Consider the following 111595-nt stretch of genomic DNA (forward strand, 5'->3'; position numbering starts at 1 on the left):
TTTAATCTATTCTGAGAAATACGTCATATAGCAGTTTCTGACACAAATGATAATATGACGCAAACTTTCCACACAAAGGGGGTTGGAGGAGTTATGGCTGGGTGTTTATTGTAGAACTATTATCTAAAAGGGGCTGCATTGTTTTTATTCACATTTGTTCATTTGCTTGTATCCAATACAGCAAAACCCCTGAGCCATTTCAGAGAACACTGGACAGGTTTCTAAAAAAAATTATTTAACAACAACAAAAAAAGAATGACATGGAAAAGGTTATTGAAGAGGATCAGGACCAACTGGAAAGACAGGATTTATATTTTTGATCTCGGTCAGTAAATTCTATATCTGGTGTGAGCTTAACATATGGTGGCAGTACACCCAATGTAAATATTTCTTGGCAAGAGTGTTTTATAGCTAACCAAATATTTCATCAAACACTCCTTTGGATTATGATATTGGCTACATTGATATTGCAGAAGGTTGTGATTTGATACATAGTTTTGCTTTACTTTAAAGCTACTTTTCTTTAAATTTTATACAAATGTTTCAAATATATTTCTTAAAGCTATCACTGTGTCGTGGCAGGACAACATAAAACAGATAATCTGTGAAAAACACTGAGCTCATCTGCCTCTTGCCTGTGGTCCTACTGCCATCTACAGAAATACATCGATCAGTCAGAAACAGCCACTGAGTAACATCACTGTCAATCAGACCCCCATAAAGAAGCTGCAGCTGTGCTAATGTCAGAGAAATAACTTGTGCTGGCCATGCTAAGCAGCCTGTGCATTCACAGCAGGCTCTGTTGTGAGGACGGAGCTGTGGCAAAGTATAGAGCACTGGCGAGGGTGTGAGCAGTGCATACATGAGCATATGTGACAGCTGTAAAACCCTCCTCCTGACTCTGATTGGTAGTTTCTGACCAGGTAGTGAATTTCTGCAGATAGCAGTAGGACTACAGGACGGAGACAAAATGGAGCTAATTTTTATTTATTTTTATTTTTATCACAGATTATCTGTCTCATACTATACTGTCATGACATGGTGACAATTTTAATAAATATGTAAGAAAGACGTTAGTAAAAGTTATGATATATGATCTGTAGCTTAGCTAGTAAGATACAGTCTACCTAAAAAGAGAGTTGTTAAAATTGCTTGATGAAATATAGTGCATTATTGGTGCTCAGAACTACAACTATATAAACAACTGGAATAGCTAGAGTACATTCACTACAAGACAAAACAGAAGGTAAATATTTCTTCATAGTGTTTTGTTTCCATGCATTGTACACACCAAAGCACATAAGCATCCTACACATTTGTTAAACAGGTTTAGTCATTTGCTCAGTGTGTTCTAGAGATGAAGTCAACGAGTGCATTGCCTCAGGCTTCAGCACACGAGTGAGGTCATCCCCAACCCCTTTACTCTGGCATTTGGCCTGTACTTAACATGTTTATACTGCACGATGGGGCCTCCTGCGGGGCATTGATCTCTCAATGGATCTCAACCCGAGGGTTACTCTGAAAACATTCAGCAGCTTGTCAATCAATCCTTTTTACATTGTCGTTCTATTAGATTTCTACCGGGATGTATGAGCAAAGAGGGGGGGGGGGTGAAACAAAAACAAAAACATGTGACCTTAGTGAAGGGCATTTCATTTTAAGATGTTTACAGCATGCATCTGCATCAGTTGTCTTAAATTATGACAGCTGGATGATGCCAGATGTGAGTCTGTGCTTTTTTCTAGTTGTCCACCTTATTGTGTTGCAGCAGGATTCATTAGGGCATTAAAGTCGCTGCATAGAGGCTATCCTTAGGGAATGCATGCGAGTATTCAGAGCAGACTAGGCTCAGGTTGTCTCAGAGGACAGTTCTGCATTTCCAGCCTGGCAGCCCCCGGGGCGTCAACACAACCCAAATCACCCAAAAACAACTCCCTGTCTTTTCCCAAAGTAGGTAGATCTATTTTAAACATATTTTCCCTGTGCTTTCTTTTTCATGTTGAAGCCATAAAGGGTCCAATTGTCTGGTAAGACGTAATTTTTTCAACAGATATTAATTCTATTCCTGCCTTTGTGTTTTTTTTATTTTTTGTTGTTGTTGTTGTTGTTTGTTTTGCTTTTTTAAGCAAATTTTAAAATACCTTAATTACTGAATGACACATTTCTGATGGCTGGATGCTGATGTAATTGCAGCAAGCTTAATTTTAAAGTGGTCCGACTGGTTTGGTTGTTAGAACTGTCTGAGATGAGCCAGACTTGCATTCATGTGTCTGAAGCAATGTCTTTGTATTCAGGTACACTTCAGATTTCTCATTCATAAGATCATTTCTGATACGTCTGAAAAGTGTTATTTTGCTCTTTGACCAACTTTGTTTTTTTAGCGGTTCACATAAAAATATCCTCTTTCACAAAATAAGCCACCTTTTTCCTTTCTCTGTGTGTTTTGGGGAAGGGCCAATGTGGCGACCGAGATAGAAGTCAGCCTGACCTGCCAAGTAAGGAAGTCACACCGCCATCTTGACTGACTAGAGGAGCAAGCAGGCTTTGTAGATTAACAGAGAATTGTACTGATGATGTGCAGTCTTCACAAACAGCCACAAGTTTTAACTGGATAAAAAAGACTGGTGTTAATAGCTTTGAGACAATTTCAGAAGGTGAAATATATAATATAAATTTGATGTATTGCCCAGTCACCAACTGCATCGCTACATTGAGTTTGCCCACCCTTATTGTTCTAGAAATAATATTGCGTGGGGGGATTGCGGTATGACATTTATGATGGAAATGTTTTGTGAAAGAGCCTATTGTTTATGCAGTTCCAAAGGTCTTGCCATATAGCCTATTTTTTTCCAAAAAGGTGGCATCCAGATTCACAAATTTATTTTTGTCAGCCAATTAATTTGAATATCAACAAGTCCATTTGATACATTATTATTATTGTTTTTCACAGAGGATAATGAGTTAGGGGAGACAATTATGTGAAAAAAGTCCTAGTCATGGGACATCATAACATCTGAAGTCATTGCCAACACTGTATTTTACCTTTTATGACCCTAAAAAACTGTTTTTTTAGAAAATGAGCAGAATCCATTTCTTTGACATTGACTGTATGATGTGGAATAGCTCTCACAACACCCCAATTCCACTTCTGCATTTAATTTTTTTGTTTATCAGATTTGACATAAACAGTTTAGAAATTACATTTTGCTGTAAAAAAAAAAAAAGAAAAAAGAAAAAAAAGAAAATTAATAATTACAAAAATCATAACTTTTTACTTCCTGTCTGTCTCCTACATTGTATACTGGAGTTATCACAGTCATTTGAGGACATGCACTTTTATGCTTTACTTCTTTCAATTATATGTCATGGAAAGAGCTAAATTGTCCTTTTGAACTGCTAAGCTATAAAACGTTAAAATATTGTGTCACTCTAAAGCAGAGTTGTAATAACATCAAATAATGCTTGATGTTATTCTGGGGTGTGCTGTTCTCTTGAAATGCACAGGTCGCTTTCATCATCAGTTTTATTGTTTACTATTATAGAGGTCATTGTTCTTTCTGCAAAGCAGCACATTGTTAAGTCTATATAGTGCTACTATTTATGTCACACAAATTTATCTAGCACATTTGGGCTGAGTAAAAAGATGCAGCTGGAATTAGATTTATTTACATGTCTGCAATGGTTTCATTTTCTGTGAATATACAAATGCCTTTCAACATCAGTTGAGTCTTCAGGGGAAACAATCTGGATTTGCCCTTGCATGTTAGACAAAGCTTCCCTCAAATCAATGAACAGACCAAGCAAAACATAAATTATTCTCACATTAGTCAGATTAATGAGCTGTCCAAGAAATAAGGGCTTAAAAATCTGCTGGAGATGAATTGCGAAATTTCACTGACTGCCATTGGTCACACATATCAAAGGCCCAATTACTTTTGGCTGATTGTCTCACCGGCCTCTGTGAAAATTAGCCGACTAATTAAAGCACTCATGGTGCTTAACTTTAAAGTTCTGTAGCCTGGAGATCAGCAGCCATTAAAATGGGTAGCTGTGTTATTATTGATTCCTAATAGCGCCAAAGCCCAGCACACTTAAAAAAAAACAAAAAAAAAAAACATTAAGCTGAGTTCTTGGCTGGCCCAGTGCCACTGATCAATGCCATGTTACATCCAAAAAGGGAGAGATTCAAAATCAAAGCTGTCGCTATAGCAACGCCCCTGCCTGATTCCACCAATCAATGGAGTCCGCGGGGTTGTGAGAGATGCGCCAGGGGAAAGGCCAGCGTCCTACATAAAGAGTGCAGGACAGGGAGCTGGGCAACACACCAGGCAGCACACCTTTTTGCGCAGATTCAGCCGGTAGGAGAGTGGCGCCGAGAAAGAGAGGAGAGGGGAAAGGACAAAGAAGCAGAGGCAGTGAATAACTAGAAAGAGATGGAGCGCTCACATGAACACAAGACTCCTTGCTGGGTTTATGTAGGCACTCTGCTCTTCTTCTTCCACTTCCACTCAGTCACTGTCAGCGGAGGTAAGATCACAAATGGTTTTAGTGGTTTGCTGTCACTTGAACAAAAATATAATAGCAATATCTTGCATTGTTAAGGACGGTGAATTGTTCTATTTCAGTCCCGCTTCCCCCATGCTGTTACTGGGTAGGGGGGCACAGCATGAGTGTGCGGCTTGATGGATAATTATTTATGCAGCTCATTCTGTTCTCATCTGTGTGCCTGTAAAGAAAATCCAAGTTCATTTGTCACCTGGCATTAAAACAATAAAAGACACTTTGCAGGCTGTACTTGCTTGTCTGGGGAAATCATTTTTGACAGAGACTGCTGCAGGTCATACTACACGGCTTTCAGATTAGTTTTAATGAGTAATTTATGGATGAGCATGAATCAAATTACATCGGCTCTTTCCTGCCTAAGTGAAAGAAGCAGAGCAATATTCATCAATAAGTTTGCATGTGTGGGTGTGCCTACTGTGAAGATTTCACGTTTTTCTCAGAGAAAGTGAAAATAGTTTATTACATAACAGATGAAATGTGCTGTGTGCGCCTAATACAATGCCTTCAGTTAGTTTTCAGAGGGCCAGACTGTCACAAACATTTGACGGCAAACATCCTCACAGCATGTCTTGCTCATTTTGCGTAAAGGAGAGAGGAGACTTTGAAGTTGGGGTTCTTGATTGTAGTGGGACATCGGGAACTCTAAAGGGAGTCAAATGTGCCACCCCTATGTCTCGTTAAACGTCCAGCAGGAGACAAACAAGGCTGCTCAAATGGAAACTTCACTGACTCTTTCATGTGGGATTCTCCACAGCTTTTTCTTGTGATCCAAGGCAGGCTATAGAACCAGCCATCTGCAAAGGGGCTGCAAACTCGGCGTTCTTCTTGACTGTGCACCTGGCATCTGAGGTTTTCTGAGTCAGCCACCTGGCTTCTTGTTCCGTTTTTCAATTAACTAGGAGCGTGTGAAGAAAAGCATGTGTAAGCCCGATCTTTCCTTGGCAGATACCATCAGCTGTGGCTCAGCTGAGGAATTAGGATGTGCTTTTCCAATTGTTGCTGTGCCAGTTATGAAGGTTAAACAGAAAGATGTGCATAATCCACTAAAGCAGTACTGTTAAGTGCAAAATGTACATCCAAATTTAGAATGGAATGAGCCTGGATGTGAACTAAACACCCTACCAATATCCCCCTTTTCTTGCACAGCTCCCCTGAAGCAAGAGGCAGCACTGGACAACGGTGCCACAGTGCTGAATCACTCCATGCATTTGGTGCATCGCATGGAGAACTTGCTGACCTTGGGAAACAGTAGTGATGTTAGCCTGCGGGTGCAAACCATGAACACTGATGAGGTGAAGGTGATCCAAGCCCATAGTCTGGTCCTTACCCTGCAGAGCGACGTGTTTGAGGAGCTGTTGCTCAGCCGGAACAACAGTGCGCTGGTGTTAATTGAAACACCAGAGTGTGCAGCTGTCTTTGACAAGTTTGTCAGGTAAGGATCGACTTAGTACCTGGGCCTCTGAAGAGCAGAGGCCCAGGTACTAGGCCTCTGCTAACAGTCAGGTTAGACTTTGTGGATCATTTTTATTTTAGCAGTAAAATGTGTAGTTGTGGTATAGTAACCTTTTGAATTATGGGACAGATAAATCTATTAATAAAATCAAACTAGAAAGAATTACTCATATGTAATTTACTCCTTTGCAAGATGGGTTATAATACAGTACCTATGTATTAGTAGTTTTATGGTACTGTGCGTTTTACTTTTACTAGCATAATATTATTATTATCACTACTCTTACTTGAGTAAACTTTCTGGATACTTTACTAACTGCAAGCAACTTCACTAATTTAAGAATACATAGGTTAATCTAATGTTATTTTCCATCTGCTGAGGCTGTTGAGTGATCTAGTAATTAAACAAATACAAAGCATGATGACAAAGCACTATATATTGCCATTGGAAGCACTTTATCGTCTTAACATAAATATACACACATTAGTTACTGTACAATACCTACCGTGTAAAATGTGTTTTATACGCTTAAAATGTATTTTTTAGTGATATTATGTATTGTCTGTAGTTATAAATTTCAGAAACTGTTTAGTTGTGTGCTTACAAAAACTTTTTCAGTTAAATTCTCCACAATTATTGGAGAGGAAGAATGTTTTATCTTAATGAGAATCCTAAAATTAACATTTTGGGTTGGGTTTCATTCAGTGACACAGATGTCAGAAAGAAAAGTTTCCTATAATACAGTGTGCTTTACAGAAACAGTTTCTGTCTAACAGTACTTTCAAAAATATGTCTTTTTTCAGATATTTGTACTGCGGTGACATCTCACTCCGGCTCGATCAAGCCATATCCCTGCACAAGTTGGCAAGCAAGTACCGTGTGTGGGGCTTGCAGCAAGGCCTGACCCAATATATGACTCAACATCTTTCCAGTGATTCGCCCACAGGCCACGTGGTTAGCTGGTACAACTATGCGCTACAAATTGGGGACGCAACCCTGCGGGACAGCTGTCTGCAGTACCTGTCCTGGAATCTGTCCTCTGTGCTGCAGAGTGGAGAATGGGGCTCCATCAGTGAAGACCTGCTCCTGTCCTTGCTCCAGCGCTCCGACCTCATTCTGCAGAGTGAGCTGGAGCTCTATGAGGCGCTGGAGTCCTGGATCAACCAGAACCAGCCAGTCAGCTCAACAATAGAGACTGCCCTGAGAGCTGTTCGGTACGGCATGATCCCTCCTCAACATCTCTTCCGTCTTCAGAGGCATTCACCCCTCATGGTGAAGTATTATGAGGCCATCCGTGATCTCCTCTATCTAGCTTTCCAGTTCCACTCTGCATCACCGATTCAACTAGCCAAGTACTTTGACGTCAACTGCAGTATCTTCACTCCCCGTAACTACTTGTCCTCATCTTGGGGTTCTCCTTGGATCATCAACAATCCCACCCGTGACGACCGTAGTTTCAGCTTCCAGACCCAACTTGGGCCCAGCGGCCATGACTCCAGCAAGAGAGTAACGTGGAATGCCCTGTTCTCCCCTCGCTGGCTCCCACTCAGTGCCAGGTCTACCTACACTGAGCTGGGCGCCATGCAGCCCACTCGCACAGAGGGAGGTCGACCTCGCATCATCGTAACGCCGGCCACCTCCAGCCCCGACTTTGCTGGAGTGAGTTTCCAGAAAACGGTCATTGTGATGGCCAAGCAACAAGGAAAAGTGATTGTCCGCCATGTGTACAACTTTCACCAAAGTACAGAGGAGGCTGGGGATTTCTTAGTGGATGCTGACCTGCAACGCCGTGCATCAGAGTACCTAATTGACAGCTCCCTCTATCTGCACGTTGTGATCAAACCTCTCTACCATAGCTTGCTTGTTGCCAGGAAATAAAAACAGGAAATTTTTTTGTGCTCTCACCCAACCCTGATCTGCCCACACAATCACATGCACATGTTCCAAAGCACACTCATATCACAGTATGTGTATGTGTCAGCTCCATAAATTCACACTGTAACATTGTTTCATTCTTTTGTCTTCCAGTTGAATAGCAAAAAGTTAAAAGTTAAGCTGCAATACAAACTGTCATTATCACCGTTATTATTAAGAGCAACATGGAACATAGGTTGTTGTATTTCTTGAGGTATTTCAGTAAGTAAGAGTTTTTCCTTGAATTAATGAATCTGTGTCGCTGCCGATGTTTGAATAGGCCGTATACAGTATGTATTTTGCTTTGAAAAAACAAAATAACATTCACTGTTACATTTATGGATTTTTATTTTCTTTGCTGTCAAATATAGATTTGTAGTTCATGGCAGATATATTGTACATTAATTTATGCTCCACTTTGAATTTTAGATATCAAAATGTTTTCTAGGGTTTTAATGTGATCTAGTTTGTCTTAAAATACTGAAAATGTATGATTGCTGAACAGACTTTTTTTTCCCTTTCACATTGCTTGTTGACTTAGTTACTTTGCATTTTTAACATGTGTTTTCTTTAGTTTTTTGAAAACCCAAGCAGTATGTGATAATGAAAGAAAAATAAAAAAGGTATATAGCCTCATAAAGGACAATAAAATGTTAAATTCTAGATGTTGATCTGTCTTTTAAAGTAAGACTTAGTAAGGGCAAAAATATTTGACTTATTTTAAATGCCATTATTTTGTTTTTCTCTTTTATAAATCAAAAAATAAATAAAAGTTTTGTTTGTTGATAGAAATTGTTTCTAGATAACTCTTTTTGTCATGATTTTTTTTCTGCTTCTTAAACTCTATGGGTTGGTTGAACAGTTAACAAGTGTATTACCACATTCATATTTACCAATTACATCTTTCCGTATTACTGCTACAAAATATGTTTTAAGAGTAAGCCTTTATTCATTTGTTTATGTATATTTAAAAATGTTCCAAAGTAAAACGTAAAGTTAAAAAAAAGAGACAAAACAATTGTCATAGAGGTTCAGTTTTGTTTTTCAGCAAACCACCTGTAAGTACAGCTGATATACTAAAGTAATAATTTGTGAGACAAACCAGTTCATCTTTAAAAATACTAATTTAAAAATGTTATTATTTGTGGGGTAAAGTATGTTGTAGCTGAATAGATTAATGACCCTATACAGGGTCTGTTAAAAGTTTTATATTCACCCTCCAGTTTCAAAACTCGAGGTTGGTTATTTTACAGCACGGAAACTTCACCTCCCATGAGGCGTAGCACCTGACAGGAAAGACGTCATCACGTCGTTGGAACCCTCAGCTGTCAGACTTTGGCCACCCCGGCGAAGGTTTTGTTAGCAAACTAAGTCGAACTGCTCAGCTTTTTCAAAGTTTAAAGTTGTGCACCTTGCTGCTAGTCGTTCTTTGAGCAAGTCATTGGCGCACTAGACTTGCACTAAGGCAAATTGCCTACTTTCTTTTTTTTTTTTTAATCGCTGCTAGATCTTTGCACCCTCGAAGCAGCGTTCCTGAGCGGGTACAAGAGTAGATGCAGGGAGGGAGGGAGTAGAGAAAAAGGCAAAAGTCTTTGTGCTTCCCTTCCCCCTCATCAAAGCAAAGGGGAAATGTCTCTATCTAAAGCAGGTAAGGCTCTTTTTTGTATTGTTTTGCAAGCAGCTGCGCGTATTTTTGTCCTCCGCCTTGCTGGAAGAGGAGGAAGAACTTTAGCTAGCTTTGTGTAATGTAACCTTGCCAGGTGGAAGGCTAGCTAGCCAACATGTCTTTCCTGCTTTCTTTTTTTAATCAGTACACAAAGTCTTCAGATATCCTGCTGCTAAATGTTACCAATGTTTGCTATCCCTGACTTGTTAATGGATAGTTTTATTATTTGTCTGGCTAAAGTTGCTCTGTTGAAGTTAGCTAAATATCATAGAGTGTTTTGTTCAACTTGAAATGTGAAGCAAATTTAGCTGGAAATCTCTACGCTCTCTCTTTGATGCTTAGTAGGACCACAGGTGTTTTTGTGCTTTTTTTGCACATTTTGTTCGGCGTACATATATTTTAGCCTCGTGTTTATGAAGGAGCAACTTTTATTTTTATTTTTTCTTCATTCACGGTAATCTGGAATCAATGAGAAAAATAAGCAAACAAACAAACAAGCAAAAAAGAAAGAAACCACTCCTTGGAAAAAGAATCAAGGCTCTTCCTCTGCGTCACACATAGCGTGATTGTAATGATGTCAATTTACATTTCAAGTTCAGCGCTCGTGCTGTTACACAATCATAGCAGCGTTACCATGGTGGGCTGCACGCGCTGGGCGCCGCTCAAGCAGTCAAAGCGGCCTGCCGTGGCAGGTTTAGGCTTGCAGCACCAATACCAAACGTTGTTTCCCTACTTGTTGATAGTTGACTGGCTGTAAGCACTCTGATCGTCACACGGGTTCTGCTGCTGTCTTTACTGTGCATTTTCTGCGTGTTTAAGAGTGTTTAGTTTCATTCAGACTTTTTTTTTTTTCCTTTTGAGAGCCTTGAGATCTGTTAGTGCTGAGGCATGCTTAGAGATTGGGTTCTCCCGAACTGTCCTGATAGGGTGGTGTGGAAGATTATCTGCGCATGAGTCATCACTGTCTGTATATGGACCTGCTCTAAGGCTGGTGCTTCCTGATGGTGACTCGCCTCACAGCTATTGACACTTTGATCCCATGTACAATCCAGAAATTCTTGCTCACATTACGTATGTATTTTGGGTATTTTCCACTGAGCATTTAGTAAACTCAGAAGAATGCACACTCTTGTCCATACAACTCCCTATGTTTACTGAGAATTTCAAAAAATTATAAGTCAGCTGTTTTTTTTTGTTTTTTTTTTTTAAACACATCCCCACCCTACATCCTGCAAGGAACTACTGTTACTCAGATCCCTTTTTTTGGAAAATGATTATTTGCTGTCATGTGTTGAGTTGGTTGATCAACTTACCACAGCTGTTGCTGATGTCATGCGACCATTGTATCTGGTGAGTAGAGACGAGCCTGTTCCTATTCAGTATTAGCATGAGATCAGATGGGAATAGTATTTAGGCTCAGGTTACGGTGGACAATATAGCAAATATATATCACTTTAAGAAAAAAACAAACTTAAAGCACATCAGTAGTTGTAGTCATTCATGTGTCACTCTTTACCAGTCAGTATACTCAATGTCTTTTGCATTACCTACCTGTCAGGTATAAATTACAGTCTGCAGCCTGAACACACAATGCACCCAGCATTCATTCTTTTTTTTTTATGAGCAGATCAGATACTGCTCATAAGTGTGCCATGAGTATCTCAATGACTTTTTAATTTGATTAATTAAATGAAAAGGTGATTTCACAACTTTGACGAAACATTCAAAAGCAAACCTCTTAAGAATTGAACAAGTATTAGAAAAAACTAATAAATTACATCACTGACACAGTAACTATAGTAAGATAATTCTGAAACCTCCAGGAGAGTAGGAAATGGACAAGTGGCTGTAGTTGTTGCATTTACATATGAAATTCCATATGAAGTTCAGAGAGCTTCTTAGTGTTTTCTGGGCCAGTGCCTGAAAAAAATGAGATAAACTACTTTTGTTTTTCTGGGGTTTTTTTTTGTTTTTTTTGTTGCCCTGCCAAAAATAGATTGTTGCCATGCCTGCTGTCCAATACTTGTGATAAACTAGTGACAAGTCAAGCAGACAAAACAGAACAATTCAGCAACATCTAGCTAATTGTTTACTTCCTTTCCATTAGCTGCTGGGTGAGAGGACTTGTAGTGAAGACAAAAAAGATCTTGAAAAGCAAAGCCTTCCTTGTGTTGGTTTTAATACCAAAAGTAGAGCTGCACAAGGAACTTTCAGTGCCATATGGTGGTTAAAATTTCATGCTGTACTTTTAGTGCCATCTACTTGCATCTGCATCTATACAATCACTGAACAACCGTATCCTACTTCAGAGCTCCATTTACATGAATTAATTACTGCATCAGTGCAGCGTGGCATGGACATAATCAGTGGACCAACACCAGCAGATGTCATGGCACTCTAAAAATTGTGGAATACTGTTTAAACTTTACACTGGACTTTAAGCAATGTGAATTCTGTGCCTTTCCACAATTCTTCCATATTTCCAAATGAAGAAAAGATGGCTTTAGCCAACTGAACAACAGTCCAGTTGTTTGTCTCTTTAGCCCAGATTAGAGGCTTCTGACATCTGTGGTTCAGGACTAGCTTGACACAACTGATGCTACATTTGTAGCCATGTGAAGGATTTGTCTATTTATAGCATCTCTTAAAGCACTGGCTCTGGTCTCAGTCCTCTCCTCCCTCAAATTTCTGAATAAATTTTACTAAATGATTATGTGAAGTCTGTTTTCATCCCTGTTGGTGGTGCACCTTTTGTGTCACACATTTTCTTGCACAGTGAATGTGTTTTTTATATGAATATATTTTCACACATAAGTCTATTAAAATAAAACAGCTTCTTTATCAGTGACTATTTGTGGCTTATCCTCCTGGAGGAGGGTGTCGATGACTGTCTTCTGTCAATGATTGTGAAACCTGCTGTACTTGTGAGTTTTTACACATGCAAGCCATAATCATGAGACTTACAAGAAATAAAATCTTGGAATTTTCAGTGAATAATAAATCTATATTTCATACTTTGCATATTTTTAATTTGACTAGCTGGATGGACTAACTGACATAAATGTCTGCATCAGTGCTGAAAAGCTGAAGCGCTAGGACTGTAGAGGGGATAACTTGTAATGGCGAGGAAAGAAAAGTGTCAAAAGTATTAATATTCATTTGGGCTGCATGATGAATTTGTCTGCATCGCTGTCTTGCATACAGAAGATCTTGGGTTTAAATCTAGCAGGGCCTTTTTGCATGGAGTTTGCATGCTCTCTTACATGCATGGGTTGTTCTGGGTCTTAGGCTTCCTCCCACAGTCCAAGGACATCCATATGGGATTGTGTGGTCCCATCAAATTGCCTTTAGGTTCGAGTTGGTGTGTGATTGGTTGTTTGTTGTGTGTATGAGCGTTGCCATGTCCTGTGACTGGTGACCACTGGAAATTCACCCTTCTCTGCAAACCCTAGAATGAGTTCAGACCCTGAAACTGTCTCTTGTCGTTCCCTCTAACATTACGTATTAACTATGAGTACAATAAATTATTAGGTTAATTAACTTTAAATTATATTTTTTATAATCCTTGTCTGTCTTAAATTTAGATGTTGATGATCATACAATCTTAACAAAGTCTTAATTTAACTGACTGAAACTTGCAGAAATCCTTTAGGTAGCATTGCTCTGTACTTCTGAAGGTTTTTTTTTTTTTGATAAATTTTTTGCTGTTTTAATTTTTGGCCTTCATCCAAAAAAGTGTTGCAAAATCTCTGTGATACAACTAACATCAGGGAAGAACAATGTGGTCTGCAGATTTATCCAAAGCATTCTTTGTATTTGTGATTATGATTAAACTGACCATTTCCAAATGATTAAAAAACATTGCTGCATTTTAGCTATAAATTTGCAACTGCATCCATCTAAAACCCTCATAGTAACAAATTCTACTCTAAAAATAAAACATTTCCATTACCAGCAAAGGCATCTTACTGCGACCGTTACACTCAGTACTGCAACTGTGCTGCTGAAAAGGATCCAATAATTGCATTCGATCAAATTTCAAATTGTAAATGCATCATTGATGAGTAACAGACTAATTGTGGAAAAATATTTTGGACATCCAAGGTAACAATTCTATAAATTCTCATGTCGGTATCTCACCCCTCCCACCACAATAACAATAAACAATACAGCTATAGCCAATTTCTTTTGTCAGCTGACTTGCAATTCAAGCATACACTTGGAGCTTGTTGCAGAAAAGCTGCTGTCTTTGGATCGTCTACAAGCTGCTGATACTCACTGCAAGAACACCAATACTAAAAGCATTTGTCAGATTTTTAAATCAAGAGATTTGAGTCGGATCTGAACTCAAAAATGCTTGATTGGAGCATCTCTAACTGTGTGGCTCGGGTTTATAGAGCTGAGTTCTTCCAGCAGAAAACTGCAGTGAGCTTGGCCTCAGTTTGCCCCTATAGGACTGCATGCAAGCCAAGTGAAGTGACATAATTTTTCCCAAAGGGTCCTGACAGTTGTTTTGAGCGGATGTCCATTTGAATCGGCTGTTAGTCATATCCCTATCCACAGCTTCGGCTGACTGTTTCCTCGACACGCCTGGTGCTGAGGTTGCTGCCTTAGAAGAGATACTGTTTCTAGGCCATTAATATTTTACAGTAGGCAAGTAGGTATTTAGAGTTTATAGTAAATGCATTGAAACATTTAGTAGTCTTGTGGAAAAAAGTTATCAAAATCCTCGCCATATCTTCATAGTATTTTAATTTTGAATTGCATGTGCAAAAATCCGTTTGTTGTTCAGGTCTTCTGGAGCCTTTGACTGCTCTTGCTTTAATCCCACACAGAGGAAATGTAAAATCTATTTTTGCCTAAGCATGTGTGAGTAAATAACACTCTCTCTCTCTCTTTCTCTCTTCCAAATGAAACTTACCGTAGTCTGTCCGGACACTGTGTACTTATTTTAGGCTTCCAACACAAAACGGATGTGTCTAGGTTTCATTGGTGGTTTGAGATATCTAGAATTTGTGAAAAGAAAAAAAATCACTTCCCTTCCAGCTTATTGTAGTAAGCAGGGGTTTACCCACACATACTTCCTCCAAAGCAATGTGCTGTCACTTAGTCAATGGGAAATGCAGTTCTACAATAATCACAATTACAGTTGTGCATTAGTTTGACTTTAGACGGCAGGTCCTAAATGTAAAGCTTCATGCTTTTCTGAGAAGAAATGCACACTCTTATCAAGCGTGTGTGTGTGTGTGTGTGTGTGTGTGTGTGTGTAGCAATGAGCCTGGTTTAATTTTATTTTTTTTTTTAAATGAGCCGTTTGTGTTAAAATGATGCAATCTGTTCAGATTTCCCCATTGGGGAGAAGCACACTAAACAGATAATTAGTGTCAAGGAAACTTGTGGCTTTCTTCCTGACGGGCTGCCTGCAGGCTGAGTAGCTGTGTCATCCTGGCGGAGACTCGCGTTCACTTTTGGGAAGTCCCACAGGCTTCTGGTAAACGGTGTTTATGAATGGATTGCTATCACTCATTTAGCACAGGAAAGTCTCAAAGCCGCTCACATTAACTTACAGTGCTTAACAAACATTAAAAAGGGTGTATTGTTGTGAAACGTGTGAAAAGAGAACGATAAAATGAAGGATGATGAAGGAAAAAAACAAAGCAGAATTACTTTTTTTACTTGAATAAAAAAAAAGCTTGTAAGAGAGGAAGGCATGGTTCCCTTTCGCCTACCTGCCTTTTACTTCACAAAAGCTGACAGTGACTTTCCTTTTAGATAGGAGAGCACATCAATTCCAATGAACATTTTATGTAACTGTGACTTCAGAAGAACTCCAAAAGAATATAGTGACATTGTTTCTGGTTACATTAGTGTGGATAAGTGATCAAGGCATTGCCTGGTTCTAAGCTCTACATTTGCAGTTTGATGTAAAACAGTAATTGTTTTTATAAAGTGAAAAGCATGCAACGCTGCTAGACAATGTAATAATATTATTATTCATTGTTTCATATTTTGGCACATGGTAAAAAAAAAAAGCAAACACCTGTTTTTGATTCTTTTCTTGTGCAACATTTAATATCTTTTTCCTGTTCTGCTTTTTGGAGAGTAACATGAATATAACTGACTGGTATTAGCCAGTTAATTTGTTGGGCTATCAGCTCAGATAGGCTTTCGGTAGTCTGCTTCTTAACGGATAATGCATGTTGCTTATAGCAGTAACTGTTATAATAAAATGGCTTCACTTAATAGTATTTTTCACCTCTGGAAATATTTCCAGTTGATTTGAGAGAGAAGTGTAGTAGCTCTCTCTAACTGGAACAATGCCACATTTCAATTTGCTCCAGGTTTTCTCCAACAACTCCTCTTAATGGCTTTAATTTGCACAATGGTATGATGGCAAATGTTTATATTTTTTAACCTAATGTTGTAAAAGTCAATATCCCTTGATACCTGTAACTGTACCCTTTTGAGACAAATACCAAGACTCATTCTGTTGAGGAAAAAAAATCAGTTTGGAGTGACGTGGGTTTTAAGGCTTTGTAAATAAAAGGTTTGAGAAGCTTTTTTATTAGTTAGCCAGGGTTTGTAAATAGCCAGCTTATGGGAGACTTTTGCTACTTTTGGCTTGGTTAATTATTAAACATTTATGTTAGTGCTGAGATTATAATGTTTCCTTTACCTTTTGTGTCTTTTTAAGGTAGGAAGAAGAATCCGGGGCCGAAGCTGCCCATAGGAGCATTTTCACCACTGCCCCCTCAAGCTACAGCGTAAGGCCCTTTTCTTTACACCAGCAACACCAGAACTGTGGAAAAGCTCAACAGTTCTGTTTGACCCATTCTCTGAAAATGGAGAGATTATGGCAGAACTGCAGAGTTACCAAGACACTTCCAATAAAAGTGAAATTTTATTGGATGTCCTTGCAAGTCCAGCACTCTGACTGTGCAGTCAGTCACATTTTAGTGATTTGAATCAAAATCTGTGTTTGTGGACACACTTTAGGGTATTTATCAAAGAACAGAGGGATAAGAAAAAGGTGTTGAACTGTAAATATTTCTTATTTTGTGCAAGTGGGGGCTAATACTTTTGAAAAACACCGTATAGTTCTCAAATTTAATATGGTCGGAGGCAGCAGATAGTCGGTAATTTATTTCATATTTTGCCGTTTTCTGTCTGCAGGCCCCCTCGAGACCTTGACTCTAGAGCTTGTGTCACAATTGGAGATCAGGTAAAGTTGCATTTTCCAACATCCTTCTCTTTTGTTTGCTTTCTGTGTTGAACATGTGGCGTTGTAACATTGTGCTGACTCCTCCATATAGAACTTTGTGGTGGAAGCAGATGACTTGGAGCCAATTGAAGAGCTGGGAAGGGGTGCCTACGGAGTGGTGGACAAGATGAAACACGTCCCCAGTGGTGTGATCATGGCGGTCAAGGTAGACAAGGAAACTGCTCGATTTATTTTCCTTTTATTTACTTGCTTTTGAAACACCGTAAATCATCAGATTTCAGACTTGTATGGGCTAATGTAGAGCTATAAATGCAGGTTTTGAAATCTTGTAGTAAAGTTTGTGCTGCTTGTGTCCTCAGAGGATTCGCGCCACAGTTAATAGTCTGGAGCAGAAGAGGCTTCTGATGGACCTGGATATTTCCATGAGAACAGTGGACTGCTTCTATACTGTGACTTTCTACGGTGCCCTTTTTAGAGAGGTAACACCTATTACCAGATATTAAGTAAATATTCCAAGGATATTTGGTAATGGAAGTTTATTAACTCGAATATTTTTCAGGGAGATGTTTGGATCTGCATGGAATTGATGGACACGTCTTTGGATAAGTTCTATAAAAAGGTTTTTCAAAAAGGCCAAACAATTCCCGAAGACATCTTGGGCAAGATCACAGTAGCAGTATGTTTGTCCTTTCAAAACCCCATTCCACCTGAATAAATATGCTTCACAAAATTAGCAGAAATCTCAGCATTTCCTTTTATAAAATTACTCCACAGATTGTCAAGGCATTAGAGCATCTGCACCATAACCTCTCAGTGATTCACAGAGGTAAGCAAAATGAAGATCTGACTATCAACAATAACAGTTTGCAGCCCCAAGGTGCTCCATCATTTGTCAACTTTCTTATGTTCTCAACATCTACTTCCAGATGTGAAGCCCTCCAATGTCCTGATCAACGCTCAGGGCCAAGTGAAAATGTGCGACTTTGGCATCAGTGGCCACCTGGTGGATTCTGTGGCCAAAACGATGGACGCAGGCTGCAAGCCCTACATGGCGGTAAGAGATGGAGAGGCTTGAGGAGTAGGAATGAATTGGACATCACCTATTGGTCTAGTGTCGCAATACTTCCTAAATGCTAAATTGTTAAAATGTATAACTCGTATCAAAATACAAAGGTAGCTTCAATATGAGAAAAAAAAACAAAAAACATTTTTGCTATATTTTCAGCCTGAGAGGATCAACCCTGACCTCAACCAGCAGGGCTACAGTGTCAAATCAGACATCTGGAGTCTGGGCATCACCATGGTGAGTTTTCAAGCTTTGAAAAGCCTCATCTAATTACATCCAGTACAATGTGATACGATATTAACCAAATGTTGTTTATATATATATATATATATATATATATATATATATATATATATACACCCTGTATATTCTTGCTCTCAAAATATATTGCTTAGTATGTCATAATAAATCGTGCCTTGAAAAAGTGCCCATACCATTTGAATTTTTTTTTTTTTATTTGTTATATTGCAACCACAAACTTTTTTTGTAACATACCACTATAGAGCATCACATATCTGAAAAGTAGAAGGAAAAAATCCCATTAAAATACTTAAAAAAATTTTAAGAGTATGAATACTTTAGCTAGACGCTGTACTGCACAAAGCTCTCCATACTTGAAGGTTTGTTGACAATTCAGTAATGGTGAATCATTACTGAAAATAAATGACTTTTTTGTGTTGCTGTCCTTAATACATGGCTTACAGTTCGATAGGACTCCTGCTTTGTCATTTTTTTGATGACTTCTACCCCATTTGCTATATAAAGCTTTTGCTTTAAAACATGCATTAATATATTTCATATTCTCTGTAAATAATCCCCAAAAAATCTTGCTGAACCAGTTCAAAACGCATAAAACATATTTACTTAATATGCAAAAACACCATTGAAGTGACATTGACCAGAAACATTTAGTCTCAAGTCACCTGAAATAGTTTTGGTCTCGGATTACAATAAACATTATTGACTCATTCACAAAAAACTTGGCTTTACAGCATGTCATACAGCCCTGAAATTCATCAGAAACTTGAAGCAGATTTCTTCTTGCCTCCATTTCCCAGATCGAGCTGGCCATTTTAAAATTCCCCTACGACTCATGGGGCACCCCGTTCCAGCAGCTCAAGCAGGTGGTGGACGAGCCGTCTCCACAGCTGCCTGCAGACCGCTTCTCCCCTGAGTTTGTAGACTTCATCTCGCAGTGGTGAGCTTCACGCCGCCAGTCGTGACCGCACTCATTTCTCTTTTGTAGTTTAATAGAGAACGTAAAGACTGAGAGGCCCAGCAGGGGTCAGTGTTTGCTCTGTGATAAATTGAAGAAATTCAGGTTTCAACGCTTATTTTTGTTTGTATCTGCGTTTTTAAGATGTTTCTCATTTAAAACGTAATGTACAAATAAATTGTTACATTTTATAGTTTGAAAATAATTTTCCTGTCTTACAGCTTAAGCAAGAAGCCAGATGAAAGGCCAGCCTACACAGAATTGATGGTTGGTATATTTTTATTTTGCTTGTTATAAATACAGCACAGTCACTATCTGGTCTTCGGTGTCTTCCTTGTTTTTGCCCACAAGAGGTCAGACTTTTCCCATTAACCCACCAAGAAAACATTTTGTATTTCACAGTGTCTGTTAGCAAAATAAAACATTAAGTCCTGCCTCATTTCCTAACCCTTTATTCTTCTGCAGAAGCACCTGTTTTTCACCCTCCATGACGCTAAAGAGACAGATGTGGCCAGCTTCGTCAAGGTCATCCTGGATGATTGATGGGCTCACTCCAGGCTCCACCTCGTCAACCTGGGCGGGACCTGTCATCAGAAGAACCAATGGCCCCACCTGCTCCTTTTTTTTTTTTTTAAATAAGTAAAGAAGAAAAAAAAACCTCACTGGAATGATGGACTCTCGTTCACCCACAGGATGGGAGGGTAACTCAAAGACTGACAGCAGCTCTGGACAGGGAGAGCGGTGGTAACGTGAACTTTTATGGTCAACTGGAGAGGTTCCATTCACTCCTCTAGGCTTCCTGTGTGAGCAGCTCTCCCACCTGACAAAATATGAACTTAATCAAATTAGCTGTTTTAATCCTATTTTTTTATTTGCCCCCACCCTCCATCTCTCTTTTCAGAATGACAGAGCCAGCCCATTATATGTTTGTGAAATGTTGTTGATGAATTTCATATGCAAAACCAACAGTTAACCTGTATGTTGCTGTGTGCTGAAAGCTGTATTTGCGTATTTGTTATTCTTCCTCATAATACAGATTTTCTTTTCCTTTTTTTTCCATTTTTTTGTTTTTGATACTCTTTGTGATTGATAAGTGTGAATACTACGGGACTCGACCCTACCTTGTGTGATCCACTTCTGCCATGATGTGATTGGTCAGAGCAAGGGCTGCAGCCTGTGGGAGGCTCTGGGGCCAAGTTAAAAACTGAATAAAAATGTCAGAGGGTCACCTTCTGGGCAGGCCGAGTCATTCCTGGAGCACCCGATGGTGTGAATGTAAAGCATCCCATATCAACTTCTATCAGAGGCTGTGACCACTCTGTATTCTTCGTCTTTCTCGAGTATCAAAGAGTCAGCTCCAGTGTTGTGATTGTTACTACCTGGAAGTATTCAGGGTTTGCATAATCAAGCTTAAAGCTTTATCTCCTTCTACGTGCCATTTCGCAAGTTGTTCTAATGAAAAAAAAAACAAAAAACTGCATTATTAGTTTTTATTTTGTTTCTACTTGTTCTGGTTTGGATTTTATTTAATCAATATTTCAACGTTTTCTCTGCCTGTGCCCATGTTTCTGTAGTCTTTTTGGAAGAGGCACTTGTGTGTTTTTTGTGTTTTTGATTGTTTCAAAGAGCTTATTATGCCTTACAGAGACGGTGTGTTAGGGAAGTAATTTATATGCTGAAGATGTAAATATTATTTCCTTTTTTTTAATGTAACATGACACTGTCCAAAACTGTCACAGTGTAGCTGAATGGTAATCGTTGGTATTAGTTTGAATGCAGTGTGATGGATACACACAGACCGTACTCATAAGGCCAGCTAAATATACATATTTTAGGACTGATGTGCTGTCGAACTCCACTGCTCAGGTTTTCTGTGTTTTCTTCTACAGTATGCAGAGATTGCCTTGTTTGGAAGGTGTTAGTTATTTCTGTCAGATCATACATACTATGCAAAGGCAGTTTTGCTTCTCAGAATCTGCAGAAACCAGTGAAAGGACAACAGCGGTCTGTGCTTCGTCTCTCTGTTTTAAGCATAAGGGAAAGCTAGCAACACTTTGGAAGCTGCTGTTCTTTAACTCCCCCTCCAATTCCTTTCCAGTTGGCCTCCTTTAAATGGCCAATCCCTTATATATAAAAATCTTTTTTTTTTTCTTTTTTTTTTTACACTGATCACAGTAAGAATGGAACACTTGCTCTACCTCTTACTCCTTCACTCTGTTTGCCACCTTTTCACTGGGTGGCGCTGACAAACTTGAACTATGGAAAGACAAAAAAATAAAGGCTTTATTGTTCAGTAAAGCTGACAGTAGCCGTCATCATTTCTGCTTTTCTTGCAGGGAATTCAGGTATACCCTTGGTTTTTCTTTTGCAAAAATTATGTTTTTGCAAAAGAGTAAGGTGACATTTAAAATAAAAGTGTCTTGTTTGCCAATACAAATATGCAGATTACAACCTAAAACTTGCCTTCTGTAGTACTCATTCATTTTATAATCCCACTTTTCCCCCCAAAATACTGAAATATAATTACAATTGTGAGCTTGGAACTTTCAAACCACTACATATTTGAGATCAGATGTTTGATGACCAAATTGATCAAATAAAGTTTAAAGGGTTTCTATCAGATCAAAGAAAAAAAAAAGGTTCATCGGTAAGAATGAACTTATTCATCACACCTGATACTATAAAAAACATTAATAGTTGCAAGATATTATACCTAGTAAAAGTTATCCTTGTATAACTGAAACTCTACTTCTTCAGTAGATATGAAGCCTTTATTTGATCATTCATTCAACACCCCACAGCTGATTACTAGTTAAAATTTTTAGAAATTTAAAAACATTGTATTTCTATTTAAATTAAGGGTGCAAATTATTTCTTAATAGGGTATTTCCCCCCACCCCCTCCTCAATTTAAATTTAAAATTTTTTGTACTTTAACATACATGTATTTCAAGGTTTAGGTCTTTACAAACAGTGTAGATCATTTTAGTGGGAACTGTGAATGTCTTGTCACTGAAGTTTTTTTGTATTTCAGTTATGAAGTGTTTTACAGTTTCACAACTAAATTTTAGATATGAATTTTAGACATTCCTCTCTTTTCTACTTTGTAATAAAGTCAGATCTACATAAAATACTGACTTAGGCATTGCTTAGACACATAACGGCATCTAGTAGTTCAGTGTGTTATTTGAGAATCTGTTTTAATTTACATGTATGGTTGATATTGACTTATAACAGAAATCATGTCTTTTCCACACAAATAACCTTCAGTTCACTATAGCGAATTACCGATTTAGGCCGTGTAAACCCTAAAAACGACACGTGATTGTATTAGGTTAGCATACAAGAAGGGTTGTGGAAACCCGGAGACCTCCAACGTGGAGTCAAGTTATAGGTGAAAGTTTTAAATTGTCAAGTTATATTTTTCTTACTGCAAAAACTACATATGTTGCATGATTTCAAGTGTTTGTTGAAGCTGAGTGGTAGTAGCAGTCTAAAAGCTGTCAATCCACACCAGTTATTGTTGCCGTTTACATAAAGCGTGCTTATGTAAGTCCACAGAAGTCAATGCACACTTCTTGGTGGCTTGTTGCTGCTCTTCAGGGCGTACAATGAATGAACTCACTTAGATGGCTATTTCAGTCTTGCTATTATTTCTTCTTTTTTGAAGTGAAAGTTGACGGCGCAGGCTAACAAAAGCTCAGCTGCAACAAGCGATGTGCCGCGTGTTTGTCAAAGTCCGATGACTTTATTCATGAATGAGAAAACTCAATGGCAGGAGAATGCATTTAGTGGCTCGGTGTTGTGCAGTCGAGCAGATTCTCACCCAAGCCAAATGCAGTACTTTTAATAAAGAAGGCCTTTTCTGACTGAGGGCTTACATAATGTTTCATCAAAAGATTGTCGTGTGAAGGGAAAAGCACCACAAGTTGTAGATTAGCAACCCAGCTGAATGTGGGCTCTGATACAGAAGTAATTTGCAGTTTTCGGCTGTTAAGTGGCATTTAAGAAAATAAGGATGCGAGTCAGAGTTGATTAAATATATATATATTTTTTTTAATTAACTGGATTCGCAAACAAACAAGCACAGAAGATTGGCCTTGAGCATAGTTTCTGCCCAAAGTGAAGTTTGGGAACTTTTGCTGTTGGCCCAGGGGACCAAGAGTTTGACAGAAGTGCGAGCAAAATCTAGTATGTATGTGTACTCCACTTAAGAAATGCTTCCTCACTCTCTTGCCAGATCTCACGACCTTCTGACTTGTATCAGGCATGGAAATGCAGTTTACGCATTTTGCCCACCACCCTTAAGCCCAATAAAACGAGTAAAATTGGTGATGAGAGGGAAAATGAGGACAAAGTTTCCTGAAACTATAACCACCTGTCTTCCTATTCCTTGTCAAGAATGTATCCATCCTTTTGCCTCAGGTCCCAGACAGACAAGAGACGGAAAAACTTGCATATTTTTGTTTCCCACATGCATGACGCAGGGCTAGCCTGGGGCGAAGACTTAGCAAGGCTCCGTTTAACTGAGCAGAGTGAAATAACTCTTTATGGACAGAATATGCTGTAGCTCCAGGGTAACATGACCTTATGCAACATGCTGTACTGTGTGAGCTTCTATTGCATCATGAGTCTCGGTCTGAAAGGGACGGCATGATGAGGGATAATATGACGCGACATTAGAAAGACAAAACAGGGTGACTATCTCCAACTAGCTTCATTATGGATGAAACACTTCAAATCATTTCGCAAAATACAAGACAGGAACAAGACATTATGTCAGAAGCACCTCATAGGGTCGTTATGACAAAAAGGAATCGTTAAATTTGCTGCTCAAGTAACTTAGAAATATTTCATGCAAGTTGTTCTTCTGAACGTAGTGTCAAGCAAACCACTATTTAATAAATAAGCAGTAGATTTCAGAATAATCTACTGATTCCCCTTAGGCGGTGGGGAGTAAAGAGTATGAGAACATATGTTTTTGTGCACTTATATAATGTGTAATGTAAAAAGTCTTCCCTTCTGTTAAAAGCCCTAAGGAGTTGTCTGTGCTCCATGAATTCAAAGGTTTGGGTTACAATGCTGGCCTATAAATACATCCTTGACAAAAATGAAGGCGTTTTAGAGGAAATTGTGCAGGATGTGGAAATGATATAAAACATGTTGGTTAAGTCTATGGGACTAAAAATACGTATACTGCTCAAAAAATAAAGGGAACATTTCACTTTAATTTTGTGTGTGGCTCCAAATCCAGGCCTCCATTGGTTAATAAATTTGATTTCCATTGATGATTTTTGTGTGATTTTGTTGTCAGCACATTCAACTTTGTACAGAACAAAGTATTCAATGAGAATATTTCATTCATTCAGATCTAGGATGTGTTATTTGAGTGTTCCCTTTATTTTTTTGAGCAGTGTAGATAGACACTTTAGAATGCAAGGCAGGTTTTAGTTTTAGCTTCTCAAACTCATTGGCGGGAAGGATTAGATGTATAATTTGGCAGTGCAAGGATTAACATTTGAACCGGGTATGCTTATACACAGGATATATATAAAAAAATAAAATAAAAAAAACATGTATTGTGTTACTCACATGCACATTTAATCTTTCTACCAATATGTTTCCATGTGTTTAGAGAAGCAGTAATGGAGCATTGAACTCTATAAGGTTTTGTAAACATGTGCAGATGGTATATGATTCCACGACGCGCTGTGGACAAAGTCAAAAACGGTACAACGGGGACAATTATAAGCTTTGAATAAATAGCTTACAGTCATATAAAACCTCTGCCTTTCTACATTCCTGTGGCAGTGAGCTGTGCTGCAATGCTAACGCTAGTTTGAGCATTAACAGACACAGTAAGTGAGCATTTGGTTTCATCTCTTTTCCTTTTACCTCTGGCCTTTATAACAAAGCTACGCAATGTGAAAGAATTTATTTTGTATCAGATTTACTTATTATAAACAAGTAAGTAGATATTCAGTTAAAACTATAGAGAAATAATGCATTCAGTTTGTTTTTGTCTAGTGTCAGATCAATTTTGTGAATTTGTTCACCCAATAGATCACTTAACAAGTAATATAGTGATGTGAAATCAAGAAGGCAGAGCACTTGTTCTGTTTATATAAGTGATGATTCCTCATGAGAAATGCAGACATTTGAGCCGCCATATTCGGTATGAAGCACTAATAGAGAGCATGACTAAACAAATCCTACCTGAAGGATCACACAGCACAGCATACAAGGAGAGCCTGTGTTGTTTACTGCATGATTCGGATCATTTGCACTATTTTAAAACGCAGGGACAGCCAAAGAAGGTGAAAGTTAATATCTTCACATTCTAGAGCAGAAGTGCTGCAAGCTGATGTCGACAAGTGGAACAGCTGCAGCGAGCCTAGCTGCTGTCTACTGTTAACTCCTCTCGCCGCAGGCTGTCCACTCGCCATCCAAATCAGGCCACCGTATCACTGATTATTTATTCAGTGCAGTTCATTTCAGTTGTTCATCTAACACAGGAAATGTTTCAACCGGTTATAAAAAAAAAAAAAACAGGAAAGTTTTTCTTTTTTTTTTTCTTTTACCCTGACCTCTCAACTTCTGTGTGGCTGATTACATAAATGTGTTTCCATGTTTCAATTGATGACCTCCAGCATGACAAGCAGCTATTGATTCACCAGTTGTGATGTAGTCGCCAGCCATGCAAGTGTAAGCGTGCTCACACCACCTAAGCAACAAGAATATTCCTGAACTGCACAGGGGAATGTGCTAGAGGTTCTCAGCCTGCTGCAGCACAGGCCTACAAACATACAAACCCACACAAACAAGGATAATTGAAAAAAAAATTTTAAAAAATTGACCGTTCCCATTTAGATTATAAATTCTAATTCCATTTTTTTATTTTTTATTTTAAGATTGAGACACACATCTCACATTAGAACCAATGTCGTAAATTAAAAAGTATCCAGCTGTTGGACAGCCAGCCATGAAGAAAAGCCGGTATAACTATTTGACTCAACAAATCACTGCATTAACCAACTTTCAGCTTCGCCCATAAAAAGGACATAGTTTTAGGAAGAAGAAAAAAAAAAAAAGAGAAGACAAACATGGTGTCTGTTGAATCCAAGAGGAAAGGCACAGTGTTCAGATCCCAGCTGATCTCATGGAAACCTGGGTGTCCCCAGTGACAGTGACTGCACCAACGAGGCTTTTCTGCAAGCCTCTGCCTGTTAATCCAAAGCAACTAGGGTGTACATAAAAGGAACCAAACTGCCGAGATGCCATTTTATTTTTAAACCTCCTCCTGTCTTTTGAAAATGATGAGGTCTTGTAATCATTTATACCTCTGTCAACTTTTTATTGTAGCTACCGCAGCACCGCCCATGGATTATTGTGATAATGAGAGAACGTAAACCAAACTTGTTTACGTTCAAATTACTGATGAAATTGAAGTTTACGTTGTAAGGATATTATGCAAAAAAATAAAAAATAACAGAAAAGTAAAACGAAGACAGGCAAACATGTCTAAAATGGACTTTCAAATTTATTAAAAACAATGTTAATAAACATCTGAGGATTAAAATTCAAGATGGAGAAGCTGAAGGACTTTCCTTGCTCTCATGTGACTTACCAATAAACTCAAAGTCAGCTTGCTGGTCTTGTTGTATAGGCTTTTCCGGATACCCCAGGGTGTGATTGTGATCATGCCGAACTTCCTTGTCATTTTTCTTTTAAACTGGAATAGCAAAAATAATCGTCTCATGAATGGGATGAGGTTTTGTGCCTCAAATTGACCTGGCTCAGTGTTTGACTTTTGCCCAGATTACTTCCAAGTCTGCCAATGTTTAAATGACACGAAATAATCCGGGCTTCTGGGAAAATGACAATGTCATATGAGCTGCGTCTCCGTTTCAAAGTAATCTCTCAAGCTGGCAGGATCGTGGATCACATGCGCATTCATGGTGAGCTGCTCCACTTGAATACCGAAAGCCTTCCGAAAGCGGTTGTACCTCTTGAGTGGTTGTTGCATTACAACTACAAACGTCTATCTGTGTATTCCGTTGGAATTTGGAGTGAAGACACATCACGCAGTAGTGCATGATCGTGTCAAAGTGTGTACATGTTTTAACCTTTTTTTTTTTTTGCACAAATAAAAATATGAAAAGTGCGTTATGCGTTTGCAATCAAACCGACAAAGTCAACATTCACAGAGTACGTCTTTCCCATGCATTTGTTTTCCATCCACGTCACAGTTATATGACTTTGTGTTCTACCACCTCATATCCCAATAAATCACACCTAGGAGTAAGATAACAGAATATAAATAGTTCAAAGGCTTTTAATAGTTTTGCAAGTCATTTCACTGCAAGTCTAGAGATCTACTTTCTCTGTATGCTTGCTCCTTGTTTAATTATCTTTTATCTTTATCTTTATATGACCAGGTTGGTTTTTGCTGACCAGGTCACTTTGCGTCCTTCCAAAGTGTTGGTGACTTGCCTGGTGACAAGGCAAGTCACCAGATAAGAGTACAATTGTGACTACCCGAGCCTTCAGGTGTAACACCAAACCCTCTTCTTACTGTAAGGATGTCCTTAAGAGGCACAATGCTGTTCTCCTGTTACCCCTTTACTCCTTACAAAGATTGAAAACATGCCCTATTTTCAACGCTCCACTGGAGCAGAAACGGCTTCCATTACACAAACGGTTCCTAAATATTGTGCCCATAAGAAAGTAAAACCCCTCTGGTTCTTATTTTATTCCTTTTCCAATTTGGAAACATACTTTTGTTGCAAATGTCCAATTCCCCATTTTGCAGATATATGTAATAACTGTTTTTAATATGTTTTTTTTTTTTTTTTTTTTTTTTTCCGGCTGTGACTGAATGATTATGACCCAATAATACCCTAATGGACAAAATAACAGTATAAGGGAAATCTTTTCCTTATTTGTTTTATTTATTTATTTTTTCCCAGCTAAATTTCTAATCATAAGTCACATGTTAAAGCTTCTGTGGCTTTGTTGTTCCCTTATGGCAGACCTGCTTAAAACAAGACATGCTTAAACCAAGCATAAGCCACCTCTGTAATCTCAGGACAAGCGGGACAGGGGGAGAAAATTGTGTTGTGACGCGAAGAATAATCTCCTTGTGGGGAGAAATTATTCTGAGCAGAATAAAGACTAATAGAGACTCTTTTTTTTCTCATTAGAAATAATAATAATAATAATAATAACAATAATAATAATAATAATAATAATAATAATAATAATAATAATTACATTACTAAAGTTAGAACATAGAATTTGATGTACGTTTTAATAAATTAGACCAGTGGAGTGAAACTCCTTCTTTCGCCTTCCCATGAGGTTTGACCCTTTGCGGGAGGATGTGATATTTACTTGATGTCAATTAACACAGACCAGTCCTGTTCCTGTCTGGTCTCTGAAGAGTCTCAACATCAGTGTCCCACATCTGCGTGGCAGGAGGGCCATCCGGATGTAAATAGTCACTTGTGCGCTTTGAAGCCCGGCAGATAATCTCACCTGGAAAAGAAAGAAGATGATATCAACCATCTGCTTCGTCTAGAGGGGATTTGGTAGACTCACTGTGGCGGAGCAGAATGATTAGGCCTTTCTGGTGTCCCATTCCACGGGGGTGCCTGGCTCAATGTCACTGCTGATTGGATCCTTTAATCTTGTTCTGATTGAATTAAAGCTAAAGTAAGGAGGGAATGATTGCATTCACTTTGCCCCATGCCCTGCTTCTGTCCACCGTTGCATGCGTGTGCATATGTATTGAATTGCTTGTTTCCGAGGGTTAGCAGTCACTGTACGATCATCTTTGGCACAGTTCCTACCTGACATTTCACTGACCTTTATTTTGATGCGAGTAAGGTTCGCTGAAATGAAAGTGATTAGTATCGTCTTGTAACAATATGTAAACTGCGAATACTCACAAGAAATTATAGTCTGCTACAGGTGTGAGTAAACAAATAATTTCAACCAACAGCAGGTCACTCACAGTTAGTTCAGGGGTCAAAATCTCTCATATTTCATTACAGTTTCTGACCCAAACATGCATCATAACCATAACTGATAGAGAATGTTTAGTAGAACTTTTTGTGATGTTTTATTGCCACAAATCATCAAAGATACACAAAATAAAGCATACAAAATCCATCTGCTTAGTTATAAAGGGAAGTTTTGAGTCTTAAATTCATCTGAAGGTGTGCTTTAATGGTTGTAATTTAAAGATATTTTTGTTTAATTCATTTATGTGGACACCCAACCTCATCTGGTGGAATAAGAATGAGTTAAATCTTCAACAAAGACAACAAAATAGAAAAATACGTATCTAAAATAATCTTGCACAGGGATAAGAAATCCAGAAATAATTAAGAATTACATCAGAAATTATTGTGGAGCAGAGGTTTATCATAAAAGCTATGCATTTTTCAATTGAGTGTTTCCTATTAAAGCTCTTGTTGCTGATTGCTTCTGTGTGGTTACAGTAACCATGGCTATGGGCCCTTTTCGGCTCTGGAAACCACTTTGCCCTGAGGGTGCTGGAGAGCGGCGTGTTCAGTGGAAACTTGTGCCCAATCCATACGCAAAACATGAGCTCCATTCACAAATACAGATTTGCTGCATCCAATTTGAGGCTTGTCTCGTGGAGGAGATGCACGGTGAGTTAGAAAAACAGACCGAACCCCTTAAAAGCTGGAAGTCTGTTGGTGGAAAAGTGAACGAATGTGCGTTCAGTGTGAATAAAATCTAAGGGTGGTGATTGTCAGCTTTCTGATTCAGGGGACACAGCTTGGTATGCCGCGTGACATCAGCACACATAAATACAGTGAGCACTGTCTGGCATTGCAGCAGCTGTTGCAAAGTGTTTCAACATAGTAGCTGGCTGGATTTTGGTAACCTTTATCACTGAAGGTCTGGACCGAGTTCAGAGGTATCCATCGCTCCTGAGCTGTCTTCCTGGGTGATGCTCAAGCATCCTGTGTTCTATAAATTCTCAATTTTGTATTTGTTGTACAGTGCAAAGACTAGATATGTTGTTTGACTCAGTGCTAACACAATGACAGAGACCTGACACAGATGCATCCAGACCATCCTAACCCTTTCACCTCACCAAGTATAATTACTTATATCTGCTCTGAGGGTGAACCTTTGTGGATGCAGGCTGCACAACATTGGTGCCTTTGAAAGCTCTTCCTAATCTATTGTGGCTAATTTGCAGATAGGCGACAAAGGATGGCACCACACAAAGATAAGTTCTGTCAGTGCAAGGAGGTCAAGGCTCTACAGTGATCACCAAGTAGTCTAGGTATCACTTCCTGGCTCTGGCTGTGTTTGTCCATATGCGAGGAGCCGGAGCCAAAAGCATAAAGGTCAGCGGCATGAATAGACGTGCAGTTACTAGCATAGAAATAGCAGTGTGATTACGGGTTTGTAAGTGTACTATGCCCGAATGACAATGTGTGCAAACAGTCTCGGGTTAATGGAGATGTATTTGTATGTAAAAGAGAAAGCAAACTGTGAACCGTAAAGTAAATCAATACACTAACAGCAAGCAAACACATAGGGCTGCGAGTCAGCTGATACGATGAGGGCCGTTTGTGACGCTGCCGCTGCGGCACCTCACACACACATACACACACACATGCACGCGTGCACGCACACACGGAGCAAATAAATACGCATATTGTCTTTCAGCAGGACAGCCGAATGGAAAAACTCTGATTCTCGTCCAACATATTGTACCTGTTGGACTTTTCTCCATCTCCCGCCGAGGGTCATGAGACACCCAGCTGTCAGTAACGTGGCTAAAAAAGAGTGGCAGCTGGTGCGCTTGTGAACGCACAAGGTTATCGTGATTTGAATTTTTAATCTAATAAAAATAACATCGTGGGAGGGGTGTGGGGGTTCTCTGTCAACAGCAAGGAAACCCCTCCGCACATCCGTCAACAAAATATCCCCACTTATGATTCAGCCATTTGCTCTTGAGGGAAAATGTTTGCCAGCAGTTTGAGACTGTTTTAAAGGTGTGCGTGGATGTGTGCTTGACCTAAATCATAGGGATATTTGAAGACATCCCAGGCTACAAATCAAGCGGCTCTATCCACAAGGCTCCAGTTGTGGTTTGAAGTACACCAGGATGTAAGATAGCAAGAAACTCAGAATTCGGCCTGCATTTGATTCATTTGTGGGGCGATAATAAACTTATTTGCTAAGTATCACCAAAGAACTTATGCAATAGTCATGTCATCGTGATAATTTTCTGTGCCAAGAAGAAAGCAACTGTTGAAAAGAAATCTATGTAAAGTGGATATGCTTCTTAAAACTCATACTATATTTTATTCAGTGTACCGAAGTGCACCCATGCATGCACACAGAGGACATGCAAACTCCATGCAGAAAGACCCCAGTGGGGATATTTGAATCTGTATGACCTTTCTTGCTGCAAGGCAACAGTAATACCCACTACAGCCATTCAAATGTTGATTCCAATCATACCGTAGTTGTAGGATCTCAAAATCTTTCTCACCAAGTGCCTGCTGGAGAACAGAGCTAAACATATTAAAAAACATTGCAATAAAACTGCATCCTGACAATTCATGGGCCTGCTGGTCACCTGAACAAGATGAGACAAATCTCTGTATGCCATTATTTCACAGCTTTACATTTTCCTTTTGCCCTCACAGTAACACAAAAACAGATTATTTTTAATCAGTCTATGAAAATGTGAAGGACAGCACTCACGTCAACGATGCTGTGTGGTCATCTCACCAGTTCATTGAAGAGCCTTAATTCTGGCACACAGAGAGCAGCTATTTATAGGGTGACAAGCTGCAGATGCTCTGCATGTGGGGCTGGGATAACAATTGTGATATATCTTTTTTACATATCTAGAGCAGAAATGCTTCCTCCTGTGAAATAAATATGCCAACAATTTTAACACTCTTTAAAATTATGAGCATAAAACAATTTCTGAGTGACACTCATTGAGACAAACCAGTGCTCTGTCTGCTGTAACAGGCAGGGGCAGAAAGTGTACACTTCCACAGGTTATAATTTATATCCTACAAGTCTACGCTGTGGCCGGTAATACAAAGTGTGACTTTTTTTTCTTCTTCTTTTTCATCATTCATTTGAACATTCAGTTATGCCGCGTGTCACTTTTCAGAGCCTGCGACTTGTTCGTGTTTATGTTTGCCTCATTAATCTGAAGGTCAAGCGGATCAGTCTGTAGTTAATGAGCCAGTTCAGGGGAAGACGTCATCAGCCTCATCGACATGAGCTCGCCGGCCAACACATGGCAGTCGATTCTTTCAGAGCTCCCCGAACAGACTGGCAAGCCGCAGCGCCATTTGTTTAAATTCTATACCTTAAATTTCAAGGAGATATTGCTTAAAACAAAAAACAAAACAAAAAAAGAACTTCTGGAAAAAAAGTTTTACATTAATGCCTTAATTGTCAGAAAATTAAGAACTATACAACTTTTTTTTTTTTAAATATTTTTCTTTTCTGTATGTTTTCCTTTCCCATCTAAGCCTAAAAAGTCTCAAATGGGGGAAAGAAAAAAAACAGGAAACTCCTGCTTTTTTTTAATTTTTTTTTTTTAAAAAAAACCAAACTCCTGGTTTCTGGCGTTTTCATTGGCTAATGTGGAAAAAACCCACAGGCGTCGAGCACTTCCTGTGTAGAAACAAATCCAATAGGCATGCTGCCTCACTGCGGATGAGTCTGATCAATCAGTTGCTGCATTATTGTGTCCGTCTGTGAAGGCAGAGTGCAGCACTGAATGGAAAGTGAGTAAATTCTCAGACAGTTGTGTCATTTTTCAAACACGGCTTCGGCTCTAACTCAACCATATTGACCGAATGCATGGATTAACACATTTTTATGCGTAGTAATGCTTATTTAGGAGAGCTGGAGGTTGACTGTGTCTCCCCACCGGAACGTTGGCTTGTTATGCAACATGATCCTCTTCTAGTGTAGACACGTCACTATCTAAAATCTATAATTTCTGGTAACCTCTGGAAATATTTGAAATTTGGTACCAAATAAATTAGGTTGAATTTCAACAACTGACCCTACAAACCTTTCTTCAGGACACTTGCAGAATAAATAGATTTTCCACAGTTTAATGCAAGAGGCTAAGATGAGTGAATGAGGAGAGTTTTTTTTTCCATTGCTGTCACTGAAAATGACTTCCAGTAGAGTAAGCTGATGTAGCACAGCAGGCTTTCGCAGAACCGGACCGAGTCAGTTTTGCTGAGTTATAGAAAATGATGGTTTTGAGCTCTAAAGGAGAGAGTGGAATTTGGACCACAGCACCACATTCGAAAAACAGCCGTCCCTTACGCAGCCACCGGCGTCGACATTTTCAGTCAAAGAGAGAGAAAAAAAAATAAAAAAAAATCTGGAAAACAAAACAGAAAACCTGGAGAAACATCAAAGCTTCACGCACAGTACCACCATTCAGCCAAGTTTTATTAATGCATCAACGTCATAATGAATTTGTTTTAGTGTTTTATTGAAAAAAACAAGGACATAAATAGTTTTATCTGCATTATCACTATACAGTGCAATATAATTTACAATAGATTGTTTTTTTATTTAAAAAAAAAAAGCTGTACAGTCTGGGTTCTGCAGGAAAGTGGGAAGACAGTAGAAAAATAAAAACCTAAAACAGAAACACTACAGTGTTCTGGCATCCACAAGGTTAATTCTTACAATGACGACTAAAACTAAACCTTCTGTAAGACTAAAATGAGTATATTTGATCCCTGCAGGATGTTCTTTTTTTTTCTTCTTTTTTTTTAAAATCGTGACTGCAATATCAGTTAACATTGATGACCATCGTTAACCACCCAAAGCAAGCATCTTTTCAGCCATGACCTCACCAGGACTGAGATGACTTACACTGCATTGCAAAAGCATTGATACCGCTTAAACGTTTCCACATTTTGTCAGCTTGAAACCACAGAATTGAGTGTGTTTCATCTGGACGTTATATTGCAAACCAACACAAAGACGTTCATAACTGTGAAATAGGAGGAAATCAGCTTTCACAGCTCAAATGAGTACCTGCAGCTCTTTTTGGTGGGTTTGGTGAGTCGTTCATATAAGCGACAGATGTGGATGAAGGTGCTGTAGGCAGACAACACTAAAATGTAGCTTTTCGGCTACATTTTTGTCTTTTGAATCAAGGCATAGTCATCTGCTAAAACAAAAGTTTCATTTTAATTCACGTTTATCCACCATTTGCGTTGGTCTTTAAATTACAAGTCTGGTTAATACTTTGAATTTTGGGACAAAACAGTAACAGGACAAAATATGAAAAAGGTATTCATAAGGTATGAATACATTTGGAAAGCAGTGTAACTAGAATCTATCTGGATTCTGCATATCTCACGTCAAAAATGATGTACATATAGAGTAAACTGCGGTAATAATCTGTTCGACCAATCTTTCATCAATCAACCATTGCTAGTTGAGGAAAGACATTAGGTTTTATATTTAACGTATAGCGTATACGTACATACCTAACTTTGAGTAGTAAAGCCATTTCTGCTTTTCTTTGGAGGAAGAAGTTTCTGTTGCGGAAAAAAGAAGTGCATTGAAGCTTTAGAGAACACACTCCACATAATCATGCTTGTCTACAGCTAGATAAAACACTAATGTGCAATCTGCAATCTGAAAACAATAACACTAATACAGTTTGGCTCTGAGATTTCTGTCTATACAATATGTAACTTAGCAGCACTTAGCTTTAACATTCATCGTCTTGGCTCGTGATCGGGCCTCATGCCTCTTCCTGACACCTGCCAGTATTGCACATTAAAACACAAAAACCTGCAAGAAGTGGCAGTAATCTGCAACGGAAAAAAAAAAATCACATCTTCATGTGTCTGTGCTCTGTGTGATCTAATGCAGTGTGTGCTCAATCAGAGTGAAACCAGCTGAGTTCCTGTAGACCAGAACTGTTGTTAAGGCACACGTTGCAAAAGATTCTCCACATGGACAAGATGATAGGTTGAGGAGAGTAGTGTACTCAGAATTTGTGCAAATCATACTTTTTTTTTCTTCTATTTGACCATTAAACCAGCACATTTAAGAAAACGGAAAGTTTTTTGCTAAGAGACCAGCTCATTAACAATCATAGACCCATTTTTTGTGTTGGTAATTTTAACCGTTAAAACAAGTTTGAGTACTATTTTCAAAACTTTTATTTTAATCCTGTGTGACACATAGAAAACAACAAAAAAATATATATTAAGTTCAGGATGTTTCTTTGCACATGTGCAAACAAGGAATATGTAATTAAACAAATGGAAAATAGCTTTTTAATATTCTAATTTATATCCTGTTAAGAGAACATACTGCACTGTGTGTGTGAGATACATGTAACCCATTTTATAACACAATCCATGCAAACAGTGTCTCCATAAATTATATAAGAAGTTTATATTTGGTTTTAAGTGCACACTCTGCTTCTGCACAGAGATTTTTAAACCCTGGTTGCAAACAAACTGCCATGCAATTATTAAAAACACCAACCAGGATAAATTTAAAGCCCATTTAAAATGCCTTGCAGTTATATCTCTGATTCTGCTGTGAAAGGTCTTGCTTCTAAAGGCAAAGAGTCCAGGTTGCATTCCGAGCTTGAAACCAAATCTGTGCTTGTATCCTCAAGACCACTAACCTCAGTGTCCCTCATCAACCTGCTGTTGTCCTCCTCAAACTCCTCCTCCATCTCAACTTTCTCCAGAGCCACTTCGTTCTCGTAGCAAAACGAGTTCCTCAGGCTGGAAGAATTCGATTTCTTCTCAGCCAGCTCCCTAGCACTGCAGGTGGGAGTGCTGGGCACCTCGTAGGTGTTGTCAAATCTTGAGTAGTCTACTTTGTAGTAGTTCTTTTCTTCAAAGAGCACCGGCTCAAAGCGGTGGCCCCAGAGGATCTCGCTGGCCACGTAGGAGCTCCGACACTGAGTTGTCATGGCAGTGGCCTCCACCATACCCTCGAGAATCACAACAATCTCAAACTCGGAGGTCTCCAGCTCCTGCTTGTTCATCTCGTAGAATGGGCTGTCCTCGTCGATCTCGTGCACGATGGTGATCGGAGATACAAGGAAGATTCTGTCGATCCCGCTGTCAAAGCCGACGTCAATGTCTACCTGATCCAGAGGAATGAACTCTCCCTCCACTGTGGTGCGGGACTTCAGGAGCTGCGCCCTGACGTGAGCCTCTACCAAGTGACTCTTCCTCAGGTTTCCGACCCTCCACATCAGGCATAGCTTACCGTCCCTCATTGCTACCGCAGCGTAGTGGCTGAACACAAGAGTCTCATTCCTCTTCTTGGGCTTTGCCATCTTGGCCATGACGGCGCCAATGATAAAAGCATCAATAATGCAGCCCACAATGCTTTGAAACACCACCATGAAAACAGCAATGGGACATTCCTCCGTCACGTAGCGGTAACCGTAGCCAATTGTGGTTTGGGTCTCGACTGAAAACAAAAAGGCAGCAGTGAAGCTGTCCACATTGGAAACACATAATTGAGTCTCGCTCTCCAAGTCCCCATAAACCAGTGCCACAACCCAGAAGACAAGTCCAAAAAACAGCCATGACAAGAGGAAAGACAGACAGAATATGATAAACATCCAGCGCCAGCGGATGTCCACGCAGGTGGTGAAGATATCTGCCAGGTAGCGCTGGCCTTTTTCGCTCATATTGATAAACTGCACATTGCAGTGGCCATCCTTGCTTACAAAGCGGCTCTGACGCTGCTGCTCCATGTGTCCTTTGTTTACGTTGCCATTCCCGTAGCCATTTGGAACGGCGATGGATGCTAACTTCATGCCATCTTCCTCTGAGGACACGATGCTGTAACGGTGGCTACGCAGGCTCCCCATCACTTCCAAATGTGGGGGCTGGGCCGGTTCTGCTTTGGAAAACAGTCTCAGTTTTTGGTAGAAGCGTTGGAGAAACAGTTTTGAGTTCTCTGGGGGTCAATCTATGGCAGGAAATGTGGCCAACAGGACTTGGGCCTGTGGAAAGGATGTTCCTCTCTGGCAGTGCTGTGCACCGTCGGTGAGGGTAGTTCAGTCCTCTCTGACACTTGCTTTGAGTCTCATCAGTGACAGGGGCTATGACATATGAAGACAAAAACAAAATCATATTATAACCTGCTGTCTGAATACTGGATTGCATGCTTTAAGTTAACAGTATTGCTACAGCAGACGCAAAGAAGTTAAAAAGTATAAACGATGCACGTGGACTTAAATTTATCCTTATCGTGCAGCTTTTTGCAAAAATGTTGGTTCAGTGTACTTAAATGCTATAAAGAAGTTACAGATTATACGCTGCCATGTATACCACAGTGAAATTAAATGCTAAAATATCAATTTTATTGTATTAGCTATTTTAATTGCACTTTTTAAAAAAAGCACTATTGCTTAACCAGTAACCTTGCACTTTGTGAAACAGAACACCAAGGACAGAAAAAAACAGAAAAGGTATTGACACAGTGGATGAGAGACCCATTAAAATACAACACCACAGGCTACAAATTGCAATGAACATGCAACCTGCTCTGCTAGTTCCAAAGCTAGTCCAGCTCCACTTTTTTTTACTTTTGGCCGTTTATTTGCTGTTTTTTTTTACTCAAAATTAGGCAGATGCAGGTCTCTCTCTCTTTTCTTTTTTTTTTTTTTTTGCTTTCAATGTTCTGTGCATACATTACAAAGTATCAGTTTTCCTACTACCAGCATATATTGTTCTCAGTTAATGGCTTCACGTCAGGATTGACTGGAAATACGTGGAAATATAGGACTTAGTTGTTGTTGTTTTTTTTTTGTTGTTGTTGTTGTTGTTGTTGTTGTTGTTTTTTTAACCCAGCTATGTTTCCTATAAACATTAAATGAAAATAAAACTCAGAAGCCATTATTGTGTCAACCTACATACAGTAACAAGTTGATATGGGAATGCACACCATATTCTACAAATGTTTACAAGCATAACATTTCCGGTTTATCTTTGCGAAAAACACATCTCTGACTTTAAAGGCTTAGTCCCCTCAGTCACCAGCTCTTTGCCAGAAGAACTGTTTGCTTCTTGCCCGCTCTACATCATGTCACTTAATGCTGTCATTTGTTACATGGTGACAAATGAAGACCCGCGGAGTCATCACAGTCTGTGATTGTTTGTTTTGCATTTGCTATCGGATGGAGCTAACTACCGAGGCAGATGGAAAGTGGTTACATAAAAGCTGCTCTGTTTTGTTTCGTAGATCAATAACTATGTCAATTATTTAACTAAAGATATCGTTAAATTAAAGATTTTCAGCTGTTTTTTTTCCCTAGGTGAAATGATACAATTTCCGATTTAAAAAAATATATATGACATTATTGTTTCAAATTTTGCCATTTTTAATAACCATGGTCATAAAAGTAAACCAATTTCAAGAGATTTCACAGTGCACTCAGCCCATTAATCTTTGAAAAGTACAGAAATAAATTATTTTCACAATAATAAAATTATGTATGTTTACAGTCATTGCTGTCATTCAAACGGAACTTTTCTATTGGTGAAATAAGTCACCAAATCTCTTTAATATGTGCAATTAATAAATGAAATAGAATATTTCCAAAATCAGACATATCACCTACCTGTTGGATCTTGGAGCGCAAACTGGTTCTTCTCTCGCTGTTATAACGCCGAGCTGCGACAGATTTGCTCTCCTCCGCCTTCTTAATATTTTGTCCGGTTTGTTATCGTCTCCTGGTTTCCCGTGAGCAGCTTTGAACCCAGCCATAACCCTCTCCAGCGACACTAAAGCAGATAGTTGAGGTTCCGAAGACAAGACTTTGTAAAACACGTGTCTCCAAAAAAACCCGCCCCCTGAGCAGAAACAGCCAATGGGAAGCAAGAGCGCCTTTTCCAGGGGGTAACAGTTTCATTTAGTTTTGTTTGATATTTATGGGAAAGTGGTTTATTCAAATATCCTCCTGACTACCAGTAGTTCATTTTTGTCCTCTGTAGAGGACATTTCTAAACTTGAATATCTCCCACCCCCTGCATTCTACTGAATTAATTCCTTTTGGTATCTGGAGAGGACATTTAGGGCCTTTCAATGATACCACTTATGAAGGGGTGGGACTTTTGTTTGTATCTTTTTCTAATACATAAAAATTGCGTTCATCAGTAATAACACATTTTGTGGGACGAGACAAAGTAAGTGCATAAAACCTTTTATTACCTTACAAAGAATGTGGGATTTAAAAAAAATGGTGATCGGACAATTTTTTTTTTCCTGGTAGTCAGGAGGATATACCAAGAAAAAAGTTTTAAATCGGTGTTTTACATCTGTCCTCTAAAACACACCAACATAAACAGAGTGAAAAAATAGTAATTTACTAGCCAAAGTCATCATATACAATACATGAACACACGGAGGCGCTGTTCAGCCGTAAAACAAAGTTGCTCTGTCAAGTGCCCAATAAAGAGCCGCCTGTCAGCAATTTACCCTGAATGGGAGGGCAGACAAATAAGAAATCTAATACGAATACACATGAAAACTGAGCCTTTGTGCTCTTATTTTCATCATTACATGGTCCCTGGGCAAGAGCAGGTTTCATATGTATATAAAGATTTACATAATTATTTTTTATTTCATTCTTATTAATATTATTAAAAATTTTGGATTTATTTATGTTTGTTGGTTAGGGGTATTTAACTGCATTAAATACACCACATAGTTAACTACTATATCCTAAAATAAGAATATGTTATAATACAGTGTAATTTTGTTGTGTCAAAAATGTTTATTTTATTTTTATTGATTGATTTTTCTAATGAAATCATAGAAACAAATTCACTGGAAATGTATGTCACAATATTTACACTCACTAATATCTTATGACCCTATTTATTTCAGTGTTTCTTTGAAGTTTAAAAAAACGATTACAGTGGAATGGTTTATATCTGAACATATGCATGTGACAGAAGTCACTGTAAATTATGACAGAATAAAATTATATATTTTTACTTCCCCACTCACAATGGGACAATTCTATTTCTGCTTTCTTGGGACTTTCACATAGAAAGCATAATTATTTTATGTTGTGTAATGTAAAGAAATGCAATTTTAAGTGACAAATAGAAGCTTTATTAAATTTCCATTTGTTAGCTAAACACACAACTTACTGCCTACAAAGCATAAACCAATATATTATAAGCTTTCGACGTAAATGTATATACAAAGACATTCAAATGGTTTCACATTTCATATTTAGTACCCAACAGTAAAATAGTTCATCATTTGTATATGCACTTGTTTGATTACAAAGATGTTTGCACCACTACCTCCTCTGGGCTGTTAGTGATGGCCCAGTAGATGCGGCCGTTCCCTGTGGCTGATGGTAAGAGTGAATTGCGCTCATTAGGGTGTCCACTCCCTCTTTCATAAGCCTCTGCACAGACCATGGGGACTGGCACCCAGGTGGTTTCATTGAACAAAGCATAGTCCACGTGGTAGTGTTTCTTCCCCACTTTCAGTATATCGTGGAAACGCTGACCCCAGCAGATGTCTGCAGGAGTGTAGGACGTGCGTGTCTGATGGAGCATCCCTGTGGAGTCCGCGGTGTAGGTGAAGGAGACTAGCAGCTCAAATTTCTTCCTCTTCAAGTCATCTGGACCTATTCTGTAAAGGGGACTTCCTGGTTTTAGTTTGTGAACAATTGTTGTGGGGGTGACGAGAACAACATGTGGGTTCTCGAGGTCTAAATCCTGGTACAGCATCACAACAGAACCTCGCTTCTTCACATGCCGGACAAGATGGGCCTTGACGACTCCCTCCAGGATGTGGTTACCCCTGAAGTCTCCGAGACGCCATGACAGACACAGCACCCTATTCCGCAGGTTGACCACTGCGGAGCTGCTGAAACGCACCGCCTGAGACCTCCTTCGGGCAGATGCCATTTTAGCCACGATGATGCCGATGATAATGGTGTCCAAAAGGCAGCTAAACAGATTATGGACGGTGACCACAATAATAGCCCCAATGCAATTCTCAGTCATTCCCCGGTTGCCATAACCAATAGTTGCCTGGGTCTCCATTGAGAACAGGAATGCTCCAGTAAAGCCGCGCACGTTTTCCACGCAAGGATCGTTATCTGAACTCTCAGTGTCGCCATGTATGTGGGCAATGAGCCAATAGCAGAGACCGAAGAAGATCCAGGAGAGAATATAAGAAAGGGTAAAGAGAAGGAACATCATCCTCCAGCGAATCTCTATGAGGGTGGTGAAGATGTCCAGTATATATGGGCTCCAGTCTCCAGGCGGCTTCTGGAATGCCACCAGGAACCGGCCATCTTTCTGCATGTAGCGGAGCCGCCTTCTTTCCTTTTCATTTTTCTTGCTCAGCGTATGAACTGAGGTGTGATTGGTGTCAATGATATTCTCTTCGCTTTCAGTGCTCATGTTGGTAGCGAGTGCCTTTCAGTCTCCTATGGAAATAAAAAGATGAGATGGAAATAAAGGTTGGGGTTGTATTATTTTAGATTGTGGCGTTATTACAACGTCCTCATATAATTTCCCTCTGTAAAGCATGGCTGTTTTTTCTACTATTATTTGTATAATCAAAGAGAATGTTATAAAACTTTGTTTTAAAACATCCTACACTATAAAAAGTTTTGCTTCATTTGCAGTTTTACATAAAATATGTCGTTATACACTCGTCTTCTACTACTACATTAGAGCCACAGGCTGTTATCTTTATGCCCTTTAAACTTAACAGATCAAAGATAACTTTATGCTGCAATATCCAGAGGTGTTTTATGGGTAGTTTTTCCATGTCAGTCATTAGCTTCTTCTCTTTGTTTTGTCCTCGATAAGATATCGGAAAATTTCCTTTCCTTTTCACTGCGTTCCACATAGAAGCATGTTTTACTCCTTAACCTTTCCTTTAACAGTTTCAGATTGTGGATTTCTGTGATGGCACTTGAATGCACCTTGATGACGAAAACAAATTATTAAGCACACTAGAACACACTTTAGTGATCATTGTCAAGTGTGAACACTTCTAAAAGTGGTGAAACAACACAGTGCTAAAGACAGAAACAGCAATCCTAAATGATATGTAATTTAGGATTGCTATTTCTGTCTTTGTCTGTCTCTGTCTTTGTCTTGGGTAAATCTACCCAATCCCTGGCCCAACAGAAGTGTGCAAAATGTAGACTTCCGGTAAATTTCTGACCCAACTCATGAGTTATGAATTTTGACCCAATATTTGGTCAAACTAACCCAACATATGACCCAACAGCTTCAACCCAGAAATTGGGTTATGAAAATAACCCAGCATTTTTTACTGTGTAATGACAGCTGTCAAGCATGTCACTGTCATGCTTAGGTTTAGTAATTTAGGTTTTCGGGCATCTTGCAAACATTGAGTTGGCTCTAAACTAATCTGTACATCAAAGCTTTTAATAGTCAGACTAAATCTGCTAAAAAGCTTAACTTGGACAAAAAGGCCTACAAACAGTTTTGAACTTAAAAGCCCCCTCATTTGTAATCTGTGGACCTTACCTCTTTTATATTTTATTTCAGTCTGCAGTCTTCCAAATGTAACCAGAAGCAAACAAGGGGGACATTTCCTTAAAAGTGTAAGAAAAAGCTCAAAGAAAGTATTTATTTATTTATTTAGCTTATTTTTAGTACAGGCTTAGGCAATTACATGGAATTGACCTCAGTTTGGTATACTTATTAATCGGTTTGTGTTCCTGTAAAGGTAAATTATTGACCAGTCATCACTTCTAATAGCTTTCACCTCCAAATGTTACCTGAAATGTCCCCCTTTTGCAGAAACACACAGAACAAAAGCCGGCACATTTCTATCATTTTATTTTATTGACAGCTCACTGATAACATGTCCGCTATCTGGTTTATCTCAAAGCTTCTCACTGATGAAAAATAAAGAATGTTTTTCCTGTCAGTCAACCTGAGATTTTATTGCCTTGCTCAGTCTGATGACATGTGGCTAATGTTTATCGCAGTTTATGATGACTGTTCTATCATACATTCTATTTTAACACTTCATACGGTTTAATTGTCCCACCAAAGGAATAAGGATTGCAGATTTTGTTGATTATATTGTGCACAGTAGTGCTATGTGTTGTAAAAACAGTGTTCTTGTTAGTCAAACATTATCATAAGCCAAAAAAGGCTGCCTACTGTTGGTGAGTAGCCAAAGTATGTACTTAAGGTTAAAACAAAAAACAAAACAAAAAAAAACATAAAAACATAAGAATGTCTATGAAACATATCGAAATTCCTGCTGCAAAACTGTTGAAATATTAAACCAAGCATAAAAATCCAGCAAAGTTTATATCAAATTTTCATTTGATCAATTAGAAATATTGTAAAATATCATAAAATACACAGTCAATAGATTTTCTCTTCATTAGAGTGGGTAAAGACATTCAGGTCAAAAAAAAAAAAAAAAAACAAGGACATATTGACCATGGAGGAATTAAATCTTCTGAGTTTCTGCTTAATCTTGTGATTATTTTCAAGTACAGATTTAATTTGTGTTATTTGACACTTATTGTGTATTGTCTGAGTTACCATTTTTGGCAGGGGTTGAGAGTAAGATCACAACACCAAGTGACACTGAAACACACTAAGCTTAGGTTTTAATCATGACCCCACAAAAAAAAACACTATTATTCTAAATAATGCATTTAATATACCCAAAACATCATTTCATTAATGACTTCAATTCTGTTTTCTGCTTTAAACACTAAAACATATCTAACCAAAGCTGGATAATACATATTTGTTATAATTGTTGACTTAAAACGCATTTATGTAGTTATTTTTCAATAAATCGGTCTGACCAGACAAATAAGAAAGACTTGAATAATCAACCTACCTGCCTTGTAGAAATCAGACTGGCTCTGGTGTCACGAAGGCCATAAGCTCCTCTGAGCATTAAAGAATGTGTGCTTCATGCGGACATAACCTTCAAATGGTAGAAAAGCTTGACTGACTTGGTCCTGAGGCAAAGTCCCATTTTGTTATTCTGATATTACTGCAATCATTTCCGCCTCAAAGCTCATTGGACACTCTGAGGATTTATGACCTATGGAATATTTTAGAGGTTCCTCAAGATTAAAAAAAAAAAAAAGTCCTTGTCCCCACATGGTAAAGAAGGACTACTTTTTTACAATCTGTCTAGTTTTTCAAAAGACAACAAAAACAAGCAATTGCATTGATATTTTCAGCATGATATTTAAGCTATTTCCTTAAAACTTCCACAATTCATTACTCAGGAGGTTAATCTTTCTTCAGTCTGGTAGAAATTCCTTCATGGGAACAAGGATTTTCTTTGTCCCAATGGTGTACAATGCAGTTCTGATAAGACAAGATCACACCAAAACCAACGTGAAGAGAGTCAACTTTGAACGCCTCTTTATAGCAGCAATAGAGGGTATCTAAGGTTGCTGTAAAAATAGGCCGGCGACACCAAAACAACCTGGTTGTGTGCTTAAGAATAGAGTATGACACAGTTATCCATATTTGGAAGTTGAGCTATCTGATTAACTACTAGTTTTGCAAGATGATGAGTGAAAACAGATAAGAGACAATCCATTCAGAGATAACTGAGAGGAATACCTTATCTATTCTGTGTCCTTTAGAGACAATGGTTTTATTATGGTTTTATTTATTATGAATGGATGAAAATAGACACATAGAAAAAAATAAAACATGGTTTTATTTAGGAAGAAAAAAATAAAGTCACTGAAAAAGAAAGAAAATCAACATAAAACAATTACAAAGTTCTATTTTGTGTATGTGGATGGATGTATGAGACTACATAGAAAAAAATAAAATAAATAAATAAATAAATAAATAAATAAATACATACATACATACATACATACATACATACATACATAAAAATAAAAAATGTCCAATCTGATCACAGAGTAGTCAAAAAATTTCCCATGAAAGTCTCGTAACATTGTTCATGGAAATATTTTGTGAATTTCTAAGGACTCTGGCGTTTGAGAGAATCACGATCATACAGAGCATTGACAGAGTACTGCATTTATGAGCTCATTTTTTTTAAATATAAGCCAAAACAGTGTCAGAAGTTACTACATTGGAAAAAAGGTGCAAATACTGCATTTGGTTTTTGTGTGTGCCATGTCAAACCAAGTCAGGCAGGAGTCCTGTGTACACTAAAGAACAATGAAATTAAGAAATTAAACCATTAAACATTTTCCAAAATAATCAATTAGCTTTCATAAGGCGTGCTATCAGAGCATGTATCCAATTTGAAATGAACTTCAAAGGCTTTCCACTTTTAATAACAAAACTGATTTCAGATTACTGTAAGGTGTGCTTGAAATCTCAGAGCAGCTTTGCTTTACAAAATACAGAGAATGGAATATTAGTCCCTGTTTCCTAATTAACTTTATTGAACTGAACAGACAATAAACTGCACGCATACAAACAACAAAATGGACGGTACTTGGCAATTACACAGAGACAACTGTGGCTCAATGGGAAAAGTGGTTGTTTTGCAATCTAAAATTGTGGATTTGATTCTAACTTCCCCTTGCCACATGTTGATGTGTCCCCCAAGGCAAGGCACTAGAAAATCACTATGCATATTAAATCATTATATACAAAGAAACAACGAGGAAGGCAAAGGTGTAGAGATGAAAATACTTACAAAAAATGATATTATTAAACCTATAGGTGTCTACTGTTCCCATAACCTGGTAAAAAACAGCCACTTGTACTACACTTTGCTTTGTACAGAGGGGTCGGGGCTCCCTGCTGCTGAGAAAAAATGCTTCCTGGCGGCTGTTGAGGTTGCAAATGTTACCCAGTTGCTAACGTTTGCCTTTGACTTATGTAATGCTCCAGTTCGACGCCAAGAAGCTTACCAGAAACTGCGTGCGCTGTAAACCGTCTTGCACTGTAAAGTGCTGATCCAAACGAGGCGGTTGTTAATATATAATCAGTATCTGAAAGCCTGACCAACACGTACTAAACTTCCTCCATTGCTCCATTGCTACATCGCAATGCAGGATGGACACAGGCCAAAAAACTCAATAGACCACAGACCAGTGGGAACTGATTCTTGGCCAACCAGTAAACTGCAACATCCATTCGCCAGCTGTGCAGCGATGAAAAAAGACAGTTCAGGTGCAAATGTTGGCCGACAGAAGCCCAAAAGCTCCCCACATGCCTCCTCACAACACCAGACAATCCCCTTCCTGGGATTTCATCCTTCCCTTTTACTGTCATATCATTTGTGCATCACAAACCACATCTTTTCACATCAGTAGAATAAATGTTAGGCAGCTTAATTTAAAATCAACATTACGTAACAAAAATTGCATGTTGTTAAAGTTAATGAGCTCAAATAGCCTAGACAGTTCTTGGTAAAACTACAATTCATCAGCCAGCTGTCAAAGCAGTGTATTTAAAAAGCCACTCTTTAGCTTAATCATTGCAGTCTTAAATATTTGTTCTGTTTTTTATAATCACTTTTTGTGCAAGCTTGCCTCTCAATTACAGACTCATTGAGCTTGCTCCCCTCTTTTGCAGACACGTTCTTGTTGTAATAAGTAAGGAGCACAGCCTATGACAATGTCAAACACGACCTGTATGGGCTCTCCTGAAGCTACGGACAATGGGCAATACCACACCTGCGTTTTCACTGTTTGCACAGTCTTACTGAATAACACGAAAGAGATTAGCTGACAATGATTTAATGAAAGGCTTTTGTGGGCCAGTTATGTCGTCTGCACCAGTAGTGTTCTGCCCACTGTTTAAGAGATCTACTTAAAGAGTCACATCAAGCTGAAAATTGAAAGGATGAAAGGTGCAGTTATTAATTTATATCTAATCTAACTATTAAGATAAAAAAAATAAATAAATTTAGATTAAAAACTAAAAGAATGGAGAGTGCAATCGTTCTGCTGAGTTTGCTGATTTTTGGTAAGTAAATTTTAGAGACTTTTAAAAGATTTAAGGAAGTCTTTCTAAAATTACTGGAACACACGTCTTATTTTAGGATGTTCCCAAGCTGAAACCGAGTGCACGACTCGCAGATGTCTGGCCCAAATGTTAATTAGTAAAGAATATTTATCTTCACCTCAGTCTGAGAACTGCACCTTACTTGTTGACGTTCCATTAATTGAGTACGAAACGCTATCAGTCGTAAGTATTTTTTTCCCACACACTCCACAGAGGCAAGAACAAACTGTTCTCTACTTTGTTTAAAGATTCTTCCAAAGCTAATGTAAAGCAAAAATGTATAACTTTCTTATTTTTATTTTAACAGGACATGAAGGAACTGCATCTAATGAGTCGTCTGCAGGTTACAATTGTATGTGTTAAAAATTAAACATTAAGACAGAAAGATAAAACAGAATCTTATTTTAGTGACTGAATTTTACTTTAACGTACAGGCATGGGTGGATCCAGAGCTGGCATGGAATACATCAGTACATCAATTTGAAAAACTCATTTTGCCAGTAGATAAAGTGTGGACCCCATATATCTCTATAGAAAATGGGTGAGTGGCACAACATCCTATTCTTAAAAGAAACTCAGTCCATTGATCTGCTCAAGCTTACCGTCTCTGTTGGGAATATGTGCAGAAAAAGCTCCATGGAGCATGATTCGCCTGATCTCGTGGTGTACAGTAATGGTACAGTGGGGCACAAGGTGATCATAATTGCAGAAGTGAATTGTGGAATCAATCTGTTCAACTATCCTTTTGCTTTTGATGTGTGCCCCGTTGGACTTAAATCCACGCCGCCAAATGGTAAGAAATTCACTGATGCCATGATAACACATTCCATTCCTACCATTTTATGTTAGCTTCATATCCTTAAATTTTCACAGGGCATTGGCTAATGCATGCACTAGACTGCTCTGGCTTGTATCTATCAATTTACAGTACATTATGTACAATTTGAGCAACAATATTGATCTGTTTATGTATAGTTAAGTGAACTTTTTGCATACCATAAACTGAAAGAAGCTCTGTAGTACCATGTTCCCCAAACCCCATTTTAGCTAGCGACATTTCCACAGTGACTTTAATTGTTGGTATTGGAAATCATATTCAAACCAATGTTTCCTTTTTTTTTTTTTTTTTTTTTTTTTTTTTTTTTTTTTTTTTTTTTTAAAAAGGAAACACCAAAAAAAAAAAAAGTGTTTGAAAATTTCCTGATTTATTTCTTCTCCCATTAGGGTAGTAAAATTATTTTTTTTTTAAATGATGGATATAACTGCTGCAACAATGTTGAGTTTATACTCCAGACTACAATCTGTGTACTGATGTTTGATGATGATGTCCACACATTGATATTGGTTCATTCCAAACAAGGAACAAGGCCATCTCTACACCTCTTTAAAAGGGCAACATTCCAGATTTCTTTCTTACAGCAAATTAAGAAATTGTTAATATACTAGTTTTTCTAATGCAGAATGTGGCATAAGCATAAAAGTTGATCAAGTGAGGTTGGCAGACAGTTCGCGTGGAGACTGGGAAACGGAAGAAGTGAAGCTGGGGAAAAAGCGAGAGGATCGCAATTTTATTGACGTAAGTTCACAAAAAGAATAAATAAAAGCCAATTAACTGCATGATCAAATTGATATGAAATTCATTTATCTGACATATATTTCACATCCACCTGTAAACTGGAACATGGACCTAAATGTATTTATCCAAGTGAAGAGCTGCTAGATCAATTAGGTGATTAACATAGCCTGAAACTTTTTAGTAAAAAATATGTTTTGAAAGAAAAAGAAACAGCTTAGTGGACTTTGGAGAATTCCACTAAGCTTTAGTGGCCTTTATTTTTTATTTTTTATAAACAGTAGGTTTAATAAGTCCCCAAGAAATAGCTAGCAACAATTTAAGTAAAAATAAGCTTATAAGCTACCTAACTAACTTGAATCTAGCTCCCTTGCTGTAGTAAAAATTTAGTCTGATGAGTTTAAATAGTGTTCTCTTACTTAAGAGTTACTAAAAGGGAAGCCATACAGCGCTACAATAAAACAAATCACATTTTAATCAAAGTAATGCAATGCAGACTGTATTTTTTTTATTTTTTTTTGTTCCCTTTGTTCCTGTGTTACTGTGTCTTTTGTGCTCACCTCAGGTGTCTCTAAGGATCAGATATACCAACCCATTCATCACATTACTCTTGCCCACTATCTTGATCATGGTGGCCGATATAGTCAGCGGTGCTCTGCCACTGCAAGGTGGTGAGCGCAACTCTTTCAAGGTTACCTTGGTGCTCAGCTTCACCATGTTCCTGAACATTCTCACCAACGTGCTTCCTGGAGAGAGCAAGTGCAGCCCAGTCATCCGTGAGTCACGGGGCACACAAAAACAAACCAACTTGTTATGTGCAAAGCGATGAGACAATAAAAAAAAAGGAAAATATAAATCAGCAGCACAAATAACTACAACCATCTTTATGTTGCACAGGAATCCATTTCTGTGTTTGCCAAGTCCTGATGGTGATAAGCATGTTGGTATCCATGTTGTTGACAAGAGTGTCTCAAGATGGGCTGGATTTTTTCACCTCCTTCTTTAAAAGGCCTGCCCCTCAAAATGCAGAAGACAACAAAGAAAACGAGGATGCAGGTGAGTGAGGCTTTGTTGTCAAGGAAACGTACTGATAGTGAAGAGGGTTTTTTTTTTTTTTTTATGGAGTGACAGACTGTCTAATTTTGATCTCTGCAGAGACCAAAGGCGTCATCAGTGTCGTTCAGCAAGGTCTTTCTGAGGACTCTAAAATGCTCCAGAAGATGGTCAGATTCATAGAGGCTGTTGACACCAAACAGGCAGAAAGGGAACATCATCAGAAACTTGCAGATAAACTGGACAAAATCTTTTTCTGGTTGTATCTTATTTTTAGCTCTGGATATGTTGTTGCCATGACTTATGTTATGGCACAGTACACATGCAACATTGATCATTTTGACTTTTGGAACTAATGCAACGTAGAAGATAATGACTAATTATCCCATGTGATCCTACTAGAATATGTGTGTATAGACAATAGATAGATAATAATGATTGTGAAGCCACAGAGACCAGAGATGGAACTATACATTTCTTGTGTTATTCTTTATTTTATCTGTTAAATAAAACAAATATGTTCCCTACATTTTGATCTATGAGATTTGTTCACATATTGTGAAAATTCACTTACTGCACATTTTATCATTCGCAGCAGATTAATGTGGCATTTCACAAGAAAGGTCATTCAACGGATGTCTTAAACAAACATAAATTGGACTTTTTGCATAAACATTAAAAGTTGTATTCAGAAATATTCAGACTAAAGTACCGGCAAGAAAACAATAATGTTTGTTGCCACCTTGTGGCCAAACATTCACCTGGAGACGAAGTAGTGTTCTCGTCACTCTTGTCCTAAATTATTTTTTTTCCAATTACATTAACAGTACTTAGTTGAAATATTCTACATCACAAGGATATCAATACATATTTGCACAATATTTTGGACCAGAGGAAACAATAGAATTTTCACGATTTATTTTTAATGCACACAACGCCTTCTCAAAAATGCTAGTAAATGGCCATTTCATTTTACACATAAACAAACCATAGTGTAATTTACAACAAACAATAACAAACCTTCGAACACAAAAATGCAGCTTAGTCAAAGTAACGAAAGTACCAGAGGTTTGTTATATGTGTGAACTTTCCCCAACATTTTATACGTCCACAAGCTTACAAAAGTTGTGTAAAAAAAAAAAAAAAAAAAACTCACCTTGTGTTACTATCCGACACTGAATTTCTTAGAATCACCACATGTAAAGAAACAGCAAGATAACCGTCTACCTTCTCAATTACAAATATACTAACTTCCATCGAGTTCTGAGCCCCACCACCTCTTTTGTGTCTGAGTGCCTCCAATTCAGTTTCAACTTTTTGTTGTTTCCTTCATGGCCTTTAAAAAAAAAAAAAAAAAGACAAGTGTCACAATGTGCTCTGACAATACATTAAAAGTAAAGGTAAGCGTGACACTTCACAAACCTGTTTGAAAATCTGCCCACTGAGGTAGGACTTTGCCATGTTTCTCAGGCTGGACTTTCCACCCACTTTGCATCTGACATAACCGTACAAGTTGGCCCATTGCAAAACCAGCCCCATTATCACCACAACCTGAGGTGCAAAGTCACAAAGGGAATCATCACACACATGGCAGTATTTTATACAGGTAGCAATCTGACACATACACAAGGCACTGAACTCACCAGCCATTTGATGTTAAATGAGAAGATGGTGCTGAAGACAAAGATGGCCCAAAAAATGGGGCACACGATAAGGCCAAGCCAGAAGAGCCGCGACTCTGCAGCGGATATTTTGCTGACACCATCAGACTGTTTAGAGAGGATGGTGACAATTTATTTATTCCTGATAAATACGATAATCTAAGAGTCACTTGCATGTTATTCTATAATACGAGTCAAGGTACAGGACTGGCCAGAGGCTTACGAGCAGACATGACTCTAAAATAAAAACGTGGATCCCAAGTTTGAATTTAATGTGAATTTTAACTCTTCCACACTGGATCAAAAATGATATATTCAGGCTGAAATAATTACATACACTTCCTGTAATGCTTGGTTAAATGTCCTTTAGTTCAAACCAAAATCAAGTGCACCAACTCTCAAGCTCAGTAGAGGCACCCATTGTGGTACCGGTTGTGCTATGATGTCAACCAATTTCATTTCTACGTGAAGTTTAGCTCATATGTGAAATACCAAATATTCCCTAAATTCAAACGCCAATAGTTATATAAATCATATAAGTTCTGGTTGTCTTACCTTTCCAATTTGAAATAAAAGAGAGGTTATATAAATCGCTAAAAACATTAATATGACATTCATGCCAATGATGAATAGTGTTTCTAGACTTCTATAACAGGGACTTTAAAGGTTAACACTTCTTTTTTTCCAGTGCTTACCTTCCTTGATTCAAACACCCAGTGGCTTCTCCCATCTTCATCCACTTGATTCCACCATCTAAGGCCAACCAGTAATCTGCCAGATACATTCTAAACACATTCGATTCAAAATTATGAAATTTAAACGAACAATAAACCATTTTAGATAATAACAAACAAGTGTTTCAGGCGGAATTAATACATGTAGATATATATATATTTTTTAATAATCAGACACTCTCACCTTTACAGTCCAGAAGTCGCATGAAAGCAAGAGGATAATGGTGACCATGCAGACAATAAAACGACTACTAATAAGGTCACACAGTAAATAAACCAAGATGGCACTTGTGCGGAAGAAAAGGTGGAAGAACGATGCCAAAGGATGTCTGAAAAACACGTTTGAATTTTATTTCCAACCAGCTTACTTGTCCATGATAAGTGAGGAGACAAAAGAGATTTTAAAAAAACCTACTTAATGTTAGACTGTTTAAGTCTGAAGTTGTCCTCCTCACCAAAAAGAGGCGATTCTGTAGAGTCCTTAAAAACATGAAGACACACACACGAAATTAGCAAGAATCTTGTTCCGAGCTCCCAACACGTATTTTTGTCTATTTTAAGTCTTAACACAGATATGACGCATAATGCTCAATCAAGCAATAACCTCATAAATGTGACAAAAAATACATTAAATAAATCACCTGTCGATGCATCTCTGACACAGAATGAGTTTCCTGATGACGTGGATGTAAACAAACTCGTGTGCTAAGGACCCGAAGAAAGGGTGGCCATCATTTTTGCCTGATTTAAATATTCTAATATCTACACACCATGATTTTAGCAACAGGAGTCGCTTGCTACAAACATACGACCGGGTGCTGGTCTTAAACATCACCAGGCGATATAATCTCCAAAAACAGACCATGAAGAAGTTAAAAAATGATTGTATGGAACAGTTGTGCCACCATTATTAGAATAGATTTGATTAAAGTCGATTGCCATAATTTCTTTGCTTAGTCTGTTAGGTATTATTGTATTAGCTGGTGTTTCTTTCTGTTGTAATTGTATAAACTGTGAGCTTAAAGGTTTCGGGACCCAGTGAGTCCATCAGGTTTTCTGGGTATTCCAGTGACAGATTTGTACCACCAGGGGGCTCTGTCAAGCAGATATTTGTATGTTAACCATTGGTTTTACAGTAAATGAGGTATCAACTACTTTATCAGCTGCCTTAGTTTGGCATGTTTAAATACAGTATGAAGGGACCTATTGAATAATATTTTTAATAGCTAAAACTAAGGTTTTTAAATATGGGTGTATTGCGTCTTTACATTTATTTATGTATTGTTGTGCTCTTTAGACTTCATGAAAATGTTAATAGTGTCCCAAAACCATTATCTCAGACAAAGGGTAGTAAAGTTTACTGCAAATAACAACAGCAATAATAATAATAATAATAATAATAATAATAATAATAATAATAATAATAATAATAATAATAATAATAATCACAATTAAACAAAAATAATTAATGATAATAATAGTCATGGTTTGAATTTTGAATTTTTTTTTATTGTCTGCAAATAAAGTTAACAGAATAAATCAGCTTTTACAAGATTAGCTATACAAGGCATTCATATGAATACAATTTTGAACAAATTTACACCGTCACATATTGATGCCACTTCATTAGAAAGTAATTGATATTGTCCCTTTTTGACGAAAAGCACCAATCAAGAACATCCAGTACAAAACAGTTTAGTAATGCTCAGATCCAGCTTTTTGTGCACTCATTGCAAGATGTTGATTTATGAGTTTAAATAGACTTCAAATAAACTGGCAACTGAGTGCATTCGGTAAAAGATGCCGAAAGGAAGACCCACGTTCACGATAACAGCCCACATGCTGGATTGGTAAAACTGTGTTTCGGTGTCATGATCAAACTGGGGACGAGCACCAAAGGCTGGCATGATCCACAGCTGTGAAAAAAAGAAACAAGAGACTTAGTGTTAAGTGAACCGATCACAGTGGATGTGAGAAAAAGGGGAAAAAAAGGTACTTACAATGACGTTACCCAGCAGCAGGAATGCGCAGACCTCTCTCAACACTCGCCTCTTCCACAGGAGTTTGTGTTTGTGCTCCGCTCTCCCACCGTGGCCACGTGCTTCTACATCAGGTCTGGGATTATTGTCCAGGTCCACTTCTTCAAGTTTCCTTCCATCTTTGCTGGATTCCACCACGTACTGATTTTCAACCACTGTGTCAGCCTCCACCTCATGAAAGGGCTCCCGGTGCAGGCCCTCAATTATGAAAAAGTTCTGCAGGCCTAGCTGGATCACCATCAGTATTCCCCATGTCAAATTGAGCCTGTCCAGGTGACCCTTGGCCCCAGTTGCAACCATGGCTACGATGGAGAAATAGCTGATGATGAATTGCCCCAGCGAGGCTCCCACTAGCAGCCCCACATCCAGACTGCGGGTGGGGTTCTTCTCTGAGATGTGCTCCCTGTGGTCCACCCTGAAGATAGCGCTTCCGATGACGGTGCAGACAGACATCAATGTGACAATGACGATATTCATGACAAAGTGTATCATCACTGCTGTATCACGGCTCTCTTCATCTGACTTTGCTTTCATTTCAATCTCATACTCAATGAATGTTGCGATGCCTGCGACCACAAGGAGGAGCCCCAAAATAGGACCGATGAATACTTCCTTGAGGCTGAATCTCACGTGGTGGTGGTTGCTTTCTGATTCTACTCGTCCCACATTCTTCCACATGACGAAGGCCATGGCGGAGGCAAAGAGGCAGTACTCGATGTTGAAAGGGTACAGGTAGTAATAGGCATCCTTGAAGATGCTGCAGGAACTGTGGCTGCACTCGCACTTGTCATTCCCATAACTGGCTGTAATTCCACACAGATATGACAGTGTCACGTTGTTTATTCATTAATGACTGTGAAACCAGCTTTCATCTGCTTAGCTTACCTCTATAGATGTACATCTGTCTTCTTGAGAGCTTGGTGACATTGGTCGGCTCATCTGGAAAAACTGTTTGATGAAGAGACTCCTCAGTGACCTCAGTCATCCATAAAACAAGATTTGTGGAGAGGGTAAGCATCAGCCCACATCTAAAATATCAAAAAGACAGAGAAAATGAACAAAGTTATTCCAGAGACACATCCCACGCTATTCTAGTTCACACTTGATTACGTATAATCATCAGTTTGCAGGTCAAATACAGAAAAAATTTGAATTATTTTCTATTTAATAAATGCATCAAAGCTAAGACCATTTTTGGTCTATAAAACATCAACCAACACTCTTAAATGCACTTTCGTTTGCATTTAGCAAACATTCTATGATGCTTAAATATTTTTATGCATAACTGGGGTTTTTATTGCAAACCTTTCATTTTCTGTTTGACTCAAAACCACAGCCTTCATCAAGGTACCTACAGCACTTTTCTCTTTTATGTGTGACAGTATAGATATCAGGTTCAGTCAAATTTAGAATCAGTAGGTTAGTCCTATCAGCCGGGGACAGTCCGGTTTAGTGCATTGCTGCTAATGATTATAAATCAAAAACGGCAAATCTTTCTAAAGAAAGCTTGCAAAATTACTGCTAAACAAAAACAAAGCAGTCAATTGATAAATATATATATATATATATATATATATATAGAAAAGCCTGATGAAGTGAAACAGTTATTTTCTCATATTTTTATATCCAAAACAAATAACTCCTATGTTTAAGAGCCTGTAAAAGTCAAGAATATTAACAGTAAAGAAATTTGTGGTTCTCATTTTTTAGTTAATGCATTAAGTAAGATAAATGCTGCAACCTGAAATTCCTCTGGATTTGGGTCCCACATAGATTTTACTCAGGATTGAATGAGCTTCTTGTAGAGTAGAACATAAACCAATATCAGCCAAATCAGATGAGTCCCAGTCTGTAGACCTTATTTGGATTTTAAACCCATTAAGCCATACTCTTATTCTACACAGAATCGTCTTGTTTTCTACATACAGTATAAATTAAGTTAACATCAAAGCCATTATTTATCTTGCAGCCCATTTCTGAGACACTGCTATCCACTCATCTCCACCCCATATTTAAATGGTGGTTGGAGAGGCAAAAGTACAGGTTTCGTTTCTTTGTTTCTCAGGTAGAGTGTCTCGTGTGTGCTGGGACAGAAAATAAACAAATAAAGAACATGCAAATACCCTAAAAACCTACCGTGAAAGGTTCTTTTGGACCTGCACACAGTCCCTTGAATGAATCCACAGAAAGTATGTCTGCAAGTGCAAAACACAAAAATTGTAACATTTTCTAACCACCGGAAATGGAGAACATTAAGAACGCCAATTTTTCATTTATGGGTTTTTTTTTTTTTTACCTGCACAAGAATAAAGACAATTTGTACCACGGGAAATGCAACTTTAACTTTGATGGAAACACCTGGGTCACAGTGGAGGTAACCCGCATAGCTGGCAATCTTAAAGACATCCATGATGACACTGAGGACTCCAAACAGAAGAAGTCCAGCTAAAAGCAAAGCAACATGTAGAGGAAAGTGATTAAACTGTCCAAGACATACATACATAAATTGTTTAGCAGTTAAATTTTTCACTGTACCTCTGAGCCAAATGGGTCCTGCATGCCTGTCCTTGAAGACAGCATTTTCTGTCTTTGAATTGTAAATGGTGAAATAGACCATCCAGACGGAGGTGAGCAGGAACAGGAAGAGAATGAAAATCTGCAGGTCTGTGATGTCGATATTGACACTGCTCGAAGTGCTCCCACTAACGAAGGCGCAACCCAAGATCAGGATGTTGAGGCAGATGATCGCAGACAACATCCATCCCCAGTTTCTGCCCCGGTCCCGTGCACCTTCAGTTGAGGAAGCGTCCATCTCTGGCTCACTGACACCCATGGCTGAGTCTGCTGCATTTATGTTGTTGGAGAGGTGTGCCTCCTCCAGCTCCCTGTCCTGGGCTGTCATCTTGCAGGGCTCACATAAATTACCACTGGTCAAACATTCGCACGGGTAGCCCGGGTTGATGCACATGGCTGTTCTTTCAGACTCCTTTTTTTTTTTTTACAGGTGAGCTGTTTGCTGCATCTGGAAAAGAGAAATGAGACGTGTCAGTTTCAACAGTCAGATCCAATCCTTTACTCCCTAATAGAGACACATCCCACGCAAACGGAAACGTTTCCAAAGATTATAGAATCAGTATTTGTCATGGTGTGATTCCCTTCTGTGGTTTTGAGCTGAACATTTTCCACACCAATTATGCTATGTTCTTTATATCATCAATATTTTTCTGCTGAATCTTTTGAAAAAAAAAAATAGCATCAACAACATAGTACAAGCTTTCAAAATAAGGTGTTCACATCATCAACCACACAGCATCTGAAACTCTCAGCATATGTGTGAGCTTACCTGCTGTGGAGTGATGTCCTGGGAAACAAGCTGCTGTGGCTTTTATATTTCTCCAAAACCAAACTTGTTTATATCCAAAGAGTCATAAAATATCTGCCTGTTTGGAACAACAGCATAGTATCAACAAATACAAGATGTTTAGCACAAAACACTACAGTAAAGTTCATAGCACAATTCCAGGAATATCCTCTTCCCGTTAATTTCAAAGTTTTTGGAAAATACAAACTCCATTCCGGATTGCCAGAACTTTGTTCTTGATATCACACAAAATATTTCACTACATGAAAGTTGAACAAAGTAGCTCCAATGCCTTGAATTCACAGATGCAAAATCTGTATTTTATGTTAGTTTTTGTTTGTTTGTTTGTTTGTTTGTTTGTTTGTTTGTTTGTTTGTTTGTTTGTTTGTTTGTTTGTTTGTTTTCAACTTGACCGTCGTCAGACAAAATTGCATCCAAGTTATTTTTAATAAACGCAATCAGTATCTTTAGCACCTATGCTAAAGATAAGTCAAAGCAGGTATGCTTTGACTTATTGGTGTACCTTACAGTGCATGTTCCAGTATCCTACTTAAAGTGTGTTCACTAACTAATATTAATTTTCAGCTTGTCGTGTTTGCATTTGCAGTTCAGGGTGGAAACTTTGAAAAAGTCAATTTTGAAGTCTGGAAAACCGCAGTGAGGTGACACTACCTGTTAACCTGCCACAGTGACACATTGCTTACATATATATTTGCACTCTAACCTTTACACAACTAATTTATTAACTAATCATTTATTAATATGATTTATTGTGTTATGTAATATTTGATCATATATATTATGTAAACTTAGAGCAACACATGAAAACATCAAGAGTAAAAGCAGACTCTTTCAAAGCCCTAAGCACAGCTTTATGAGCTTTTATTAGATGACATGTTTAAACACAATAATCATCTTCTATTAATGGAGCATAAGAGGAATTTCTGTACATTATGACTGTAAGAAAGAATGAAATAAATGTGTCAATCCCAGGGCTTGAAGCAATGAGACACTTTGCATAGGTGACATTTTTCATGCAATTCATACAAGAAATATTGACTAGTTGCACAACACTTGCACAGTTTGAATGTTTTCTCAACAAAATCACAATTCCAAGCTAATTTTCAGCATTTCTGCTGCTCACTCTGGCTTAGAGAACTGTTTACATACACATTGACTGATAGCAGTCAATATGGAATAGCCTTTTTTTTTCTCCCCAGGGTTCCTTGTGAATACCACTAACTTGACCCCAATTCCTGTTTTTTTTTTTTTTTTCAGAAAATTAAAGAACAAGGCTGTGGGTGACATACAGGTGAATCCAAACAAATTGGAACATCTCTAAAATGTACATTATTTCATTTTGCACTTTATAAATCTTTCTAACGCTCTTGAATAGACGGACTTTCCTTCTGTGTTGCCTTTTTCACACTTTCTCCTTCCACTCAACATTTCGAACTTGGATACAGCACTTTGTGATCAGGCACTTCCTCTCCATTTGGAGGTTGTCAGTGACTGTGTTACACAACTGTAACATCCCTTTAGGCTGTATCCTATGTGTATTAAAGCCTTTCTTATTGGCCTAACGTACTGTTCTACTTTGTGAAAAAGGCGAACTTTGGGTTTTCATTATCTGTAAATCATGTTATCAAAAAAAATGAAAAAGAGAGAAAAGCTAGTCATCTGTCTGCGCGTAATTATTCACCAAAATGTGTGAATTTCAATATTGCATAAAAATTGACGTTTCTGTAATACATTTTATTGATATGCATTTGTAAAACTGGAGGTCAGTGTAGCGGAAGGCAACTTGAGGTGAGCACCAGGTGAGCCCCAACCAAGCTTTTTCTGGTCAAGCCCACCTGATCAGAAAAATTTTCTTTACCGGAGAGTGCAGTTTGCCTTTTTTTTTTGGGGGGGAGGGGGTATCTTATCTCTGATTCACCTCGTCCACCGGGAGCAGTGTTGACCCGCGCTGTGTGCGCCATCGCGTCCCTAGAAACGCGCTTCCTCTTACATACCAGGAGCGAGTCCCTCTGGGTGAACCAAGAGGCAAAATGGGACCCGATTAATCAGCCTGCCGCCGCCTCATGACTGGGACCATGGAGGTTGTGGTGAAACGGAATGGCTTTGCGCACGGCGAACTGATTCAGCACCATGAATGACAGGTATCACAAGGCGGCCCGGGACGGCTACCTGGACCTGCTGAAGGAGGCGACGAGGAAGGATCTGAACGCGCCGGACGAGGATGGCATGACACCGACTTTATGGGCGGCCTACCACGGCAACCTGGAGGCTCTGCGGCTGATCGTGGCCAGGGGGTGGGTATGATTTATGACGAAGTATACCCAATAAATCCTAGGCTTTAAAATGCATCTGAAGGTTCATCATAGATGATTTCTGAATACATTTTTATTTCGATTGTTGCTTACTGTAATCTGAGATTTTTATTTTATTAAATTTTTTACCCGTTCAACAGCTCGTTTGGTGCGTAATTCAACTTAATGGACGTAGCGCCTGAATACAGCTCATTTAAATTATTCTGCCAGCTTATGTGGAAACATTTAGAAGAAAATGTAGTCACTTAGAGGACAAAGGCAGATTTTGTAGTGCAACAAACTACCACACACACCAATTTCTCAAAGTACGATGCTTCCATGAAACACTGTGGGGATAGTCTTAAGCCGTCTTTCCCGTTTGCTGTGTTTCCCACAAGCTTTGTGGCAATATTTAAATGCTACTCCTTGTGTATTTGTTTCAACTGTGATTATCGTTGTGCCCTTTTCCATCAAGATCAGACCTGTGGAGTCAACAAATAGTTGTCATGTCAATAGATGTTCCCACCTGAGCTGTGGATCTATCTGGAGCTCCTCCAGAGCCACATTGAGTCTCTTGGATCCTTCTTTGATTCCTTGCCCAGGATATCACTTTAGGCTCCCACTTCCATTTCAAAATCATACACTATTTTGCACATAAAATACAGATACATTGATAAGGATATAAGGTGAGCACTATCATAAGGCACTGCCCGTTCACAGTTCCTCAAGTAATTATTCGATTGTTAGTAATTATTGTTAGAGCAAACAAATCAATTTTATCTATTAGTAGATCTGTATTTGTCTTTGTAAGTAGAAGGTGTCAGTCTTTTGATTTTTCCCTTTTTTAAGTTAGTTTCACAGTTTTATGAAAAGAACTAGGAAATATTTCATTCTGGTTTTCAGAAGATGCTTTATGAAGATTTTTGGTAAGAATAGCACTGCTCTATTTTTTGTAGAGCAGTTCATTTCTCATCTCATCGGGTTGACCTGGTTTCCGAGTCAGCCAGAACAAAACGTGATTCTGCTTCACTTAGCAAATTTAAAGACAACATCACATCATTAAACGATGCTTAATTTGTCAGAGACAATTTATTAAGAGTTAAAAAAAACAAATAAAAAAAAAACACCAGGGACAGTTTTAGCAGGTTATCAGTGAAGACTGTCAGCTCTAATTTTATAATAAATTCAGTTTGAATTTGTTCATTTTAAAGATGAGTTTGTTCAGGGGTCCTCAAGAACTCCCAAAACACTCAAGATGACCTCGGCTTTAGTTCAGTATTTCCCACGATTCGAGTGTACACAGAGCTGCAGCACATAGGAGACATAAAATACTGATTGTCCAGTGGAATGAAAATAAACACTAATAGTTACCATAAATCAAACTTGTGAGACAATAAACAAAGGAGAGAGGTCCAAGTGTCATGGGAAAGGTGCCCTATCTGCTATGTTTGGCTCATATATCGCATTGAGCTACCTGCAGTGGCGTTAAACTGTCACTGAATGTGAGGACAGAAACAGACCATCAGATAATAATGAGACAAGGCATCTGACACTATTGTGCTAAGCATTTTACCACAGATATAAATTGCGACACATAAAGCCATCGTGTTAGATACCTTTGTGCAATTACCATTTTGTATGATTTGAACTCAGATGGTCATAAATATATCATCTGAGTATAAGTAACTTACATGTGTTCTGTTTCTTAAATTTATAGTATGTTCCCTGAACTTTTTTCAACTCTGTGCTCACGCTGTAATTCCTTTTGGTCAGAGTTTTATTGTTGTCTTATGTGGCTGTTTACCCATCACTGTCAGTCATCAGCACTGAAGATAACCCATTGCCTCAACACAAATTCCATGAACCATTCGTTCTAAATAAAAAAAAAATTCCCAAATTTCTATCCTCTCTTCGATTTTGATGAAACACGAAGGACGCTCCATCGAAATCAGAACCGGGTGTTGAAAATCGCTGCCCAAGAATGACACATATCAAAAATCCTTACAGTGACACCCATCAATAATAAATCTGCAGTAGTTTCATGTCCATAGCATAAAATATGCAGGAGTCTATGTGGCTACCATGGAGGACAAAGAAGAGGCAGAACAGTTTGGCAAGAAGTGGCTTTATATAAAACCTTCAATAAAATAAATGAAATATATTTTAACTGAAGTTAACTTAACATTTTGTTGGAGTAGGTACCAGAAGAAATGCTTATTCATATATAGAAGTAACTTAAAATAAAGATGCCAAGAAACATTTGAATACAGTTTGATAAAGTATATAAGGAAAAAAAAAAATAATTTGTTAAATTTGCATATTACGTTTATCTTGCGACAAAAAGGTTGAGATAATCAGTGAAAAGCTTGAAAACTCATCTTTGGCTGTTATCCAGCAAGCATGTTGCTTGATCTGACTTGAGGAATTCAGGAGGACATCACCAGTCAGACCAAACTGTGTCAGGTGCAATTTATGTGGCCTCCCTTGAAACAGGATACAGGTAGTGGAGCCGTGATGCTGGCAAGCCAGCGGTCGTATTACAGACCTAAAGCAACAGTGCAACACACATTAAGGTAGTCCTCGGGTCGCGGACGGTCAGGAAAGCGAGGACTGAAGTATTGCACTGGAGGACATTAGTTGATTGCTGATTGAAAAAAAAAAAAAAAAAAAAAAAAAAAAAAACAAAACAGAAAAATAATTGCCCTAAACCAAGCCAGCATTCAGGCTTAGTTGTAGAAAGTAATCTAGAACTTAACTTTCCAAAATCTTTTTCAAAATTTCATAATCAATAAGGATTTAGTGAATAACATTTTATAGCCAAGTCAACATGGCTTGGTTTGGCCAGTTTTTTCCCCCCTTTATAAATAAAATCATTATTGTAAAACAGCATTTTGTATTTACTCTGGTTACCTTTTGACTGTTTTGGCCAACAGAGGCAACCCAGACAAGTGTGACATATGGGGGAACACACCACTCCACTTGGCAGCTGCCAATGGTCATCTCGACTGCCTTTTCTTCCTGGTGTCTTTCGGTGCCAACATATGGTGCCTAGACAATGACTACCACACACCCCTGGACATGGCCGCCACGAAGAACCACATGGACTGTGTCCGCTACTTGGATTCCATCGCTGCCAAGCAAACAGGGCTAAATCCTAAACTGGTCGGCAAACTGAAGGACCGGGCATTTCGTGATGCTGAGCGACGGATCAGAGAGTGTGCTAAGATGCAGAAGAAACACCGCAAACGCATGGAGCGAAAGTTTCATAAAGAAACCTCCGAGGCTTCCGCTTCAGATGTCATGAGTTTCTCCAGTTACACTGGCAGCTCCGTTAGCCACAAGCTACGCAACTTCAGCACAGCCACTATCAGTGTGCCATATTCTCAGGTTGGGACTTTTTCTGTGGTTTAAGTTTGCGTACACTAATTGACATATTTAAATGTACTTGAAATGATTAAAACACTTTGATTGCTTCGTTGTTGCATTGTTTCTGTACTGTTAGGCAACTCTCCATGCCACAAACCGAGGGAAGACAAAGATTCAAAAGAAGCTGGAGAAGAGAAAGCAAGGAGATGGAACTTTTAAAATTTACGAAGATGGAAGAAAGAGTGTGCGCTCCCTTTCTGGACTTCAGTTAGGTAATGATGTCATGTTTGTCAAGCAGGGGACTTACATCAACCCAAAAGACAGAGGGCGTCGAAATGTTCGAGATATGTTCCCCAGAGACAACGACGATGCCATTTCTCGTGCCATGAGTGAGCCAGACCTTCTTGGACCAGATATGGACTACTCTGAGATCAGCACAGACTCCGGACATGATTCTCTGTTTAACAGACCGGGTCTGGGCACCATGGTCTTTAGAAGAAACTACATAAGTGGAGGAATGTTCAACCTCGGTGCTCGAGACACGACCCGCTCAGGTAATAATGTGCGTTTACGCAGTCGGTTGCAGCACTATCCAAGTATAGACGAAGACAGCATTGGAAGCGCACGCAGCCTGCAGGAAAGAAACATGGAAGAGTTGCCTTGGGAAGAAGTTGAATTAGGGTTGGATGATGACGATGAGCCTGATACAAGCCCTCTGGAGGTCTTCCTTGCCACACTAAGCATGAGCGAGTTTTACTCCATATTCAAAAGAGAGAAGATCGACTTAGAAGCTCTCCTGCTTTGCTCTGATCAAGACCTTAAGAGCATTCATATCCCGTTAGGGCCAAGGAAAAAGCTATTAGATGCCTGCCAGAGACGACTGGAGACCATGGAGGACCCAGACTCCATTGAAGACACCGAATTGTGAGTATTGGTAATTTTATTTGTTCGAAAGTCTAAGCAAAGAAATATTTATTGGATTTATCGGTTTTCAAAATTTCTTCAGCTGCCACTGAAATATTGACCAAATCTTTATCTTTGGATGCAAAGCATTTACAATGACAGCATTCTCATTACATCTGTGAAGATGCACTACAGCTACTAAATATATAGTATTTGGCTAGATAGAGGTGATTGTCAGTGACTGGACAACAATCTGTTAAGACAATACAATATCACCATTTCTTTCTCAATGTAGAGCATGAAACCACCAAAACTGCAAAGTTACAAAACGGTGAGGGGTAGATGCACTACTACACTTTAAGATGCAAAGTATCTGGCTAATATGGTGGCACTTGTAACAGATACCCTGACATTTTGTAAAGAGTTGATGTATTTGTAAATGTAGGACCTCCTTTCCAGGATTATTGTCTAGGGTGAATTTAGCCATATGTGATGGATTTACGCCTTCGTTTGTGAAATCAAACCTTAATGTTTTAAGAATTTCATTAGATTTTTATTAATATTCAATTCCACAAAGCTGGTATTTACTCTGATTCCCATCTGAGAGCTATGGGAATCACATCCATTCTGTAAGAACAACTCCAGTAGGTCCAAAAATCCATGTGCAGTTTATTTGCTTGGACTGATGAGTACTTGGTGTTAAATTAAAAGCATTACTGAAGTATAGCATTGACTTTATGATTACTGTAATTCAGTATGCATCCAAGAAAAATATTTTTGAATGAAAATTAGAAATTAGAATGAAACTTTAGATTTCTGAACAACCTAAGCTCATACAACACCTCCAGAAGTTTAAATCCACAAATATCTTGATGGAAGCAGGCCGTACTCTGACAGTTCTTCTGTTTATTGCACCTCAAAACCAATGTAGCTAGACAAAACATCAGTTATATACCTATATAAGGAGAGGGTATTATATTTTTTATTAAGATTTACAGAGGAAACACAACTAAATAAGTGAGGGAATCAGGATATAGCTGTGAGCAAAGGTCTAGTAATGTAAGGCACAAACAGATTTATCCTAGATTAAATGTTTCTTTGTGTTCCAGAGGGCCATTTGAACAAAAAAGAATATGCAATATAAACACACAAGTTATCCATGCAGTTTTGCGTCTCTCTATAATGTAGTTAAATTATAGGAGTGCTTGATGTCAGGTTTTAAGCCTGACATTAATCAAGCTGGTGTCTTGATTATGTAAAGAGTATTTAAGTCAGGAATATGCTTTTAAAAGTTCAGCCAACAACAAAGATGATGCTTTTCTGAATGTTTTGTTTAGTCACTTTATATTCAGTTTTCACATGAATTAACCGTTCAACAAAATTAGAAAGTAGACGCACAATTTAGAAATGGGAAATACAATTTCTGTCACCTACTACCCTTTCATAAAGAAAAAAACATTTTACATTATTTTTTTTGTTAAACTTTATTCAAGAAGCATTTTCTTAACATGTCAAAAAAAAAACAAAAAAAATCGTATTAATAATAAAAACATGAACTGTAAACTATGCTTTTGGTTTTTCCCACAGGTAATAGAAGCTGTGGATATTCACTTTGCTGCATTGTGGGACATGATGGAATCAATCTTCATATTGAGCAGGAAGAACTTAACAGTTTTTACTGTTACTGGAAAAGCAGACTGAATATTGTCATGGTTAATATGTCAACCGAGAGGAAATGGGTGAGATAAACTCTTAACATGATTCCTCCTTGTTGGCTTTGGGGATAACAGAATGTGTCTTTCTTTGTTGGTTGGATAGTCGGAGTTGATTTCACAAACTGAAAGATAGTTTTCAATGGACAGCTGTTTTGCCATGTCATGCTGCATGCACTGCGATAATGGCTCTAAGAGATATCATCCCCTGTGGGGTTAATCCAACCACTTCATGTGCCTGCATTGTTTGTGCCTGTCCATTTGCTTAAAAAGTGCAGTGTTGATATGTTTATGAATACATAGACACAAACCTAAATCTAAGATTATATCTAATGTTAGACTAACCACTATTTGAAGCAATGCTTTTTTCACATTGAATTATTTTGAACTGTATATGTTTACATGCGGGATGCCATGTTTGTCTAAATATGCTTCAAAAGGCAATGACGGGCCAATTGTTTGTCGAGATGACTGCTGTAATTTACTGTAGTGCTATGCATTGTGTACCCCCTTTTTCAAGTCTTCCAGCTGTTTTTACCTCAGTATTTTTCATTTACATCTGAACAGTAACATATATTATTACCTATCTCAACAACAACAACAAAAAAAAGTTTACTTCATTGTAAATAAAATTGCTAGTCTTTTCAGAGTCCAACCTGGTAAAGATCTAGTGTTTTTTGTGCCTTTGTCTATTAAGTCGTTATAAGAGGTTTCTCCATCTCCACCATGAATGTTGTCCTTTCTGTGGTGGAGAAACATAATTCGCCAATGCAAGAGACACGATTCTTATAAAAGGGTGGGAGATAGCCAGACACGACATCCTGCAGAACGTCATGTTTGCAAAAGATAACTTCACATCTTTATGTGCACACAGTCAGAAGGAATCATGCACCCAAAATTGAAATTTACTCATAGCTAAGTGTGATGTCACAAATTCATTTTCAGTTGAACTGCAGCCTCCTTTGGTCTTCCAGCAATTGTTCCATGCACAACCCGGAGTTGTGTTTGCACAGCCACAGCAGCTGGTATTTTTTTTCATGTAGAAACCCAGGATAATTCGATCGTCATCATATAAAATCAAAACCATAAAATACATCAAGCCACATTGTTTAAGACTATGAATGTCAATCAGTTAATTCAATCTGTTTAGTAAAACAATGTGGAGTGTAACGAAATCTAATATTCTTTTAATCTTCAAACAGATCTGAAAAAAAAAATAAAATACTATTAACACTGTCAGCACTTGCATGTGTTGGTAAAATTAAAGGAAAACTTAAATAAGTGAATTATTTATTTAATTAACATTTAATTGTTGATTAAATCATTTGTGATGACAAGAGCACAGTAGGATGCAGTAACCCATAAAAATGAGTTTGGATTAGTTTATTTATAGTGCAGAGCAGGAAACCCATATATTTTATTACCAACATATCTAAAACTCAATGTTTTATCGCCATAGGTTGATGTGAACTGAACCTGTAAAAGCTGTTCAACAAAAAAATTACTGCAGTTTGTTTTGCAGATAACCTGTGTGAACAAGAAGAAAAGTCACGCAAACTGCTGAAATTAGACCTTTATTGGGCCAATTATTTTCTAAATATGAAATGTATTTTTAAGGAGATTGGTCTGAATGTCTGACCAGTCACATCCTGTCACAAGGAAGTTAAGACATTATGCAAATAGTGTTAGAAAACCTTATAGTTAATTGTGATGCTATTGGTGATTAAAACCATTACTCATATAGACAGAAAATTCTTTTTAAGTTGTCTAATGTTAAATTTAGCCACAAGCTGAGTCATGATCCCAATATTACCTTTCAAAAAACGATGTACACCTAAACAAATAGTTTTCTATTGGTGGTGTGACACATCATGCTCAAAATAAGCAAATGAGTTCAGCGTTCTCCAGGTTCCCTCACTCATAAAACGCTTTGGTCTCCAACGTCAAACCTTCTTGAAGTCTATATGAATTCCTTTTGTTTAGACAAATCCAGGTTACATCAACAGTTCAGGCCTTACTTATTTGTCACATATTTGTCAAAGATATGAGAACATGATACAAATTATAAATGTTATGTAGTGTTGTGAAAATCAACTTTACAAATCAGCCGTAGCTTTAACAAATCTCCAACACAGATTAAAAAAAATAAATAAAAGTGAGTGCAAGTTTTTTTTGTTTGTTTTTTTCTAAAAACCAATCAACAAAACAAACATAAGTAAGAGCAATTAACCAAACATTGAGCACTGGCAAGGTGTTTATGTTTTTAATTACATTACATTCAATTAAGTTTATTCATATAGGTTTTTACTTCAATTCTTTTTTGTGATTGCAGCGTTTTTCCATTATTTACTATATTTTTTGTTTGTTTCTGTGTGTCTGGGAGTTTGCATCATTCATGTGCTTGCTGCACATTTGTACCTGTTGGCTACCTTACTCTCATCAAAAGGATCAACACTTTGACTTGTTGAAGACACAGTATAAACTCCGATGCATTCTCATTTAATACATCCCCTAAGAATCTACCTATTCACATGGGAAACATGTTAAGGTTCTCCTGACTTTTCTGTCTCTGAGTTAGAGACAGCCACAAAACAGAGAACGAAACGTTATTGTTCTTGCATTTTCTGCCAAATATGCAATAATCCACACTCGCTGCACACATACAAAAGACAAGTGTCAGTGGTGTCTCTGTGCTGCATAATATGAAAGGAAGGAAGCCGACGTGCAGATAAGTACTGTAGTCAGGAAGCTCATGGAGCTCTGTTATCAAAAGGAAAGAGACCGCTGTTCTTAGCAGCAACAAAGTTTCAGTGAAGGAGAAAACTTAAACAAGTCTGACAACTGGGGGAAAAAAAAACTATCTAGTGTCTAGTTTTGAAGCAGCTGTTTCATTGTGATATTTTCATGTCTTTAATAAAATGCATCTATTCTTTAACAGTAGTGAAGAGTCAAAGAAAAGTTCATTTCTCATTCCTGGAAGCATATTTCCTCTGGTCCTGCGTTTATTCTAAATGTAGCAAGAAGAGAAACAGGGAGGGGTGAAAAGTGAGACGGTCCACAGGCGTGGTTCATTATTCTTTCCTTACTCATTCCAGGGTCTTTCTGCCTACAACTGTCTTTTCTTTCCTTATCGAAACTACAAAATAGACATCTTTCATGCTTAGAATATACACCAGTTGGTTTAAGTTTAAGGCAACAAGGAAGGCACTTGAATATGACGACGACCAGCACAGATGTCGAGGAGGACTTGAGGGAAAACGTGGAGGATCGGCCACCAAGCACACCACTGCTACGAGATGTGATGTGTGATTCCTGCCTGGACGCCCCAAGCACAGCGCTCAAATCCTGTCTGACTTGTCTGGTCTCCTACTGCGACGCCCACCTCAGACCCCATCTAGAGAAAGCCAAATTTCAGAACCATCGCTTAGTGGATCCCCTCCATGACATCGAGCGCCAGACTTGTGAGGTTCACCAGCTTCCCTTCAAGAGCTTTTGCTTTCTGGACGAGTGCGCTATCTGTGGGGACTGCGAGGGTCAGGAGCACGAAGGACACGAGATGTTGTCTTTGGAGGAGGCTCGAGTACACTTTGAGGTCCTTTAAAAATATGAAAAACGCACACTTGTCGCTATGTACTATTTCTTAATCTGCTCTTGTTTATAGAAACTTTTCAACATGTGTTGCTGTTCCTTTTTTTAAAATCATTTGTAGACTGAACTTCTGCAGAAACGCCAGAGGATCAGTCAACATGTCTCAGATGTAGAGAGAATAATTGGAAAATTGCAGAGCAACAGTGATTTAATCAAGGTAATCTTATGATTATAACATTTTCTATTCTCTTCATACTGAACTGATTGCATTATCATTTCTATTTTTTTTTCTCATGTCAGTCTTCAGTGCAGGAAGTTTGTGTTACTGTTGAACAGCAGTTCAATAGGCTGCAGGAGACTGTTGAGGAGGCCAGAAAAAGGGTAGAGGCACTTTTGGAAGGAGAGCAAAAACAAGCACTGAGGCAAGCAGAGGGCATCCAGGCACATCTGGAGCAGAAGAGGGTGGAGCTGACGAAAACTGCAGATAAGATGAAGAAATTATCCAAGAGCAAGTCTGATGTTGATTTCCTGAAGGTACAGTGTCTCTCAGAGAAGTACACACCTCTGATAAATTTTAGAGGAACAAAAAAAAAAAAAAATAAAAAATCGAGTCCTGTCTGAAAATGAACCCTGGATTATGATGTTACTACCACCATTTTACATTGTGTGCGTGGCATTATTTTGTAATATCCAGGGTTATTTTTCTGACAACCCCTTTGAAACTGTGACCCAAAAATAAGTAAATTTCATCAGACCATAATACATTCTGTCACAAGCTTTTGGAAGATTACAAAGTATGTTTTGTCCCAATCTTTAAAACATTCATAGTCTTTTAATGTCTGTTTTACATGTTTGTCGTAGTTTGTTGATTTTTTTTTTTTTTTTTTTGTGAAATCTTTGCACCCTGTACACTTCAACTCGAATTATCTGATTTCGATAATCAATGAGACTGGTTGATTCATTGACCTTAATGTTTCTGAGATTCCACCCTGATCATTCATTTTGTGCAAACATTTTAATTTATGTTTTGTATGTTATGTTTAGTTTTTTGTTTTTTTTTAATACAGGTGTATCATATCCAGCAAGGTAAACTAATGATGACACTGACCTTTAGTAGCTTTTTTTTACTCTCTGTTTCAGCTTCTCTGGTGCAGAAAACAAACGCTCTACTAATAGGGCAGAACAGAAGAAGGAATATTACAGAGTTTAGTGTAGAGTGTCAAAGGTTTCATGTGATGCGGGATTTGACCAAGAGAGCTTCTCTTAGAAAGAGTTTATTTTGAATACAGGCTTGTCGACAGTGTACATAAAGATTTTCTGTGACTCTACAGAAAACTATTGGAGTTCCGGTTCGGAGAAAAGAAACTCTGTGGGTGTTTCTTTTTTTTTGTTGTTTTTTTTAACGTCATAATCCTGATCCATTACATGCATTTGCATGTTTTCACATTCTAGGATTACACAGAGGGGAACAAAGGGTTGACCGACATATGCGTACCCACTGCGCACATCGGTCGAATGGACCATCTGCAGTCATGGGCTCAAGCACTGACTGACGTTACTCAGGAGTTATGTGACCTGATTATGGAATCCTACAGTGAAAAAATGAACATGATCTCCAAAAGTGGTGAGTTAGTTTTAGCAGCGTGTCTTCAGGATCAGTAGAGAGGAAGCTATAGATCTCATCTCAGAATAAGCCTTAAATGTGACAGTGAAGTTCTGACCTATGCTTGTGTACCGCTAAAAAATGATTGGGGGGAAGGAATTTTAAGCAAAATCATTAGTGGCACCTTTGCTCTGAGTGTATTGTACAATAACCCTTTGTCAAGGGAGCAGCACTCTCCCTCTACCTATAACATTTCACAGGCTTGGAGCATAAATCTTAAGCTATTTGTCTTTCCACAATCTCCCTGGATCATCGAGAGTACTGGGTCCTCTTGTGTTGCCTCTTTTCTTCAGTTCTCTCGGTTTTCTGCATTTTGACACATTTTTTAATGTGAAATCCACCTGAAATGTTTAATGCAGAAAGCCTATATTTTAACCTATAATTTTGGACTTTTATTTCCTACCTTACTCTCCTCCACTTTTAAATAAGACAAGACAATAGAGGGTTCTCATTCAGCCTATTGGCTGCAATTGGCATGGCATGGCATGGCATGGCATGGCATGGCATGGCATGGCATGGCATGGCATGGCATGGCATGGCATGGCATGGCATGTTTAATCTCCAGGGAACCGGAAAGTATCCGAAAAGTGTGATCAACCAAAAAAGTTAAGCTTAAGTCAGTTAAAGGCTTAACTGCATTGGTTTCAAATTAACTTGAAATGGTGCCAATAACTGTGCTAGCTGGGATTTAGTGAAAAAGTATAATTTTTAAATTAAATTAAAAGCTGGATTTGGAGTGGCTGGAGTTCTATAAGGTTTTGCTACTGCAATAAAAGGTGAATTTGGTGCCGGTATATGTTGGAAAATGATTAACCTTTCTGTCAAATGATAAAGCAGGTGCTAACCACGCGATGCCAGAATCTCTGCCATCGTCTCTTCCTGCTCCTGAGACCCAGGAAGACTTTTTGACATGTAAGCACTTTTAAATCTTTTGTACCTTCTCGTTTTCCATCACAGCTATAAAGTCAAACAGTTTCCCATAAAACAACATTTCCTGTTTCAGACACAACGAGGCTAACCTTTGACCCCGACACCACCCATGACTTCTTGCGTCTAACGTTGGACAACAGAAAGTTAACCAACACCAGCCCCTGGCGGCACAGCTACCCGGACCACCCCAGCCGCTTTGAATACTGGCGTCAGGCCATGACTTCAGAGAGCCTCTACCTGGGGAGACATTACATCGAAGCAGAGCTGAGCGGAGAGGGTGCACACGTCGGGGTTGCCTACAGGAGCATCGATCCTAAGGGAGAGGAAAGTGGCAGCTGCATCACCGGGAATGACTTTTCTTGGTGCGTTGGAAGAAACAATAGAGGTTTCTCTGCCTGGCATGCTGGGGAGGAGACACCCCTGGAAGCCTCTGATATAACCAGGGTTGGCATATATGTTGACTTTCATCGAGGCTCGCTGTCTTTCTATAACACAACAGGGCCTATGATGCTGCTCCACACATACAACACTGACTTTATAGAGCCCTTATATATAACAGCCTGGTTGTCAAAGAAAGACAATGTTGTGAACCTGGTTAATGCAAAATGATGTAAGCACATTTTCTGCTGAGTTATAGCAGTTTATTGAGGTTTTATAATGGTCAAAAATGTCGTGCAAATGGCAGACATTTCACATGCATGTCAACAAAGGTGAAATTTACTACCATCTAGTGGTAGCTGTGCAACAGAATGTAAACAGAGGAGCCTTCTCCATATGAGGGCGTTTTGAATCTTGTGCAGCTTTATTGCCATTTTACTGCCACTGAATGCAACGTGATAGAGGGAGAACAGACCACAAAAACCCACACTGTCACTTATTCTCTTTATTTGCCCTGCAAGTTTATTTGGTCATTAAACTTATCATTGTCCCACATCATTATGCAATCACATTGATAAGACTCTGCTGTTATAAATTTACAATCATCCTCTATATATATATTTTTTTCAAAATGCATGTTGACATTTAATCAGGAAACTGCGTGAAAAATTAACTTCAAATTGTAAAATCTGTTTCGTTCTCATCATAAGCTGGATTTATAAAGTGCACGCCTGTCTGAGTCATGGAGATGGAGTCGGTGCTATACAGATCAGAAATGTTATTCAGCATGTCAGGTTTATCAAATATCGGATTGTCAAAGCCGCGGTCGGTGGCCCCGTCGAGATCATCGACGTCAGTGTTTCTCCTGAAGCGGCTCAGAGATGGCATCGAAGGCATTGAGGGCATCGAGGGCATTGACGGCATCTGTACAATTCCCTTATGGAGTAGCACAACCACAATCACAATAAGTGCAACCACGAGTAAGACTCCAAACACTGCTCCAACTACTGTCCCTGTATTGCTTCCAGGCTCCCTAGCGGGCTGAATTTCGGCTCCTGCTATGCCCAGATTCGAACCATGAGATTTAATGTCCTTGATCATGTCCTGGGCCAGCGCTTCCGATAGTTTCCCAGTCTCTCCGTCCAGAATAACTACTTGGATCTCAGGTGAAGAGCCAAAAGGGATAATTCCCATCAACCGCTGTGGCTTTAAGATTTTAGACATGGCCAGCTGAATGGACTCATATTTTGGCAGTGAAAGGAAAAGGTGACGGATTCGTCCCCTGTAATTTTCCAGGTTGAAGCTGTCAGAATAATGGATGACAATTATTGCACCACACACCTCGCAGCAGTGTCCGATGGGAAGCAGAGGCTTCTCACAGCTCAGAGTGCCACAGGTCACCGTGCTGCAGATACGTTCATGGTTGACAGAGTTCCCACAGTCACAGCCAGTAGCATCCCCGCAACTTGGGTTTCCAACGGTGACCGATGACGACCCGTGAAACTGCAGCAGGCCTGATTGTGAGCTGAGATACTCGGAGAACTCGGACTTGCTGTCAAATACCTTTCCCAGCACAGATACGGATTTGACGGGGATGGTGGTCTGGCTGGAGCTGGTGTCCACACGGAAGGAGGAGAGGGCTTTGAACACGACGTCATCCTGCTGACAGGGTACGCTCTCCTCATGCACCGAGAAGAGGAAATGTCCATCCTGTAGGTCATTCAGAGTTGCAGCTGCCTGCCACAGAGCCGGATTAAACCATTGCAGCAAGTCAGCGTGTTTGAACTCGGTCCTCACTCCCGCTCCACAATCAGGGTCCTGTCCGCTGACCACATAGAAGCCAGCTCCCGAATTCAGAATGAGCTCTCCGTCCATTGGCAGCACCATCTCCTGCACAGCATGAGTGGTCTCCACAAACACAGACACTTTTCTTTGAGATGAAAACTGAACTGTGTCGCTGCCGCACGGAACTTTTCCTTTATCCCAGTTGGTCTTATTCTCGTAGTTGGTATCAGGAATCCACTGCTTGTAAAGGGCATTTGTTGCCCCAACAAGAGAGCAGATGAGGAGTACCTGTGCCACTTTCAGCATCTTGAATGTTTGTGCCAAAGAACGGAAAATGTTGTGACCTTTGATTCCAACCTTGTGACAAACATGAGAGCAGCACTGCTTACTGCTAAAGTTCATGAGCTCATCCTGTCCATGAGCAGGTGACTTGTAAATATTTACACCTTCTGCCTCGACACTCCTGCTTTATGAAGCAAAAGTGAGGAAGTTCAAACTATCCTCACTTTTGGATTTCTGTGGGGTTTTTTTTTTACTTTTTAGCAGGTTGATATAATATGGAACACTTTCAACAGGTTAGGATTTTATGTTTGGCGCATTAAATTTTCTTTTTGGTTGTGAAGAGGAAAATAGCAGTAGTCAGCCTTAGTTAAAGTATATTTCTTATTGGGGGAATTTAGTTTGAGCTGTTTAATCATAAGCAGCCGCTGGAAATCATTTGCGTTTGTGCAAAGAACATGACCTCTGGTGGGCATATGACCTATAAACTCAGTAAATTAATTACATTTCAGAAGAATATAGAAATGTAAAGATGCCTTAGAGCAGTGGTTCCCAAACTTTTTCTCCTGGACCCCCCAGTGGTTTCCAAACCACCCCCCATGGCTTACAGTGTGTGAGCGAAGGGGGTGGGGGATGGATTCTTAGAGACACCCTGTTATACTCAGCCTCGGCTCCAGACGAACAAGGTGGGGGGAATAAACTTTTTGGGGGGAAAATGAATCGTAGCTGAACATAGACACCAGTAGCATACAAGCTACTTGTTAACAAGCTTGAGGTGCTGTATTGATATTAGCTAGCTAGTCATCTTTTAGCTAACTTTACCTGCATCCATCAGCTTTACTCAACAGTCTGTTAGTTTGGGGGGAAAAACTCTGCAAAGTTATTTGCATTTTGCTGCCAGCAAACCAGCAAAACGTATAGTTCTGCTGTGCAGAACTACACCTGAGTAGTATGTATGTATGTATGTATGTATGTATGTATGTATGTATACATACATATATATAGATATATGTATATGTTTTTCAGCCGACGAGTTCTAACTTCAGAGTGATTCAGCAGCTGAGATTGAGTCCAAAATCCGATGCGAGATTCATCCGTGCTGCAGTGAATCCGTCTCTCTTTAAAGATATTTCACATTTCTTCCTCACATCGTGTCTTTAGGAAACCTTCAAAACAAAAACAGAAGATTTGGGAGCCATCTTACTTTTGACAGAGTGAAAAAAGTACACATAAATAATAGTCTTTACCACCTGTGTAAACTTTGCTGGTGAATGTTATAACACATAATATAAGTTTTATGATATATGTTAAATTGTTTAATGTAGGCACTTGTGTCAGATAATCTAAGCCAATGTTGGAGAATAATAATTTTTTTTAGATTTACGGAATCTCAGTTAACCTTCATAGTGGGGCTGAACCCTGGTATTACACCAAACACTATAGCTAGCATTAGCTGGTATCTCACATGTGGACATAAATACAGTAAAGTAATATTCTAATCACAAAATATACACAATAATATGTCCATCTNCATAAGCAGCCGCTGGAGATCATTTGCGTTTATGCAAAGAACATGACCTCTGGTGGGCATATGACCTATAAACTCAGTAAATTAATTACATTTCAAAAGAATATGGAAATGTAAAGATGCCTTAGCGCAGTGGTTCCCAAACTTTTTCTCCTGGACCCCCCAGTGGTTTCCAAACCACCCCCCACTCCACCCATTGCTTAGAAAAAGCTGTCTGGTTGAATGACGTGTGTGAGCGAAGGGGTGGGAGGTGGATTCTTAGAGACACCCTGTTATACTCAGCCTCGGCTCCAGACGAACAAGGTGGGGGGGATCAACTTTTTGGGGGGCAAAATGAATCGTAGCTGTACACAGACACCAGTAGCCTACGAGCTACTTGTTAAGAAGCTTAAGGTGATGTATTGATATTAGCTAGCTAGTCATCTTTTAGCTAACTTTACCTGCATCCAGCAGCTTTACTCAACTAAGTCGGTTAGTTTGGGGGAAAAACTGTGAAAAGTTATTTGCGTTTTGCTGGTTTGCTGCCGTGATTCTAACACAAACCTGCCCAGCAGCAGCAGGTCTCCTTCACTGCCGCACAAGTGTAAACCCAGCGCGAGTGTCGTAGTGCTCATGTTGCGTTTAAAGGCGGCTCGGAAAAACAGGTTACGACATGTTAACAACGAATTAAACAGTTTTTAACTGCTGATAAAAGTGACAGAGGACACAGATATGGGAAGTGCGGAAGCTCCTACTGTATCAAATTGACAGAGCAATAACAAAGAGTTGGCCAATCTAAGGTAAAAACCTAGCGCATACAACGTTCATGTTTTTTTTTTGTTTGTTTTTTTTTCATCCAGACGGCTTCCCGCGCCCCCCCCCCGCAATGGCACGGCGCGCCCCACAGTTTGGGAACCTCTGCCTTAGAGAAACTAGTTGAACACTTTTGACTGATCTGCACAACCTTTGGGGTTTTTGTAAAAGTTTTCTGCATCTGAGCAGAAAAATTTCCACTGCATGTTGCTGCCACCACCTTATTTTACGGAGATGTTATGTGCAGGATCATGTACAACCATACAATGTGATTTGCTTTAAGACAAAAAAGTTCAACTTTGGTCTCATCTGACCAGAGCACCCATCATAACATGTTAGTCTCCCTGCATGGCAGTTATTTTGCCTGCTTCTCTGATTAACACTCTCCTTGCCTTGGCTGTTAATTTCTATGTCAGGCCATGTCTTGGTAGGTTTCCACTTGCAGGAGATGAATAGAGTCCTGTAGGCAGAATATTATTTCAAAAACTAGATGTTATTTAGTTATCTGAGCAAGGGGAGCTGGGTGAACGACTAGCCCTTTTATTATTTTTATTTGCGAAGACAATTTAAAACTAACCATTACATTCAGCTTAACAATTATGCAATGGTTTGTACAAGACTCTCACAAGTTTCCCAATAAGACACACTGAAGTTTTTGGTTGTAAAGTGAAAATGTGGGGAAAAAAAGAAAACAGTTGTGAATGCCTTTCCAGGGCAGGTCTTGTATTGCTTAGTTTTTTTATGGATTGTCCAAATGTCCAGAGTCAGCAGGAAAATAAAAGTTGCTGGCAAACCTTCCATGAAAATATTTCTAAGAATTTGTTTGTGTGTTAATAAAACACATGAACCAGCCAATTAACCTGTATTTCCCTCATGTGCAAAGTCTTTTGTTTATATCAAATCCTATGTCGCTATGTGGATGATAAAGCAAGTTGCAATTTCTAAACAGGTTCATGGAACTAGGAGGAAAAAAAATTATATTTTAAACAATATCCTCAATTTCTAAATATTTCCACGGTACAGTTTCTATTTTACTCAGAACAACCTTTCTAGATGCGCTTCTTGGAAATGAACTTGCGTAAAAGGAGTGTGTTTAGCCCATTCTCCCTCAGGCTAAGAAAACACAGGGGAAAACATGCAAGACCTTTGCTAAAACTTTAATAGATGCACATATGAAAAGTACGTGACTATACTATAGAGGGAAGCAAGGAACAAAAAGCATAATGGAGGCATAGAAGGGTAAGCCTGAGAAGTAAAAGTAAAGTCTTATAGAAATGTTTACATATACGTAAACACAGGTTATTTTGTTGTTTTTTAATATTATCTTCATCTTCTTATGTGTCTAGAATAAAGATATGATAATGATTTAGCTATGAAGGTTTGGAGATGAAATAGCCTAAAAAAACACTGTGAACAAAATATGAGTGTTATTTTAAATTACTAATAGGCCCATTCATAAACCAATTTCACATATCTTGAAAATTTGTTTGGTGAAACTCGTTTCATTTTAAAACGTTCTGCCATGGTTAGTCTGTAGCGTGGGGCTAAATTGTCATCAATCAGTTGACACTAATTGACCTATTTTGTTGTCATTTGTTACACCTTCAGCGTAGCTTTGTAACCTGTACAGAGAAGAACATGACACATTTTAATTTTTAGCTTTGAGACGTGTGTTAATGAACGCACCGTCAAAAACCTGTTCAGCAGATAAGTAAAAGGAGCACACTTTTCACTCGGTAAATATGAAAGAATGCTCCTGTTGTACACTCTTTTTGTACTTAACACATAAAAAGAGAAAGAGAGGAAATAATCCCTTGTACAACAGGCAGTAAGCTTAAGCTGTATCCAACTATATTAAGGAAAAGTTGAGTGGAAGAATAAAGTGGATAAGTAGCAAGGATAGCTACAACCTTGCCTTGAGTACCATTGAGGAAATCCAAACATAAAGCTGAATTTTAGGTTTCTATCAGTTGTAAGTCAACAAAAAAGGAATTGAGGTCAATATTTAATACCGTGTCTAATTAATCAAACTGCAGTTTTTAAATTAAACTACTAAAATAAATGATCTAAATATTCCAAAATCTAACTCTGGTAGCCCTGTGGTTCCTACTGTCTTTGCCCTACAATCAGAACAATCCGAGTTATGACACACAAACTGGTCAAACTCAAACGATGTCTGAACTACGTGGCCAAAAGTATTGTGGCTCCATCTAGTGGCCAACATGGAACTTCCACATTCATTTGTTAAACAATAGCTCAAGGTTATGAGCTCATATGTACATAGTTCATATGAGGACACGCTAAAGCATTTTTTCTGCAACGCATACCAACAGCAACACGTAGTTCACAGAGCCATAGTAATATATATTTTCAGGACAATTCAAGAAAATACAGTTTTAAAGTCAAGCACTGCAAGGTTCACAAATCAAAGCAAGAAGTCAAAACAAAAAGTCTAAAATAAACCTCTTGGTCATTTACATAAAAACATCTCCATATCTGAAACATCACATTAAACCACAACCTGAACAGACAAGTCAGAAAAGTGCAAGTTCACTTTAAAGCATAGGAAATACAATAAATACTTAGAAATACTAACACAGTGTCATCAAAGATAATTTACATGCCTTTGCTGGAAAGCACCACATCCTCTATAATAAATATGACAAAAAGTTAAATATTTCTGTTACACTTCTTTGCTTTTTGAAAACGCTTCATTCTTCTCAGTGCTTTAACAGACATTCTGCTGTCTCAAAGTCTTAAAGAAATGTTCAAACATAGTTGTTTCTGGACATTGGTGATACTTCATACATCTTTAATCTTTCCAGATCAGAAAGTGTTTGGTGCAAGCATAATAATTAGAAGACAGGTCTAACACAGTGAGGTTTTCTTTTTTTTTTTTTTTCCTCCGGGAAACCAGCAGATACTTCTAGAACAAGAGCAGTTCATTTTTCAGTCATCAAATGGTTAAGCCTACATCCTCTGGATCTCAAAAAGGCGCACGTCAGTGTCATACCAGATGGGAGGATCCACATTGCTGCAAAAAATAAACAAACACAGATAAAAAAAATAATAATAATTTAATCAGCAGAGGTGGTAGATCCTGATAGAAAATTAATTAAATCAAGAAATTATTCTTTGACGTCAATTTACAAATAGCAGAGAATCCCACAAGGCTCAGTATTTGGGTCGACACAGCTTTCTTTTTACATGCTAACCACTGTGTGGTGTCAACAGGAGACAAGGCAATCATTTTCGCAGCTAAGTGTTTCCTTATGACCCCAGGCTCATCCATACACTTTGACTTGTAATTTAGACGTTAAATCATGGATGCCAGAGACTTTTCTTCACCGAATGCCTGTAGTCTTCGCCTATAGTTTCCGTTATGGCACACGTCTCCAGAAAGAGAAACACAGCACAACTTCAAAAATAATTTGGCAAGAAACCATTCAGTCAGAGTTAAAAGCGCCCACATCATATTTGATTCACATGGCTATTGTACAAATCATGTTAACTCCTTAAACTCAAGAGATTCAGATTGTCAAAAATTTAAACAGCTGATTGTATACTGTTATCAAAACATTTTAAGCATTGCCTGGTTTCCTTAATATTCTTTGTATCATAACTGAGCTGCAGTCATGCCTGACTTACCGCAAGTAAACAACTCCCCACATGTAAGTACGAAACCACATAGCAGTGCCGGCGTTGGCTTGATACTTTCTGATGAGGATGGGGTGAGGAACCGGCAACAGGCCCACTAACGTGCCATGCTGAAGGAACTTCAGGATCTCTGATTCATCTGTTAGACCCCTGGAGAGAAATGGAAAGTGTTTGGTTTTTTTTTTGTTTTTGTTTTTCTGACAATATTTATTAAAAAGTTCAACGACACTTTTCCATTTCAGGACATGAAACCAACTTGTCAATGCAGATCTTTTCCACCTGGGGAACTAGTACTTGTAGAAGACGCATGATAGTCTGAAGGGGCAACTTGCATTTCCAAGATAGGATCTGGGATAAAAGGAAATATTGATTTGTTTACACTGTTAAAAAAAAAAAAGTTTATCTAATAACCAAGGTTTTACAGTTTGCTCACCCATTCTGGGGTAGGAGTCCATAACGAAGTTGAAGAGGCACTTGACAAACTTCTTTCCATCTCTGCTTCAGTGTAGAAAACATCCTGATAACACCAAGAAAAATATTAACAAATTTGACATTGAATTTGTGGACAACACATGGAGACAATAACAAAGCACCTACCTCATTGTCTCTGCCTGAGTTTGACTCTGTGTCACTGGTCCCAGCGGCTGCACTCTGGTCTGAGTGGACCGTCTGTGGAGAGTCTAACTTTGGGATCGACACCATGGTCCCGTCCTCGGATACCTGTGACTTCTCAGTCAACTTATCTATGCCTGAAAGAAGTCGATGACATTACAATAACCAATGAGGTGGCACAGGCCGAAAACACTGGAGAATCAGCTGTTATGGTGCCAGCTGCTTACAGTAATACAAGCTGTTACTGGATTTATTTTCATCAGACATTAATGGAACACGTTTAAAATGGTCTAATGAGATACGGACTGTGTAAAAAGTGCTAATAAATATAGTTGACATATTGGATATTCAAGATAGAGCAGCTTTGGTAGCTCCAACTTTCCAAGGATCGTCTGACTTTTCAGTTCAACTGAATGCAGCATTGGGAACCAACTAAACAGAAAGCGTTTTGGGCTTTTTAAATTTGAAAATAAAATGCAATCTTCAAGAAGGTGATTGCTATTTTAGGCCGCTGCAAGGAGATCCGCTAATGCAGATCGAAGACACAAAAAGGAGATCCTACAGATGAAGCTTTACTGCACGGTATAATCTATATTTTATAGGCAATAGATGCGTTTCATGTCTATAATCTTAGCTCTTAGTAGCTTGAAGCTGAAATGGGTGTAATTGAAATTAAAAAGCATATGCATGGCAACCCATTGTGTTAAATAGAATAGAGTTGCAATTCATGCAACTACATTTAGATCCAGGTACATTAACTGGATTGATTTTCTTACATATTTTTGTACATAAAACTTTTTGTAACTTTTTGCAAGAGGTGACACATACCAGTCGCCAACTGGTATGTGTTCAACAGTTTATCATCCACAAAACGTTTGAAATTCTGCAGTTCAGTCAAAATGTACATTTGGGCTCATATATTGAAGCCTTTGTAAAAAATAAATAAATAAAGAATAACAGTTTCAGATCTCCATGTTTCACAAACGTATCTGAATCCTGATATGTCATACGGTTTAAAAATTGTTGCGTTATGCAACACATGGGATGACTGAGGCCTCTGAGCAGCAGCTGGTGTTCTAGTTCAGCAGGGAAAACAGTGAGCCTTAAAAAAAAAAAAAAAAAAAAAAAGAGGAACCTCTTTACGAGCTGTAGCAAAAAAGTGGTTCATAAAACATTTAACTATTTCAGGTCCAAGAGGAGTGTTTGCTTTCCATGAAACCACAGAAGCTTTTATATTGACTGTTTAACGACTGAATCCAAAGTATTCAGTCGACATGAAAGTACCTGGCATAGCGACCAGGCTGGCCTTCAGCGTGCCCGGTTCTGCTGGCACCGCCGGGCGGGAGCCCTCCATGGACACAGTCTCTTGGGAGCTTGTGCGGGAAATCACATCTGGTGATTTCTTCTTCCTCTGCAAAGCCTTCTGGATTGTAGCGGGGTCAGAGGGCAGATTGGCCAGCTGGTGGAACACATTGCGCTTGCGGATGATGGCATAGACAAGATTGCAGTTTCCTGGCCAGAGAGATAAAAATTATTATATAAATAGACGTGCAAAATTAAAGCGTTTCAGCAACGCGCAGACGCAGAGCGGATCCAGCTTACCATCAAACTGGTACTGGATAATGTTGTTGAAAGCCTCAAGAAGGAAGAAGACAAGGTGGTGGTTCTGAACGGTGGAGAACAGAAACCAGGTGGTGGAGAAGGCCTCCAGCAGGTGGAGTAGTTTATTGGCTGCTACCATGGACAGGCTCTTCAGGTAGGGGGAAACTGTAAGCAACAAGAAGAAGAAGAGCAGATGCAATACTTGGAGAATTCCTATGACCTTAAGCCTAAAAGATTTAAATATTATAGGATTGCAGCAAAAAAATTATAAAAAAGAAAGATGCCAACTTACCATTTACAATAATTGTGAGCAGGCAGTCGAAAAGCGGTTGGAGGCGCTGGTGTCCTGTGGTGATGATTTTGTGAAAAACCTAGAAAACAAAACAAACGTTGAGACTTCACGTGACTCCAATCAGCGGTAATTGTTAGCTTTCCGGATGCAGAATCCCGTCTCACCACTATCAGCAGGTCTGCGTGCGTCCCTGTGAACACCGGGATGTCCATTGGAACATGGAGAGAATACGGCTTATTCAAGCGCACGCCAAAGTTTCTCTCCCCGCTCAGCAGGAGCAAAATAAACACGCCGATGTGCATGAGTCCAACACGAGCTGCAGCCAGAACACAACATGCTAAAGAAGTTGAGGCATTTGACATATGAATATGCTTTTATCTAAACTATGAAAGCATATTTCCCTTCTGTTGCCGCAGAAGGGAAAGGATTTGTTATTGTTTTTGGTGTAAAAAAAAAAAAAAAAGAAGCAAGAAAAGCAAACCATATACCATCACACATACTGTAATGCATTACTTGGTGTTGACCTGCAACATAAAATCCCAAACTTACATTGATCTGCCCTGGCATCATTCAGGTAATAGAGAATTGGAACGAGAACATCCAGCACATCACTGCTCTTCAGGACGAAAAACAAGAATTTCTGTCGAGTGAATCACACAGCAAAAGTGTGTTACTTAACAAAAAAAAAAAAAAAGAGACTTCACTAATCTTTCACTTTATTTGAGTGCTCTTCAACCTTATTGAAATCGCAGAGTTTCCAGAAAAGCACCAGCAGTTCTTGGTGGAATTGAATTTTCTTGGTGGAGTGGGGCAGGTACGTCTGAGCCAGAGGATTGGTCAGTAGACGAGCGAGCCCCTTCAGCACAAAGTCAAAGTCCTACCGATGGAGGAGCGTAAAGAGAACTTTCAGTACAAGAAAGAAATTGACCAAAATTGTTTATTCTTTTTTTAAAAAAAAAACAAAACAAACCTCTTCTCTGTGAATCCTCGACAAGTAATTGACAAAGAGGTTTTCAGGGCCAGCATTCTGCAGACAGATCAAGATATTATTTTTTGTTTTTAACCGTGGGGTCGTGTGAAATAGTATTTTTTTTTCCACAAAAAGACATAAAACGAAACATTGTCAACAGGTCTCTTGTTATACCTCTAGCTCCTCTATGCTGGATGACGAAGCGGCGGGTCGGGGAGCTCCTCCATCGTGCTCCAGCGTCACAATAAGAATCTGCACAGCCTGCTCCACCAGCTGCTCCCGGTAGTCTGCGAATAGCAGGTGGTTGTAGGGGATACCGTAGCCCACCGGATCATAAGCACAGACCACATTGAGGAGAGATGTGAACAGAGGAAGAGCATGTCTAATAGGAGGAAAAAAAAAACATAAAAAAAAAACATGAAAAGACTGTTGGAGAATCACTCAAAAAGTGAATCTCAGTAAACACTGTTTGCTGTTTGCCAGCTGTGTTAAGTAGAGAAGGAAAAGGAAAACTCGTCCATGTCGACATGTTGACAAAATGATGTGAACAAACAATAAGTGTGAAATGTGGAGAAAAAAATAAAAATAAATGGTTGTTTTGTACACATTGACAGGTCACCAGTTCATCACAGGACTTTTCCAATTGACTTCACTCAAGAATTTAAAGTTTTAAATAAATTGAATTTGGGTTTTATTAGCTGTACGACATAAGCACCAAAGTTAAAAATCACAACACATGAAATATACATCAACACTGAATGTGATGAGTCTATAACTTGAGTTTCCCTAGTGGAATTTAAATAAATTAATTATTCAATTTAAAAAGGTATCCAACCGTAGGTGGACGATCCCATAAAAGCCCGTTACCTATTCTCTGTGGAGCAGAAGAACGTGACCCAGGGGTTGAGGACGCTGTTGTCAGGTGAAGGAGGCAGGTACATGGCCTCTGAGAAGCAGGTTAGTAACAATCTCAGCAGCTCTGCCCTGAATGTCAAAAAAAAAAATTAAAAAATGGATCATTGCATGACGGAAAGGGGAAAATAATTCTTATTCTGTGATTTAGGTGTTGTCAGGTGCAGAAATGTAAACCAAACTTACCTGTTGAGGTCATGGATGTAGTTAAGAGGCGGGGACTGTGCAAATCCCACCCCAGCCTCCCAGATGTACTCACAGCTGTCTAAAGACTGCATGTTCTCCACCGAGTCCTGGAAATAGTCACAGCAAACACTTCAACTTGAATTTCTTTAAGCATTGCTAATGCCTAAACGAGAAACATTGCATTAAAAAAAACAGCCCTTTAGTAGACATACACCTGTTCACTCTGAGGAACATATAATGTGTTGGTCTCGATCTGTGGAAAGGAAAGCCTCAATTTATCCTCCTTTAAAAGATAGTTGTTCTACATTTCAGTTTACAGTCAACATGTGATTAAAAAAAAAAAAAAAAAAAAAAAAAAAAGCACTGCTCATTTACGCCGGCTGCCTGGCTAGACATTCTTTACATTCTGGAAGTGGAAAGTTGACGTCTTCCTGGTGCGACCGGCGGAGAAACCTGTCACTATCTCTGCATTCTGCTTCCAGCAAAACTCGAGGGACAGGTTAGTGAGGCGACTTCGGATCAGGAAGGAGGAAACGGTGCTACGAAAATAGCTCTTACCTTTCAATCATGAGACAAGATTAGAGTGAGGCTCGGAAGAGACAGAAACTATTAAACTATTCCCGACAATGCTATTGCTGCTGCTGCTGGGAAAATGACAAAATGAATGGCATTTTAAATTAGATTGCACAGTGTTCAGGACATTAGGTACTCACAGGGCCTCTTCTGTGACTGTGCACAGTGAAGTCAGGGCAGAAGAGCAGGTCGGCGATCGCCAAGAGCAGCGACTCAGCCAGTGGTCGGGCTCCATCATCGTCGTCCAGCTCATCTGTCTGAAAAAAAAAAAAAAAGATGGCCGCAAGAACCTTTATTTGCATGTCAGAGCTTTGTGCTGTATGCCAAAATAAATTATTTAATGTAATCTAAAATAGACAAGAGCTCCTAAAACTTTAACAAAAGGAAGCTGCTTTGCTATGTTATTCCCATGCAGATTGGTGCAAGGAAGGGGCAAAAATTGCACGTTACAGCTGGAAAGAAGCAGCTTCAAAAACTTAAACAGGCCACAAAAAGCACAAAAAGCAACTGCCTTTGTCATCCCTTATGAGATTTGCAGACCATAACCAAAAAGAGACCCAATAGACAGGGTGCACTAGCATCTTGCCTGGGTGATTTGATCACATCAGACACTAAATACAAGTGTGAAATGCATCTGAATTATTTTAGGTTGGCTTTGCCATAAAAGATGGATACGGACTCACTCTGAACCACATGAACCACATGACCTGATGTGAATCCCCTCAAGCAGCAGTTATTACCAGAATGTCTCTCCATCTAAATTAACTCATAGTTGGAGCATTTTCTTTGTTCATAAAGTGATGTAAGCAAAAGCTCAGTCCTACTGGATTATATTTTTCTCTCGAGAGGATTATTTCTTTTGACTGAAATACATATAGCTTCCAAAAAAAAAAACAAAAAAAAACAAATGATAACACGTCAATGTTAAAATGGAAGAGCAACTATAATCTGTTAAACATTAACGAGAATATCCTCTGTTGCCACTCACCCCAGCATGTCCTGCACCAGGCACCGTTGACCAGAAGAACCCTCTCCAGTCTTGGTCCTCGAAGATGTAGGGAAGAATCCGGGTCAGGATGCGAGTGCAGTTCAGAATCACCTGCTTCTCCCTGTCGGTAGGACAGCCGGACTCTGCTCCCTGCACCAGCTTCTCCACCGCCTGGGAAAAAAACAAACAAACAAGACATTGTGACACTGTGTATTTCCGGCCAGTTTTACTCTTGCTTCAAATGGATTTTGGGTGCAAAATGTATAATGTAAGCTATAAATCTAGGACATTTTGCTTTATATAAGGAGCACTGTTTTTGTTTTTGTAGACAATTACTGAAAAAAAAAAAAGTCAGCATTATCAAGAGTGTGCCAGAGCTTTTGTCTAAAGCAGATAACAAACCCTGGTAACAAGCTTTGCTTGGAGGACTCTGGTCTCCTTGCGCTTTATTTAATTATGCTGCACGCCTGTGTGTGTCTGTTTTGTTTCAGATATGCAGCTTCAAATGGAAGCTGGAAATAAGACAGGAAGCAGAGAAAAAGGAAGGGGAGTTGACTCATTATTCCCACATCTAAGTGGGCTTCCAAAACAAGAAGAAGAAGAAGAAAAAAATCCCGCACTGGCTACAATAATGTTATAATTTCACTTCAACATCGGGATATCCTCATATTCTTATATGTTTTGTGTTCTTTCGGTGTGTACCTTATAGCAGAGGGTTGCCAGGTTTGACGGCGACTCCTCTCGAACAGCTCTTATCTCTGCAGCTGGCACCAGAGCAAAAACATCCTGGACCGTGATGGTGGTGTCTGCCCAGAACTGGTCCCAGAAGGCATCCTCTGTGGCTTCCACCGGCTGAGGAAAACACGGACACATTCAGTCGACAGATTCACCAGATGAATCAGATTGTAGACGCAAAAGTCAAACGGAATGTTTACTCATTTTTATTTGATAAATCTACTTATCTAACCTGATGGTACACAAATATCCATTATCTTAATGGCAATGTAAACACTGAAGCTTGTTCTAGCAACAGTGGGAGCTTTCTGCTGCGCACCAACCTCAGCCTCCACCTGCCGCATCTGCAAACGTGTTTATTCCCGGAATTACGTCATCAGCTATGATTTTTGCTGAACGCCACCAGCAATTATCGTCAAACACGGAATATGTAGGCTAACGCCAGGACAACACGGTTATGGTTATTTGTTTCCCAATCCAATTTGTGATATGTACCACGCATTTTTACGGCGCTTTTAATCTACAGCTTCACAATGACAGTATAATCTTATCTCATAATTTTGCGAAATAAAAAGGTTGTGTTTTAAAAGTCTGCTTGCAGCCGGAGGTTAATTTTGTTTTGCTGCTATTTCGGAGCCGCTTTCTCATCTACGGAGCGGTGATGCTCCTCGGTGCGCTCTTGCGCTCTGATGGTAATAATTTGTTCCACTGAAGCACACACATATATGTATACCTGCGTTTTGGTCGTGAGCTGGATCACCGCTTTCCTGAAATTTAGCTTTGAATCGCTGCTTCCCATCGCGGTCGATTCCCTTCAGACACGCAAATCTGCTGCCGCTGAGAATCCCTGTTAATCTCACCTCCGTCCTACGCTTGAGTCATTGGTGGAGGCGTGTTTTTTTTTTTTTTTTTTTTTTTTTTTTTTTTTTTTTTTAACTATTGGAGGGCTGGAATTATGGAGCGCCTGAAGTGCCAGATTGTTAAACATAAATTAAATTGAAAATAAATAAATAAATAAATAAATAAATAAATATGTCAAATCAAACTGTAAATAAATAAATGGGATGTTCATAATCAACTGAATGGATAAATAATTAAATAACGATTTGCAGAAAATTAGAAATTCTATAAAGGTGTGTATTTTAAGTATTACCATTATAATTTCATGATTCCTTTACTATAGTGGATGAATTTATCTGCTAATTAGGCCTGCCTCTTGATACAAATCAGTAAAGACGTCACAAAAAATAAAACAAAAAAAATGCAAGTATGATGCCTTTCAGCCCAGAAGGGCGAGGTAAGAAAGAGGTTATATATTTCTATATGGTTTTAATAAATAAATTCAATATCAAATTATTTATTTTGTAATTTATTAATTTGATTTATTTTTTTAAACTTAACTAAGACACATTTCCAAACAGCATAATTTGGTATACTTCCTTTATGTCTATGTGCTTCAGACTGAAATATCTGGTTGAAATTGTAGATAAAAGTAAGAACATAACAATAATCTTCAACACCCTGTGAACTTTAATCTAAATTTTACTAGGATGAAAACGCCATAAAGATTAAAAATCTATTTTTCAAAGGAGTCCTGGCCAAGAGACACAAATGCAAATATCTGATATAATGATATGATATTAAATAAAATATTAAATAAAATTCAATGTAGGTGTGATCTTCTAAGACACTGATAATCTATTTTGAGCTTGTTACATTTGTTTCAATAAAATAGAAAAGAAATCATGTAAAAACTAGAAAGAAAACCCTGAAGCACCACGATAACCACGATGGAGTTTTCATAATTTTTTCTGGATCCTACATTTTTGGCTATTTCCATCAATGAACGTTATCAAAACGACTCTTTAGTTGTAATAGCGACTTATCAAATTTTTGCATTGTCTATGTTGATCGAAAACAGAGTGCTCACAAACGTTCATATGTAGTATACAAAAACAGCTTCACTAATATCATAATATTTATATAGAAATAACCTCCTCTTAGACGGGAACCCGCTCTTCTCGTTCATGTAAAAGAGTTGGCAGACTGAATCTGCTCGGACACGGACAAGTCAGTAGTCCCTGCGCAGCCGCAGTGAGTTGTAAACACAACAGTTGCGGTTGGCTGTATGTTCGAGAGCTAGCTAATCTGAGCTAAGGTCTAGGACGTATATCGGCTCTGGTCATATATCGACATTTTAAGTTAAGTTAGCAGTATCGTGTGGGACTTTTGCATTAGATAACTCTGACATGAAATTCTGAGAAAACATTGCTAATATAGAAAAATACGTTAACTCGCTATGACGTTAGCGTTAGCTTGTAACCAATGACAAAGCGCCTGAGAGGAATTGTTAACCAGCTAGCGAAAATTTTTGGTGTTTATTTCCTATTCAACGCTGCTTATGCTTGATTTTGTGGCTTAAAACAGTAGCTTATTAATGTGACAGCGTTGCCAACATGGACCATTGTATTCCGCCTTTATTCAGCGTAATTAATTAGTTTGGGAAAGTTAGCTTAAGCAAAGCCATAGGCCATCAACAGACATCTTGAGACGGTAACTAAAAAGCCGAATAATTCTTTCGGATTTAAACAAACTACGGTAGAAGCTCCTCCAGGTGGAAAAAGTGTTATCATATGTTGACTGACAACAGGTGAGTTCATTCTGCACGTTAGTATTAATAACATGGGATTATTTAAAACATTGTGCATTGATCATTCACACCTCGCAGTAGCCATTTTAAAATCGTAGATTATGCTAAAAAGAGTAGCGGTTGTCTATACGCTGGTACACCAAACATAATGGTGTTATGGCAGTAATATAGTTAATATGTCATTTTCTGGTACTGCTACTATTTTAAGTAATGCTCACATTAGCTTGTCTAGCCATTTATGTGACAGTTTAGGTTTCAGTGTCTCTTCGCCGAAGTCTTTTGTTATATTGGTCAGATTTTTAGTCTGTATTTTTTTATGTATATCTACTGTATTTTACAAACACTAAACTTTTTCACATTTTGTCGTATTTACACCCACAAATTTAAATCTGTTTTATGTGAAGTACAAACGAAAATCGGTGAGTAATTGTGTTGTATAAGCTAAAGGATGCATGGTTCTTCTTTGGAAAGCAGGCCAATCTCTCAGACAGAATGAGGAGTGTCTGTGAATATCACTTGTCCAGTCCTTTCACCGATTCTCACTTGAACTTATTCTTTAATATGCTTAATATGAAACATTCAGTTTCAGTTTGACTCTATATTTACACCTAAAATACCGGACAGCTATTTGCATCCTTTTTCTATGACTATTTAAGATTGGTTCACTTTCTGTCAAAAATGACTTTTAAGCCCATTTGACCCCAGCATGTTTTTTTAGGGTTGCTGTCCATCTTCCCCAGTTTAATTTACTTTCAGCATCCAAAATGTTTTCTTCAAGGATTTCCTATAGAACTTCATCCATTTTCACTATTAACTTTTAACAGCTCCCTTTTTCCTGATGAAGAACGCTGCCACTACTGTGTTTCACCATATGGGGTTAGTGTGTGCAGGTTTATGTGCACAGGGTTAGTTTTCTACCTATCATAATTATTAGCATCAGGTCTTATCTACATACACCGCCCTCCTCTATGTGGTTGTTGTGTCCCCTCCATGGGTTGTGACGAACTGCAAATGGGACTTCCTGTGGCTTTCTTTCAGCAATGACTTTGTTCTTTCCACATTCTTTTAAACTAGATCTGTGCAGTGCATGACTAATAGTTGTGCTTCACGCAGATTTTTTTTTTTTCCACATGAGCTGTGGCTCTCTGCAGCTCTTTCAGGATGACATAAATTTGGGCGGCTGCTCACCAGTTCAGTGACTTCTAAAGGTTGCTGTTTGCATTGGACTTTATTTAGGGGTATCCAAGTAAAGAGGGCTTTTATTTTTTGCTTTTGTTGTGAAACAACTTAAAAACCATGTGAATTTTGTTCCACTACTTTGTGTTGGTCTTGTCTTGTAAATTTTCAGAAAACAGATTGTGTCGGCTATGACATAACAAAGTATACCGTGGTGTGGTGTGTTCTGCGACTTTGTATTTTTATGATGTAAATAACTTTGAACTGCCTTGTTGCCGAAATGTGCTATAACAACTAAACTTGATTGATTGAAATGAGAAGACTTGAACATTGTTTGCCCGTTGAATTCTTAGATCCCCAAGCACTGTTGTTAACTTGAAATGTTTGTAACAAAGAGAAATATCCGTTTTTGATGCAGGAAGCGACAGCACAGCGGTGGTGATGAGGAGAGTAGCCGCCTGGTGCCTCAAGCCAAAAGGCAGAGCAGTGCTCATCCTCTCTCCCCTGAGCCAGGTCGGGATGCTTGGGACTCAGAGGTACTCTTTCTTTATGACTCTGTGATTTCCCATTTTGCGTTAACCTTCAAATGCATCAACTTACGGGCTCTTGTCATTTATCGAACAGACATCCAACAGCGAGAGCAGCAGCAACATCAGCAGTCCCGAACATGCAGCTGGGAGTCGGTGTGCTTTGGGCCCCTGCAGCCCCTCCAGCTCCGGCCTCTCGTCGGAGCTGGGCGGCCCCGCAAATCAGCTGTCGTACCTGCAGATCAACCGCATCCTCAGGGAGGCCCACTTCTATAGCCTGCAAAGCCGAGGTCAGCTCAGAGACCCCAGATGAAATGACGCTGTCCTCTGAGACGCCAAAGGACTGAAAACGTGTCGCCGGTCGTTTCGTTCGGCTCTTCCTCTCCCATCTCCAGTCATTGCAACACATATCACAGCTGTGCACATCTGTGGGTGGATGGCAGTATCTATAGGAGCAGTTCATCTGTCAGTTGAGCAATAACAACTTTGATAACTGTGATCTACTCAAAACATTCTATACTCCACTTATTTTCCGACCAATCTGGTTCACCAACTGCTCTGAGAGCCTTAAAGTGTATGCGACTGATTGTGGGTTCTTATGTGTCCTCGTTAAATTGTACATGAAAACCGTAGAGATGCTGAAGTGGCACCAAACGCCAGTTTTGGGCCAGTCGTTGTGAAGTGTTTAGTCTTACAGTAGGGTTCTGACAGGTGTGAGTACATGGACCGGTCTCAGGGAGGATATGTCTTAGACTGCTCTCTTGCTTTCATATTTTGTCTAGGGGGTCAGGGGAGGGGGGGATGTTAACGTGGGTAAGACTTTCAATGTTATCTACTAGAATTCAGTTTAGTTGAAGACAAGTCAGGCCATAGAACATAGGGTTTGTTATGATAGCATTCCAACAGACTTCAGGATCGTCTCGGATCATATTTTAGGCTTATCCCTCGTGGGCTTGAATTTTCCTCTCACACTTTGTAGCTTGTGAACAGACCTGATTGTTGCAGGATTTTTCTTGAACATTGTACGTCCCACGGGTTCATTTTTGTCACTTGATTTTGCTTTCTCCAGATCTCAATAAGACTTAATTCGATGAGCTGGGTGTAAGAATCGCTTTGCTGCCTTATAATAGCTACATTTTCTGATCATAGACATAAAGTTCCTTGCAAAAATATTCATACCCGTTGGACATTTTGTCACATCATAACCAAGGTATTTCAGTGTTTTTTGTTTTGTTTTGTTTTTTTATATAGTTGCTTTTGTGATAGAACAACACAAAGTACTCCATTGACGTAAAAATGAATAACAAATATGTTCTTATTTTTTTTGTTTTGCAAATAAAAATATCTGAAGGTGCTTTAGGGATGGGTGATGTGGACATAATACTTTAGGTCCGGCATTTAAAACAGTAACAAAAGACCTAATGATCAAAAATTCATGACATTGCTTTCTTGGCTATAAATCTCAACTGCATGTATTGCTCTAAAACGGCTACCTTACTATACTCTGGTAACTTTGAGTGGTGCATTTGTACAACCAAACAGCACAGATGTATTGCAGTCAGCTACATATTACATGTCATAAAAAATAAGCACACACCAAAGGTTTCAGGACTTCTGGAAGCTCCTCCAAAGTTAGCATGGGCCTCTTGGCTGCTCCTCAGATTAACGTTCGTCTTACACACGCTGTCGGTTTAGTCAGAAGTGCCGTAGTTGGTGTGCAGTTGTGTCCTTTCCATTTAGTGCCAGGCAATAAAACAATTACAATACTTTATGGAGGAACAAATAATGTCTTAACAGTAATGAAGATAGACTTTAAGGTTTAATAACAGACCTTTGGCTGCCCGTCAGGCAGTACCTTTGGCCAACATTACTTAAGCATTTTCACAAGATGGCGAAGAGATTGCAACTAATAATGTAAACTTGAGTACTTTACGCTTGTAATCAAACCTGTTCGCACTCCTCAACAGCACTGCAAGCGGCGTTTGCCTAACAATTTATTTATTGCTAGTTGAGCGTGTTTTATTTTTTTGCTTGTTCACCTGTAGTCCATAATTTCCCTCAATACTTAAGGGATTTGTGTTTTGAAAATCAGATAATTATTAATTATGCTCACATTAAATTGTCCGTTCAGTTTGCGTGTACAAATGCACTCTTGGAAACTGGATTGTTAATAATTATCGGAGTTGTTCGACACAGAATATTGTGATTCGCCGTGCTTGTTCAAGGCTTAGCAAATTGTTTTATAATCGAACGTTTCCTTAAACTTTCACCCTGACCTGATGTGTCTTGTCTTCATGATGTAGTTTGCTCACCAATCTCCGAGGGCTTCACAGAACAGCTGGATTTATACTGAAATCACTTAAAAAAAACAAAAAAACAATCACATTCTTTAAAAAGATGCACTACTTTATGTTGGTCTATAGCACAAAATTCCAAAAAATTAGTGGTTATGGAAAAATAAAACACCTAGGTGTGGTAAGGTTCAAAGGGGTATGAATACTTTTGAAAGACACAGGAAGCCACCTGTTGGTTTTAGGTAGACAAACTGCAGCCTGTTTTTTTGCAATGACGAATCATCGTCACGCAGCGTTTCATAGTTTATACTAGTTACGCAGAAAAGATCACGACTACAACCAAAAGAAGAGCCCATTCAAGATGGTAGTATTTTATATCAACGGGAGGATTAATCTGTGACCGTCATTATCTGGTAGATTTAGTCTTATTTGTTTCCATTCCAACGTCAGTGTCATCTTCCTAGAAATCATAAGATGCGCATTGATGAATCTCAGAAGTGATCATGGTGGAACAAACATTGCAACTTTTAAAAGTATGTCTACCTGGCATAAGGTTTAGAGGGTCATTTTCGTTGTGGTTGCACCTGGAATCTTATAAGCACAATTGTACTTTTGTTGCCTCGCAGAAAGAAATGTTCATTTTTTATAAGAGCTGAGGTAGGAAGAAGAAGGCTGTCTCTTTGACAGTGCTCCCCTCCATTTCACCAAAAGTACAAAGGAATGTACAGCAATGCTTTGACAATATTTACACATGCTTTAATAATACATTTTAAGTCTTTCTGTGTTGCTTTTTTTTTAATTAGTATTATTGTTGGACAGGATCTGGTAATGCTGGTATAGAAGTGCATCTCCATTTATAGAACAGCTACAAAAAGCCCTAGATCTTGATAATCCAAAGTCTGGCAAGAGGGAGTCTAGGGAAAGCAATCAGAAGGTTATTTTTGTACATGATCTTCCACACATTAAACCAGATTTCAAAGAGTTGCCGGCCAGTTACTTAATTCGTCTAAATGCAGGTCAGGTATGATGCATTGTGTGCAAAGTATAAGGGGCATTCATGGTAATGGCGGAAATGAGAGCCAATGATTTCTGGCTTGCATTTTTCCAAATCTTGGGTCATTATCCAGAAAACACCCTAAAAAATAAAATCAGATTTCACCACAAATTTTCTTTCTGACTAGTCTAACTAAAACACACTCAAATGTTTCTTTGTAGATTTAGTTTTTTTTTTTTCTTTGACTGATTTTGCCAAAAGAAAAGGTTTTTAATTTTACTTTGAGAGTTTATTACCACATGCCTTTCTGCCATATTCAAAAGCTTGCTGAGTGTTTGTGCCGCTGTGCACAGTACACCAGCTGATTGTCCTGATTTAAGGATAGCTAACTGCTAAAGTGGGATTAGTGTATTTTGTTAATTTGTTGTCCGTTAACACATTTGAATTCAGTGTGTGAAAAATGAAAGCATTTTTGAGCTGTGGTTCATATTTATTTTTTGGGATTATATATTTTTTGTATTTAGAAATGTAAAATATTAACATGACAGATTTTTTTTTCTCTCTCTCTCTGCTTCGGTGGATATCCTCTCATTTAAAGAAATAAAATTTGATTTTAAAATGAAATAGTCTCATTTGATGCTTTAAAAAAAATATATGTATTACAAAACTTGTCAAATCTACAATTTACTGACTGCCTCTTAGCACAAAGTATTTCAAGTACTTTGAAATAAAGTATTTCAAGCTTTATTTGTTGGGTTTTCACACCATCATCATGTACCTGCTGGATATGTATTGTATTCTTTGTGCATTCCCCTCCGCTACCCCCACCATCACAAATGCCCAGAAATGAATGGTTTCCTATGAACTGAGACCCTTTTTAATGAGACATGACCTAAGTCTCAAGGAGGAGCACAGAAAGGTTTCTTTAATTAGCACAGTACGTGTCCTTGTCACAGACATAGTAACAGATTACATACATTAATGCACCGCTCGTAACCACAGTTACCGTGGCGGAGGTGCAGAGTCCTCATTACTGCCTGCTTCGATCCCCCTCTCAACTTCTGCTAAATTTGAGATGACAAATGGGCGATGATACACGAGAGGCCTCCTACACATCTGCAACAAAGCTCTTTTAATCAGTACCTCCTCGTTATCAGAGTGAAATAAAGAAAGTGTCAAGGGGTCTCCAAGGGTTTAATCTTTGAAAAGTCTAATAACAGGTATGTTTGTTCAAGCAAATAAATACGGGAACCTTGCACTCTTTAAATATAGGGCTGAAAATGCGATTACCAGACCTGGAGATTGAAGAAATGGCTTGAGTGCCACATATTACAGCAGTTTTGGAAAGTAAATTAATTTCAGTAATTAAATTTTTAAAAAAAGTAAAACGGTATATAATCAGCCATGAGTATTAATCATGACCCTGATTTCTAAATAAAATGTAAAAATGGGAGGAACAATTCAGTTATTTTTCTACTTCTTATCTGAGATACGACAAAGCTCTGATTACAGCTGTTGCATGTGCTACACTTTTTCCTTCCACTCTACTTTCCAATTACATGTTTGCATTGAGCACTCTGTGAATAACCACCTTTTTTTTTAGGAATACCTCGTCAGTCACTCTCTGTAGGACAAGTTGTATAAGTCAGCAATCTTCCCCAAGAAGAAAATTGCTCACCCTTTTTATTACTCTAATGTAATCTTCTATTTTTTCAAGTAATAATTTTATTTTATTTTTCTTTTTTTTTTATTTCCTTTTATAGCTTTGAACCATAATCTTGAAATACAGGGGCTCTGTGAGTAATGAATCAATAAAACTTTTCTTATTGATTTAAGTTCCTAAAAAAATAATAATAAATACATACGCAAGATATTATTGCATATGTACATATATGTATCATTTATTTTTATTACATCAAGCAGTTTTCATTCTACTAGATAAGTAGATATTAAATGATTCTAAGCATATGTCTGCTTTGCCTTACCGCTGTTCATGGGGTTTGCTGCCCAACAGGGGGCAGCAAACCCCATGCCTTTCACAACGTGATAGTCCTCACAGCTAAAACTCACATGCTGGGTCATTCTGCAGTGGGATAAAATAGCGTGGGCTTCGTGAAAGATTATTTATCTTTAATCTGTTTTCTCACACAGAAATACACCCAGATCCTTTTCTATTCAGAAAACAGATATTAGGGTGGGTGGTGATGAATGGCTTATTTCAGCTGAGTCCAGGGGCGAGAGAGAGTTAAATGGACTGTCCTTGTTCTTGGATCTTTGTATGCGCATATTTTGTTTTATTTTTACCATGGCCAGTGAAACAGATCTGGGTTGGCCGGTGATTTGTTTTCTTCGTCCACTCTGCTGTTTCCCTTCCTTTGAAGATGAATGGACAGAAAAACAAGTGAAAACGTGTCTGCTTTTTTTTTTCTGTCACATGATTATTGCTATGACTGGTAACACAAATACACATGAAAAATCAGAGAAGAATCCAAAATTTTACTTCAATACATTTATTCAGTGCGGAAAAAAACAAAAAAACTACAGTAAGTGAAAATTGTTTTTAACAACATTACTTGTGACCATAATTTAAATAAATTAAGCTGACTCATTTTTGTTATTTAAACACTGTCTTAAAAAATCTGATAATTTGCTCGAATCATGTTTGAGGTCTTGATAAAAATGGTGGGAAAAAGTGAGCATTGAAAAGAAATTAGGCTTTCCAGCCCTTTTTCTTTTTCTTTTCTCATGGACAAAAAAAATATCTACTGCAAATCAATACAATTGATTTTATTTTATTTTATTTTATTTTATTTTTTTTACAATGAAATGACATGGCTAATCTTTTCCCCCAACTTCATTTTGAACATTTTATGCATCAGTAATGTTTTATGGTTGTTTTTATTCACTGACTGACTAGACGTTCCCTCAAAGTTTTAAAAACACCTTGAACTCAAGACGGCTTTATTTTCATGTTGAGCCTGATTTTAAAGTTACCCTGTTGTTCTTCAACTGGGTCTGGTATCTGACATCGCATCATTTAGTTTTTCTTTTTTTGGCATTTTTTACAAAAGGGACAAAGGTAAAAATGTAGCTTAAACTATCTTTTCTATAATTAGCAATTTAATGTCTTACTCTCATTTATGAGTTCTTACAGGTCCACAATGGTATATTTTGAAATAGAGCATATCGATCTTATATTAAATATTCTTTTTTTTCTTAACTGTGAACTATCCCTAATATTTTGTTTTGAATAATATACAATCATTAGATTGAAAATGTGTATTAATGCTGGTAAATACCTTCCTTTTAAAGTTTGACAGTGTTAATTAATAATCCATGACTTCATGCCCCCTGTGTGCTAAAAATTTGACGCAGATAACACATAACAACTAGTGAAAATAAGAGAAAATGTTGAAGTATGTCAGTTATGTGTTATTGGAAAATTGTTACAAGAAAGTAGGTTTAATGAGTCGTCAGTACAATATTAAAAAAAGTTTAAATCAACTGTAACTATGTGAAACAAAGCTGGAGAAGCACCAAAGATAATATTTGTACATAACGTTTTAACAGAGGTGCCAATTATAGTCTAGTCAATCACAGTATATTTCCAGCTCTCTTTCAGCTAAGAGACTCAAAAGTATAAAATTAAGACCTAAGACAAAGTGCTCATAGTTCTTCAAGTGCAGCAATGTCTTAAGAAGAAGACACAAATTAAAACCCCGTGACAATAAAAGTTAAAAGATCTGGTCGACCTTGACATATTTTTGTTAAACTTTGACAGAAATGTATTTGAACAGCTGTTGCCTGGCTTGAAACGGGGCTTTAGTTGGCATCAGGTAAGCAATTTCCTCATCCCGGCCAACGCAAACATCTGCTTTGCCCTGGCCAATATCAGACAAAACCCCACCAGCTCCGATGCCACCCATGACCACCTTTGAATGGAGACATGCCTTATACATTGACCCGGCTAGAGTCGATCTGTTATAGTGAAATCTGTCATACCTCAGGGAGCACAGCTTTTATTCTGGTGAAAATTCCTTACACAATATCTGTACTTAATGCTAAACTGTACAGTTAATACAAAATTCATTTGACCACCCTTGCTGTTGCTAGCTGCTCAGATTCTGGACTGAGATAGTCCAGTTACTCTCGCTACAGCTGTCTCTGTTTTAGTGCTTTCACGGAATGAACAGACTAGCCACACAGACATCAGGTCCTGCATACATAGGTCACTGTCTCCAATTCCACTTTATGGCCTGCCTTATTCAGTTTCACACAATGCATTCCAGCGACAATTTACAGTTTTTATTGCAGAGCAAAATTACTGTCGAGGCTCCAATCTGTCATCCTAAGTGTTCACCTCCCAAAAAAAAAAAAAAAAAAAAATCAAGCTTAGAAGCAGTTTCAAGAGCCAAACGGTTTAAATCTGTTTTTATATTTTCACATGCACTGTTTTGCATCTTACTTTAAAGGGAAAGGACAATAAAAATGTCCAGAGAAGAAGGCAGATGCATGTTTTCATTCAAACAGTGCAATCCAAGGTACAGCAAGTAAATAAAAAAAAACAAATTCTTGTTTTTATGGATTAACAAAATGTCTCTCTCTCTCTCACACACACACACACCTACACACACACACACACACATACACATTCTTATTGATGTATTTACACTATATACTTACAGTAAAGTACATAGTGTCACTTTATATTACCCTCAGTTGTTATAAAATATTCTGTATTTATTAAACATAACAAAAGAAATGTGACTTTTTGCAATCTGAAACCTTGAAATTGGCCTATGTTTCTTTAAGAAGCTCCTGCTCTTTCAGACACTCCGCCTTCAGCACATTATCACAACAATGCCTTTCCACTACTCTGCTTACAATAATTATGAGAGCCTTGATTTAAAGGAACTCAGCCTTTCAGCATGTTTGCAGCTTTCTGGAAGTTTGTTCCAGATTAGAGGAACACAAGAAGTGAATGTCGCCTCTCCATGTTTAGTTCTCATTTTGGGGTGTAAAGTAGAATGAAACCAGAAGGCCTGAGTGATCTGGAATGTTGATGCAATGAAAAAAAGATTATTAATATATTTTGATGCTAAGCCATCCCACTGCTGAAAATCAAGATTGGGACAAATCTTCCTTGTATAATTGTCAGGGACTTGTAGGTAACTGCAAGAAATATCTCAAGTAAATTTGTAGTTGGTAGGGTGTCCTGACTTTTTCCTCTTGTCAACAATTGAGCTGTGTAGCACTAGGTAATGGTGTTTACCTGTAAAACCCACACAATTTGATATTAATATGTCAACATTTCTTTGAAATGCTTGAACATGTAGTGTGTGGTCAAATTTTGTTGTGTTTGTATAGGTGGCTTTCAACTAAACTTGGATCCAAACCCTTTTAAAGGAGAATATGCATACATACATGCCCTTCCACTCACACGCTCTGGATCATCTTGGTAAAATTGTGATGTCTTAGTGGTTCGGTTTTGGTCCGTTGAGCGGTTAACACTCACAGGCTTTCGCCCCAGAGCTGAAGAAGAGCAATAGTTTAGAGAGAGCCGTGCTAACTGGGAGCGTTTCGGCTTCACTGGGTCGAGCAAGCACTCAGAGCTTCATTGTATAGACTACTGTTTTCTAAATGGCTTTTATTACTGAATGGGAAAAGGTTGAACTGCAGGAGTGTGTTGTTAGCTCATAGAGGACGGGGGTACTCGGCTACTGCTGCCCTGCGTTGTCTATACAGCAGCTGACCCGCCACGCTGCCATGTTTCATCGCCATCGGACTGATACGGCGCCGCTTACAGCCACTAAGGTGCAATTTGTTGCATTTGGACTATAACTGTCAGGAAGAGATATACTGTACCCTCACTTAAATCGCATCCCATAATCTGCCCCTCTCCCTGTATTATCCTGATTGAACCCATGGGCAGCCAACGCCATCAAAAGCTGAGCTCATCTGCAAATTAATAAAACATGGGCCCTCACCAGCTCCATGCCTGGGATACAGCTTGGAGCTACTCAGACACACTTAAAGGGAAGAGAGTTTGCGATTGTTATGGAGGCACAATAAAATCCTTTTATTTTGTTTTCAACACTGATGGCTCCCACACTCTTACATGTATTCCCATTGAGCTCTTTTCCCTTCTTCTCGCTTCCTGGGCATAATGGAAAATGCTTATTAAAGCCATCAAACACCATTTACCAAAGCAGGCTTCTGCAGTTTCTTCTAATGCATTGTTGTTAGGTCAGCAGCTATAACGCTTTGAGATGCAGATTCTCACCAATTCAACAGGTGATCAGACACCAGAATGTTGTTTTTGTTTTGTTTTTTTTCCACCATTGCTGGTTAATGTGAGGCCATATCGCCCTTAGTCAGGACTGAGACATGCTGGCACCATTAGCAAGTGCTACATCAGCACTAGTACAGGGGGGCGGATGTTGTCTTTGGGTTTATTTTGAAGCTCTCCTAGACGTGGGAGACAATAGAAGAGGTGGTCATCATAATGAGATCTAGTTCCTAATAACAACACATCCCGGGGGACCCTGGAAAAAGCAGCCAAAGGTTATTAAAGGCATCTATCACATCTGTTGAGCAAGCAGCCTTTCACTCACCAACCCTACCTTCTCTTTTTGTCACTGCTGATGACTCTTCTGAACATGCAACCGAGACCACTGCGATCAAACACCTGATTTCAGCGTCATGTTACAACCTCATTCCACAATGCCTAATTACACTGTGGAAGAAAAATAATAAATGGTATTCCCTTTGTCCTATACCAAAAATATGAAACTTGTGCCATGCATCTGTGTTTCGTCCTTCAGACTACATACCATGCATTAGCATCTTTTTCTGCTCATTTTGCTGGACTTTTTGCCGGTTTTTCTTTGCTAAATCACTAAAGATCAGTCGAACTGATTGTCTCCTTTGGACAATATAGACTCTCTATAAAATAGGATAAAGAGTGAAAATTTTGAAGTCTTCCCACGGATTATCAATTAGACCAACGTCTAGACTTTGGCTGGCCTATTCTAACACATGGATATGGCGTTGCATGAACCTTTACTGCGATTGTTGTCTTTCTGAAGGGTGAACCTCTGACCCAGTGTTGCCTCTTTGTCCAACAGGTTTTCTTCCAGTATTTCCACCCATTTTCCATTCAGCTCTGACCAGCATCCCTGTCCCTGCTGAAGAAAACATTTGCGCTAAACTCTATACTCATGTGACGGATGAATTTCTAGGTGATGTAACAAAACTGAGTTTTAGACTTCTCCATAGCTTTCTCCCAGATATGTGTGGTTTGTTTCTTGGACGTCATGGCACTTTTTTTTTTCTAATGTTCTCCAACCAACTTCTGAGATTAAATTACACAAGAGACTTGTAATCTGACGGCAGTCGGTTTTACTCGCTTGAGAGTAAAGGGGGATAAATGCAAATCCATGCCACATTTTTTCAGCTCTTTAGTTGTTAAAATGTCAAAAGCAACGCATCGTTTTTCTTTTACGTCATTACTATCCACGACTTTGATAGGTCTGTCACATGAATAGACTACCGTGAAGTCTGTGATTGCATCATGAGAAAACGTGATGACGTTCAAGGAGTATAATTAATGCATATAGAGATCAAACCAGGCATTTAAAGCAATGTGACCTCCTATTATTTCCCCAAAAAGCAAGCTATATCCAAAAAGACACGTACCTCTGCAGGAGGTCAGAACTCCTCCAACACCAACACAGTGTTTCACACCAGATACAGCAAGGATGTAAAAAAAAAAAAAAAAGCTCTATTATAAACAAATGAAGGCTAAGCATGTTGTACGGCCAAGACAACTAGATGAGCATCAAGAGATACTGTGAACATGCAAAATTATGCCGAGAAAAAGTTGACAACACATAAATTGGATCTGAGGTCTTTGATACATAAACTCAATTAAAAGAAAACAAATTCTTTCTCCAAAGAAAACACTGGGTAATCCTTGGCTGGGGTATTGCTGGAGAATGCTCCCAGTTCTTGAAGCACTTTAAAGCCACGGTGACTGATGGTGCATGCGTGTCTGGAGCACCTGCAAAGTGAAGAGTGTGAAAATATGAGGAAAATGAAATCAAGTTCCCATGGGCGACAAATTTAAGAAGCTTAGTTTTCATACAGTTATCAGTCAAAATTAAATCAAAAGGTAATTACAACTCCCATCTGGGTTAAGAAAGTACATGGAGTAAAGAAAAACCGTGAAAATAAGTTGCAGATCTAAATTAGATCGTAAAGTGTGAACTTTGAAGCCGAGAGTTTAAAAAAGGACGAACCAAAACACACCATTTTTCAGACACGTTAAACACACTTTAAAATTGCTCCCCAACCGATTCCAAAGGTTTAGTAGTTGAATATTTTACTGAGTCCTTAGCTTTGCAGCAATACTTCATACTGAGCGTGTGTTTGACAACAGAGGGGAGGAGAAGTGTGAGCAGCCATCAGTGGTTGCTATAGTTGCTTCATTTAGGACAGAAAGACAAGCTAAACACATACATCTGTTTGAGAGCTCAAATAGAAATAAGTAACCAACCTTGGATTATGTTGCTTACTTTCAGCAAGACAAAGAAACTTTTGTATGAGACTTTAGGAGGTGGAAGCAAAAATAAAGCAATTTCGAGTGATTGGAAGTGAGCTCTTTGGTTAGTTTTGGTTTTTCCAAAACAAAAACTTATAAAAACCAGAAGAAAACACAACAATGTGGTTAAACATCTTAGAGGTATGTCTTTAATCCCCCAAAATGTGATTTATTATAATTTTTTTTTACATCTCTAAAACACCTTTTCCCAGTTTTAATAATTTTAATATTATTTTATAGTTGTTTCAAATGATAATGGTGGTTGAGACTCCCCAAGAGTGCACAAAGTAGTTTGCGGCATCTATATTAAAATATTCCCTGCTGCTTTGTGCATAAATAATTTACCTCGCTGAATGGGGTCGTTCTTCACAAAGATGACTGCTCCTTTTGATCCCCCACCTAAAATAAATTTCAGTGTTTTCAGCTTTCTTTGTAATTTTCCACATGATTTGTAAAACTAAATGCAGCTTCTAGAAGATGAAAGTTGGATGGATGGACATAAAGAAACGAAACAGATGTAATTCGTCCAGTGTGGTCTTTGGATCATTTAGGAGCCATTTGAACTGTTTTCTCGTGAATTACACGAATTACTAAAATTCAGTCAAAACACACACACATCCCTTTGAAAAGCTTGTGTTCGGCAATGGAGCAATAAATTGTCTTTTATTGATGGATTGGGAATTGCTTAATTTAAAGACTAAAATCTTGAGTTGTTCTAGGCAGCCTTGTTGAAATTTGCTGTGTTGACTAACATTTCTAAACGCAAGTCACTCAATGTCATTGCCACTGACCGTAAAAGTGGAGCCAAAAGGACATTAAGTGGTGGATTTATGGCCCCTATATATCTGAGTGCTAAAACCTTGTGAAGTCCCTCCTGGCGCTGTAAGGTTTTGCTTTCTCTGCCTCGCTCTGTTGGGTTTTTTCCCCCCGTTTCTTCAGAGTGCCTACATTTTCCCTTCCCTTTATTTTCATTGGCATTTAAAGAGCACGGTGCGCTGTTCAATGTACTCATTCAATGCTGAACTTTTCAACACGGACACATTAGAACACATACGCATGTGCACACAGAAAGCAAGAAAGGAAAGCAGCCATGGACATGCAGAGAGCGGACCCTGACTCTGCTGCTCCGGGCCACAGCGCGATGGAAGCCCAGCAAGTCGCAGACATGCGCAGCGGCTCTGAAAGCGTCCCCCTTCCCGCTCCAGCCCCCCCGCCTGTGCTCGTTATTGTAGAAGGGCATTAATTGATCGCTTTGGTTTTCATTCCCTTTTGTGAAGTGGGTTTAGACGTGGCTTTATGGAGGTCGGTGAACTCTATTGAGACCGTCCTCTTTGGCCGGAGCACAGCAGTAAAGCAATCACCGTCTCCACCTTTATTGGTCTAAATCGTACTTGTAGTTTTTAATCGGTCATTTCCTGGGTTTTCAGGGCCATTACGCTTTTTTCATCTGATCCTCGATGTGCTTATTTAATCTAAATGTTTTTTTTTTTGTTTGTTTGTTTTTGACATGTTCTATTTGTTTCACGTTTCCCATTAAATTACACGTCAGCGTGTTTCTAAGTGATTCAAGAAACAGAAATTTACACTGCCTTAAATTTTTGAGAAATTTTGGAAAGTTTTTCTGTCATCGCTAAACACCAACAACTGTTCTCTCTCCTGGGAAAATCTCCTTTGCAACTGAGCTTCGTCCCACTAACTGAACACCCCTAATTCTAGCTTTGCCAAAGTGTTCCTGATCCTTCACTTTTCAAGATTTTGTGATGTTGCAGCCTCAAACTTCAATGCATTTTCTCCGGATTTTATGCGATAGACCAACACAGAGTAGCCCATAATTGTTATGTCGAGGTTTCCAAAAATGTTCAAAAATGTGTTTTTTAAAGTGTGCTTGTATTTAGCTGCTTTTACTAAAATCCAGTCCAACTAATTGCTTTCAGACATCATCTAACCACAGTATACCAGCGTGTAATTTATTCTCAGCTTATTCTGTGAAAGTGCCAGAGGTTTGTCGGAAAACATTAGTGAACAAACAGCATGATAAAAACCAACACACTAGACAAGTTAGGAGTATACAGAGGCTTAAAATGGGGTCAGGTCAAACATATCCCAAGCTTTGGACATCTCATGTACAGGTCTGTCATCTGGAAATGTAAAGAGCATGGCACAACTTACAAATTTACCAGGAAATGGCTGCCAACTGAACTGACACATGTTCAGTTCAGTTGGCAGAGTTATCATGGGCCAAAAGGCCCATGGTAACTCTGGAGGAGCTACAGAGATCCACAGCTGAAGAGGGGAAATCTGCTGTCAGCCACACACTCCACTAATTTGGCCTTAATGGAAGATAAGACTAGAAAACAACATGGTTCCAAAAGTGATCATGCTGTGAGGATACATTTTTCAGCTGCTACAGGAAAGCTGACTAAATACAAGGCAATCCTGAAGTAAAACCCATTAGAACATTTCAAAACTTGTCTCTTGTCTTGAGTCTGGATCAGAGGTTCACTTTACAGCAGGACAGTGACTGTAAAACATACAATCAGATCCCAGCATAATTCATGTGTCAGAATGATCCGGTCAAAGTTCAATCTGCAGCAAGATTTAATCTTCATAGATTTATGAACTGGAGTTTTTTTTGTTGTTGTTGTTGTTGTTGTTTTGTTTTTTTTAAGGAAAATTTTGGGTCTCTGTGCAAATCTTTTGGAGGTGTGCTCCAAAAGGCTTGCAGAAAAGGTGACTCAGACTCTCTGGCTCTGAATTCAAATACAAAACTATAACAGCATACATTCTTCTTCAAATTTAAAACAACGTTCTATTTTGGGTCGGTGTGTGGCATAACCCCCAGCTCTTCCTCCAAAACGTGGAAATGTTCATGGGTATGAATACTTTCTTAGTTAGTACAAGAAAGTAGGTTTGATTATTATTGGTTTATCCTGTTTATGTATAAAACTTTAAATTTTATGCAGTAATGGTAACAGTCAACGAGTGTAGAAACTTTCCATTTCCAATGAATAAACTGTAAAAAAAAAAAAAGCATTAAAACAGAAAGGTATGCTTTTATTTTTATTCCTACCTTATGTGAATGATGAATAGCAGCAGTTGTGCTGCGCAGCTCTAGTTTATGTTCTGCATTTTAATTGGATTAAACTGTGACAAGATCATGAAAGTTTATGAACACACTTGAAGCTATGTTCCACTAATTAAACCTTTCACAGATTTTCCCCTTATAAAACAGCCAGCGTGAACAGTGGAGCTATCGAGATCTTCTGTAACTCCACGGTGTCAGGATCAAATCATAAAAATTAAAACGACAACAACAAAAAAAGAAAAGAAAACGGGAACATTACTCAATCTGACACAGCTTTCTGCTCTGGCTTCCTCCTTCCTTTTTTCTTTCAAACGCACACATGAACAAACACAGACCGAGCAACAGCTCACGCAGATGGTTTTCAATCTACATCTGGCAACAGCTGGGAGTTGCGAGCACATCTGTTCCACTGTAGGTGGAAACCGAGTGCGTTGTTTTTGCTTTAGTATTGACCTTTGTGTACATATTTCTTGCTTTTCAATGTAGCTTGGGACAGCAGTGTTTTCACATTGCTGATGTTTTAACAGCCCTTCATCTAATTTTCTTTGAGGGAATATTTTCAGAAATCTCGTAATATTTTTGTTTTCATTTTATAATTTGTTTTACTGTTATTTGCCTTATATTTTCTGATGTTTTCTGTCTGATTAATTTATACAGCCAAGCCTGCTTTCAAAAATATTGGATAGCGAATTGAACTAAGTACAAATCCATTCCAGTTCACAAAGGTGAAATTCTTAATCTACACAAACTAATTATACAGTGGAACATATTTTAAATGATTTTTTTGTTTGTTTGTTTGTTTTCTAAATTGAGTTTCTTAAAATCAGAATATTAAAAAATGCCTGTTGAAAACATTTCAGTGCAGAAATGTAATGTGGGGTACACAATAACAGGGAAATACTGCTGACTTCTGAGATGAACGTCAGTTGCTCCGGACACTTTCCATGGGAAAAGTAAAGCACAAATGGTGAATGGTGGAGAAGCTAACTGTCCACAAATGCCAACATTGACAATGGAAAGTTCAGTGGAAGTACAAAAAGTGGAAAAAAGTTTTCAGTCTGTGATTAAGTGACTCATGTTAGCTGCTGTTGTGCTTTATCAAATCCAAGGTCTCCACAGGTATCTACCAGGAAATGTTAAATCGCTTCATGCCTTTCTGTGCAGACAAACTTTAGGGAAATGTCAATTTCACTTTCCAGCAAGATGTAGCGCCTACACTGTCAAAAGTAGCAGGCCTGGTTTTATGACCAGAGTTTCACTATATGTGATTTGTCAGCACAATGGCCTGGTCTAACCCCCATGGAGAATCTCAAGACAAACGAACGAACGAACGAACGAACGAACGAACGAACGAACGAACGAACGAACGAACGAATGAATGAATGAAAATATTTTATTAATGCTAGAGGAGGAAATTAACAGATGTGAGATGGCAGACCAAACAGTATAGAAACACTGGAGGCTGATAATAAAGTAACCTGAGCTTCCTTAACAGCTAAAGAGTCCCACAGGCTAAATGTGTCCTTGACACACAGCATTTATGCAGTAATTCATGCAAAAACAAAACAAAACAAAACAAACAAAAAAAAACTGTGATCAAGTGTTGAGTGCTTATACATTCCAGTAGCAACTATAGGGATATTCCAGCATCTTTTTAAATTTTCATTTTAAAAATGTGTCTTTTGAGAGACATTCTAAAGTATTTAGATGCACTTGTGTATACACAAGAATGTGATCCAAGACAGATCAGTGTTTCTCCCAGAAATAGACGGAAAATAACCCAAATAATTACCTTACAAAAGTCCCCTCTCTGCTTCTTCTATCGAAGAAGATACATGAGATCTATTTCCTTTCTCCTCCATCACCTTCTGCTTCTCCACGTCTTGCTTTTCACTTGCTCCATTTTGCGATCAATCTGATGCTCATTTTGTCTAATGAGCTCATTAGGATGTCTTAAGCAATAGTGATGGATTATAATGGCTTTGAAATATCCCACTGATTCACTTCTGTAGCAGGCCGGTAAAGTTGAGGCCCTCCACTGAACCCTGTCTCTTGCGGTATGACCTCTCTCATGGGTAAAATCTCTGTTGCAGCTGCCCTCTCTTCTCGTTTTATCCGGGCAAATCCATTTTTAAGGCTTTCTTTAGAACAGTGTGAAAACACATCACGGTTTATTCACTCCTCTCCGCAGCACCTTTCTAGCCTCGGCGCTGTTACATTAAGTCGTATTTTACACAATTACAGAGATGAGCGTGTGAAACCGAATGTTAAATTTAGAAATCCCATCATCCCACCCTATCAAAACAAAGGAAATGTGTTACAGTTGGTCAGCCTGCTGAAAGTCTTTAATTTTTATGGCTCGCCTTTTTTTTAACAGCCATGACTGATGGAGCCATGTGAGTTTAAAGCAGTGGGAGTCCCTGTTTGCAATGCAGACGTGTTCACGGCTCCACCAGCAACACATCTGAGGGCATGATACGGCTTTGTGTCTCCTGTTTGTGTGTTTGCATTTGCATATGTAATTGCACGTGCATGGCAGCGGTAGATGGTGTCGAGGAAAAGAAACGTCCGTGCTTTGCATCCACGTAGGTATTGCGGACTCAGCACTCGAGCTTGAATATCTTCAGCAGTTTTAATGGCCCAGTCCTCTGCCGGTGAAGTTTGTATTCCAAATCCTGTCCATAATCTAATGGCCTTTGAAAGTCTGCCACTTCCTCCTGGCTGACAGGTTGTGCATTTGGATCTAATTGAATCCATTTACATCCTGCACAAATGGAAAGCACATGGAGGCCACATCCACCTGGTTCTGATCAGCTACCGAGTTGGGAGAAGCACACTCTTCGGAGTATGCCTCGTGCCAGCAGGGATACGCTACACAGAGCAGACTGAAGAGAAAAGGAAGAAAGGACACGTTTTGATATAACAATTGGCTCTAATTTCAGTTCAGCTGTCCTGTCTGAAGCGTGGCTTGTACCTGTGTTTAGACTGTGTTCTGTGACTGTTGTTCTGTTTTGCCACAAGGGGGAGTCTGGCAATAATTTTGAAAGTGTGCGTGTTTAAAATGTGTCCAGGTCTCTTTAAGTGTATCATTTCTAACTCACTGCTCCGTGAATGAGTGCATGCACACGTGCAGTGGAATTCCAGTCATGATTGGAGTGCAGGAAATATCTTAAATTGCTTTCCTTGTTTTACCTGTTTGCTTCAGCATGAAACAAAACATTTTATTCAAATTTCAGAACCTTCTCTCCATGTGAAGTTAGTAAACGCTGCGCCAACTCTACATTAAGCACAAGTCTTCATAGTTCCAGTACAGAGTTCACGTAACGTCCCAAATGTAATCAAGGACAGGGAATGACTCCAAATCATGGAACACATTCTGTGCAATGTATCTTCAAATCTGAGTTCTCAATAGTAACAGGATGGTGAATACCAAAACAGGTTATTTAAAGTGAACCAAACGTCAATTTTGACTCCAACATTGTCGTTCTAGAACAGCCTGGAAGGATTATTTAGTATAACAAAAAAATGTGACTTCCTAAGAGGAATAAATATATTGACAAATGAAAAATGATTTTCATATTTCATAAGAAAGCTGCAACTCAGTAAAAAAAATAAATAAAAAAGTTCCCTTTCAGTTGGAACATTTTTAGTGGTGTACCTGGTAAAGCTCTGTACATATATTAATTAACTTGTCATCCATTGTAATATCCACTTTGACTTATTCAACAAGATAATTTAAACTACAAAAATAATTAAACTACGTTGCATGGTTTATGTTGCCCAGCATGGAAAGAGTGGTACCATTCAAAACTCATGTTTAAGGAAATATATACATCTTAATCAAATCAAACAAACATATTTTTGCGCAGGGGTGCATCACAGACATTGTTAAAAGATAGAAAAGCTTAAACAAAAAAACAAAGAAACAAATAAATAAATATTAAGTTTATAGTTGTACATTCTGACACATTGTATCATAATTTATTTATTTTTTTCTGTTTTCCAATATGCCTTTTCTGAAACAAAAAAATATTACAGATAACTGATCAATTGCATTGAAAAAGACACTTTTTAATGACATTTTTGGAAGCATACATTCCTCTTCTGATTGTGATTTTCATAAGCCTTTGACCATAAATCATATGTACGAGCTGAAATTCTATGCATGAACTATTTTGGGTAACCCATTTTTATATAAAAAAAAATATTTTTTTCCTTCTTTTTTTCTCGATGAGACAGATATGCTTTCCATGACCAGCAGAATGCATCAGCGGTTAAGGAGTGGCTTCTGGATGTTTAAAAACATCTCCTTTTTCTTTCGGATATAGACATACAGAAACTCACAATTCTGTGACAAGCTCATGTATTCCTCAAGATTTACTTGTCACTCTTTTTTATGGTAGTTCTTTTCTCCCAGTTTAAGTCTGAATGCAAATTTAAATGCAAATGTATGTTTACATGGTACCTTAATACTACATCAAACAGATTGTGCCATGTAAATGAGAACGTTTGGGTGCAGTTTACCCACCTAAAACAGGATAATTTGAAAAGAATAGTCTAGAAACATTTTAGGAGGGGGCAGTGCTACTGTAAACCAGTAATGTTTTAGCCTTAGCATGTCACAGATTTGTCACTATGACTTCAGAAACTTGATTATAAAATGGGATTATGTGAGATCTGTAGGCAAGCTTCTCAAAACATATTGAGCCCCACATTGTACCTAAACTCTTTGTTGCTCCTAATGTGCATGAACAGGAAAAACACCCACACACACACACCCACACAAAAAAAAAAAAACACTTAGAGAAATAGTGTCCTTAAGACAGTTTAAGAAAACCTGGCCAAGCAGGGCATGGCCAGTACAAACATAACAAAAAGCATCTAATATTGTGAAATGAATGTGTGGTGAAGTAGGGACTCACC

At 38.6% G+C, this 111595-nt stretch overlaps 11 protein-coding genes and 1 long non-coding RNA gene across 14 annotated transcripts; 6 read left to right on the forward strand and 6 right to left on the reverse strand.

Annotated features, from left to right (window-relative positions):
- Nucleotides 1-4234: 4234 nt before the first annotated feature.
- Nucleotides 4235-8593, forward strand: btbd17b (BTB (POZ) domain containing 17b). The gene is made up of 3 exons (XM_007556309.2): nt 4235-4527; nt 5710-5995; nt 6820-8593. The coding sequence occupies exons 1-3, from the start codon at nt 4434-4436 to the stop codon at nt 7892-7894; spliced, it is 1455 nt and encodes a 484-aa protein (XP_007556371.1). The 5' UTR covers nt 4235-4433; the 3' UTR covers nt 7895-8593.
- Nucleotides 8594-9218: 625 nt separating this feature from the next.
- Nucleotides 9219-21398, forward strand: LOC103140939 (dual specificity mitogen-activated protein kinase kinase 6-like). Its single transcript, XM_007556312.1, has 12 exons — nt 9219-9578; nt 16291-16360; nt 16770-16818; nt 16910-17023; nt 17178-17297; nt 17378-17494; nt 17593-17644; nt 17745-17872; nt 18044-18121; nt 18943-19082; nt 19322-19367; nt 19566-21398. Exons 1-12 carry the CDS (start codon nt 9560-9562, stop codon nt 19641-19643), a joined length of 1011 nt encoding a protein of 336 aa, XP_007556374.1. The 5' UTR covers nt 9219-9559; the 3' UTR covers nt 19644-21398.
- A 12327-nt stretch (nt 21399-33725) lies between these two features.
- On the reverse strand, nt 33726-38944 carry LOC103140940 (inward rectifier potassium channel 2-like). Its single transcript, XM_007556313.2, has 2 exons — nt 38775-38944; nt 33726-37253 (listed from the first exon to the last, which is right to left on the reverse strand). The coding sequence occupies exon 2, from the start codon at nt 37017-37019 to the stop codon at nt 35703-35705; it is 1317 nt and encodes a 438-aa protein (XP_007556375.1). The 5' UTR covers nt 37020-37253; nt 38775-38944; the 3' UTR covers nt 33726-35702.
- Nucleotides 38945-40008: 1064 nt separating this feature from the next.
- LOC103141014 (inward rectifier potassium channel 16-like) lies at nt 40009-44260 on the reverse strand. The gene is made up of 2 exons (XM_007556416.2): nt 44036-44260; nt 40009-41612 (listed from the first exon to the last, which is right to left on the reverse strand). The coding sequence occupies exon 2, from the start codon at nt 41584-41586 to the stop codon at nt 40447-40449; it is 1140 nt and encodes a 379-aa protein (XP_007556478.1). The 5' UTR covers nt 41587-41612; nt 44036-44260; the 3' UTR covers nt 40009-40446.
- Nucleotides 44261-45132: 872 nt separating this feature from the next.
- LOC103140942 (zinc-activated ligand-gated ion channel) lies at nt 45133-50776 on the forward strand. Its single transcript, XM_007556315.2, has 9 exons — nt 45133-47121; nt 47198-47343; nt 47468-47512; nt 47595-47701; nt 47787-47953; nt 48621-48736; nt 49299-49509; nt 49631-49789; nt 49889-50776. Exons 1-9 carry the CDS (start codon nt 47082-47084, stop codon nt 50140-50142), a joined length of 1245 nt encoding a protein of 414 aa, XP_007556377.1. The 5' UTR covers nt 45133-47081; the 3' UTR covers nt 50143-50776.
- On the reverse strand, nt 50690-52922 carry LOC103140941 (Golgi apparatus membrane protein TVP23 homolog B). The gene is made up of 7 exons (XM_007556314.2): nt 52823-52922; nt 52597-52661; nt 52366-52510; nt 52143-52232; nt 51430-51555; nt 51209-51337; nt 50690-51122 (listed from the first exon to the last, which is right to left on the reverse strand). Exons 1-7 carry the CDS (start codon nt 52832-52834, stop codon nt 51096-51098), a joined length of 594 nt encoding a protein of 197 aa, XP_007556376.1. The 5' UTR covers nt 52835-52922; the 3' UTR covers nt 50690-51095.
- A 752-nt stretch (nt 52923-53674) lies between these two features.
- otop2 (otopetrin 2) lies at nt 53675-57256 on the reverse strand. The gene is made up of 6 exons (XM_007556317.2): nt 56756-57256; nt 56517-56665; nt 56357-56415; nt 55106-55248; nt 54182-55023; nt 53675-54097 (listed from the first exon to the last, which is right to left on the reverse strand). Exons 1-6 carry the CDS (start codon nt 57186-57188, stop codon nt 53927-53929), a joined length of 1797 nt encoding a protein of 598 aa, XP_007556379.1. The 5' UTR covers nt 57189-57256; the 3' UTR covers nt 53675-53926.
- Nucleotides 57257-59519: 2263 nt separating this feature from the next.
- On the forward strand, nt 59520-66526 carry ush1ga (Usher syndrome 1Ga (autosomal recessive)). 2 transcript variants are annotated; one of them, XM_007556318.2, is made up of 4 exons: nt 59520-59896; nt 62827-63280; nt 63396-64183; nt 65750-66526. In XM_007556318.2, exons 1-4 carry the CDS (start codon nt 59733-59735, stop codon nt 65751-65753), a joined length of 1410 nt encoding a protein of 469 aa, XP_007556380.1. In that variant the 5' UTR covers nt 59520-59732; the 3' UTR covers nt 65754-66526. The 2 variants fall into 2 exon arrangements, with proteins under 2 accessions (XP_007556380.1, XP_007556381.1); XM_007556319.2 differs by lacking the exon at nt 65750-66526 and having other exon boundaries at nt 63396-64187.
- A 99-nt stretch (nt 66527-66625) lies between these two features.
- On the forward strand, nt 66626-72991 carry LOC103140947 (tripartite motif-containing protein 16-like). Of its 2 annotated transcripts, none has more exons than XM_007556321.2 (6): nt 66626-69466; nt 69584-69679; nt 69763-69996; nt 70915-71086; nt 71960-72037; nt 72129-72991. In XM_007556321.2, the coding sequence occupies exons 1-6, from the start codon at nt 69089-69091 to the stop codon at nt 72662-72664; spliced, it is 1494 nt and encodes a 497-aa protein (XP_007556383.1). In that variant the 5' UTR covers nt 66626-69088; the 3' UTR covers nt 72665-72991. The 2 variants fall into 2 exon arrangements, with proteins under 2 accessions (XP_007556383.1, XP_007556384.1); XM_007556322.2 differs by having other exon boundaries at nt 71963-72037.
- Nucleotides 72992-73090: 99 nt separating this feature from the next.
- Nucleotides 73091-75051, reverse strand: amn (amnion associated transmembrane protein). The gene has a single exon (XM_007556320.2). It carries the CDS (start codon nt 74618-74620, stop codon nt 73109-73111), a length of 1512 nt encoding a protein of 503 aa, XP_007556382.2. The 5' UTR covers nt 74621-75051; the 3' UTR covers nt 73091-73108.
- A 1648-nt stretch (nt 75052-76699) lies between these two features.
- Nucleotides 76700-79744, forward strand: LOC107836721 (uncharacterized). The gene is made up of 2 exons (XR_001662667.1): nt 76700-78105; nt 78913-79744. It is a non-coding gene; the product is annotated as an uncharacterized LOC107836721 (long non-coding RNA).
- On the reverse strand, nt 79705-88228 carry hid1a (HID1 domain containing a). The gene is made up of 19 exons (XM_007556324.2): nt 88078-88228; nt 87312-87461; nt 86610-86780; nt 85762-85878; nt 85049-85155; nt 84818-84934; nt 84125-84332; nt 83951-84007; nt 83717-83857; nt 83530-83620; nt 83145-83296; nt 82981-83059; nt 82689-82853; nt 82371-82598; nt 81072-81223; nt 80908-80991; nt 80731-80822; nt 80466-80624; nt 79705-79851 (listed from the first exon to the last, which is right to left on the reverse strand). The coding sequence occupies exons 1-19, from the start codon at nt 88141-88143 to the stop codon at nt 79788-79790; spliced, it is 2400 nt and encodes a 799-aa protein (XP_007556386.1). The 5' UTR covers nt 88144-88228; the 3' UTR covers nt 79705-79787.
- Between the last annotated feature and the right edge of the window lie 23367 nt (nt 88229-111595).

Source organism: Poecilia formosa, unplaced genomic scaffold (assembly GCF_000485575.1).
Source record: "Poecilia formosa unplaced genomic scaffold, Poecilia_formosa-5.1.2 Scaffold78, whole genome shotgun sequence".
Classification (NCBI taxonomy): domain Eukaryota; kingdom Metazoa; phylum Chordata; class Actinopteri; order Cyprinodontiformes; family Poeciliidae; genus Poecilia; species Poecilia formosa.

What these genes read in the sequence shown, in the direction of transcription:
- btbd17b (XM_007556309.2), top strand. Translation starts at nt 4,434, where the DNA reads ATGGAGCGCTCACATGAACACAAGACTCCTTGCTGGGTTTATGTAGGC. An exon ending in CTCAGTCACTGTCAGCGGAG is followed by an intron (nt 4,528 to 5,709) that starts GTAAGATCACAA and finishes TTTCTTGCACAG; the next exon opens with CTCCCCTGAAGCAAGAGGCA. An exon ending in GTCTTTGACAAGTTTGTCAG is followed by an intron (nt 5,996 to 6,819) that starts GTAAGGATCGAC and finishes GTCTTTTTTCAG; the next exon opens with ATATTTGTACTGCGGTGACA.
- LOC103140939 (XM_007556312.1), top strand. An exon ending in GTGTGATCATGGCGGTCAAG is followed by an intron (nt 17,024 to 17,177) that starts GTAGACAAGGAA and finishes TTGTGTCCTCAG; the next exon opens with AGGATTCGCGCCACAGTTAA. An exon ending in ACGGTGCCCTTTTTAGAGAG is followed by an intron (nt 17,298 to 17,377) that starts GTAACACCTATT and finishes AATATTTTTCAG; the next exon opens with GGAGATGTTTGGATCTGCAT.
- LOC103140940 (XM_007556313.2), bottom strand. Translation starts at nt 37,019, where the DNA reads ATGGGGAGCCTGCGTAGCCACCGTTACAGCATCGTGTCCTCAGAGGAA.
- LOC103141014 (XM_007556416.2), bottom strand. Translation starts at nt 41,586, where the DNA reads ATGAGCACTGAAAGCGAAGAGAATATCATTGACACCAATCACACCTCA.
- LOC103140942 (XM_007556315.2), top strand. Translation starts at nt 47,082, where the DNA reads ATGGAGAGTGCAATCGTTCTGCTGAGTTTGCTGATTTTTG. An exon ending in AGTACGAAACGCTATCAGTC is followed by an intron (nt 47,344 to 47,467) that starts GTAAGTATTTTT and finishes TTATTTTAACAG; the next exon opens with GACATGAAGGAACTGCATCT. An exon ending in CAAAGAAAACGAGGATGCAG is followed by an intron (nt 49,790 to 49,888) that starts GTGAGTGAGGCT and finishes TGATCTCTGCAG; the next exon opens with AGACCAAAGGCGTCATCAGT.
- LOC103140941 (XM_007556314.2), bottom strand. An exon ending in GCGACTTCTGGACTGTAAAG is followed by an intron (nt 52,233 to 52,365) that starts GTGAGAGTGTCT and finishes GAATGTGTTTAG; the next exon opens with AATGTATCTGGCAGATTACT. An exon ending in GTGGGCAGATTTTCAAACAG is followed by an intron (nt 51,123 to 51,208) that starts GTTTGTGAAGTG and finishes TTTTTTTTAAAG; the next exon opens with GCCATGAAGGAAACAACAAA.
- otop2 (XM_007556317.2), bottom strand. Translation starts at nt 57,188, where the DNA reads ATGTGCATCAACCCGGGCTACCCGTGCGAATGTTTGACCAGTGGTAAT. An exon ending in TTGTCTTTATTCTTGTGCAG is followed by an intron (nt 56,416 to 56,516) that starts GTAAAAAAAAAA and finishes TTGCACTTGCAG; the next exon opens with ACATACTTTCTGTGGATTCA. An exon ending in ACAGATGTACATCTATAGAG is followed by an intron (nt 55,024 to 55,105) that starts GTAAGCTAAGCA and finishes GTGGAATTACAG; the next exon opens with CCAGTTATGGGAATGACAAG.
- ush1ga (XM_007556318.2), top strand. Translation starts at nt 59,733, where the DNA reads ATGAATGACAGGTATCACAAGGCGGCCCGGGACGGCTACCTGGACCTG. An exon ending in CGGCTGATCGTGGCCAGGGG is followed by an intron (nt 59,897 to 62,826) that starts GTGGGTATGATT and finishes TTTGGCCAACAG; the next exon opens with AGGCAACCCAGACAAGTGTG. An exon ending in TCAGTGTGCCATATTCTCAG is followed by an intron (nt 63,281 to 63,395) that starts GTTGGGACTTTT and finishes CTGTACTGTTAG; the next exon opens with GCAACTCTCCATGCCACAAA.
- LOC103140947 (XM_007556321.2), top strand. Translation starts at nt 69,089, where the DNA reads ATGACGACGACCAGCACAGATGTCGAGGAGGACTTGAGGGAAAACGTG. An exon ending in AGGCTCGAGTACACTTTGAG is followed by an intron (nt 69,467 to 69,583) that starts GTCCTTTAAAAA and finishes AATCATTTGTAG; the next exon opens with ACTGAACTTCTGCAGAAACG. An exon ending in CTGATGTTGATTTCCTGAAG is followed by an intron (nt 69,997 to 70,914) that starts GTACAGTGTCTC and finishes TTCACATTCTAG; the next exon opens with GATTACACAGAGGGGAACAA.
- amn (XM_007556320.2), bottom strand. Translation starts at nt 74,620, where the DNA reads ATGAACTTTAGCAGTAAGCAGTGCTGCTCTCATGTTTGTCACAAGGTT.
- hid1a (XM_007556324.2), bottom strand. Translation starts at nt 88,143, where the DNA reads ATGGGAAGCAGCGATTCAAAGCTAAATTTCAGGAAAGCGGTGATCCAG. An exon ending in AACTCTGCGATTTCAATAAG is followed by an intron (nt 83,621 to 83,716) that starts GTTGAAGAGCAC and finishes TTCACTCGACAG; the next exon opens with AAATTCTTGTTTTTCGTCCT. An exon ending in TGATGCCAGGGCAGATCAAT is followed by an intron (nt 83,297 to 83,529) that starts GTAAGTTTGGGA and finishes TTCTGGCTGCAG; the next exon opens with CTCGTGTTGGACTCATGCAC.